Source organism: Azolla caroliniana, unplaced genomic scaffold, assembly GCF_043228905.1.
Source record: "Azolla caroliniana isolate FFs.n. ecotype wild unplaced genomic scaffold, voAzoCaro1.0.p SCAF_69, whole genome shotgun sequence".
In the NCBI taxonomy this organism is placed as follows: Eukaryota; Viridiplantae; Streptophyta; class Polypodiopsida; order Salviniales; family Salviniaceae; genus Azolla; species Azolla caroliniana.
Window position 1 is genome coordinate 1 of NW_028230504.1, and position 129,460 is coordinate 129,460.

The 129,460-nt window shown below is 39.6% G+C and overlaps 9 protein-coding genes across 12 annotated transcripts; 4 read left to right on the forward strand and 5 right to left on the reverse strand.

Moving 5' to 3' along the window:
- The first annotated feature begins 39,934 nt into the window (after window positions 1-39,934).
- On the forward strand, window positions 39,935-42,828 carry LOC147849401 (ubiquitin-conjugating enzyme E2 2-like). The gene is made up of 6 exons (XM_087337561.1): window positions 39,935-40,069; window positions 40,645-40,729; window positions 41,622-41,714; window positions 41,887-41,975; window positions 42,073-42,158; window positions 42,482-42,828. The coding sequence occupies exons 1-6, from the start codon at window positions 40,004-40,006 to the stop codon at window positions 42,519-42,521; spliced, it is 459 nt and encodes a 152-aa protein (XP_087193687.1). The 5' UTR covers window positions 39,935-40,003; the 3' UTR covers window positions 42,522-42,828.
- A 4,673-nt stretch (window positions 42,829-47,501) lies between these two features.
- LOC147849402 (jasmonate-induced oxygenase 4-like) lies at window positions 47,502-49,950 on the reverse strand. 2 transcript variants are annotated; one of them, XM_087337559.1, is made up of 4 exons: window positions 49,621-49,934; window positions 48,962-49,206; window positions 47,960-48,284; window positions 47,502-47,818 (listed from the first exon to the last, which is right to left on the reverse strand). In XM_087337559.1, exons 1-4 carry the CDS (start codon window positions 49,849-49,851, stop codon window positions 47,597-47,599), a joined length of 1,023 nt encoding a protein of 340 aa, XP_087193685.1. In that variant the 5' UTR covers window positions 49,852-49,934; the 3' UTR covers window positions 47,502-47,596. The 2 variants fall into 2 exon arrangements, with proteins under 2 accessions (XP_087193685.1, XP_087193686.1); XM_087337560.1 differs by having other exon boundaries at window positions 47,676-47,829; window positions 49,621-49,950.
- Window positions 49,951-52,454: 2,504 nt separating this feature from the next.
- On the reverse strand, window positions 52,455-59,704 carry LOC147849403 (protein CASP-like). Its single transcript, XM_087337562.1, has 18 exons — window positions 59,446-59,704; window positions 57,032-57,142; window positions 56,770-56,948; window positions 56,107-56,256; window positions 55,939-56,027; window positions 55,653-55,857; window positions 55,513-55,571; window positions 55,262-55,427; window positions 55,021-55,113; window positions 54,570-54,698; window positions 54,372-54,491; window positions 54,175-54,255; window positions 53,954-54,058; window positions 53,726-53,869; window positions 53,547-53,648; window positions 53,380-53,459; window positions 53,178-53,270; window positions 52,455-53,033 (listed from the first exon to the last, which is right to left on the reverse strand). The coding sequence occupies exons 1-18, from the start codon at window positions 59,585-59,587 to the stop codon at window positions 52,940-52,942; spliced, it is 2,142 nt and encodes a 713-aa protein (XP_087193688.1). The 5' UTR covers window positions 59,588-59,704; the 3' UTR covers window positions 52,455-52,939.
- A 2,546-nt stretch (window positions 59,705-62,250) lies between these two features.
- LOC147849404 (polyubiquitin-like) lies at window positions 62,251-63,980 on the forward strand. The gene has a single exon (XM_087337568.1). It carries the CDS (start codon window positions 62,418-62,420, stop codon window positions 63,792-63,794), a length of 1,377 nt encoding a protein of 458 aa, XP_087193694.1. The 5' UTR covers window positions 62,251-62,417; the 3' UTR covers window positions 63,795-63,980.
- Window positions 63,981-67,289: 3,309 nt separating this feature from the next.
- On the forward strand, window positions 67,290-69,085 carry LOC147849405 (uncharacterized). The gene is made up of 2 exons (XM_087337567.1): window positions 67,290-67,626; window positions 67,720-69,085. Exons 1-2 carry the CDS (start codon window positions 67,320-67,322, stop codon window positions 68,772-68,774), a joined length of 1,362 nt encoding a protein of 453 aa, XP_087193693.1. The 5' UTR covers window positions 67,290-67,319; the 3' UTR covers window positions 68,775-69,085.
- A 1,109-nt stretch (window positions 69,086-70,194) lies between these two features.
- Window positions 70,195-72,048, reverse strand: LOC147849406 (uncharacterized). Its single transcript, XM_087337563.1, has 2 exons — window positions 71,395-72,048; window positions 70,195-70,566 (listed from the first exon to the last, which is right to left on the reverse strand). Exon 1 carries the CDS (start codon window positions 72,013-72,015, stop codon window positions 71,398-71,400), a length of 618 nt encoding a protein of 205 aa, XP_087193689.1. The 5' UTR covers window positions 72,016-72,048; the 3' UTR covers window positions 70,195-70,566; window positions 71,395-71,397.
- A 10,104-nt stretch (window positions 72,049-82,152) lies between these two features.
- On the forward strand, window positions 82,153-86,843 carry LOC147849407 (uncharacterized). Its single transcript, XM_087337566.1, has 10 exons — window positions 82,153-82,810; window positions 84,079-84,156; window positions 84,251-84,292; window positions 84,382-84,487; window positions 84,592-84,656; window positions 84,987-85,031; window positions 85,905-86,012; window positions 86,208-86,295; window positions 86,400-86,446; window positions 86,537-86,843. Exons 1-10 carry the CDS (start codon window positions 82,286-82,288, stop codon window positions 86,618-86,620), a joined length of 1,188 nt encoding a protein of 395 aa, XP_087193692.1. The 5' UTR covers window positions 82,153-82,285; the 3' UTR covers window positions 86,621-86,843.
- Window positions 86,844-88,724: 1,881 nt separating this feature from the next.
- LOC147849408 (histone acetyltransferase type B catalytic subunit-like) lies at window positions 88,725-96,716 on the reverse strand. Its single transcript, XM_087337565.1, has 10 exons — window positions 96,501-96,716; window positions 95,538-95,579; window positions 93,946-94,061; window positions 93,798-93,866; window positions 93,644-93,694; window positions 93,076-93,149; window positions 91,628-91,736; window positions 90,704-90,788; window positions 89,913-90,070; window positions 88,725-89,822 (listed from the first exon to the last, which is right to left on the reverse strand). Exons 1-10 carry the CDS (start codon window positions 96,589-96,591, stop codon window positions 89,088-89,090), a joined length of 1,530 nt encoding a protein of 509 aa, XP_087193691.1. The 5' UTR covers window positions 96,592-96,716; the 3' UTR covers window positions 88,725-89,087.
- Window positions 96,717-112,121: 15,405 nt separating this feature from the next.
- On the reverse strand, window positions 112,122-124,510 carry LOC147849409 (sterol 3-beta-glucosyltransferase UGT80A2-like). Of its 3 annotated transcripts, none has more exons than XM_087337557.1 (14): window positions 123,109-124,510; window positions 120,665-120,840; window positions 119,639-119,869; window positions 119,432-119,543; window positions 119,174-119,341; window positions 119,019-119,082; window positions 118,108-118,165; window positions 117,832-118,009; window positions 117,568-117,698; window positions 117,277-117,379; window positions 117,075-117,151; window positions 116,373-116,418; window positions 115,010-115,176; window positions 112,122-112,629 (listed from the first exon to the last, which is right to left on the reverse strand). In XM_087337557.1, the coding sequence occupies exons 1-14, from the start codon at window positions 124,247-124,249 to the stop codon at window positions 112,459-112,461; spliced, it is 2,823 nt and encodes a 940-aa protein (XP_087193683.1). In that variant the 5' UTR covers window positions 124,250-124,510; the 3' UTR covers window positions 112,122-112,458. The 3 variants fall into 3 exon arrangements, with proteins under 3 accessions (XP_087193683.1, XP_087193682.1, XP_087193684.1); XM_087337556.1 differs by having other exon boundaries at window positions 119,639-119,872; XM_087337558.1 differs by having other exon boundaries at window positions 115,010-115,159; window positions 116,371-116,418; window positions 119,639-119,872.
- Window positions 124,511-129,460: the final 4,950 nt, after the last annotated feature.

Consider the following 129,460-nt stretch of genomic DNA (forward strand, 5'->3'; position numbering starts at 1 on the left):
ACTCTGGGGTATCGTTTCGGCAGTAAAGGCCGACAAAGACTACCTGATTGGGACAGAAGTGATTATCGAGACGGATTGCCTGCCAATTCTCGGCATGGTTTCCGGATGCGCGACAACGGACCTGGCGATGCTCAGGTGGATAGCGTACATCAAGTCCCTGGACTCGGAAATACGACACATTTCTGGAAAGGACAACGCCATGGCCGACATGCTTTCGAGGGCGAGGTTTGATGACGAGGGCGGCATGGTTTCGGAGGACGAAGAAGTCGGCGTGGACTTCTTCGAGGCAGCATACGTGACGACCGATGGGACGAGCGCTCCGGCACTTAACGGCTTCGACGAGAGCAAGTACGACGGCGAGTGGCTCCAGATCGGTGGTTTCTTGAGGACAATGACGCCGGATGCGTCGTGGACGAGGGACGAGGCCAACCGGATCCGGAAGAAAGCATACCGCTTCTTTCTCCGGGACGGATACTTATGGAAGCACCCGAAGAAGAGGAATGACGTCCCGCTCCGGGTGGTGGCGATGAAGGAAGAACAGGAGGAGTTGCTGGCGGCCTACCACGACAGCCCTTGGGCTGGACACCGTGGAACGTGGGCCACGTTCGAGAAGATAAAGGGGAAGTACTGGTGGCTGGGACTATACCGGGACGTGCATCGGTTCGTGACAACTTGCGAGAGCTGTCAGATGCACTCCATAGTTCAGCATCGGGATGAGCTTCACCCTACATACCCTCCGACCATCCACTTCAAATGGATGGTGGATCTGGTGACGATGCTGATGGGAGTAGGACAAATGCGGTATCTGGTCCTGGCTCGGGAAGATCTGACGAACCAGGTGGAAGGCCGAGCCCTTCAGAACAAAACGACCGCGGCCGTATGTCAGTTCCTGGTTGAGGACGTGATATGCCGGTACGGGTGTGTCGGGAAGATCGTGGCTGATCGCGGGGAGTTGGACGCCGAAGAGGCCGAGGAGCTGTTCGACCGACTAGGAGTCAGGCTCTCGCTCACCACTGCATACAATCCGGAGGCGAATGGGAAGGTGGAGCGCGGACACGGACCGATCGTCAAGGCGTTAGTTCGGGCATGCGGAGGTCAAGTCGGGAACTGGCCGCGGCTGTTGCCTTACGCGTTGTGGGCGGACCGAACTACGCACAGTTCGGTAACCGGATTCATGCCGGCAGAGCTCATGTTTGGGCAGAAGCCGATCATGCCGATGGAACGTACGATCTCCTCATGGGCAACCGTGGACTGGAGAGACGAGATGAGCCGGGAGGAACTATTGACGGCGCGCATACGGCAACTCGAGCGAAGACCGGAGGACGTGGAGCAGGCTACGGAAAGGCTTTGGGTGGCAAGGACGAGGAACAAAGCCCGGTTCGACCGGACGCACCGGCTCCGACCGAAGAAGATCGAGGAAGGCGACTGGGTGCTAGTCTACGACAGCAGCCTCGACAACCAGCACCGAGCGACACGAAAGTTCGCAAGAAGGTGGTTCGGGCCTTACGTGGTACAAAGCGCCAACGACAACGGGACGTACCATCTGGCGGAACTCGACGGCACGAGAATGGCGATACCGGTAGCTGGGAAGCGGATCAAAGCGTTCAAGAAGCGTCACGACGACGAGCCGGATCCGGTTAACCTGGACCGGAACGACGAATGATCCGAAATCGAGGAAGAACCGACGGGCGGGGAATGAAGGCTGGACCGGTTTTCTCCGTCCCAACTCAATTTGGCGCATGCCGGTGGATGCACGGTTAGGTGGGGGCGGATGTCGTGAAGAAAACCGTCCACGAGCGGAATCGGTGCGCCGGAGCATAGGAACCGGCACTTCATACACGTACGCCTTGTGTTGTACATAGGAGAGAATTAGGGACATGGAAGATCCTAGGTAGGTAGATTCGGTAGGTAGGAAGTTAATAGGAAACGGCTCCTTCCTTGCCTATAAAAGGAGGGAGACGAGGAGGGGAAAGGGGGATCGCGCATAGAGAGGACGAAGTGCTGTCGGATTGCGGGCCGAAGGCTTCTCTCTCTTCCATACTATGTAACTTCTTCTGTGCAGGTTTCAGGAGGCTCGCGCTGCTCTGAGGAATGCCCGAGTGCTTCCGGCAGCACCTCCAACCTACTCCCTTCTTTCTGTGCGCTTACGAACAGGCATCGACATCTGTTCGCCGGCCTGTTCGGTTGTAACCGACTTCGGGTTCTTGTTGTTTGTCTTTGTTAATACATACATACATTCGTGTCTATATGTGTCGCTGTCCCACTCGCGTCTTTGTGTCGAAGGGCCGTGTCCCTGTGAATCTACGCTCGCACGTAGTGGGTTCCCTTCTACTTTCTGTCTTGCTCTTCGGTACAAGACCCCCGAGGTCCTGCCTCGTTCCACGCATCCGCGAGGAATACCGAAAGAACTGTCGGCATTTCTGTAAAGACAAGGAAACCGACGGTACCGATTCGAAGCAAACCGCGAACCGGAACGGTAAAGACCGGAGGGGGCCGGACCGAAAGGGAACGACGACAATCGCGGCAAGTGAAGAAGAGTTGATGCTCATCACCGAGGAGTGTGAGATAAACCTTGCCGGCGACGAGATGACCTGGGTGGTAGACTCCGGAGCATCGTTCCACCTTACCCCGGACCGGAAATGCTTCTCATCCTATTCAGCCGGTGATCACGGCTGTGTCCGGATGGGGAATGAAGGAACATGCCGAATTGTCGGCATAGGAGACGTGTGGCTGACAACACCAACCGGATGCAAGTTGCTGTTGAAGGATGTCCAACACGTTCCGGAGGTTCGTCTGAACCTGATATCAGCCGATCGGCTAGATGATGAGGGCTACACGGGTAGCATCCGGAACGACGTCATGAAGTTCAGCAAAGGGAGCCTGATTGTGGCTCGGGCTCGGAAGGTAAACACACTGTACCTGATGAACGCTCGGTTATTCCCGGAAGAACTGAACCTGGCATCCGACACTGCCGGTGAGCTGTGGCACAAGAGGCCGTGTCATATGAGCGAGAAGGGGATGAAGAGGCTTGCAGACGACAACCTCATTCCAGTGAAGAACGTGCACTTAGAGAAGTGCACTGATTGTCTGGTCGGTAAGCAGAACCGGACCTCCTTCCGACCAAGGCCACCGATGAGACGTAATGCACCACTAGAGTTGGTGCATACGGATGTGTGTCAGGTAGACACGAAGTCACATGCCGGAGCGCAGTACTTTGTGACGTTCATAGATGACCACAACCGGAAGCTGTGGGCCACACCGTTGAAGACGAAGGATCAGGTGTTATCCGTCTTCAAAGAGCTCCACGCGAGAGTGGAAAGAGAAACCGGTCGGAAGCTGAAGGCGGTTCGAGCAGATAACGGAGGAGAATACCGGGGGCAGTTCGAGGAGTACTGCCGCTCGAAGGGAATCCGACTCGAATTTACCGTGCCGAAGACGCCGGAACTAAACGGACTGGCCGAGAGGATGAACCAGACCATAATGGAGAGGGTTCGGAGTATGCTAGCGCATGCAAAACTACCCAAGAAGTTTTGGGCTGAGGCATTGTCGACGGCGACATTCGTGATAAACAGATCACCCTCAGTACCCTTGGACGGAGACACGCCACAGAGAGTTTGGACCGGTAAGGAAGTATCCTACCGGCATTTGAAGGTGTTCGGGTGTCTCGCGTACGTGCATGTAGCTAAGGACCGGAGAGGAAAGCTAGATCCAAAGACCCGGCCATGCATATTCCTCGGTTACGGTGACGATGAGTTCGGCTACCGAGTGTGGGACCTGGTCGATAAGAAGGTATTCTGGAGTCGAGATATTATCTTCATGGAGAACAAGACGCTCGCTGACTGGGAGTCGGAGGAGATGATAATGAACTCCGAGTCGACCAGTAAGGATCGACTCTATGATGAGCAGTCCCAACCGGCAAGAGACCGGTTAGCACTCCAGGGACCAGACGGTTACGGTGAGGATACCGAACGGGCTAAAGAAGAAGTAGAGGAAGCAGAAACCAGAACCGGCCAAGACCCCGAATCAGATTCGGATGAAGAGCAGAGTGGTGAGCCGGTCACCGAAGCCTAGAGACGGAGATATCCTCTCAGAGAGAGAAGGCCCCCCCGGAGATTTCAGGATGCAGAGCATGTTCTGCTGACCGATGAAGGGGAACCGGATAGCTTCGAAGAAGCGAAGGAAGACACCCACAACCGAAAATGGTTAAGTGCCATGCAGGATGAGATGGATTCCCTGCATGAGAACCATACGTACGAATTGGTGGAGTTGCCGAAAGGAAAGCGGGCACTCCGAAACAAGTGGGTGTACAAGTTGAAACCGGGAGATGCCGGAAACCCCCCGAGATACAAAGCCAAGATTGTGGTGAAGGGGTTCCAGCAGAAGAAGGGCGTGGACATCGACGAGATATTTGCCCCGGTAGTAAAGATGACCTCCATCCGGACGGTGCTGAGTATAGCAGCAAGCATGAACCTCGAGGTAGAGCAGCTGGACGTGAAGACGACATTCCTTCACGGCGACCTCGAAGAGGAGATCTACATGCAGCAACCGGAAGGATTCGTGGAGAAAGGGAAGGAGCACCTCGTATGTCGGTTGAAGAAGAGCCTGTACGGACTGAAGCAGGCTCCCCGACAATGGTACTAGAAGTTCGACTCCTTCATGACCGATCAAGGGTACCACAAGACGCAGGCCGATCACTGCGTGTTTGTGAAGAAGTTCGAAGGAGGCGACTTCCTAATACTCCTGTACGTGGATGACATGTTGATCGTCGGACGGGACCAAGTCAAAATACGGATGCTGAAGAAGGCTCTCAACCGGACCTTCTGAATGAAAGACTTGGGTCCGGCAAGACAGATGCTGGGGATGCACATCATTCGGGACCGGTCAAAGAAGCAATTATGGCTGTCATAGGAGAAGTACGTGACAAAGGTGCTTCACCGGTTCAACATGTCAGAAGCAAAACCGGTCGGATCGACACTTCCGGCAAACTGCAGGCTATCCGGTAAGCAAAGCCCTAAGACGAAAGCAGAGAAGGCGGATATGATGAAGATTCCATATGCCTCTGCCGTCGGGAGCTTGATGTACGCAATGGTTTGTACCCGACCGGACATAGGATACGCAATCGGAGTGGTGAGCCGATTTATGAGCAATCCCGGCAAGGAGCACTGGAACGCGGTCAAATGGATACTCCGGTATTTGAAGGGCACTTTAAATATGTGTCTCCGATTCGGCTCCGGAAAACCTCAACTGGACGGTTTCACCGATTCGGACATGTCGGCTGATGTGGATACCAGCCGGTCTACATCCGGGTATGTAATGACATATGTAGGGGGAGCTGTTTCGTGGCAGTCGAGGCTGTAGAAGACGGTTGCACTATCAACCACGGAGGCAGAGTACATGGCAGCTGTGGAAGCCGGCAAGGAAATATTATGGATGAAGGACTTCATCGGAGAGCTCGGTATCCGGCAAGAGGAATACCGACTCTATTGCGACAGTCAAAGTGCCATCCACCTTGCTAAGAATGCGGCCTACCATTCTCGGACGAAGCATATCCAGCGAAGATATCACTGGATCCGGGAAAGAGTAGATGACCAGGAGTTCGCTCTGACGAAGATCCACACGATCGAGAACGGGTCAGATATGCTGACCAAAGTTCTGATACCCGACAAGCTGGATGCATGTCGGAAGCGGATCGGACTGATAAGACACCCCATGCCGGAGTGAAGGGGGAGTTTGTTGGGAGACAGGTCCCTCCGAATGGGAAGGGAGAAGAACAGTGCCGATTATCGGCCGTATGAGGAGGACCCGGCTACGGAGAGCCAGATGGTGCAGGCCTGGTATGAACCGGATGAGGAGTACTCGGCTACGGAGAGCCGGATGGTGCAGGCCCGGTATGAACCGGATGAGGAGTACCCGGCTACGGAGAGCCGAATGGTGCAGGCCCGGTATGAACCGGATGAGGAGTACCCGGCTACAGAGAGCCGGATGAGGAATACCCGGCTACGGAGAGCCGGATGGTACAGACCCGGTGAGAACCGGATGAAGAGACATATTCGTAAATATGTTTCTGAGAGCCCATCGAGGCTATATTTGTAAATAGCCGAAAAGTCATATTAGTATAAATATGACTTAGGGCAAACTTTTAGTTGTAGTTGTAGTTGTTATCATTTTTCTTGTTCGTGAGTCCGAGGTCGTTGCCTCCGTGAACTCACTGTTTTGTACATTCTTACATAGTGACAGTTTGCAGCCTGTGGGCTGCCGTGGTTTTTTCCCCTAGTTTGGGGTTTTCCACGTAAACCTCCTGTGTATTTTTTTGTGTGTTGCGTCTTATTTCCCGTTTTCTGTGTATCATTCTAAGCTTGGTTGTGGCCGAGCGTTGCGCATAAGGAACGACCAGTTCCCGTCAGATGGATGTAAGATAATATGGATGTATATTGTTCCCATCATTTTGGGAAATGATGTCAGCTAACTTAGTTGCTAACTTTACTTTTGTTGCTATAGTTGTTGGTAGTATAGGATACATTATGTGATCATTTGTAGTTTGGGAGGAGTAAAGCATAATAATCTTGGAGATATGGTATACAAATATGTTTGTCTTGTATATACACATCAAATCGGCCATGGTGTGGGTCTAAGGGAATCAGATGTTATCTTCGTTTCTCCAACACAACTTTTGTACCTCTTTCTTGTGATTTTATAATACCAAGGCGTATCTTAAAAAAAGAAGATCTACACATATCTATTGTACATGTGTTTCAAGCTCAAAAAATATGGGGAAAATGATAAGGTGAACCATGACATCACACACACATCTTGCTCCATTGACATTTGAAGACACTCAAGCAAAAATGACTCATTATACATCACATACATTCTATCCAATCTACTTCAAGGTTTGCTTGTATTGCGAAGATTGAAAAGTAAATCCAATCTCATCTAGATGCAACTAATTCCATACGTACATACATCCATATTCAAAACTTCTTAAGCTTAATAGAAACCATTAACCAGAATTATGAAGTAGATTGCAAGGCATCAACATACATGTCAAGATCCCCAATCAACAAACCTTGATGACCCACTAATAGAATATTACACAAGGACGACCCCATGCCTTAATGTGTTGACTAGAGTAGTTGGGTGCATAAATTCCAACAAACCATATCACCACATCAAATCTTTGATTTCTAGTACCAAAAAACATCCATATGGATCATTGTACTATACATGCGCAAAACTTATCTTGAATCATTATTACAACATTGAAATGATGATGAGATGGTTCACTAACATAAAATGTTGCAAAATCATGCAATTGTTTTCTCAACTGCACATAGTGTACCCCTTACTAAATATAGTTTGTCCTAAAACGTATTTCTTATGAGGAGAACAAGGCCGTCTCATAGGTACCAATTTCATATAATTAACCTAGTTTTGATCCTTGCTCCTTACGAGAAATTGTATTTATAAATGTACTACATACTTGCTTTCTCAAGATCTGCATAAAGATTTGCATGTACTACATCCACTAAACTCTAATTAAACGCTGTTGACTATCCCCCTTCAATGTGAAGCCCTTGATTATTTAGAGGATGCATGATTCTCTTGAAAAAACATCAAATTGTAGATGAGTGGAAAATATTTTGATTTCACATCTATTTTTGCCATGGAGTTTTCTTCGATTCTTCGATTCTTAAAAAATCTTGCACACACCTAAGCTCATTATTATTATTCATATCTTTCATCTTAGACAGTCCCTTCCCTTTATTCTTACATTGCAATTGCTATCATTTATTACTTGTTCCTACATGTGTAGGTACTCCAATGTATTGTTTTTTGTCTACACCACCTAATCCATGCCTATGACCTTGATCATCCTTATCCACCCCACTAGAAGTCATCAAATACTAGTAAAGAAATATTTCTTGATCCACAAAACTAAGGAAGTTTACCAATGTTTGTTTGGAGACTCTTTATTGGGGTTGTCCTTTAGGTTCAACCCTTAAGAGGAGAGCTTTGACATCATGTACATGTTGCTTTCTTATTGTTCAAATTGGAAGACTATATATATCAACTCATGTGATGCCCTATTGCACACGCTATTTGAAAATATCTATCGAAATTATCACAAGTTTTGTCTTCTTGTTATCTTATGCCTATGTAATGGGACTTTAGTCAATATGCGCATCATCAAGCAAAGGATGAGATGGAAATCATATTCCAAACATTACGGTATCGAGCATTGCTGCTTAATTGGAATATCTGCAATACTTTCATGTTGATGGAAGACTTGGAATGAATGCATATATTAGAAAGTTGAGACTCGGCATAGTTATGTTGCAAATGTAGATGCAACTAAGTCTTGTGTGGAAATGTCGATGCAACCGACTTTATGATGCGGTAGATCAAAGTGTCGAAGATGTCTTGCTTGAGATATGGGAGAACTTGTTGGCAGTAGTCCGTGGCCAGTATGACAATATGCATTGTTCCCCAGAGACTGTGAATAAGAGAAGGAAGAAGCTTATTCACTTATGGAAAAAGTTGCCCCTGTTTATAGAGCCAACTCAAGGGCCTCAATAGCACTATCGACTTCCATGGACCCTTTCTTGAATATCAGTAAATCATGGCAGTGTGTAGCAGCAAATTCTAAAACCTTCTACAAAGTCCTATCTTTGGTCTTAGGATTATTGTACATCCTTGTACATAAAAAATTGTAAGCTAATTGAAAAAGAAGGAGAATTCAACGAGTTTGGTTATCTATTCCTATCATGCTGGATGCAAGCGTTGATGTTAAGTGGACGTAGCTAAGAACATGAGTTAAGATGGAGGAGGTGGTTGCAGCATATAGGAATGGAAACGATTTTGGCGGTAAGGTCTGAGATGGTTGATGCGGACAATGAAGCATATTTTTTATTTTAGATAACGATGAGTGATGATGTTGGCAGGGGTTGAACCAAATTTTCATAAGGAGAGGTAGAGAGTATACACTCATGTTGTTTTTGTAGGTACAACATTTTGGTGATAATCAACGACAACGAGATGGTTGATGTGGACTTGAGGAGGCTAATTTTTTGTTTTTTGATCAGGATGAGCAATTATGGTGTTGGGGTTGAAGCATATTATCAGGAGGAGGTGAGGAAAATTTGTTTTAGGCTCATTTGTTGTTGACAGTACAAGATTTTGGTGGTAATCGGCGAGATGGTGAGACTATTGATGTAAGACGATTTTTGCGGTAATCTCTAAGATGGTTGATGCAAACAATGAAGCATATTTTTAGTTTAGATAAGGATGAGTGAGGATGTTGGCGGGGGTTGAAACATATTTTCAGGAGGAGAGGTAGAGAGTACACTCATGTTGTTTTTGTAGGTACAACATTTTGGTGATAATCGGCGACAACGAGATGGTTGATGTGGACTTGAGGAAGCTGATATTCTGTTTTTTTTATCAAGATGAGTAATTATGGTGTAGGGCTTGAAGCATATTATCATGAGGAGGCGAGGGAAAGTTTTTTTAGACTCATTTGTTGTTGACAGTACATGATTTTGGTGGTAATCGACGAGATGGCGAGACTATTGATGCAAGACGATTTTCGCGGTAATCTCCGAGATGGTTGATGTGAACAATGATGCATATTTTTTAGTTTAGATAAGGATGAGTGATGATGTTGGCGGGGGTTGAAGCAAATTTTCATGAGGAGAGGTAGAGAGTATACACACGTTGTTTTTGTAGGTACAAGATTTTGGTGATAATTGGCGACAGTGAGATGGTTGATGTGGACTCGAGGAAGCTAATTTTTTGTTTTTTGATTAGGATGAGCAATGATGGTGTGGGGGTTGAAGCATATTATCATGAGGAGGTGATGAAAATTTGTTTTAGACTCATTTGTTGTTGACAGTACAGGATTTTGGTGGTAATCGGCGAGATGGTGAGACTATTGATGTAAGACGATTTTTGCGGTAATATTTAACATGGTTGATGCGGACAATGAAGCATATTTTTAGTTTAGATAAGGATGAGTGATGATGTTGGCGGGGGTTGAAGCATATTTTCATGAGGAGAGGTAGAGAGTACACTCATGTTGTTTTTGTAGGTACAACATTTTGGTGATAATCGGCGACAACGAGATGGTTGATGTGGACTTGAGGAAGCTGAGTTCTTGTTTTTTGATCAGGATGAGTGATGATGGTATGGGGTTTGAAGCATATTATCGCAAGGAGGTGAGGAAAAGTCTTTTTTAGACTCATTTGTTGTTGTCAGTACAAAATTTTGGTCGTAATCGGCGAGTTGGCAAGACTATTGATGTACAAGATTTTGGTGATAATCGGCAACATCTAGATGGTTGATGTGGACTTGAGGAAGCTGATTTCCTGTTTTTTTATTAGGATGAGTGATGATGGTGTGGGGGTTGGTTATCTAAACCAGATTTTTGCAGAGGGAGAGTGATTGTATTTCATTCATTGGGACTTCCAAAAACATTTGCAAAAAGAAAGAAAAAACTGTATTAACAGCTTCGATCAGAAAAATGTTGCTCAATTCTTATGGATTGGCTGCCTTAGGTCATTAGTTATTCTCCTTGGGGCTGTCAGATATTCCCAAGGATTGAATTACACAGTAGTATAGCATATGCTCTAATGGATATGTATCAAAATATGGGAGATACATTGGCATCACAATATGGTGGATCTACTGCTCATAATATTGTTTTTCTTGAGAGATATGGAAGGGAAACTCTCACTTTGGGAGCTGGATTTTAATTATTCCTTACATGTGGGGAGTAATGGTGATGATTCACATGCATATGATGCTTGGTATAAGAAGTATATTTTGTTTTGGAAAAAAATAAATAAATAAAATTGTAAGCTTCTGGGCAGACAAGCTCAAGTTGTAGCATTTAGGTGTTTTTCGTTAATACTACTAAAGAAAATCTTTGAAGGAAAAATGGCACTTACACTTACGTATGCATTCGGAAGGTATATCTCTTAATGTCATCACATTGTTTGTGTCTTGAAAACATGTGGAAGTTACAAAGACTTACAACTTACTTAGGAAGAACTTGAGTTCGTTGATTACAAAAGGACATTTTATCTTGACATTCCAAGAGATGTTTAATATTTTCATCTCATATGTGATAAAGCCATATGTTATCGCAATCCTTTGTTGAAATGGGGCACACTTGACAATGCTTGTTGAGAAATTTACCTTGAATGTCAATTCGAAGCATGAAGGAATCTTTTGTGAAAGCACTCTCGTGAAGTTGTTTGAGTTAAGGTCTTATGTTGGTGCTGAATCATATTTTTATTCTCATCTATCTATTTTTCCTTCTTGTAAGATTTGAAAAATGATGATGGTGTTGAGGGTGTAGGAATCAAACAATAAGAATGGGAGGATAGAGAAAGCAAGAGAAGAAATGCAAAATCATACAGGCTTCAGCTAGATATAGAGAACGAAAATATGATTGAGAGTGAGAATAATGTGATTGAAGATCAGTTCTCTAGTATTATTAGTGGAAGAAGCTTAAGAAAAGGAAGTATTGCTATAGTGGTGGGAGAGCACGTAAGAAAAGGCGACTATCACTCTTGAATTTAATTGCTAGGAAAAATGTAGAAAAATATTTCGAGTGAGAAAGTCCTTGATTTGTTAAACCACCATGGAGAAGTGACTTCATTTGAAGCATTCAAGTTTATCATGAAGCATCAACAGAGCACAATTGTGATAAATGTCACGTCGATCGAAGGGCAAGAAATGTTTCTGAAATTAAAACATATGACAAGGTACAACTATAAATTGAAGATATTGAGTGGACAATATGCAATTAAGGCAAAGTTTATAGAATTCATGCGTCACATAACCTGTATGAAACCTGTATGAAAGTTTTATACATATCAGTTCATCTTGTAAGGATAGATTTGATTCATGAGCTCTTCACTTGGCAACTTTTTAACATCTTAAAAGCTATAGAGCTATGTAGAGGTGATAGCTTTGAAGAGAGGTTTGTGTGGTATGCATCAGCCCAAGAATTTGTAAATATTGCATTGCTCATTATGGCGAGCATCAAGTCATTACCTTTTGCTTGCCATAGATCTCAAAGACATTGGCAAAGCATAATCCTGAATGAACTTAGGGTTGTTTTATATCAAAAGAAACAATGGCGACATGACTTATCTGGAATTTTGCCCTTCGAGCAGTAGAAAAAGGATAAGAAGTGAAATCTGAAAACAGGGTTTGGAACATGATCTTGTAATCACTAATTATATGCTAACTGATATGTATGCAAATTTCCATTTCTTCTTATGAGATGGATGGAGTCATTGAAACAAGTGGGGGGAGGATGCTCTTACCTATGCATTCAGAAAAACTCCATTTCTTCTTATGTGATGGATGGAATCGTTGTTCTTCAAATCTTGCATTCAAGATGTGATTTTCATGGTCGAACACATTTGATTTAAAAGAAAGGAAAAGAAATCCATATTATCATCGCTTAGCTAGGTATCAACTTGGATATGCTCATTAGAAACATTGTTCATATGTATGTTGTTACGGGCATGACCATATAATATCTCAAGGTAAGAATTTACCGTAGTATTCTATACACGTGGATAAGTGTGAGGGTTAAACGAGAGTGTAAAGAAGGAGAGGATTACTTTTAATCCTCGGGATTGAGACAACCCATTAGGCCAAGTGTGAACTTGCATGGGGGGCTTGGGTATCGCTATAAATAAGAGGCCTAGCTACCCTCATTTGATCATCTTGTTGACTACGTTGAGACTCTGTCTTGTGGTGGGTCAACTCTTGTAGCGAGCGCGCCAGCACCAGGTACAACTCAACGCCACAACAGTGGTATGGGATGTCGATCAAGGCTCGAGTCTGTTTCGATCCCTTTGCTTGGGGGTGGTTGGGTGGATCGGCACCCTTCTTTCTCTCTCTCCTTTGTATCTATATATCGATCTTCTATCCTTATCTAATGCTTACATTAGTCTATGTCTCTAACAGTTGGTATTAGAGCTCATTTTCTAATGTTTCTTTTGTTGTCTTTTGTGTTCTTGATTGATGGCGATCGATCTACGTGCGGTCGGCCTTCATGCAGACAAGGATCAACAAAGGAACTTCAGTAATCTTTCTTGTTTTTTTTGTCTATTTTTTCTTCTCCCATCTAATCATGTGTATGGTTAATATGTAGATTTTTTTCATTAATTCATTGATGTTGTAGTGGTAATTCATTGGTTGTATAAAACGTTTACATATGTGTATGAGGTCAATACCTCATTTGACGTATATTGAATATGTGATGAGTGTCGTATGCGCACGAGGTTAATACCTCAATTGCGCATTACGTTCACAAACATATGTTACGTTTGCGTATGAGGTCAATACCTCCATTCGTTGTAAATGATATGCATTTGGTCTTGTATGCGTTGTCGTGAAGATTCCGGGCCATAGGTAGAAACAAGGTGAAACGTGCAGGAACATCGGTTTACGCGAGTGCACGCCTCAAGAGAATTAAATAGGGAAAGTACTAGGCATGAGTATACGGAGGGGCACTAGGTAGTTAGAGCATTAAAGAAGAAATACACCATCGCATATGTAGGGAGAGTTACGAGGGGAGAGAATCTTGGAAGGGAAAGCGACGGGTCATGTATGCTTGTAACGGTCGCCTCTTGTGCTATAAAAGGAACGACCTTCGACTGTCTTCAAGATGCCATTTTTGAGGGGAGAGGATATACAGAGAGGAGAGGGAGGACAAATCGTTGGAAGGTGCTTCCCCTTGCACGCGTTGTCGCGTTGTTACGCGCGTGCGTGGAGAAAGGCGGGACCACGGGGGTCTTGGACTAGGGAGTGACGGAGCGTAGGAAGTCGTGCTTCACCGTTTCCGGGGGATCCCAGAAGAACACCGGAAGCGACCGAAGGGAGAGAGAGAAAGAGAGGGAGCGCGCGCTTAACACCGACTCACGCACACACACGCACACACACACACATGCCGACCCGACTCACGCCCTTATGTACAGGAAACGCAGGAAAGGGGAAGCACCCGACACCAACAAAGACGCGAATATACACAGACAGACGCAAATGTATATATATAAAAGGAAGAATACATTCCCGGCTTCGTGCCGGACCAAGGTAGGTTACAACAGTCGTCTACTGTCAAGCCGCCGTCGGGGAGCTCTCGGCTCGTCGCGCCGAGCGGGGTCTTGCACAGGAGGCCGAGCCAAAGCAAACCCTAAGCAAAACACGAAGGGGGAAGAAGAAGAAGAAGAAGAAGAAGAAGAAGCGTAACTAACCCTAAATCTAACGGTATACCCTCTAACGCAAAAATGGGCAACCCTTTCACAAAGAGCGCTCCCTTCCTTTTATAGAACAAGGAGAGGGATGTGTTACAATGTGGGATAAATCCCGACTTAACTACTCTTCGGCGCCATAAAGGCGCCCTCGTTATTCACACTAAATGTACAAGGGTGAGCACACATGCTGCACCCCGCCGATGTAGCCAATGTTTCCCGGTTTCCACCTCTGGACGAAATTCTTCACGACATCCACCCCCACCTAACCGCACGTCCACCGGTACGTGCCAATTCCGGTGAAGGGTGAGAGATTTCGGCCGGTGAGAAACGGGTCTTCCGTAATCTGCATCCCGGCTCGTCGCCGGTTTGATCCATCGGCTTCGGTTCTTCCTTCGCGCTTACCTCCCCGTAGGCTCGTTCGACCCGTCGATGGGTCCTCCACCGCGATCTCCGTTGTACGCGTACTTCCGCTGGCCCGAACGCCCCGCTTCCCGCCGTAAGCCCGATGTCCTCCGCTTGAGGCACGCCCGTAGTGGCCCGCTTGGCCTCCGTTGACCATTCGTGATGTCCTGATTGTCGTCCCATGTTGTTTCGCGTTTCCTTCGTCCTCTCGCCGCCACCTTCCTTCTTCATGGTCTTATATCGCCGCATCGGGTCAAACCGCCATGGTCTCCGGAATAGTGTGGAGGATCCCTTTTCTGGCCTTCTATGCGCTACCTCCGAACCGCGCAACCTATCTCCACGCTCGCCTTTCCGCTCCAGCACCTCCGTGCACCACATACGCTCGTCCGTTGTTTGGCACCGCCTGTGCCATACTCCGGTTCATTGCACGCCTTGTCGGCCCCTTTCCCGGCCAGATCGTGCATCGCCGCTCACCCGCATACTCGCTTGGCCCTTCCCGTCTTCATGCTGCTACAATAGGTCTTGAGTCTTTCGCTTGCCGTCGTCTCCTCGCCCCCACCAGCTTGTCATCCTGGCTTGCCGTGTCAGTCTTCGCTGCTTCGACGGAGCTACCGAGATCTACGAAGCGAGTGTGGAGGATCCTCCTCCGGCCTCTCTTGCCATCCCCCTGACTCCGACCTTGTGCAGTCCACTAGGCACTTGTCACCACGTTCTCGGCACCTCCCTTGCGCCATCTTTCGCTCCCTTCGGTCGGCACCGCCCGTGCCGAACACTGTCCCGTAGTCACGCTTTGATCCGGCCCGCGATGACCACTTGCGAGACTCTTATTCCGTCCCAAGTGCACCTTTCTGGCCTGACACACCTCCTCGTGTCGTCGGGTCCCACTCCCTACCGCCACCGTCCTTCTCCCTAGGTCTCACGTTGCCACGTTGGCCGAACTGCCGGAGTCTCCGGATCGGTGTGAGGGTCCCATAGGACCAGACTCCGTTTCTATGCTTGCCGAAATTCGGGTGTCTTTTTGTTTGAGTCCCTCACGGACTCTCCTCGTGTCTTCCGCGTACTCGGGTCCCGTTTCCCGCCGCCACCAACCTTCTCTCTCGGTCTCATGTTGCCACGTTGGCCGAACTGCCGGAGTCTCTGGTTAACTGTGGGGATCCCGTAGGACCGGACTTCCTTTCGCCTACTGACCTTGCCGGAAGGTCCAATTCGGTTCGTAGCTGACCCGCCGGCCTGATACCTTCTTTCTCTGCTTTCGTCGTCCAGTCACGTTCACTTGCCACCACCGTCCCTTCCTATAGGACTCACGCCGACTCTCGGGCCAACCGCCAGATCAGTGTGAGGATCTCCGTAGACCGCCCATCCGTAGCCCTTTTCCTTCGTCACCTCACCGCCACCGTCAGTATCTTGGTTTTACGTCGGCCGCGTTGCCGACTGCCGAAGTCTCTAGAACCGGTGTGAAGGATCCTCTGATTTGTCTTCCTGACCCTGTCCCGGGTCGTCCTTTTCCGCATGCCAAGAGGACGGTTTACTCCGCACCCTCTCCCGTGGTACCGACATACCGTCTCCTCGGCCTCTTCGTAGGCCTGCTTTCTTCCTCCCTCCCAAAATGGTCATCCGGGAGTCCGTTCCGCCCGGTTCTCGTCCGGGTCCGTTCGTCCTTCTCCGGATTGCCGGGTCCCGTTCTCCTGTCGCCACCAACCTTCTCCCTAGGTCTCACGTTGCCAAGTGCGCCGAACTGCCGGGGTCTCCAGATTAGTGTGAGGATCCTGTAGGACCGGACTTCGTTCTCCTCTTCATCCCTTGTAACTCCCGACCTTCGCCCGGTCGATCTTTCTCCCCACGTAAAAGAGGGCGGCTCGTCCCGCACCCTCTCCCGTATTGGCACCTTTATGCCGAATCTGGCCCCGATCGAACGATCCACAACCGGATTCTGCTCCATGCGCATCAGAATGCCGATCTTCTCGTGCTACGTCCGTCCTCGGCCTCCTCACAGGCCGTTTCCCATGCCCCTTCACTGGCATCGTGCCAAGACTCCTCATCGGCACCCTCTTTCTCTCCGGTCTCATGTCGGCACATGGGCACGACCGCCGGAGTCTTCGGAATCCGCGTGGAGGGCTCTTCTCCGCTCCTTCCCCGTATCGTCTCGCCGGTGATTCTTGGTCTTTTGCCGCCGCCTTCCTCCGCTTGGGACTCTGCTTGCCATCATCTCGGGAGCAAGTGCGGGAAGACACAAAGAATCGCCCGTCCGGTTTACGCCCTTGTCCGTAGCCACCGGCTCTTCGTGGTCGGCAGTCGTCTCCTTACCGATCGCGCAAGCCCCGCCTGGGCTTGCTTCTTCGATTTCTGGGGTTTCGGGCCGACACGCCCGAAACCGTTGGTCCCAACTACACGGTTCCGCGATCTGTATCTCGGCCTCGTCCTTGGCCATTCTATCTCCGCAAGTCGAGAGGGCGTTTTGTTCCACACCCTCTCCCGTGGTACCGTCGTACCGATCTTCTGCCGTCGCGTGGGGCAAGTCCGTCTCCTCGGTCTCGGCTTGCGGCCTCGATCTTCCCTCTTCCTCGAGCATCGCCTCGAGAGCTGCGTACGCCTCCGCAATCCTGGCCCCAACACCGACCCTTGCCAACTCCCTTTGTCGTTCGACCTCTTCCCGTTGTGATGGCACGTCGTTGCGCGCCTTCCTCTTAGCCTTCTCGGCTCGCTCATCGTCTAGCCGTTGGCACACCTTTCCGAACTTTGACCAGTCCTCCGTAAGCCCATTCGCTCCGTCATCATCTTCGAGCTCAATCCCGATGGCCTCCCGTTCCGCTCGGTCGATCGACCTAACAAACAATAGGACCTTGTCCGTCCCCACCAACCCTTATTCCCGCTCCAGGAGCCAAGCAAGCCGTCGCTCGAACTCTCGGAACACCTTCATCGCGCCCCGGTGGGTCTTTGCCGATGCTACCCACTGGTCGAAGTCGTGTCGTCCCCGGCTCTTCCGTTGTCCTCCGTATGCCTTCAGGAGCGCCTCTTCGAAGGCCTCCCACGAACTATGAGCCTCACAGAGCTCCTTTACTTCCGCATGCATCCGAACAGCTACGACCCGACAGAAGAACTCCAGCCTCAACGCCTCGTCTATGCCACGCTTCTCCATATCCGCATTGTAGGCTCCCAAGTAAGATGGGACTTTGTCCCCGTTGAAACGGCCGACTCTTTCGACCACTCGCTCAACCGCTTGTTGCGCTGCTTCTCGCCTCATCACCACTCGTGCCGACTCCAACACCACTTCGGCCACCATCACCGCGAGGTCGTCGTCTTCCGACTCCATCCTCCCTTGCCACCTTTCACGTCGGGTTCACCAAAGATGTCGCGTTGTTACGCGCGTGCGTGGAGAAAGGCGGGACCACGGGGGTCTTGGACTAGGGAGTGACGGAGCGTAGGAAGTCGTGCTTCACCGTTTCCGGGGGATCCCAGAAGAACACCGGAAGCGACCGAAGGGAGAGAGAGAAAGAGAGGGAGCGCGCGCTTAACACCGACTCACGCACGCACACGCGCACACACACACACATGCCGACCCGACTCACGCCCTTATGTACAGGAAACGCAGGAAAGGGGAAGCACCCGACACCAACAAAGACGCGAATATACACAGACAGACGCAAATGTATATATATAAAAGGAAGAATACATTCCCGGCTTCGTGCCGGACCAAGGTAGGTTACAACAGTCGTCTGCTGTCAAGCCGCCGTCGGGGAGCTCTCGGCTCGTCGCGCCGAGCGGGGTCTTGCACAGGAGGCCGAGCCAAAGCAAACCCTAAGCAAAACACGAAGGGGGAAGAAGAAGAAGAAGAAGTGTAACTAACCCTAAATCTAACGGTATACCCTCTAACGCAAAAATGGGCAACCCTTTCACAAAGGGCGCTCCCTTCCTTTTATAGAACAAGGAGAGGGATGTGTTACAATGTGGGATAAATCCCGACTTAACTACTCTTCGGCGCCATAAAGGCGCCCTCGTTATTCACACTAAATGTACAAGGGTGAGCACACATGCTGCACCCCGCCGATGTAGCCAATGTTTCCCGGTTTCCACCTCTAGACGAAATTCTTCACGACAGCGTCAGACACCCGAGTGCTCCCGTCCAAGGGATCGACCTTCAGCGTGCCAACGTACCTTTGTGTCTGGCTATTGCCAAGCTCTACGCTCCATCACCGGCTCGGATCCGGTTGTAATCACCCACATCACCGTGCACCTGTGTTTTTTTTTTTAATAGAAACCTTCTCTGCCTAACATACGTTGTTCTCAGTGTCTTGCCCATGTCTGTGTCTATGCACGACTCTCTTACCCTCTCTTGTTCGCTAGCCCTACCTGTTTCCCATGGTCCCGAGACGTACGCGATCCTGAAACTCCTCCCTCTTCGTTTTCTCGATTCCTTGGTTCGAGACCCCCGTGGTCCTGCCCGACTTCTACGCATCCGCGAGGATTTCCTCGACAGCATAAGAGGTCAATACCTCAATTGCGTATTATGATTAACCCTTATTTTTGGATGTCTCGTGTGCGTAGAGGTATATGCCTCGATTACGTACTATCTCGATTACGTCATTTTTGGCTATTAAATATAACAATTTGTTTAATATAGGCATATGTGGTCACGTGTATACGTAGTTGATCGTATATATGTGATAATATACATATGTGTATATAAGTTATTACGTGATTTTAAATCGAATGTTTTCCTTTTCGGGGAAAGGATCTTGGTGGCCGTCCTCACATTTTTGTGAGAATAGCGTTGTCACCATCCCTTTTTTCAACAATTTTTTATTGTTGACATCCCTGTTGGTGACCTCAATATTTCGTTACGTAAAGAAACGCCTATAGCCATAATGATGTTGAGTACGTAGGGCTTGACCCACTTCATGTGAGGTCACTCCTATGACACATGTATCCAACATCCCTCCCTCATTACATGGATACGATGCCACCATGAGATCATTCTTACGAGAGGCATTCGTAATGACGTGACCATGTGATGGGCCACGTGGGCCTACTACGAAAAGAGGGCTCATTTGGCTTGACCATTAGGTTGCACTTTGGCGTATGCCATCGTAATTACGAGACTTGAGGTTAGGTAACGTACCAACATATTTTGTAGTAAACGAGGGGGAAATAAGGACTCTTGACATATATGTTTCTTTTAAAAAAACATATATGGGCAAATGCCTCGCATATCTCTTATACGCATGAAGCATTAAACATTCAAGAAGAGCAACCTACTTGGTTGGTTCAAGTGTTTAATGCATTTGTTCTCAAGGTTTCGAGTTTAAATATGACCAAGACCATACAACATCGTTGATACATATGACTATAACACATGTTTAGACTTAAGGTCTAAGTGCACTTCGGGGTCCTCGTAATTGGAGTTGATGAGCCGAAACCACATATGTGGGCACCGAAACATAGTTTATTGTTAACATTTTTTTCATGTATAAACAATTCATGACGCGAACATACATAGTTGAGCCTAGGGGAGCCGCCATGAAAAAATCGATATAGAGATCAGGGATAGACATTAAATTGTCACCCCCATGGTTTTTGAAACACCTTTGTGTTACCATAGTAACCTGATCTTAAACCTCATCTCATACGTCTAGAGGGGTATTGACGTGAGATAATGATATCGATTAATGTTCGCCCATGATATGTTTACATCACGACATGATGTTATGACTATCTCTCTGACCTTATCCTATTTCTTTGCTAGAAATAATCATTTAATGGCTCAAAATAACGACTCGATGTCATCCGCTCAAGCGAAAGGAACTCAAGGGAATTCTCCTGGACAAATGTCCATTGAGATGTACTTTTCGCAAATAACCGAACATCGGCAATCTCAAAGTGCTCTCGAGGAATGTGTCATTAGTTTACAACGTGAGACTAATAGACCTGATGAGCGACAGGGTGAACCATCGTTTGTCATTAAGGCATTTACGGGCGAAAAAAAGGAAAGAACCAAAGAAGCAATCTACATGTGGCTGGGCCGATGGGAGTCTCATTTTGATCTCTATCCCATGCCAGATAGTACAAAGATTTCATATGTCAGCCGAGAACTAGGGGGTAAGGCCGCCACCTGGTGGCGTGGGCTCTGAACTTTGGGGAAATTGCCCGATACCTAGACAGATTTTGTCACAGTTTTTAAGGGCCAATTTCTATAACCTCCCTCTCGAACCGAGGTAGCACAAGATTTTATGAACCTCTGTAGCAGGAAGTTTTCCTCGCTAGAAGACTATGTCCACCATGCTAGAACCCAAATCCAAAAATCAGTTCTAAAAGGGGACAATTGGTTAATAACTTGTTTTGTCAATGGCATCCCCAATTCGGACTATCACTGGATAATGCACAATAAGGATCCAAAATCCTTCGAAGAGGATGTTGAAATAGTTCTTCGCTATCAATGCACTTCGAAGAAGGACCACAACAAACCTAACGAAGCGCCCAGGACTAAGCAGTCGCAATTCGCTGGGAAATGCAAGACACCCAATGAATTCATGGATCGCGATTCTAAGCGACAACATCCTTTTTGCGTATTCTGCAAAAAGAAGGGTCATACAAAAGAGCAATGTCAAAGCTCCAACGGAAAGAGCACGACAGCAAAGCTAAAGTTGCAGACCATAAAGTTTTGGCAAGCTGCTTCGACGAAACCCGTCTTTTCTTCGACCGGGTCACTCCACCCGGTTACCTCCTGGACCCGCTTCTCCACGCGGTCCGCCTCGTCTTTCCTTAGTTGGGCACCGACGAGGCCTTCCAGCATCGTCGGCCAGAACCCAGCTTTGCTCTCCTTCCGGGCCTCGCTGCCTCCGACCCGAATACCGGCTGACGCCGAGTAGTGGACGGTCTCCGTGTGCCGAGCCGCCGCCTCTTCCATCAGCCTTTTCATTCCTCCTCGCCCGTCGTTTCGGTTCAGGGCCCTCCAGGTATCACTGGCGTGCACCCGACCTTCCCACAGGTACACTACCCGGCTTCTCAAAGCCTCCGCAAAGTCCCCGCAGTCTTTCCGGATGTGGCCAACCTCGTCGCACCACATGCACCTATTTCCTGCCGAAGGTCGTCGGTCACGAGCCTGTTCGCCGCCTTCCCTCTGAGCCTGGGTGATCTGGAGATCCTTTACCGCTCGTGTCAACTCCTCCAAAGCTGTTCCCCCGGACGAGCCTCTGACCACGCCGGTCGAAGCCGAACCGGTTTCGAGCCACTCTCGAGTCTCTTCCCTTCGCGCCTGTGGTATCGGTTCGAGCTTCCTTGCTGCGACAGGACCCGCCCCGGTCGCCCCTGTATCAGCCCACTCCCACCGTTTGTCAAAACGGCCGCTGACTCTTTTTACCGCGGCCCAGTCGGCCGTCAGCCCGTCTTCGGTTTCTAGTAAGGAGCCCACTTGCTCCCAATCCCGTGCGTCAACCGATTTGACAAACAGTAGGACACGACTTGTGTCCAGAACGGTCCGATCGAGCGCCAAAAGACGCGCAAAGCGTTCCTCAAACTCCCGGAGGAGTACCGATGCATTTCTTCCTTTGTTGGGGGACTCCACCCACTCCATGAAGCCCCGCTTCGAAAGCCGAAGCGCATCATCCAACCCGTATTTCTCCAGGAGCCGTACTTCGAACTCCTCCCAGGTCCGGCTCTCCGCCCGGACCTCGAGCACCTCCGCATGGATGCCCGGCATCGCCACTCGAGGGAATCTGGCAAGACGCCTCTCTTCCGGAATATCCCTCATCAACATCTCCGCCCGGTAGGACACCAAATAACTCGTGGCATCCTTTCCACTGAACCGGTCGATCGTACCGACGATCGCCTCAATAGCCCTGTCAAGGGCGCCGGTGCCCTCGCGCGCGCTCACTATCCAGTCCACGGCCGAAGCCATGGCCTCTGCAAGATCTGACCCCCTCATCTTCTGCTCCTCTGCCGCCTTGTTTCACGTCGGGTTCACCAAAGATGTCACGTTACTACGCGCGTGCGTGGAGAACGAGGCGGGACCACCGGGGTCTTGAACCAAGGAGCAGGTTATAGAAACACAGGGGAAAGAGAAAGAGAAAGAGAAAGAGACAGGCGGGACCACCGGGGAAAGAGAAAGAGAGAGACGCTTGGTTACGTATGAGCAAAGAAACACATGGACACGGCCCTGTCAACGCAGAAGACACGAATGGACACAGAGATAGAGAGACACGAATGTTTGTATATTAATGAATGACAAATAAACAACAGAGCACGCGAGCGATTACAACCGAACAGGCCGGCGAACAGATATTGATGCCTGCTCGTCTACGCACGAAAGGGGATAGGATGGAGGTGCTACCAGAAGCACACGGCGTTCCTCGAAGCAGCGCGAGCCTCCCGAAAACCTGCAGAGAAGAGAGATGGAGAACGAACAGAGGAGAAGCATTCGGTTTCGGTCCGACAGCACTTCGTCCTCCTCAATAAAATAATGCCCCCCTTCTCCCCGCGTCTCCCTCTCTTTTATAGCTTCAAGAAGGGAGCCGTTTCCCTCATTAACTTCCTACCTACCGAATCTAACTACCTAGGATATACCTTTGTACCTAATTCTCTATTATATACATTAAAGGGTGCGCACGCGTGAAGAGCCGGTTCACGCGCGCTATGCATCGATTACGCTAAGGGACGGTTTTCTTCACGACAACGTATAGACAGAGAAGTGCACGGGGACGCGGCCCAACAACACAGGAGACACGAGTTGAGAACACTAGCGTATGTATATAAATGTATGCAGATGACTCGAACGGTTACAGCCGACCAGGTCGGCGAGGTGGATGTCGACGCCTTATCACCCACGCACACAGGAGAGCAAGATGGAGATCCTGCCGGAAGCACACGGGCGTTCCACGGAGCAGGATCAGCCTCCTGAGAACCTGCGCCAAAGAAACCTATGGAGAACGACAGAGAAGAAGAGCTCCCCCAGTCCGACAGCACTTCGTTCCTTTTAACGCGTGATCCTCTCTCTCCCCCCGTCTCCCTCTCCTTTATAGCTCAAGGAGGGAAGCCGTTTCACCCGTTTACATCACATTAATTCTCTGTCCTTTTGGACAGAGATACTCCTCGATTTCCCTTATAGAATATTGCTACCTAGGATCTAACCTTTGTGCCTACCTATCTACCATACGACAAGGGACGTGCCCACGTGTAAGGGCTGGTTCACACACATAACACACGGTTTGTGCCTAGGGACGGTTTTCTTCACGACACCGACTCTAGGGAGCTCGGTATTTTACAGAACTTGATCTCCGTACTAGCTACCATCAAATTCGTATAAGTGAGGACGATGTTCCAAAAACGGCATTTCGTACGCGCTATGGCCATTATGAGTTTTTGGTTATGCCTTTTGGTTTGACCAATGCTCCGGCTACATTTCAATAAGAAATGAATGACATTTTCCGAGAACAACTTGGAAAATTTGTCGTTATTTTCTTGGATGATATTTTAGTTTATAGTCGTACATTACAAGAACATGTTAAACATGTCCGCTTTGTTTTACAAACATTGCGTGACAAACAATTTTATGCGAAGATCTCAAAATGTGTGTTCTTCAAGAAATCAATTACTTATCTTGGACATCTCATAACCGAACGAGGAGTTGAAATTGATCCTTCTCGTATCAAGAAAATCAAGCTATGGCCCACTCTTCGGAACATTAGAGAAGTTCAATCATTCATTGGTTTTGTCGGGTTTTTGCGAAAATCCCTTCGTAATTACTCCCAATTGACGACGCCGTTTACTGATCTTCTAAAAGGTCAAACACGTAAGTCTACAAAACCTATTGTCTGGAATGCTACACTAGACCTCGCCTTTAAGGAACTCAAAGACCTAGTGTGCAAGGCTCCTTCACTTCTTTTACCTGATCCATCAAAACCTTTTGAGGTTGAAACCGATGCAAGTGATTATGCTATAGGTGCTATCTTATATCAACATGGTAAACCAATAGCATTCAAGAGTAAGAAACTTGATTCTGCTCAATGTCGGCATATCGTTCAAGAAAAGGAATTATTTGCAGCTATACATGCGCTCAAAACATGGCGCCATTATCTTTATGGAAATCGCTTTGTGGTAACTACGGACCACAAGTTCTTGAAATATTTTTGTGACCAACAAGACCGAAAGGTCGTAAGGCACTATGGGTTGATCTCATCCAATACTTTGATTTTTCCATACGATATCATAAAGGTTCCATGAATATTGTCGCTGATGCACTAAGTCGCATCCGTGAAGTTAACATGCTTAGCTTCACTGAAATATCATCAGATCTTTATGATCACCTTCAAGGAAAGTATCCTGATGACAGTTATTTGGCAAAGTATTGGGCAAGAGTTTAGTCTAGAACAGACACCACCACATCCTTGAAGGAATACTTCCACATTGCTAACGGTCTGCTCTACCGTAATGGGAAGGTTTGTGTTCCAGATTTGCCTTAGGTCAAAAACAGAATTCCTTTTTAATGCCATGATGCACCCTTAGCAGGGCACCTTGGAATACATCGCACACTCATTCTCGTCTCCACTCAATTCTATTGGCCTAAGATGCGCCTTGACATACATAGCTATGTGACTAAATGTCACCAATGTCAGGTTAACAAAGTCGAGCGACTTAAAGCCGCAAGACTTATACATCCCTTGGACATTCCCAATAATAAGTGGGAAAGTATATCCATGGATTTTATTGTTCCTCGCACCCAAAAAGGCCATGATGCCATCTGGGTTGTGGTTGATAGACTAACTAAAATGGCCAGATTTATTGCTACTAAAACCACGGTAAAAACTCTTGATTGTCTTACCAATTCGTTGACGAGTTATTTCGTTTTTATGGGTTACCGATGGATATCGTGAGTGATCGAGATCCAAAGTTTATTAGTGACTTCTGGACGCAAGTCTTTAAGAAGTTAGAAACTGCGTTGAGCATGAATTCCACGGATCATCCTCAATCCGATGGACAAACAGAACGAGTAAATCAAATTATTGAGGACATGCTTCAAGCATATGTTGGTACAAAACCAACAAAATGGGAACGTTATCTCCCAATTTTGGAGTTTGCTTATAACAGCTCCAAGCATACGTCGATGGGATATAGTCCTCTTATGTTGATGTATGGTTTTCAGCCACGAGCCCTGATTGTTGTTAATATACATCATGATGAGTTGCGAAGTACGCAAAACTTTCTTCAGGATATGCAAGATATGTTGCATATTGCACGAGATAATATAAAAACAGCTCAAGATAGAGCGTGTTTTTATGCCGATCATCATAGGCAACCTCGTGTATTCAACCCTAGACAGAAGGTATTTTTACGTGTACCTCACAATTCTAAGACATTGTCTACGGGTAAGTGCGCTAAGTTAGCCCCACGGTTTTGTGGACCTTTTATAGTCCTCAAACGCATTGGGTCATCAGCCTATCGTCTCGCTCTTCCCGAAGGTGTTGAAATTCATCTAGTCTTCCATGTGAGTCATCTAAAAGAACTTCTAGGTTCTTGCGACAATATAGTTACAACTGAAACTCTGGTTACTTCTGAAGAATTATCTTCTAAACCACCTGTACCAGAATGAATTCTCGATGTTAAAACAAAAAAATTACGTACTAAAGAAATCCGAGAATTTAAAATAAAATGGATGGATAAATCAATAAAAAATGCCACATGGGAACGCGAAAATACTCTCAGAACTAACTTCCCTAACTTTCCATTGCAAGAGTGCAATGTTTTAAAGAGGGGGAGTATGTTACGGGCATGACCATATAATATCCGGTGGTAAGAATTTACCGTAGTATTCTATACACGTGGATAAGTGTGAGGGTTAAACGAGAGTGTAAAGAAGGAGAGGATTACTTTTAATCCTCGGGATTGAGACAACCCATTAGGCCAAGTGTGAACTTGCATGGGGGGCTTGGGTATCGCTATAAATAAGAGGCCTAGCTACCCTCATTTGATCATCTTGTTGACTACGTCGAGACTCTGTCTTGTGGTGGGTCAACTCTTGTAGTGAGCGCGCCAGCACCAAGTACGACTCGATGCCACGGTGGTGGTATGGGATGCCGATGGAGGCTCGAGTCCGTTTCGATCCATTCACTCGGGGGTAGTCAGGGGGATCGGCACCCTTCTTTCTCTCTCTCCTTTCTATCTATCTATCGATATTCTATCCTTATCTAATGCTTACATTAGTCTATGTCTCCAACATATGCAACATGTGGAAGTTTATCAAATGCATATAAACTGTTCGATGTGCTGAGATCCCTCAAGGTGGGCGTCGATCACATGGCTTTACATGAAGGCATGTTCATACATGCTGAAATCATGGATCGAGGCATACAAAATGACCTCTATACCATAATGCTTTGCTTGTGTTTTACGTTGAATATGGAAAATAGAGGATGCTTGGTCATTGTAAATGTGGTGGTATATTGGATGTATATAAAGTTTGTCAAGGATTAGATGTCTCAAAGGTGGTATCTGGATATGTTGAATATGAACATGATGAGGAAGATTGATTTGCTCTGAGCATATGCAAATTCATGGTATGTTTCAACTATTGAGGAAGTGCTCAATCAAGTCTATAAAACGAAGGATTCATGGCTAGCCATGTCTTACACAAGATAGGTTGGGGAAGGATAATCACTTCCTTTCCATCATTTTGTATTTTGTAGCTGATATGCTTTTTAAAACTAATGGAATGATATGTTTTCTAAATAATAATAATAGTAACTAAGTCTTGTGTGTATGTGTGAGTAGTCCACTTTTAAATGGCACTTTGGAATGTTCTTCGCCCTATCTAAGAAGGGAGGGCAAAAACATTGTAAGGTTTTTACATGCAATTAATTAATTTAATTGTGTGGTTTAGAGAGAGAGAGAGAGAGAGAGAGAGAGAGTAACATCAATAAATCCTCTCTATTAATGAATAAATATTTCCCCTTTTCTTTATAGTGGATATTAGGTAACCTTTCATAGGCCTCTTGGCACAACCTCTTTCATGAATCATGCTCAAAATCAGGAATTGCATAGAACATAAACACAAATGGTCATTAATTACATGGTGGGTTCTATCTATTAATTACACACAACTCCTATACTTGTTCACCTAACATAATAATGACTAAGTTTGAGGTTACTATTCTTAGCCTACATAGTTACTCTTAAAATAGCTTGGAATGCCATTGAGACGACTCACATATGGTGTAAAAACCCAAAACATCTAGGATATTCTACTTTACATAATTTTGGAAATGCCAATTATTTGGGGATTATTTTTTCTCTATGCTCTCAAGTTGCTCTTTTCTATAACTTTCACCCAAAGTCCTAAATGAAAGAATGACTCAATTCCATTCATGCTCCTATGGTTTCTAGCATGGACTCTTCCCCTATCTTCATCCTTGTCAATATATATCATACCTCTAGTCTTTTACCATTACATTTATTGTCTTTTCAGTTTGAATAGCCGCTTTAAAATAAATAACGGTTTTGTCTACAAAAACTATTATTATCACGATCACCACTTATCTCCTCATTCATCTAACCCTTGACTCAACAACTTGTTCATTGAATCATCCATTGTGCTTTGCTCTTTGCATGTCCAATTGTGCTTGTATCATTTGGTGTCTTACATTTATTCTCATATGCTCATCAACTTTTTTACACATCCAATCTTATACATACTCCCACTTGACTCCATTTACAAATCAACTTATGATTTGCTTGTTCTAAGAGTATGGAGTTCCCTAGTTGTTCAATCCACAATAACTCACCAAAGTATGTGATTGAAGTATTCCCTTGTGCCATGTCCTTTGAGACCTTTCGTTTCTCCAAGGTCATATTCATGTAAGTGGTTAAAGTATTGGTTTACAAGGTTGAATTTTCTGTCGTCCTCTCTTTATGGCATTGCAATAATGGGTTGATTGTCAAGTCTCTTTTTGGATTCATTTCATCCCAACCATGATATTTGTTCTCCTCTCTGGATACTGCTAGAATCGTACAAGTGGCTGACACATTAGTCTACAAGTTCGCACTTTGTGTCCTTTGTTATTTCTTGGACCGTTGGTGATTGTCGGTTGTCAAGTCATAAATTTAAGGGAAACCCACGCTCAATCCTTCCCATGGGCTAGCTTGTGTCTCATAGATCACAATTAGTCTCTAGTGGATGTTAAAAAAGACATCTATCTATCCTCCCAACAATATAGGATACTAGTTGTTGCTTTCTTATTTGTGTGAATTCGGTAATTTTTTATTTCTACATGTATCGAACCTATGAAAATGTTGCACCCCTTGATGAGGAGACAATTGCAACAAGTTATAAAAAGTTAAGATATAAAAAGATAGGGGCAAGCTTCTCTCTTCCTCTTTTTTCTTAGTTCATTCTTAATTTTCTTTGTCTTCTTCTTCTATGATGGGAATCATCACATCACCATGCACCACTTTACCTCTAGCTTCAATTCGTCTACCTCATTATGATCATGGCCATTTTGTTACATGGTCACCATGTGTTGAAGGGGTCTTGTCATGAGGGTATCCATAGTAGAAAAAGAGACACCAAGATAAATGAATCAAACCAAATTTTCCTATTGACTATAGCCTTTTATAGGCTTCTTAGAAAGTTTGTATTTGATAACTTTAAATGCGCTTTATTTTTTTTATTTTTTTTTCCCAAGGATGGTTTATATTATGTCTAAAGTGATTTAAATGATACATAGACACTTCCAAATATCCTAAACAACTTTAGCATGGATTCTTACCCTTTTCAAGTGCTCTTAGGATGCCATAGACATACATATCTCCCAAAGCATTGTTGAGTATAGTACAACATGTTTTTCTAGCATTCCCTTGTCAATGATCTCCTCATGAACTTCCTTTCCATTATCAACTACTTAATTTTACATTCAAGTCTAAAATATAGTGCCCTTACTTTTGCACATTTTTAAGTTAGAAGTACACTTCATTTAGGAAATACCACAAACATAAAGTTGTACAAAAATGAAGCATCATTCCAAAATATATAGAGTGACAATACCTTCCATGTATTAGGAAAGAGTGAATGAGATTAGAGAACATCGCTAATACTAGATTATACCCAATTAGTCCTCATTATATTACAGTCATAGTTCTAGCCATATGTCCCATTCGTGCCATACTCATACGCCAATATTCATATCATACTCATACGTGAAAAGGCTCCGAGTATGATTGAAATCCACACACGATACATAGATATATACATACGGTGTACATTGTGTGTGTGTGTGTGTGTGTGTGTGTGTGTGTGTGTGTGTGTGTGAGAGAGAGAGAGAGAGAGTCTTCTTCTGTTATGCGTTTTTGGTGACTGAATTGCTATTGGCCATGGGCCATGGCAGAAGCTCCTCCTCCTCCACACCCCCAACCCCAACCCCAACCTCTCCGAATCCATTTGAGCCAACCACCACGTGATCAAACCCCATTGATCGTCTCTTGCCATGCTAAGCGGGATCCATGTTATGGATGTTTTTAGAGCTGCCATATCCCGACCAGTTCTTCCCAAGAGTATTGCCCTCACCATTATGCAAGATGCTATGAAACCTCAGAAACAAACTGATCTTCACCAATATGGGAATCAACTTTTGGAAAATGGTATTTGAACCCTATTTCGCACTCCTCAAAATTATGTTTGACTCCTCACTGCTTAGACTTTAGTTCGCGATGAATATCAGGAAAAAAAAACGAATGTCGCGTATCATAAGCTGTCGTGGGAAATTCAAGCTACGGGGAAAGAGGTAACCGAATGCGCATGAACAAGGGAGTGCAAAGATGCACACGAATATGCTTATGTATAAAAACGTGTAAATAACGTAGGATTAGTAAGTACTAGGGACTAGGTTTAATAGATACTTTAAGTGTTCGCACGGATAGAGTGGAATATGGGAGTTTGACACGAGGAGATTGAGGAGAATCTCTGTCCGAAGCGGCTGAATTAACTATCCGATGTAACAACCCTCACTCTCTCACCTTGATCTATAAAAAGGAGGAAGAGAGGACTAGACGGGGGGATCATGTTTTGGGAAAAGGGAAGTGTTGTTGGTCTGGGAATCGGGCTCTCACTCTCTGTCTTTGAGTCCTCAATGGACATTCTGTTTGGCGGGACGCCTCTGCTCGCTTAGGAAGCCCGTGTGCTCCCGACAGAGGCTCCCTGTTGTATCGTGGTGCGCGTGTGTGTGTTGTTCGCCGAGCTCGTAGCTCAGCTCCTGACTAAGCCGGTTGTAATCTGATCAATTCTAATTGTTTGTTGGTATTCCTCATTGCATTACTCGTGTGTTACTCTATTGCCGGTCGAGCCGGTTGTGGCCAGCGCTATCCCCCGGTCTAACGCTTCTAGTTGCCGACGTTCATCGTACTCCGATTCTTATTCTCCTTCTCATCCTTCTTCTTTTACGATCCTTGGTTCGAGACCCCCACGGTCCCGCCTAGCTTCACACGCATACGCAGATTTACGCAACAACACGAACATGTGCAAACGTTCGCATATGTCCACCAAGTTGGACGTACGCCCGCGGTCCCGCCTAGGTTCACACGTATACACGGAATTACGTGACAACGCGAACATGTGCAAACGTTCGCATACGTCCACCAAGTTGGATGTACGCGAATATTAGGAACTATGATTACGGTAGCTTCATGAACATTAAAAACAAAAATGATTAGTTATCAAGCATTAAAAACAATAACAACATTGATAACGAAATCTTAATTATAAAAGCGTACTATTAAAGTAGAAAACAATAGATGATTTAATAACAATATAAACTTGATATTGAAACCAAAATGTACACGTAATATATGCAAGACATTATTACAATTTGTTTTTTTAAAGATTCGCCTTGGTATTAATGGAAATATGCCCAAAGGCTACAAAGAACTCATAAAGGAAAACATAATCATGATACCCTTATCAACCAACATGTCGAATAACAAAAGCCCCCACACAACTACCTTAGCAATTGCATTTACACATCTAAAATATGGGTCCTTTCGAGACAAGGGTCGGAAAGAGCCATCTTGGTGGAGCATATCTCCACTTTATTCTGTCCCCAAAATAGGTGAAGGCCCCTGCCTTTTTCCACATTTGTCTAAATGTTGTTGCTAACAAAACACAACATCAAGTTCACCGATTATTGATTTATATTGACCTCTTAGAGTATGCAAAAACATATTTAGCCCAAATGAAATGGTTAGACATCTTGGCTATCCGTTGGGATGGAATGCAATAGGGAAAGGAAAGGTTGAATGGGTTCTGCAAAAAGTGAGACAAAAACTAAGCTATTGGAAGATTGCAACATGCCCGCTCCATGTCAGGTTGTGGATAGTGCAATCTATATTCATGGCTTACATGCAGTATTACTTAATTATGATTGATTGGCTGAAACACATGATACAAAAGATTAACTAAAAAATCATGCAACATGCCCGCTCCATGTCAGGTTGTGGATAGTGCAATCTATATTCATGGCTTACATGCAGTATTACTTAATTATGATTGATTGGCCGAAACACATGATACAAAAGATTAACTCAAAAATCATGCAACATGCCCGCTCCATGTCAAGTTGTGGATAGTGCAATCTATATTCATGGCTTACATGCAGTATTACTTAATTATGATTGATTGGCCGAAACACATGATACAAAATATTAACTCAAAAATCATAAGCAAATTTTGGTGTTCCAAGTAGTTGCATAAAGGTGTGTGACTCCTATCACTGGAGAAGATATGCACTCCATGATTGTCTGGAGGGCTAAATATTCTTAATTTGTAGTTGCATATGTTGGCTAGAAAAGCTACTTTACTGCCAAATTTTGTTGAACAAACATTACCTTGGGCAAGAATGATATCATATATGTTTGATAATTTGAAAACCAAGCCATTTGGCTCATGGGATACTAACCATTGGGATGTAGTGTTTGGAAAGCTTGAGGAGCACATCAAAGGTTGTCTGTTTAGCTCAAAACTTCTAAAGCACTGGAAGGAAGCATTGCACCATATAAAATGGAGAGGCAGGAATTCAAAACCAAGGAACTCTTTACACCTCGAAAGCTTACATTGGAGTGTTATATTCCCACGATCACTAGTTGAACAAGAACCTAGGAAAACTTATTTTTTCACAGGTGTGCTCCCGACTAGGTCGAATGTTCAAAAGTGATCAATAGCCTCACCGCATTGTGCAAGATGTGGTGGACGATTGGAAACAATCCCACACTTATTATGGGCTTGCTCATTCACTACAACATTAGTACAAAGTTTAAGTGCATCTCTTTCTCACAGATTTCCTGGCCGAAGGTTTGGGAAACACTTTTGGCTATTTGGACAAATTCTGTGCGCCCTATCAACAATGCCAATTTTCTCCAATGGACAAGATTTTGGGCACTCTGGACCATTTGGATGGCCCGCAATAATAAGGTCTTTGATCGAAACCAATTGCATGAAGTTAGTTTCTATAAGCAATCCCTCAAGCAATCTCTATTAGATTGTCTACAACTTAGATATGTCACACTCCAAATTTACATTCTTTAATTTAATTGCTTCTAAACTCTTTAATGTCTAATCGACACTTGTATATTTCTCTTTATTCTTTGTGGGTTTCACCTCACTTTGAGGTTTCCCACTAGTAATAAGAGTGTTACTAAAAAAAATGCAGAAACATCAACCATATCTCCTTGACTAACACAACCGTATTTTGTTTGACGTTCTAAAATAGGCATTTACATCTTGCCGAAAGAATCGTTCAACGAAACAGACTGTTTTTATGTAGCAGCTAGCGCGAGAGTGATATCGATTGATTTCATTAGACTGGGACGACCCTCTCCTTATTCACTCCCATTCCTTTCAATCTTGTTCTCTCTAAACTATATCCCTTTTTATCTTCTATCTTCTCTTTTTTTTGCCCATTTCCGTTAGTTTCAGGCTTGTTCCAATCCACAATCTTTTGATTGTGGATTGGAACTCGTGCGCAAGGTGTCGGGAATTGGAATGTGCCACAAACAAACGATGAATAATTAGGATTTGAAAGATGAGTTGGAGAAATCTAAGCCATAAGCGAGGGTTGATAATCATCCCTCATATTAGAAATTCTTAGATTCTTTAGGTTACCCAAAGGGACGGACTAATGTGAGGTTGAAAGGTTCATCATGGGAAGTAATACCCAAACTAGTTTGGTAGATTTGTATATTATTTTTTATATGATAGACATATATCACACTTAGTTTAGTAGATTTGTATATTATTTTTTATATGATAGTTTAGTTCAATATCCGTTGAACAAGTAGATAAAAGGAGTAGATCAAGCAATAAGACATATAATGAAGTCAATATTTTCATTGATACCATGTCACAATGGAAGAATAATGTACTTGGAAGCCTCGATATAAGCTCTAGGACGACATGGTTGATATCTTATGCATTTTGTTATATAATGTGGGGACACTGAGACAACCCATGCAAGAATGCTAGTTAGATTTTAGAGTTTAGATTCAAAGCCTAGTGTAGATTTTTAGCAATTCCAAAAGGCATGGAATAGGAGAGAGTGGAGGTAAAACTAATACAACAATTAGGGTTTTTAGGTTAAATTAACTCTTTAATATTGTGGTGTGCATGTGTTCCTTTGTGCCACCCTTTTAGCTCGCCCTTTTTAGGATGCACATACCCAAGTTGACCTACCCTTTTAGCACACCCTTTTTAGGATGCGTGTGCCCAAAATGACCCACCCTTTTAGCACACCCTTTTTAGCCAACCCAACCCAAATGGGTTCCGTTGTATCAACTATAAATTGATTAAGAAGTAAGAAGCTAAGGAGATTGGTTTTGATCTCTTATGTGCATTTCACATATTGGTGAAGATGACGGGCACCAGCCCCCACATCCAAGCATCCACCTCTTCCGCTTCGTAGGTAGCATCGCCCTCGCCACCGTCACCGACACTCTTGTTAGTCTCTTGTAGTAGTATCTCTTCCATTAGCACCGCCTTAGTTCACTAGTTAGGCCTCCCGACATCCATCACTTCCTCCATCCAAGTCTTTTTTTGCGATCGCCATCTAGACCTCTCTAGCATGCAAGCCCACTACACCTTCACCTTAGACACTCTCACTTTCTCACACCACTTTTATGTCTTGCCCCACCAACTCTTCCCCCTCACCTTAGGTTGCCCACTAACTTCTTGTCCCATGAGTTTCTCTTATCCCCCTCCTACACGATAGCCTTCCTGTCCCCCACCTCAGCCAAGTCCAGGTGACCCTCAGTCCACAGGAGCGATTGATCTTCGCCGCCATATGTTCTTTCCTCGATCCCCCTCCGACACGATAGTTCTCTTGTCCCCCATCTCAGCCAAGTCCAGGTGGCCCTCAGTCCACAGGAGCGATTGATCTTCGTTGCCATATGATCTTTCCTCGATAGCCCTCATGTCCCCGTGGCCCTCAGTCCACAGGAGTGATTGATCTCTATTCGCCGATTGATAGCTCATTTTCCATCACTAGCCTCGTCCAACTATCAAGGCCAACAGTTCCACGGGGATGTCCTCAACGTCGTTGCAACTCAACTACGTGTCCGTAGATGTTTGCATCCCCACGCCATCTTCACCGAACGCCTCAACAAGACCCTCAAACACGAGATGGTTGCATAAATCAACCCTTTTCGAGCACTCTATGGGCGTAACCCTCGCCTCGCACTAGAATCATCCATGGATTTCCATTTGAAACCTGCCATTAGATGCTCCCCCTCCTTCGACAAGCCAATGTTCTTGTTCTTGTTCTTGTTCTTGTTCATGTACTTGTCCTGTTCTTGTTCATGCCCCTCAATCTCTTGTTTCTCGCAGGGGGGAAATGTGGTGTGCATGTGTTCCTTTGTGCCACCCGTTTAGCTCACACTTTTTAGGATGCATGTACCCAAGTTGACCCACCCTTTTTAGGATGTGTGTGCCCAAAATGACCCACCCTTTTAGCACGCCCTTTTTAGCCAAGCCAACCCAAATGGGTTCCGTTGTATCAACTATAAATTGATTAAGAAGTAAGAAGCTAAGGAGACTAATTTTGATCTCTTATGTGCATTTCACAACATTTCTCTTACCTTCTCCATGAAAAAAAAGAAGAGCAAGAAATAATAGAGTAAAAATAGAACTAATATGAATAATAACAACCATCACCACCACCATTGCAATTCGTACACTTTATGATGAATGATGGTAGTAATAAAGAGTAATAATTCAGAATTGCAACCTTGGCCATGGCCCATGAGGTATTACACATGCAACATCTAATGCAATCAACCTAGGTTATCTATTTTGCTAACATATAGGCATTTAATATGCATACATTACAACAAGGTTTTATTTTAATGTGGGTATGAGGGTGATAATTTACTAATGAGTTCTTTGTAGCCTTTGGGCATCTTTCCATTAATACCAACCTGAATATTTATTATAAAAAATAAAATAAAATAAGGCTTTATTTTGATGTGCATCCAATAAATATATAAACATATATTTTGTTTTAACACTTCAATATGATGTTTTAATGGAGAAAGGAGATAATGACTCTCAAAATACTACCCTTGCCTCTCGGCACATGCCCTTTCATTAACCAAAATGAAGTTCAACCGTATATTCTGTTTCAGATCTTGATAATGTCTTTTTGGCAGAGAAATGGGAAAATGGTTGCCTAAGTAATTACTAATGTCCTTGCCTCTTAGTCCATGCCCTTTCATTAGCCATGATTAGAAAGAGAAGAAAAAGTTTCGGCATTTAAGACAAATGCTCACATTGTTGCATATTGGCACCATCTCATTCCTTGGATTTCTATCTATAAACTACACAATGCTTCTATAATAGTTATAATGACTAGAGGTCACTAGACATAAGGTAACTATCTTTAACCTAATTACTTTGACAATGTTATGAAGTTGTATTCTACTAAAATATACCATTTTCAATACATGAAATGAAATCGTGGATAATCTCTAGTTAAGTTAATGATGAAAATAAAATCTTGAGAGCCAATGTACTAGTATATGATTGAATCAATAAATTTATTGGTGATAATCAATCTATATAAATGACATATTTCAAGGCCACCTTAAAATATGTGAATGTTATCGTTGAAAATGTAGTTTCACGAGACATACACATCAACATCACGAATGTACTAGAACCTCCTTAGATTCAAATATGTGCATTTGACAATGATATGTTAAACATATAATTTATACCAAGAGTGTGCACGTGAGCATCATGTCAAAGAAAATCATAACCATATGAACCAAAAATGACAAAAACTTTGTTATAGGGAACTTTCAGTTTATCAAAACAATGTATCATTTAACAAGATTTTGGTCAAGAAGTAGTCAAGCACCCATTTTAGCAAAGAGAGAACATAAATATTAACGTTGTTGTTCTATGGATAAGCACAATGGGTAGGGATACGTGGCATAGACCAAAAAGGTTGGACTTGTCTAAGTACAAGAAAACTTAATTGAAGATCTTTGCTTGGTGAATTCTCATGTTGGTTTTGAATCTACATATTGTTCCATCACAAGTCAAGGTGTCTTGTAAGTTTGCTCCTAATACTATCCATACATCAAAATTGTATCAATTTAAAATATATCTAAATTTCATCAATCCATGGCTGAAACTTGAGCATTACAAAGAATAATTATAAAATGCGGGTTTTTGATGAGAATGAGGGACAAATTAAGAGATGATTATACACAAAGATGAGTCATGATTATTCATCATCATAAAATGAAAGAAAATGGGTTGGTGAGATTTTCCACTAATTATTATTTTATTAAATAAGATTGTATAGCTAATATATCCACACTACAACAACCCATAAAATTCATTTATGCTACCAAGGTAATGTTTGTTTGCATTTGTTTCAAAATGGTATTTGCTTTACGTGAAAGCATAAAATGGTGACATACTAAAATCTACAAGAGTACAAAAAAACTACAATTGTGCATTTACTAAAGACTCTTCAATACTCGGCCCGAAGCAGATAACCTGTTTTGGCTTCTCTTTATATATATTTCTTATGAGCATGTGGTCATGCATAGTGATTACAATTCGTACACATTATGTACGTATTCCATCGTCATGTTCATGGATGATTTGTTTTCTAGATAAATAAAACTACATAATAAGCACGCACATATAATGGTTTGCTTGGATAGCAAAATGTCATTGCAATTTAAAACTAAATCTAAAGTTTAGGGTTTCATAGTTAATTTCCTTAGAAAATGCATTTAGAACTTAAATTTATTATTTTTTTAAGGGTGAAGTTTATGAAGTAATTGCATTCACTTATTTACTCATGACGTACAGAAGAAGAAGAACATATCATATTTTATACTGGTTTGAATGGTCAACATTGCGAACACATCCCAGTTAATGGGTTGTTCAGAATCGAGATATTACCAAAAAGGTTTGCATTAATGAGTGTTATCCACCCTCCTTGTTAGTACTTGCTTCTAATATTACACACCGAAAGAAATGCTCATGAACCATGATGCCTCTTCACAATACGGAACATCGTCGATAAAATAATCACATTGAGACTATACAATGAAATGATGTGTGTGTGAACAAGAAACCCAATTGAGAATCTAAAAGTCTTTTGAGAGCTTTAAAGCACTATGTTATCCATGAGACATGTTGTACATTGACATTATTTTTCTCAGGGTTTTCACCTAGATTTGAGATTTCCCATAGACAACAAAGCCTTTCTATCATGAAACCAACAGATTTTAGAATGTGCACGTTTAAAAGCATTTGATGACATATCTAAGCATAAAAAGTTATGTATCTTCGGATGGATTTGAGGCCTCCCTTAAATGATAAGTAAAAATATCTTGCAAAGAATAATGGGTTGTATAACTCATGGTTACACGATCGAGGCCTTTATCAATGACTTTGCGCAAGTTGGCCCCCAACCAATGTCATGTGCATTGGGATATCGTTAAAAACATGCAATGATAGCCTCTAATACCATCTAGTTCACACAATGAAAGTACAAGCATGCACAAGCACATATACAAAACAAATATTGTGAGCTCCATGCCCTAGAACATGTCCTTTTTGTATACTATTAGGCTTACATTTATGGAGATGAGTTTGCAAGCTGGTCATTAACAAGGGGAATTGGCCACATTGAATTTACAGACAAGTCCCACATCTATACCATGATAGATATTGATATATGGTAGTGTGTTGGGTTGGGTTGGATTGGATTGAAGTGGTTCTAAGGGACCACAAAAGTACGTAGAAGGAGAGTGAGGCTTCCAAAAGGCTAAGCTACACTAAATATAATAATCATTTACCGAAATACCCCTAATTGTTCTTTGAACGTCATGGAGAGTACCACGCTACCCTTTCTCTCGTCTTATACTTTCTTTATCCCACTCACTCATGACCCTCTTTTCCAATTCCCAAAATATCCCCCCCCCCCCCCCCCCCCCCTTCTCTATGTGTAAAAATAATTCACTTTTTGGTTCCATGGATCATACTTGGACTTTGAGGATGATAATAAAGTTTCTCTCTCTATTACTCCATAGACATCTCTTACTTCACTAGATGCCACTATGGAATGTTGGCATTGAACCCATGACCATCCAATCTCCATTGGGCAACCTTACCAACTGAGCTACATCCATCGTAGCTCTCTCGCTCTCTCTCTTTTGTCTCTCCTCCAATGGCTAGTAAAAACTCCAAATTTTCCTACAATCCAAATACTTGTCCCTCTCTAAAATAGTTGAAGAGATAGACAGATAGATAAGGAAGTCGATAACGTCTAGAGATCGAAATACAGAGAGTATGGGCAGTGTGAATTTCCAAAGGCTTGTGATGTTGGGAAACTTTGGTTTTGTATTCATACATACATACATACATATATATTATATATCTATCTATCTATCTATCTATCTATATAAAATTAACATACATTCATATAATTAACATATGTATGTTACATCAACATGTATGTATGTATGTATGTATGTATGTATGTATGTATATAAGTCAAAATGTGTGTTTGTGTGGATCCATCCATCCTCCTCTGTTTGTCCTTGTTTTTTCTCCATTTGAGATATAGAGAAGAAGAAGGTATCAAACAATCAAACACAACCCAACAAAACAAAACAAACATTATCACACACAACACATATACAGAGAGACAGAGAGAGAGAGAGAGAGAAAGAGAGAGATTTCTCCTCCCCTGCTCCCCCCCCCCCCCCCCCCCCCTCAAACTGCAGAGAGAGAGAGAGTCTCTCTTCCCCTCCAATTTCTTCTTCTTCCTCCTCATCTAATGGCGTCCTCTGCTCAATTGCGCCTCATGTCTGATCTGAAGTCTATCTGCAACGAACCCCCCGAGGTTTTCAGCACCTTCCCCTCACGCACACGCACACGCACACGCACACATACACACTTTTCTCTTTCCCAGTATTTTTTTTGTTGTTGTGTCTAATTTTGCTGTCTAGACTTTGTTTTCTTTTCTTTTTTGTCTGGTTTTGGCTAGGATTTTGATTTGGGTAATGGTTTTTCGTATTTCCTTTTTAGGGTTTTGTTTCTGTTGATGATCTGTGGTGTTGTTTTAGGGTTCTATTTCTGTTGATTGTCCCTGCCCTTCAGGGTTTGTTTCTGCTGTTAGGGTTTCTGTTCCTGTTGATTGTACCTGTATATTTTAGGATATCTGTTTCCTTTTATTCTCTCTGCTATCTAGGATTTCGTTCTGTTGTTTTCGGTGTGTGTTTTGTAGGGTACTTTCGTTTATTGATTATGCGTGTTTTAGGATCTAATTGATTATGTTTTCAGGGGTTTTGTTTTAGATTTTTGTTGTTGTTTTTCTGTGTTTTATGGTTTTGCCTCCTTTGCATCTCTTCTTCTCTTGTCAATCTTAATCCCGACTCTTTTTCTGTGTGGTATTCCATCATCGGATCGGATCTGTAGGGATGCAGTGCTAGTCCTCATGGAGAAGAGAATCTCTTTGTATGGAGTGCTACCATTTTTGGGCCCGATGACACACCCTGGGAAGGTCAGCTCCTTCTCATAATACTTTTGTCTTTTAAACTGATTATCAGAGTTCTTCATACTCAAAATGCTTTGCACTGATCTCCTACTTATGCCACTGTAATAGATAAAATATCTGGAAATTTTGTATCTTTCTAAGCAAGCAACTCTGAAGAACTTTGTGCTACGTTTATTTTGATGTAAAAGTGTTTTTTTTTTCCCATGGGAAGGTGCAAAACGTTTAGTGCTTCCATTGGATTTCTGAAATTGAGTCCATTTGAATGGTGACCATATCACAACATATTCTATTGTAATTTTTGGTTATAATGGGGTTTAAAAACCAAAGAGCTTCACATTAAAGCATTTATTCATCACCCTCAGACAACATCCTAGGGATGATGACCCTTTGTAGAAATAGTTTACAAGTATTTCTTTGATTGTGATCCATGTGTTGCAAAGGTTCAGTGTCATAACCTTTGAATTGTGTGTTCAAGCTGCTTCTGGATTTTTTTGTGCACACAAGGTAGTCAAGGAGAAATTTGCTTGCAAATTCTCATGGTGATCATAGATTGATGCCTGGATTGTTTGCTTTATGACTATGTTTTGGAAGGGAGGTGCTCGCATTGTAAGCATTTGGGTCCATGTGTTTCTTCAGGAAATGTTAGAATGCTTGAGCTTTTGTTCTATGGTTGCTTTTGTCGTTCCACTTGTATCCTAAAACTGAATTTCTAAGACCAAAAAGGTTAAAAGTCTTGATTCTTCCTCATGTGCTATTGATTAGACTCTCAATAATTATTCCTTGTTTTTTCATTTCATCTGAATTATAGATCAGGTTATGTAGGAATAAAGGATAGAATTCCTGATTGCTATTACATCTTCTTTGAAAGTGATATAATGGTTGGAGTTTGCTCACTCAGGTGGCATCTTCTCATTGCGACTGACCTTTGGTGAAAACTATCCAGAAAAACCTCCGAGAGTCCGATTTACATCTGAAGTATTCCATCCCAATGGTAAGTAAAAACATTCTACTTGGGTTGTGAAGTTAATGTTCTCTAATTAAAGAAGCCATTATTCTCCTCAGGCATAAAAGATAACATTCTCTAATTAAAAATGCCATCTTTTTAACTCGTGCAACCTTGTGCTTATTTGACTGATATGAGGATGAACTACTTTTTCTTGCAGTATATACGGATGGTACTTTATGTATGGACATTATTCAGGATGCTTGGTCTCCATGCCATAATGTGTCAACAATTCTTACTTCTATTCAGGTAACCTCTTTGATTTTCAAGAAATGCCAGTGGGAAATGTTTTTCCATGTTTCGAATCTATTTTAAATATGCCGCCTTTTGGTTTTTGGTGAAACAGTCCCTTTTAACTGATCCCAATCCGGCAAGTCCTGCTAATCCAGGAGCAGCCCATTTGTATCAAAATGATATTAAAATGTATAACAGGTAAATTAAGAATCTAGCTTTCTGTAGATATTGTTACTGATATGAATATCATACATGATATTGCAAAGCCAAAATTGTTCTGTGAATCCTAGCATTTCTTTATACATCTTCAGACAGATGCATCATACATGTCATCCATTACTTCATAATCATCTATTACTTCATAAGCATTGAAGGATAGATACTTCATAGATATATACGTAATTGGTAATGTATGTGTATGCATGTAGATATAAGCACAAGCATACAATCTCATATATTCATACATGTAGATATAAGCACAAACATTATTGTCTTATTGTGGTGTGTGTTCTCGTACGCAGGAAAGTAAGGCAATGTGTACGCAAGTCAGTGGAGCAGTAATACATATTCTTATTCTTATTGAATATGTTTGTCCAGAGGGTCTGCTGATCTAATTTCATAGCTCTTTGTTATTGCATTTCAATTGTACAGTTCATAATTGTAGCTTGCCCCAGACTCAACAAAATTAATGGTACCCTTAGTGATCCATCAATCTGGATTAATTTCTATAGACTGAATCCATAAAAAGTAATGCTTGTACATGTCATGTCAATCAAGATTGAAAATATTGAATGTATACATTCAGAAGATGACTATCCTAACATCTTATGTATGTGTGCCAATCAATTCCATGTTATTTCCTATTTTATATATGATTACCAGTGCTCTTCATGCTTGCTTTTGTTCATCTGTAGGGATTGTGAATGTTGAAAGTGAGTGCTAACATTCCCTTGACAGTATGTCATCTTTTATGTAATCAGACATTTTTGTATGTTGATGAAAAAATCAGCATCCCATTACATAAAAGACTAATTATATTGTTAAGAGTTACTCTTTACTTGTCCCCTCTGTTAAAGGCTTGTCTTTGTTGGAAACTAGTGATGACACAATTATTGAAGTAAACTAGTACAACCTCATCTACATTAAATTACTGCATTAAAAATAGGTAGCCACGAAAAACTTAGGTGAGACTAGTGTCAAGAAGATTTGGATGGAAGTAAATGTCAACTAGTGAAAAGGTAGTAATTTTCAGCTTGGGGTTGAGAATAGATGGGCATTGATGGTGGTTTTAACTATTTTGGTGGTGGAAGTATGGTTGATGGTTGAGCTTTTAAGAAGCTTCACGAGTGAATGGATGATTTGGTCTCTTTTCTTCTTTGGAGGCATATCCTATGTATTAGCAATGTGAAAGTGAGAGAAGGCCTATATCTCATTGAATTGAAACATGAATAATTGAAAATCAGTGGGTTTTGAACTTATTATACAAAAATTATGATTTTCATGATGTCTTCCTACATGTTTAACAATTTTGAGTGAAATAAATATCCATATTAACAATGATTATAAAATGCAAAAATGGTAAGAGATTTTAAGTCAATTGTTATTATATGCAAAAGAGGAATCAGATTTATGCCAAGCTTTTCATGTAAATCCATCTTAAGGTGTACTCCCCCATCAGCACCAGAGTTGATTATAGGCACAATTTCTTCTCTTCATGGATCAATATTGGCCTCTCTATGGGCGCTAAAAAATATCTAATCTAATATCTAGAACCATCTTTAAAGCTCCCTTTCATGATTTAACCCACACTTACTCTCAATAGTCCCTCCACCATTAACTCGATCAATGTCCATTTTCTCCTTTCACGAGGTCTGTCAAAGTGTCCACAATCCAGAAGCGATCTTCATCTTCAATATCCTTCTCAAATTCCACAAGTACATCCATTTCTCTCAGTTGGACATATAAAGCCTTCGCAGGACCCCTAATGATCATCTTTAACACTTTATCAAGATTTTCATTACCTCAACCATAAAATTGGCTATCAACAGCCTCATAAACATTGTATGTGACATTGGTCGCAGACCCAGACTGCACTCCTTTGATCTCAGCATAAATAGATGTTGACCATAAATCATTTTCCCCCTTCCACAAACGCAGATCTTGATTGAATAGACATTTGATCGTAAATCACTTCTCCCAATCTCCTTAATTCTTTCCCATGTTACCTATACCCATCAACGACCTTTATCAGCTGGTGAATCTATCTCTGTAGGAATAATGTGTCCTTTAGGGTTTTTTCTAATTGGATACACATGGTGGGATCTTCCAATCATGTTGAACAGGCAGTGAGTTACTTGAACCTTGCTTCAACTTCAGAAGTTCTCTTGACCATGCAAATGAACCCCCTTTTTGTTCTGGAATTAAGAAACCATAATCAAACCGTTGTGACAGTAATGTATTTTATATATGAATTGAGTGGGCACTCAATCTTCTTGGTTGGTTGCAAGCATGAACTGTAACATATGAACAACCTTCTCACAAGCTTGTCTATTTCTCTTCATCGTTGCTTCTTTTATTTTTCTGTTCTCCCACTTCCATTTACACATCCATATCCATATTGGAGAGGAGCCTCAAACAAGATTCGAAATGCCAAGAAGAACAATTCTCTATACATTTTCAGATTCCTTAAGAATGGTATCGAAATCAAACTACCCCATTCATTGACAAACATAATATTGCTGACCTCAGTTTTCCAATCTTTAATGCGGCCCATGTTGAGAGGGATACTGAATGATGTCTTGAATCTTAGGATAGGAGGCACAATAGTCAAAATTCTCATTTCAATGACGAAGTATGAATCCCCAGAACTTTCCATAGGGGAAGGAATTGTATTGGGCAAAGCAGAGCAGCTGTAGCACAATTGTTTAGGCAAGTTAGATGCTAGTTGAAAATCAATGAGGGCTTCTTTGAGTTCTCTGCCTAAGATGAAGGATTAGATGTCCCAAAACTTATGACAGAGGTTATTCTATTATGCTTATATGCAGATGATGATGAGCTCTTCTCATATAATCTGGAAGTTATGCACCGGTTGGTGTCTTAGAAACATTTTGTAAAAGTAGTGAGATAACAGAGAATGTGGACAACATGAAAATGATGGTAATAAGGACCCATTCAACCAAGAAACTACCATATTTTGACATACAAGGGAGAACCAATATAATTAGCACAACTAATATTGATGTCCCAGTAACAAACAATGGAGTGTATGCTATGAACCTAAACTTCAAACAAGATGGAATGGTTATTTCGGAATCAATATTTAGGAATCAATGCAACCAAGCGTGCTCAGGGATGGAAAGTGAGATTGATGCTCATTACTGCTATTGATCCCACTTAGTGCATGGACAATCATGGTCAGTTCTCTTATAGCAAAGCTATTTAGATGTATAACGGAAGCTAAGTTAAGTGCATGGGCTGAAAAGAATGGTAAGACGGTTTACACACAAGCTATTTCCAAAAACACTATAGCATCATTGATCACCTTGTCACTCTTTGAGTGCTAATGGAAGAAAGTCATTTGAGAGTTAAAGGACTATATTATGTGTTCATAGACTTCAAAAAAGATTTTTATTTGCTGAATTGTAAGGATCTTTCAAGACACATGCAAGAACTTCAAGCATTAGGTGAATAGATGCTTGCAATCTCTTGAATCTAAACAAAGGTGATATGCATGTGCATATGAAGTTCAGATTTTTTCATTAGCACTACAGGTGTTAAGCAAGGATACCCACTCTCACTCGCTCCCTTTGGTTTATGCATTGATAAAAAAAACAAATGGTTGATGAGTTTGTAAAGCAAGAACACATTAAAGAAGTTATCATTGGGAATAGAGTTATCATGTTTTTGTTATACAAAGATGATGTAGTTCTTATTGCAAATACTTTAGAAGATACCCAAAAGCTTATGTGTGTAATCGAAAACTTTTGTATGCACACCCCATCCTACGTCTTGAGATTGAATCACTTCCCATTGATATCATGTCCATGGAAAGGATTATTGAGTACATGCTTATGGTTCAAAACAAAAAAACTCACATAAACTTTCTAAGATCACATGAGAAGCAAGTACAAAGATTGAAGAGACACACAAAAACAAGTTGGATTCGAGTTCAAGATGGATGGAAGATATGAATAAATGGTTTGGAAATCGGATGCATCATGTTTGCTTCATGAAGCATCATTCAATTCCTCCATGATTGAGGCTTTTTTGAAACACCAATATATCACCGCTCAAGAAAGATGTGGAGGCTCACGTTTCACACATTATATTATGCATGTTTCATCAAACTAAAAATCCATCTTCTCGAGCGGTCATCTATATCCAATCTTTTTGTTTGTCATCTATATCATTCCTGCCATACCAATTACTTCATATTCTCTTTGATGTGAAATGGGGCATTGGGACACAGGTAAGAAGACATGTCGTATATTTTTCTCTGAACAAGTTCAGGAGTGTAAGTGTTACCCTCTGAGACAACCTTCTGCTTCGGCCAATTTGAATTGGCAGGTGTAAGTGTTACCCTCTGTGACAACGTGCTGCCTTCGAACAATTTGAATTTGCATTCACACATTGTCAATCCTGTCCACTCCCTATGCACATTCCTCTCACAGTGCACTCTCAATCCTATGTCAATTAGTAAAATTCTTCAGCATACTCAATTCCACACATATTACGTGACAATATTTCACTTTTGGTCCCATAGGCCATATTGGTCTCCAAAGAAGATAATAAAATCTAAACCATTGGCTCCTAATGTTTTTATTTGTCACCAATGTTTGCCCATCATTGGCATACGCTTTTCATCGAGCCACTCTATGTGAATCAGGCATTAGATAGGGAATCTACATTCTTTAGGAGGCCCAAGTTTGGAGAATTTGGAACAAACTCATCTATAAACTTTCCATCTAAGACATGATTCTTTCCTATATGTACCAAGCATGCCCAGAAACACTTCTCCATATTTCAAAAATTTAAGATAAAAGGTAATTTTGTTGTGGTAGGTATCTATCAATGCATGAAGACAAGAAATACTTAAATGGCTGAAGATTATTGAAATATTTCCTTTTGCCGAAAATCGAGGGAAATGAGCTTCTGTAAATTTTCTTTTTCTCTTTCATTTGAACATAGCAATGAGAGTGTAATCGATATGCATGGCTGAATCAAGGGGTTAATACTTTCATTGCTGTCATCAAAGCAAGATTATTCTTAAATGGGTCCACTATTCACCAAGGATATTTTTAATACCTGGAAACTAGCAGGGGTATTGTCTGATACTCCAAAAGTATTGGAAGGATATCCTTTATGTTTTCCCTTTTAGTTTATAACATATATTCTCCAAATGAGCTTGAAATCAATCAGTATAATTTCCCATTTGAAGAGAAACTGACAAGTACTCCTTTTAACTCACATACCTTTTTTTTTAGTAACACTTTTATTACTAGTGGGAAACCTCAAAGTGAGGCTTTTAACTCACATACAATATAATCGATGTGAACAATAATCCATACATAATGAATAGCCTTACATGACAGCATATACATATATATATTTCCTTGTAGAAAGACTTTGGCAACTTGTCACACTAGTTTTGCGAGTTCCACATTATACACATTAGCCAAGTAATCTCCAAATCTTACCTCTTTATAACGTGCCGGTTGATGTTCACTTACCAATTCTTCAATAGGAGCAATATTTTCATCTTCTTTCGGCCCAAAAATGCAAGCTACCGACATCCGGGGTCTCTCTGAGTTGGTAAGCACAGTATGCTTGATACTTTTATATATTCCATTGCTCAATATCTACACATGCACTTTCATGTTTCAAAGAAACATCATATAGACACATAAATATATATGCATTGAGATTTTCAATTATTGGATTCATGATGACATGTAATGGGCATGTGTTTTACAATGCATGAACCAAGAGGTAGGATATACCTCTACTTGATCCCCGATGTTGACAACAAAGGCGTTTGCCAAGGGTTTGACTTGAACCCATTCGTTCTTCCTTTCGATCCATAGGCCGGCAACATCATCTTGTAGAAGAATTGTGAGTGATCCTCCATCTGTGTGTGCAGTCGAACCATATGTAATGCTCGGATCCGGACATCGTGGGTAATAATTCACACACATAGCAAGCCATGGTATACCAGGTAATGTCTTCTCTATGCAAATAGAACTCAGACCCAAGCCTTCAAAAATGGCCTCATATAACTGTTTCGCAAGTCTTGCAACCTCATATCTAAAGTCTTGGAAAGCTCCTCTGAAACCAAAATAAGTCCAAATGGCAAAATCTCGTTTTTAAATTTTTTCCAGTGCCTGATGTTTCTTCCATTGTGAAAATTCTTGAGATGTTTCATAAAAGTGACCATTTCAAAGTAGATAGGAGTTATGCAATGTGTTTAACCATAATAGCATATGAATTAAATGGATGCAGTTACCTTAAGCCCTTATTTTACTATTTAAATAGAGCATTAGCAGAGTCAATAGGAAAATAATGCAAATCGTATTCATTAAAAACCCGTTGATGAGGGTATTTGAATAGACCTTAACTACATGAGTTGTAGAAGATTTGCAAATGCCTGCTCAAGAATCCCTTTATTCCATTACCTCCAAGTATTAGAACTTAATCATAAGTAAATCATGATCACAAATAGAAAATTTCGAGATTTAAGCCTTGTAGTGGCACTATTGCTTTTAGAAAATGATAAATAAATAAATAATCCAGACACAAATGAACCTATCTCAAGCCATAATATTGACTCCCAATGGTTTACTGTTCAGGTTCTAGGTTCTCAAATCCAGAATCTAGGGGTTTAGCGTTTCAGGTTTAAGGTTTTGCATCCCCATAACACCCAACATATGTAGAAAAAAAACAAAATGCAACACAAAGTTGAGTATACAAAATGCGAGAAGGCATAAAAGAGGGTGAGATGAAACCGGCAAACATCTGGTGCGATTCCAAAACCATCAACGGGGTTTCCTGGGAAATCTCGCACATAAAGCACATCTTTCCAGTCATTGGCCTTCTCCTTGACGGGATTAAAGCTTGTGGAGTAAGCTAATGGGTCATCGAAGCTCTGGCTCCTATAAATGTTCCTCATTTCTGGAGGCTGCTGGAAGAATCTTGAACAAGATGCCCTCATCTCTATCATCACATCATGCGGCACTCCATGGTTAATAACCTGCAACAACAACAACAAAAGCATTGAACAGATCAATTAGATTTTTTCAGTACCGTTTTTGGAATGTTCTTGGACTAATTCTAGATCCCAATCACTTATAACATCGACATGGATTTATATGCAAATGGATCAAATGCTACTTTCAGGGAGGAGTGAATATGAAATATTAGGAGAGGCACCGGGAAATGAGAAACCCGAGAGAAAATCCTACTCAAATATGTATGTATGTATGTATGTCATTCCCAATGAATGTATTGTATGTATTGTGCGTATATGTATATGACATTGTTATGAAAGAAAGAAAGTATGTATGGTGCGTGCCATGAAAGTGTGTATGCATGATGTACGTATGTGTGCCATCGCTATGCATGCATGGAATTAAGTAGAGATAGATAATAATAAAAAAGAGTGTGCCTGGAAGAAGCCCCAATCAGTGCAAGCCTCTCTGATACGTTGAAGGATCAGATGTCTGTGATGTGAAGAGAAGAGGTCGGCGATGTCAATGACGGGGATCTGGGCGGCACAATCATGTTGATGGATGAATCTTTCATGAGGAGGGCGGATATAAGAAGAAGGTACTGCGGAGAGACCACCTTCCAGGAGCTCCTGAAGACAAGGGGGTAAAGGTTCAGAGGCACAGTCCATGGAGGACAGGAAACAGAGACAGACAGTCAAAAGGAAAGAATGGGGGATGTTATATATACGAATTGAAGAAGAATCCTGCAGATTGAAGGGACATTAGTGAGAAGATTTATGCTAGAAATTCATGAAGGCAAATCATCATGCATATACTGTTATACAAATGTATGCTGATTTCTGGAGGGAAGTCAATGAATGAATAGCCTTCTCTAAGCTTAATTGAGACAAGGAAATTCCATTGGCAATGATATATCATATATGTATAGTTTGTCAAATTTAGTAGACTATTTATTTAGCATACTATAGTCCCCAAAGCCATGCAAGGCATAAGAAGATATACATATATCGAGTGATTTTATACGAATCGCTTTAGAAGAGTGTTCGATACATATAACCAACTATGCTCGATTAGCGTAATTTACCCATCAATGCTCATCAATTTTAGATCTAATCTCTATCGTTTCTAACTAAGATTAACAATTAATTGAAGCTATTATCTAGCTCCCTAATCAATGCAAAACAAAATTATCTAATTAACAACACTATGTATTAAGCTTCAAATTTGTCAATATAGTAGTGCAAGCCCACTTTGTATAAGATCCATAGTTAGTAATCAGCGAGTTCCTTTCGAAATTATATCGTAAATGTATTTATTCCATGCATTAGATATCATTCAATCAACTATTCCCAAGGAAGTGTTGATTATGACACTATGTTCAACAAAACAAGGGAAAACAAGGGCAAGAAAGAAAACATGAGAGAGAGAAATATATATGTATCATCATCATCCACAAAACAATAACAACCTTGAGACCTAACAAAGATTAAAGTTGTTTATATGAACTCACGATCACTAACAACAAAATGCAACATGTCTCTATTATTTTGCTTCCCATATTGAAATAACTTGAACATGACCAACATAGCAACCACCACCAAATTAACTTTGGTACCAAATCATGGGAATTGTAGCCCTTACAAGATATTCATCGTTTCCAATTATGGGTGATGATGGCTTTAATCTTCTTTCCAAGATTGATTCATTGAGATCGTGGTTTAGATTTATATCATTGACATAAACAACAAAGAGCAATGGCCCTATCCAATATTGATCCTCTAAGCAATTAATGCAAGTTGGTCTTCATACGGACCAATATAGGAGAGAATGTTCTTATATTTAATACCACATGAAAAGGGGAAAAAATAAATTCCCCATACATAAAAGGAAGTAAAAGTGCCTTCAAATTTTGAGTATCCTAATATGGAGCTCACCAAGCAATATCTTATCATCTCATTTAGTGCCTACTTATTTATTTGCTTGTTGGCTCAACATAGCTCCCGTTAAAGTTCCATATAATTACATAGACTCCGCTTATTCATTCAACTTAAAATTCTGTATAGCAGACCACTATCACAAAAAGTAGTCATTGAGTGCATGCAAAGCATCATAACTGATTCTATCATTACACTCAATAATCTATACAAAGGAGTTATCCAAAAGAAGAATGAGAATTTTAATCATAGCTATAGAAGTATCATCCATCGTTAAGATCACAAGGATCAAGTAAGTCTTTGTCTTGACCCAATGATCTTACATAATGGCAACGACCATAACACTCTTTACCCTTTATCATAAGGTTTGGGCATCAACGCGACTAACTCCAACCTTGTCCTTTTATTAATTAAGCATCATAATAATATTTATTCAACCTTCATGAAAAAGAAAGTTTTCAATCCCAAGACCATCCACTTTCATTCAAATGCCTACATCTACATTGCACAAACTGAACTACTAGTGCCAATGAATACAATGGTTCTCATTTGTGCTTCAAGTCCTTTGCAACTACAAAAGCACTATGCACATCCTCAATGCACACACAATCTAATTCCCCTAACCATGACGTGCACTTTCAATATTAACATCCATCTTTCCATTCCCCTTGCAAAATAATATTGTTTGTATTTTATATTGCAAATGCTCTCTAATCATTGCCTATGTACTTCACACAAATGTGTTCATGGTCTTTATTAGTTGTTACCATGCCCTTGTTCACTTGTGTGATTCTAGTATTTTCAATGATACCAAGACCACATTCATGGATCAGTTTCACCAACTAAGAGTTCTGAGATTATATATTATCAGTTTTAAATCTTTGAAATTTCATCACGATCAATTTTTCATGAAATCATGAGAATTTGAGGGATACTAGGGAGTTTTCAGCTTGTTAAAATATGAGGGCTATACTAGGGATTCCATGAAAATGAGAGGTATTTTCGTGAGACTTTTTAGAAGGTGGAAATCTTCATCTAACTCTATTCATAAGGCAGATTCAAGCACATATTACAAGTCGGAAGGATGTAGACTAGTTGAAAAAGACGTGCACAAATTTGAAATTTATCTGCATTATAAATTATTACTCTGTATCACATGCACTATTCAAACCGTAATGCATATAAAGAATAGCATGCTCTTAAAAATAAAGCCTAAAGGTTTCATGGTTATCTTATTATTCTCATGTACACACTTTTGAATGGCAATTGTATTCTAATCAAACACCTCGGGTTTTTGGGGCACCTGTGTCAAAGTTTTTAAAAAAATCAAATCAGACACCCAAACAAAAGTTCACGACTGAGATAAAGCTCGATACATCAACTAGGCTGACAAAGGACTTCCAGACTTAGCTTTTAAAGAAACTGTCGATGAACGGAAGAACTTGAATGAGTCACTTCCATTATGAAATTCCACATAGTTTGGGTACAAAGGGATCGAAGCATATTTACTTGTATGCATCCTCTTTCTCAGTTTTGGAATGCTTTCAAAAGCAACACAAACACAAAGTTTGATAATGGGCATGGCATTCTTCACCAAGCTGCAAGATGCAAACATTAGATTTTTCCTGATTTCATATGAAGTTGAAATCTTCAGAATGCCTGTGATGGATTTTATGCCCAATAATGCCTCACATTAGGAATTGATTTGAGCTCGATGCCTTTTGCGGAGGTTTTGTATCATATATCTGAGAAAAAGAGAAATGACAACCATTCTTGAAGGTAAAGAAGAAATATGCAACCATAAATTCATCCCTTGTTGATGCTACAGTGTGCCCAAAGAAGGTGGAGGATTCATCCCTCCTTGAGTATTATTTGTATAGCTCAGAATATTTGTCTGTGAATTAAATTTATCAACCCTGCAATGATATCAAATGATGATAAAATACTATAAAAATATGTTCCATGATATTTAAAAATCATCATTTTGGGACAAAATAAAAAACAGAACACTTCACAACATCAGATTTATTTTTTCTAAAATGAAGCCTAGTGTAACTTACACGTGGTAACTTAGGGCCGACATTCGGTATAGACTTGCAAAAACAAGAAGGTGAAGCCCAATGGAATAAAAGAAGACAAACGTTCGAGCATATCTGAAAACACATCAGAGTGGAGGGTGGAGAGTGATTAAGAAATTGTCCCTAATGATCTCTGCAATGATATTCTCAAGAGGGAATAGAACATCTAATATTTTTAGCTTACTTGTTCCCTAGAAGAAATCGACCACTTGTCAAGGTGATCTTATCTCTTAAGCCTAGCTCTTTGTACCTACGTTCCTTCTCCTGAAAACGAAAAAAATAGGCCTTTGATATTTGATTTGGTGCTGTAAAACATTGCAAAGATAATTTGATCAGTCTCATCTACTTTACCTTTTTTGAAAACGCCACAAATGGATTTATGTCATCTTCATACATCTTTCGGTACTTCGACTCAACATCTGAGCTAAAACCTGTTTCTACATCCTCACCACGCTGAGGAAACAATAATGTTAACTCTTTTATGGAGAAAAAAATAGAACATGTGACCTTTGAAATTAACACTTCAAGACCTTCTTCGATCCTCTTGAGAATGGACGGTCTTGAGTGTAGTCTTGTATATACCGAATCTTCTCATAAAGTTTCACATTGTCTGCCTTACATTTCTCTAGTTCTACGGCAAGAGACTTGTTCTTATCTTGCAGGTGCCTCAACTCCTATAGGGTTCAGCAAACATGAGAGAATACACAAAATTATGTTCAGGAAATACCTCTTAACAAGCAAAGGTAAGAAAGCTTTACCTCCTCTGTGTCCCTTAGGCGTTGTCGAAACCTGTCCCTCTGATTGCAGATCACTTGAAGCATTGAGGTCTGTTCTTCACCCTCCTTCCCTTGCTTCAATCCACCCTGTTTACATCATCATAAAAATATAGCTCTAAAAACTGTTGCTTACTGTCAAACCACATGTTCCCTTGAGTTTCATGCATATAATTAAATGAAATAAGAAAATCTAAGATAAAAACCTCAATAATGTCTGTTATTCCCAATCCTGGAAGATCCCAATCATCCACCTTGCTGGCTCGCTTGTCTATAGAATTAGAGCCCTGAAGTAAAATCCATGATGTGCTGATTTATTTCAGTAACTTAAGAGTTACAGTGACAAAATCCATTTCATCTCCCTTATTTTTATTTTGGCAGGGTGTCTGAGAGGATCACGTACCATAAGAATATCTTCTTCGAGTTTCGCTATGAGTTGCTGCTGCTGCTCAAGTTTAATTTCTAACTCTTTAGCATTGGCTTTGGATAGTTCTATGACATTTATCTTCTCTGCCAATTGTACCTATTAACAAAACAAATGCCAATTTACAAAATGTATCATTCACAAGAAATTCTATGAGATTGGCGTAGGTGTTTCTACCTTTAACTGAGTTAGCTCATGCTCCATTTTCCGGTTTTTGTCAAGCAGTAATGCTTCAAGCTTACTCATATCTTGCGCTGTAGCTGCCAATTCCCAGTCTTCAGCTTCAATGGAATTATAACCAACAGCCTAGACAAATTCAACATAAATAGCACTTCAACTTTGAACATGAGCTTAATATATATTGCTAAACTTCCTCCTACAAAATTTAGTATAATTCTCATGCACATTTCTATTGAGACTTTTTCTCATATGAAAGTTTACGAGGTGAAATTTTATATTGTGAACCTTCTAGTCTTCTGCTACAAAACATTACATAGGATGATTTTTTAGGGTTACGGACAATTAAAAAACATTTAGGGCACAAGGTGACATACATTAAGAGAACATTTTCATATGAAAGCTTAGCACAATATTATTTTATTTTATGATAATAATCAATATTTAATACCTGTAAAATCTTCACTTGTTTCCGAAGATCTTCCATTTGCTTAATTGTTGGCCTTTGCTCTAAGTTTTGTTGTAGCTCGTCTATATTCGACATCTGTAAGAACATGATAAGCTAAGGAAAATGCCAAATACATAGAGCAACACGATCATATTCATTAAATATTCACACAACATCAAGGAAGGTATAGGCCATTCCCCCTCATTCTCAATCTCATGAAAAATGTAAAATTTGAGGATATTACCTTCTCATTCATCAATGTGTTTAACTTTTTAAGCTCCGAGATATGCTGTTCACGCTCTACTGATAATTGACTTTCAAGGGTATGCAGTTCAGCATGCAATTCGGCTATGATTCTCTCCTTCTCTATCAGCGATGCTTCCAAATTGCTGCTTGAACTGATGTCTGACCTGTTGTTCCCAAATTCACATATTGAAATACCACAATATATGAAAAGGGTGATGGTTAGGAAAGAGAAATAGGAACATGAGTGACCTCTCTTGCATGTGGTTTTCCTGACCATGAGCAGCCTGAAGTTGAGATCTCAAATGATCCTGCATTGAAGAGTGCCAGAAGCTAATTCAAGCAAAGCATAGGACAGATGAACTTCATAAATGCAGGAAGAAAATGAGCACCTTCTCCCTTTCAAGGCTTAGTAATCTACTTTGTGCTCGCTCAACTTCATCTGTCAGCAAATTAAGTTCTGATTGTTTCGCTGCCCTTTCTTCTTCAGTCTGAGTTCGAAATTCGAACAATTGGCTCTGGCCATAGTCATGAAGTCGCTGCATGTTCTGCACCGTCTCCTTAGCTGCTCGCAGTTGGTCTTGTAGAGATTGTTCTCTATACATTATGGAAGCTAAACACTCCGTTCTACACGATATATTAAATTTCTAAATTGGAAAGCATATTCTAAACGCAAACCTGTCCTTCAGAACCTCCAACATTTTCTGGTTCTCTTCAGCTAAACTCCTCTTGTTCATTTCAACTATTTCCTTAATTTTCTCTTCCATCTACAACAAACATCAAACCTTCTCAAGATAATAGCACCTAATACAACCTTATAGCATCTACATTGACAATTGAAATCACCTGTTGCTCCAGTTGTCGATTACGCTCTTCCAGCCTCCTAACTGTTGCTTGCTGGTTTCTAAGATGCGCAGATTCTGCTCGATATTCTTCCAGTTCATGTTTCATCTTCCGGTTCTCTGACTCTAACTCTGCCACCTTTGCAGACAGCTCCTGAAATAGTAATGAAAAAGTGCTGGATACCAATTAGAGACAAGTATACAATTGTGAAGAGAAAGAAATTAAAAACAGTAACTCAAACCTGAGAAAAATGAACTTCAAAAATCAAAGTTTCATCAGAAAAAACAGCAAGCAAAGACAGAATCATGAAATAGAATCGGCATTTGATTGCCCAGCTCATAAGTTCAAGACTACGAATGCATTACTCCTCCATTGCTACACTAAGAACAGTGACAGTTTAGAATCCTAAATCACCCATCAATATTTTCCATGCATAATGAAATAAAATGCGTTTCAGCTTCAATTGAAGAATTAAAATACACAAACAAGGATATAAATGTTATGTTTTGAAAGATTTTCTTCTTTAAACCTCTTAACTTAATATGGCTGATATTCCCCACAACACACACACATGTATAGGTATGTCTGCACACATATATACACCTAAACACATGTCATATATAGACCACATGAGAGCAGAGAGATGCAATATATGATTCAACATACCGTAGCTGATGCAAGTGCTGGAACAGGATCTGGAGCTTCATAAAGTTTTTGGTAGATAGTCAGAAAAGCATTCTCGCCAAATTTGGCTCGTTTAGTTAGATTATCTACTTCCTCCTGATATCCTTTGAGCAAAGATGAAAACAACTTTTGTTTGTCTTCAGACGATGCCTTCTTGAAATCTGTAAAACCAACATTCTCTCAGAAATACTACGTCTAAAGGTTAAGTTAATATAAACTGAAGAGAATAGGAAGAAGACAATACCTCGGGTGCTTTCAGCAAGTTTTCTCCTGTTTTTCAGACTTGACTCTTGACTTTCTCCAATCTGTAAACCTTGTTCATCTAGCTTGCTACGCTCACTATCAAGATCAAAATCTGCACGGCAGATGAATGTCAGAAATACAACATCACATAAACCAATTAGAATATACTCCTAGGAATGATTTATCATAGATGTTTCGGGACCTCGAGCATTAACTCGGTAGACAAAGAATCCAGAATTTGATAGAAACAAAGTAAATCTAATCTCTGTTTGCTCAACTCTAGAGAAACCAAAACAGCTTGCTATTGATCTAATTCTAAGGTGTGCTCCTAATCAAGGACCTTATCATGTCAGTACAGTAAACCAAGTCTCAATTATAAGCAAGCGTTCACAAAATAGTTTATTTTGGATTGTATGATTTTATGGTTACACACGTTGGCTTTGATTGATGGTCCAGTAACATTCAAAGAATGATAAACAACTGAGTTTTTTTCGCTTTGAAATTTTGCGAGCACATTCTTTGATCACATTGTTATTTTCCCCAAATTGGAGGAAGCGCATCAACAACATTTCAAGAACTCTACAAACACCAATTGGTGGTAAATAATGAGAGAAGAAATTACTTCTAGAAGAGATAAACTTCTTGTGTCAAAGGGTAAGGATGAAACCTGCCACAATAGTAACAATACGGTTATATGTTTACAGCAGTGAACGTGATGTTTATAGCTTACAATAATGGGATTGCATTCCTACCACAGGAGGTGTGTCATGTGCGTTTCGTAGACCGCATCAGGTTTACAAGTATCAACTAAAGAGAAAAATGACTTTTACATGAACCCTACAGAGATGGCAACCTAAAGTTGATCAAAGCAAAGTAGCATACTGGAAACTGTTACCAAAATATCAATAAAGCTATGTGAAGATCACAAAGGCAAGAGAATGTTCCATATCATCATAGAAGAGAGGTTTTTGTTGATTGCTTCTTAATTTTCAAAGGAACAGCTAAAAAGATGGAAGGCAAGGATATGCACTGATTTACCCTTTCAAAAGTAATTGATCAAATCAATGATGTATTAGTTTAAATGTGATCATTGGAAATTTCGTAATGCCTTTCATATAAACTTTCTCAGTCTTTCAAAGGGAATATACTTTCAGTTTTTATGTAATGAGACTACTTAATTATGTCATTGACGTCCATGTCATGGAATAACACAAACTGCAATACATTGCATAGGATACTCAAGTGAGGCCACACAATAACTACAAGACTAAGATATTACAACCCGTAAAAAGCAGTCCACTACAGCCAAAATATAAATAATTAGAATGGTAAAACCCTCCCCACACACACAAAAGGAGCGGTCTAAAGAGTTAAAGACAAGTATTGAAACATACAAACTAAGAAAATCAGCTGTCTGCACATAACAATCAAGCACAAGAACATGCCTCGCCTGGATGATGGTGTTCATTCCGATAAAAAATATAAGAATGGGACTTGGAACTCTTCTCTTAGAAGATATCGAACACAAGTAAATTGATCGATTACATAAGGATACTCCAGTTCTAAAGTACTCATTCTAGTTTGACACCTCTAATACTATAGTTGGAAACATACCATTATATAAAATCCTTTGTTCTAACCTAATACAATTATTTTCATTTCACAAAGTTCAATTAGCAGTTCGACCAATAATGTTCCTTGTCAATCTCTTTCTTCATGAAGCTCAATGAGAACAATATGAACCAATAGTGTGCCTTGTCAAACTAATCATTAATCTGCTGCCAATGCGAACCTGAGCTGATTGAATTTGGATGGGCCACATGCTATTGTAGAAACATCAATAATTCAATCCTCGTAAGCCTAGAGCTTAGAAACACATCTGTAAGTAGGAGAGGGAATGAACTCTTATTGTTGTGAAGCTGTGCACTTGAAGATGTAAAGTAATACATTGAGAAAAATAGTGTGACCCCAGTATATCCCAAAAAATTAGGTAAACACAAAATCTTTTGCAAGCCTTTGGTTTCATGAAGATCACATTTGTGCCAGGAGATACTATCATGACATATATACACACATATATGTATGCATATATGTGTGTGTATGTATGTATTATTACATACAGCCATATGCACATACATATGCATACATGTAGACTCACAATATACGCACTCACACATACATACACAAACATTGACCTCAATATATAAATATACATTTTTTCCATTCATACACACATCGCAGATATCTATAGAAAGATAAATAGATAGATAGATAGATAGATAGATAGATGGTTATGTTCCTTTCGAGTCTAGTAGAAATTGGAAGGATGGATCGTAGAAATGGCAAGCAGCAGGAATTTGTGAGTAATCAGGAGTGGCAAATTCCCTTTTCATTTAGTCGAGACACGAATCATACCTTTCCAGTAATTGAAAACAAGGGCGATGGAGGACGCAGGGCTGAAACCGAGGGCTCCAACCTTCACCTTCAACTCTTTCTCTTTCTCTTTCTCTTTCTCTTTCTCTGGCTCTGATCGATCCAAACCCATTGTCTCCTCCATGATGTTCCTGTTGAAGGATCGAGGGAGATCGGGAGCAGGGATGAGAAAAAATAACCCTGACTACAGAGTTCCGATGATCCGAACAGGGAAAAGATCAGATTCATTACTAATGCTGCGTGTTAGATACATATACATGCATGCATACATGTATACATGTATTATGTATACATGTATGTAGTATGGATGTAGTATGGATGTACATGCATGCATACATGTAATGATGTATGTAGTATGTATGTATGCGTTGGAAAAATACTCCTATATGTGTCCGGAGACACTAGCTCTTGGTACATGAGTGTAGTGAGTTGGTTACTTGCAAATGGTATAGACGTTAATAACCTGTCTCCCCTTAAGTACAACCATGGGACTGATCAAACTTTAATCTCTCGCGAAGATCGTAATAAAGTAATGCGCCAAGAAATATGGCAAATTTACACCCGATTTAAATGGATCACCCCACAAGAGTCATTCCGATCTAAAATGTTGTATTATAAGGAACACTTCTTTCACTTCTCTAAGTTAGGTTTTATTACACGACCAAAATATCTAGATACATTCTTATCAATTTCACTAAGGGTGGCCATTGGACAACTTAGGATATCATCTCACCAACTTGAGATTGAGAATGGTCATACTAATAGAGTCCCTGGAGAGGAAAGGATATGTAGATTATGTCACATAGAGATAGAGGATGAGTATCACTTACGTGCAAGTGTCCAACTTGTACCAAAATAAGGGCGAAATACCAAGACATACTAGGACTCTCTCCCACCCTCTCCAGACTATTAGATACCTCGGATATAAAGAGACTGGGTAGGTATATCTTAGAGCTAACCCAACATAGGGAGAAAAAATAAAAAAGTGCTAACCATAACCCTTTTAGTATTCACCAACATGTAACTAATGTAATTGTAGATATACATATACTTCCACACCCTCTTGGGCACATACATTCTTGGAGGCACTCTCTTATTCTTATACAATAACTAAACACACAATTGTGCACATCCACGCACATATGTCGACTGGCAAACAACGAAGTGTTCTTACGCATCAAGAAAGGGATTTGCCAAGTGCGTGTTTACATGTTTTCATGTATGTTGAACTTCAACAATTTTTTTGAAGAACGTCATCCTCTAGTCCGTCTTCTCTAGTTCGAGGCCCTCGTGGTTGCTCACAATTTCATATGCATGCATAGATCTCTATGAGAACATGATAGCGACTTGTTGTTCACGGTGTAACATATTAACACAGTGTAACATATTTAAGTGGTACTTACACAATTGTCATGCATGCATTCAACAAAACCTCTTTTAACTTTAAGAAAATATTTTGTTGTTACATTAGGTAGCACACCCACACGGTGTTTATGCATGCCATTTTGTCATCGTTTATAGTTTCACATGTTTTACCTTATCTATTTTCAAAGAACTCAAATTGTATGGGTGCATTCATGCTTCGTGAGATGCAACATTGCCATTGTGGTTCGTTGGTGGAATTCAATTCGTATTGAATGAAGGAAACATAATATATAAATCATCCCAAATTTATCACTTTTTACTAGACCTAATATCGTAAACTAAAGGAAGGGACATGTGTTGGTTAGTAGTGAGGTCATGAAGAAAAGTTTTTGAGATCCCACACAACGAATCACTCTATTCAAGTTCAATTGCCTAGAGTAAATTTTTTGGATACAATAGAATCCATGCTAAGTTACAAATCAAATCTAAAATGATTATAAATAGACAATTGAAATCAAACCTATGATCTTCATGTATGTATCAAGTTTTGCATGAATATGGAGAATGCTTAAACTAAAAGTGTTATCATGAGCTTTATTATGACAATTGAAAATTCAAGGAACAAGGAGAAGAAGAAAATTAGGCCTAACGGTATATAAGAGTGATTTTATCATTTAAGGGTTTGTAATGAAGACCTCTTTTTTGGCTCTTGAATGTCTCATTGTTGACACTCGTCGATTTATAAAGATTGTTCCGATATGGGGAAAAAGGTTGTCAAAGAAAGCTAAACTAATAAGTTTAAGAATTACACACCACACTCAATATACCATTTAAATGGTCAACTTGGCCCTTGTATTAACCTCAGTAGGAATGAACAAATATTTTGACGGTAGTATGAAACAAGCATAGTGAATTTGCAATATGGGAAAGTTATGGAAGACCATACAGTTGATCCCACTGTGTTGATTGACAATGGCTATTTTGTTATACTATTGAGAAAAACGAGGAAATTAATTGGTAGAGTTATAAATGTTTTACCATCAACTCGTTTGATTTACAAAGTTCATCAAGCAATCCATTTTTTGAAATGGTTATAAGGCCTAGTAATTCGCCCGGTGGTTGTCCGGGCACATGGACAGACCCGCGATTGTTATCTTTCAACCGGGAGAACCCCCCACCCTAATGTAATTCGAGAGTAGAAAGCGTTGAATGAAGGAGTTCTCTAGAAGGTTCTAGAAGAAAAAAGAAGTCTTTGGCAGAAATCAACGGCGGAGCGAAGAGTGGGTAGCACGGCGCCACGTGGCAAACTGTCCACCGACCAACTTCCACAGTATATGTGTATATATAGCGCCATACAGCCCACCCCGATCTTCATCATATTTGCTCGTCTTCTTCAATCGCCTGCCTGTTGACGGAAACCCTAACCCTAACACCTCCCCGAAGCAGTAGCTGCTAACCCTAAACCTAGCAAGGAAATCTTCCCTAACCGCGTCCCCCGGCCCTGATCCCTGCTCGAGAACCCTAACGCCTTCATATATTCTTCTCCATCCCTTCGCCTGCTTCCTGTCTCGTTCATAAGGCGGCAAAACATGCAGATCTTCGTCAAGACTCTCACCGGCAAGACAATCACGCTGGAGGTGGAGAGCTCTGATACCATCGACAATGTTAAGGCCAAGATTCAAGACAAGGAAGGGATCCCGCCTGACCAACAGAGGCTCATCTTTGCAGGTAAGCAGCTCGAGGATGGCCGCACTTTGGCCGATTACAACATCCAGAAGGAATCTACTTTGCACCTGGTCCTCAGGCTCCGTGGCGGCATGCAGATCTTTGTGAAAACCCTCACTGGCAAGACTATCACGCTGGAGGTCGAGAGCTCCGACACCATAGACAACGTTAAGGCCAAGATCCAAGACAAGGAGGGCATACCGCCTGACCAGCAGAGGCTTATCTTTGCAGGTAAGCAGCTTGAGGATGGCCGCACTTTGGCTGATTACAACATACAGAAGGAATCCACCCTCCACCTTGTGCTTCGCCTCCGAGGTGGAATGCAAATCTTTGTGAAGACACTCACTGGGAAGACGATCACACTGGAGGTTGAGAGCTCGGATACCATTGACAATGTTAAGACGAAGATTCAGGACAAGGAAGGAATCCCGCCTGACCAGCAGAGGCTCATTTTTGCTGGGAAGCAGCTAGAAGATGGACGCACCTTGGCTGATTACAACATCCAAAAGGAGTCTACGCTCCACCTTGTGCTCCGTCTTCGAGGAGGTATGCAGATCTTTGTGAAAACTCTCACTGGAAAGACCATCACTCTAGAAGTTGAGAGTTCTGATACGATTGACAACGTTAAGGCTAAGATTCAAGACAAGGAAGGGATCCCGCCTGATCAGCAAAGACTCATATTCGCTGGGAAGCAGCTAGAGGATGGACGCACCTTGGCTGATTACAACATCCAGAAGGAGTCCACACTCCACCTTGTGCTTCGTCTTCGAGGAGGTATGCAGATCTTCGTGAAAACTCTCACAGGAAAGACCATCACTCTAGAGGTTGAGAGTTCTGATACGATTGACAACGTTAAGACCAAGATTCAAGACAAGGAAGGGATCCCCCCTGATCAGCAAAGACTCATATTCGCTGGGAAGCAGCTAGAGGATGGACGCACCTTGGCTGATTACAACATCCAGAAGGAGTCCACTCTTCACTTAGTGCTACGTCTTCGTGGAGGTATGCAGATCTTTGTGAAAACTCTTACGGGGAAGACTATCACTTTAGAGGTAGAGAGTTCTGATACCATTGACAATGTTAAGACTAAGATTCAAGACAAGGAAGGGATCCCGCCTGATCAGCAAAGGCTCATATTTGCTGGGAAGCAGCTTGAAGATGGGCGGACCCTGGCTGATTACAACATCCAGAAGGAGTCCACTCTTCATCTAGTGCTCCGTCTCCGTGGTGGGATTTTCTGAAGTCAAATGTCTTTTTATGTTAAGTTCTCGTAGTAATGCTTTTCATGTTGGGACTATGAAAATCTTGTTTGGAAATACTTTGCTACTGGCTAAATTGTAGTAGTGCTGCTTTTCTCTGCTACATGGAATAATATAATACACTTTTTGACATCGTTCTGTTCTGATTATCATAACTTAATTAAGTTTGGATTATATCTATACTATCGTGTTAATTGTCACTAATCCATTAATGATACCATTTTTGTTACATCGCTTGCTAATTCATACATGTTAATCATCGAAAAGGAAAGTTACCCTAGGGTTTGATCATTGTGCCTTTATGGGGTTTTTGTTCTGGAATTGCATTGCCAAAATATGATATCTATGTAGACGTTATTGTTTGTTCTTCGTGCACTTTTCATTTGGATTTGAAGTTGGCAATCGGACAGGCAGAATCTTTGTCAGATTAATGATTCAAAATTAGGTTCATCTTGTGCAACAAAACAGATATATTCAATATATTGATCATAATGGTATTATATAGCCTATTAGATAGGAGCCATTACAACAGCCAGCTCTTGCCTCAACTTCTCTTCCTATTAAGCATTCTTCTCTCACACCGTTTACATAAGCCCTGTTCATAAGTAGATAACATCATTGAAGCTATTGACTAAAAGTGTGTCAGCATCATGCCAGTCAGTGTCCATACGTTGGAGCATTTGGTATGTGATCTTATTATTTACCAAATGCCCATCCGTTGTATGTAGAATAAATCCCAATCTATTAGCTACAGCTTATAGAAGAAGAAAATAAAAAACTACCTTCATAAAGTTTTGCTTTATTGGGCCTAGCATGTAAAGAGTTGGGGTTTTTACTTCATTTTCCATGATAATACATGTTTCTTGATCTTGTTAACATAGATTACTTTAATCTTGAAAGCCTTCCAATAGTTTTTCTTTGAAGAGCTCATAGATGGTCTTGATGAAGATCAAACTTCATAGTATGTCTATGATTTTTGGAAACTAAACATATTTCTAGGTCAAATAATAGTTTATGGTTAGACAATTTGTCCCAAACAAATTAGTTTTTGCCAATTAAATCTGGATGCTTTATATTTTATGGAAGGAATGGAAGGATTATCTTTCACATAGTTTGTTAATTAATGTGCATTCATCTTGATTTAAGAATGGGATGCTTATCTTTCACAATCTTCATCAATTACCTATGATATAGGTTCATGTTAACTTACAGGTTTTAACCACATGCATCTATCTTGATGTCTTTCCATTGGGATCGTCAAACCACTCTTGTAATTTCTTTATCATTAGAATGCTATCAACATGCTCAAATTCGTGCGTCTTTGCATTGTCAAGATCACCCACTTATTTTTTTCTACCCACATTTGTACATGGTTTGTGAATCAAGCTAGTTGTCTAGTGGCCAACAAATGGAACTATATTACATGGAATATAAGATTGTGTATGCTTTTGCATTATCCTCTAGTTGTACATATTCATTTCAATGACTTTTTATTACAAATGTCCCGTGAAACTACAATAGCATACAAGTGATGACAATGGAGACCAAATAGTTATATGTTTGATATGTTTTAGAATTAGTTGACATTGATGCATACGTGCTTGGGCTATAAATTTCATTATTGCTAGGAAATAACATAATTTAACACTGGATTAATCAATCAAAGATGGACAAACTCTAAATTCACAAGCCTCATTAACTACCTAGACTTCTGGATGCTCATATATTGTTATCTACCTTGTATCTTGGGTTTGGTTTGAGCACAATATGATGGAAATGTAGTCAACAAAATCTGTGAAGGTGACCCATATACATTAGAGAATGTGTCAATTTATTAATTATAGTAACACATATTATTCATGGAGAACCTCAAGACAAGGTTAAAGCCCGCAAAATATACTAATGTACAAAGTTCCACTCAAAAGCATTGAAAGAAAATTTGAAAATTGTCGATAGAAATGCCATGTAGCTAGAGACAATGATACAATTCTTGCCTCGAAGAGTGTTTGAAGAAACGACCATGAAAAATGGCTTGATGGAAATTATGGAGTTGAGTGATAAAACTGAAGAAAGCAATGCCATGAGAATAGTCTTTCGTTTAACATGGTAGTGTGCAAAATTCTAGCTAACCACAATATTGTGATTCTACTCTAATATCTATGTTCCCTAATCCCAAAAATATTAAAAAATATAGATATTGAAAATTTGGATGCATCGCTAGGCGACTCTCAGAATGAGACCAAATATTCAAAAATACTTATCAAAATGGAGTATTAGAAACAATGAGAAAGGTGTTGTGAGTAATAAAACCCAAGTAGGCAAATGCCATGAGAATAGTAGAACTACGGGCAGTCTTTTGTGAGCGCAACATCGGCACAAAGGGAGTGTCATCAATCCTAGCTAACCGTTGGTTGAACACGAATTCATGGGCAGGTACCGATGAAGTGGCTCACTTACCACCAGCTCGCTCATCGGAACCTCAAGTTTGTCTTCGAAGATAAAGAGCGCAGATTGGCCAAAAGGAAAGTAAGCAACAATAGTCTTTCGTTTAACGACAAGGTAGTGTGCAAAATTCTAGCGAACCACAATATTGTGACTTATTTATCCATTGGTGATCATCATATTGCTTTATCCAAGGAGTGGGACAAAGCAACATATGTACCTTGCTTGCTCTATCCATGGGTACATATTTAGAGACAACAACCAATTCCAATATTGCAACCTATTTTGTGTCTCAAGTAGTGGAAAATGCACCTAACCATGGACCGAATCCTCTATTTTATGCCATATATCTCTTTGGGAGATAGACACAATTTGCACCAATTATCACCCTTCATAGATGACATCAAATAGCCATAGATTGTTGTTAGGTGCTTAATGTGATAAACACCCTTTTTAGAAATGAAGATCATCTAGGTTATACACTAATTAATGCAAACCACAACAAAGGACAAATATGAGGTTCACAAGAGCAATTTGCCATTGATATGCGATAACCCTAAAGCTACGTATCCACACAACATTCATCCATTATTGTGGTCTAGCTAGCTAACATGCCTATTCTAAACCATCTAAGATAGTGGAGTAGTTTGTCTGCTCCTAACGATAATAACCAAGAGTCACTAGGTTAAAGCCATATGTATATCACTTCATCTACACAAAACACATGATGCATCCATACCCCTCAAATGCTACATGCTCGACAATCCATGAGTACATATTGTGGAGAAGGACTCGGTCAACGATCAAATTGCATGGTAGGCCAAGCTCCGGGTTTATGAATCCTATTATACTGTATAAGACGAGACAATGGAAGGCCAAGAGAGGTCACGTTGTTGTCGTTGTCCGCTCTCATTCCACTAGGGAGTGTACCATGGTTTTGGACACGTGAAACAAATACACATATATGTATTATGTACATTGTACATACAATACCTAGTCAATGAAGGAAGCATTGGTAAAATGGCAGGAAGCTAACTCTCTCATATCTTTCTCTGCACATGAATCATGATGGTGGATGAAGAAGAAGAAGAAGGAGAAGAAGGAGAAGAAGAAGAGATGGTGGAGACGTTATTTTCACCCCCCTCTCCGTTGATGGAAGCCACCATTCCTGCATCTGTTGTCGACTCCCTCCCAACCATTTCGAAACGCCAGAGACGCCCAAATGTCCGATTGAACGAGATTGGGGTATATACTGCTCCTCATAGCAATCCTTCTTCGAACGACTGTTTCCTCAAAAGGAAAGGAGCAGAAGGCATTAAACTGGTCCCCTCTGTTGTTCTCCTTCCTCCTCCTTCTCCGTCATCGTCATCAGGTGAAAGACTCAAACACATCCCTAAATCGATTAATAAACGTGGTAAAGATGGTGATTTTGATGAAAATGATGATGATTCCTTCTCCAAATTAGCCCTCGTTGATAAAATTGGGGGTAAGAAAGTATCCAAGAGAGCCTATATTAGCAAGGGCAACTTCTCTAAGAGGCATCAAACAACACACCCTCATTCTGATGACTTTAACCATCTCCCTCATGAAGAAAACCATCGCCCAGTTCATTTGATTGAAGAAAAGAGTCACCCTTATGAGTTTAATCATCATCAGTGTGAAGATAACCGTTATCCACTTGATGATTGCGAAGATAATATTCACCCAAATGAGTTTAATGATCGATCACTTCATCATTCTCAAGAAAATCACAGCCATAGATTGATGTATTGTAAGAACATGTCCGGAGTCACAGATGGTTTCTTAGAAGCTGCTGATGGTGCTTGCTCTGGCACTGAGAAAGGAACTATTAGAAGTCAACTCACAATGTCCAATCATGATGATATCCAGCCAGTTGGATTGAGCTTCAAGAAGGACTCTCTCAAGGTTTTGGATGGACAAATCCCATCCACAAAGTTGATGAAGAGCAAGACAAAGATCAATCCCAAGGCCAGGACTAAGCCCAATGCCAACATAAAGACCAAGACAAATGTCAAGACCAAGACCATTGCCAATGCCAATGCCAATGCCAACATAAAGACCAAGTCAAATGCCAAGACCAAGACCATTGCCAGTGCCAAGACCATGACTGTGATCAAGACTAGGAATAGAAGCGGTCATGTCCCAAAGGATATCATACAATCCCCGCCTAAAGATGAAATTGAAGAGAGGGAGGAACCCTCTCGTAGTGATGTTCACGAACGACTAATCTTGCAACATCCCTCTATATGTCTTGTGCCGCCACCGCCCCTTGATGATAAGGTGAGAGATTGGTTGAAAAAAATTGGACTCGAGAAATACTCTTCAGTATTTCAGCACCATGAAGTCACAAATGATGTCTTTCCTCTTTTAACCATGGACGACCTCAAGGAGATGGGTGTAAGTGCCATCGGATCCCGGCGTAAGCTTTTCTCTGAAATCACGAAGCTCCGGCAACCTCTTAGAATGCTTGTGGATGAATCTTTGTCTGATGGAAAGTGAAACCAGTTTTTTCAAGAAATCGCATATTTTGCCCACATATAGACAAGGTTTGCTTCTTGAGGTTTGTGATAATGGATGACAGTCTTTTAACTTGTATCTTGTAACATCAATGCTTATCATGTTGCTGTATTCCAGTGTAGATCAGAACAAAAAAATCTAGTATTCAAGTTATCGTGGTTGTAGCTTATAATATTTATTAACATCAATGCTTATCATTGTGGTATATTCCTGTGTGGATCATTAGACCATGTACACTTTAATTGCAACTTTAATGGCATGAATATCACGCAGATGTAGTTCTTGAGTCTTAACTTCTGGGAAAATAGATCATTAATCTCTAATATCAAATGAATTGGTGATACAAGCCGGATGATGCATCCACCGTTACGTTATTATATGCCTAGAACATCCTCTACAACATAGTTTTTCCAATCTTGGCCATTGGTTACACTCATAATGATTTAGGTACTTGGGGTGTGGTCTTCTGAGAAGAGATTGCACGTCTCATAGGTTTCAAAATTTATATAACATTACGTCCTTAGGATTTGGGTCTAGAGATTTGTAATTGCTGCCTATTACTCTTGATATAGGGGAGAGACGTGGCAATTGATTAGTGCAAAGAATAGTAGATATTGAATGTCTCATTCGACCTTTGACAAAATCAGTCTTTAAAGACAAATCTGCACAAATTTCTCTAGTGAACTGAAGTGAATCATGCCACATGTATAAAGACACATTTCAGTTGAAAATGTCATAGTTCTAATAGCCAAATATGCCAGACCTGATGAGACTAGACTAGTGGGTCAAACTAATGAGAAATCCAGTATCAATTTTATACTCTCACTCCAATCATTAAATCCAATTTAATTAAGTATCAAAAGGAAACCAGGAAAACTTTGTTCTTATAAGTCCTGAATGTGTTTATTGAATACAAAATTAGGTGCTGTATAGACCAAAACATTTGCATACTAGCCTCTAATCTCATCTTTAAAGACAATGGAAAATCTATCTATTATAACAAAAAATAGTTCCATACCAATGAAAAGCTTGCTTATTAATATTGAGCAGATGCTTAATTCCACGACAGAACCACCAAAGAGAAGAGTTTTGACCTCCACACAATACATTTCATGTTGCTCTGATGCCTCAAGTCTATAGATATTGGACGATACAACATTTGGGTATTGCATATCAATCATTACATAGAAGGAGCATACATATGAGAAGAGTTAAACCAAAATTTACACATTATTTCTACCAACAAAAAAACCTGCAGTTGTGGCTTCTTCTACAGGACAAGGCCGATTGATACAATCGTTTTGATCAAAATAATGTGGGCACGTTTTTGGATAGGAAGGCATTATTTATTGAAAAAAAATTGCATTATGGATTATAATTTGCAAATCAAAACAATAAGAAAGATCAAAAAACAAAGACTCGATTAAAAAGTAGTAGAAAAAACATGCAATTACAACAACGAGAAACATAGAAACAGATCAGTGGTGAAGGGAACAAAAAGAAAAGAAATGAATTTGTAGAACAATGTCTCTGATATCCAGATGCTAATAAATTAAAGAAGTAAGCATCTTGTTCTCTAAAATTCCATATCTAGCCGAATCCAATTTCCTTTAACTCTAAATCTTATGTGACTTTTCTTCATCTATTTCCTTCTTCATTGACTTTTTTCTTCCTCTTTCTCCTTTCTAATCCTCCTCAGAGCTTATAATGCCGCTGTCTCTCTCTTTCTCTCTCTCTGTCATGCCTCAGCAAAGGAAGTCTTCACGTTGCTAACCTGAACCAAAACATGGAACCTCAGGGATATATCATATATATATACATATTCATTCATACTTTTCGAAATGTTAAAAGAATTGCAAGTAGTATTTATGGTGATGTAAGACATTTATCCAGAAGTAGATCTATGGAACAAACAAGAAGCAGAAAAAAGTATCTTCAGCAAGGCAGTTATGGAGCAAGGGTTCAATTTTATCTTCAAAAGCTCAAAAGAACAAAGTATGGAGCTTCGACATCATGACCCATGAAACAGGTTTAATCAGTTGGATAATATGACAAAATTACCACACATCAAAAGTACACAGTACACAAAACAAGAAAAATGGTTCGATGGCTTTAACACCATAGAGCAAAAAAAAAAGGATTGAATATTGACAATGCTAAATTGTACACCAAGGGCACATGGGCAAAGATCCATCTGCGCAGAAAGATGGACACATATGCATGGACATGGAGACATGGGTAAGGAGACACATGAACAGGAACAGGGACATGGACAGTGAGTGACATACAAGCATGGTCACATGAGCGTACATGGACAAGGACATATGGACACATGAGCTGTGTTACATTATTGACACATGAAGCCATTACAAGACCCAGTAAAACACACGAGGATATATGGACACATGAGCTGTGATACATGGACACATTGACATATGAAGCCATTACAAGACCCAGTGAAACACACTGAGGACATATGGACACGTGAACTGTGTACACGGACACATTGACACATTGACACATGAAGCCATTACAAGACCCAGTAAAACACACGAATTAAAAAATAAATAAAACCAAAGGAAAGATTTGAGTGCAATTTGACCTCTTATTTGACAGAGCACTTGGCTCCAGCAGCTTCTAGCTGTTTCTTAGCTTCATCAGCTTCTTCCTTAGTGGCGCCTTGCTTGAGGGGTTTAGGCAGGCCTTCGATGAGATCTTTGGCTTCTTTGAGGCCAAGGCTAGTGAGGGATCGGATAGCCTTGATCACTGCGATGCGTTGAGCTGTGGGGACCTCATCGATGATGACATCGAATTCGGTTTGTTCTTCGACTGCAGGGGCAGCTTCAGCCACTGCGGCGGCGGCACCAGGCGCGGCTGCAGCAGCAGGAGCAAAGGCGGCAGCAGTGACTCCGAGCTCGGTCTGCAGCCAATCAACCAGGTTCCGTGCCTCCTCCAGGGTTAGGGACTTTATCTCACCCCCCAACTTCTCCAGCTTCGCAGTGTCGACGGCCGCCCTTACTGCAAGGGATGAAGCAGGCGCGGTGCTTGGGCGGCCCAGGTATGGCTTCTTCGTCTTCATGCGCAGGGCCGGCCCGAACAGGGAGCTCCGAGATAGGGAAGGAGACGAGGATGGAGGGGATTGCGAGGAAGATGATGGTGATTGCGATGTGGAAGAAGCTGTGGGGAGGATGAGGAAGGACGAACAAGCTAAAGCAGCAGCCATGGCTCCTTCTTGCCCTGTTTCTTGAATGCAGACTTCTCTCTGTGTGTGTGTAAAACTGGTACTCTAGAGTCTTGAGAGAAGGAAGAAGGAAGAAGAAGGGATAAGGCGTGGTGTTTATTTTGCACCCTTCACAGATAAGCCTTCGGTTTTGCACCCTTCACTATCTATAACAACAGATAGGGTCCGTTTCACACTACTCGGACATAATGTTATATCATCCACCATCTCAAGTGGATTAGACCCTCTGTCTTTGTCTCTCTCTCTCTCTCTCTCTCTCTCTCTCTCTCTCTCTCTCTCTCTCTCTCTTCTCGGACACACGTAGCGGACGATTTCCGTTGCTTATATCGATATAACTTCATCAGTATATTGTGTGTGTGTGTGTGTGTGTGTGTGTGTGTGTGTGTGTGTGAGAGAGAGAGAGAGAGAGAGAGAGGTCTTTTGTTGCTTGCACCGATATAACTCAGTCTGTATGCAATGAGTGAGAGAGATTTCTGTTGGTTATACTTATATAACTCGGTCTGTATGTTGTGAGTGAAAGAGAAATTTCCATTGCTTATACCAATATAACTCGCTTTGTATGTAGTGAGAGAGAGAGAGAGAGAGAGAGAGAGAGAGATTCTTTATCTTGTAGTGAGAAAGAGAGAGATTTCGATTTCTTATACCGATATAACTGGGTCCGTATGTAGTGTGTGACAGAGAAATATCATTGAGACCGTGAGGTTGTCCACCAAACCACCACACTCCATGTTGGCATGCACTATTATGGGTTTAGTTTGAGGGATTTGAACCCTCGTATAGTTGTTTCACAGAGAATATATTTAAAGCCCTGCATTCTGCAATGACATGTAGTGTGACAATTGAACCGACATATGGTTGTTTAATGAATACTATCAAATTGTGCACTTGCTTGTTACATTCCACAATGGCATTCAATAGAGGCAATGGGATTTGCACCCCCCCGACCCGTTCATGTATGAGGACATGTCCTTATCAATAAGCTTCATCAGGAATGACTTTTTTCCTTGGGTCAGATGAAGAGATTTCTAAACAATCTATTGTGTCATGAACCCCATTGGGGATGATGAGAAGGTGGTGGTTGAGGTACAAGTCCAATTTTTATGTTGAAGGAAACAAATTGGAATACGGAACTTTGTGACTTGTTCCGGAATGCGCCTCGCTACCACTTGCTCATTCACATTACTTGATTTTTTCTAGGATATCTTTCATGATTAGAGTAATAGCTTTCACGGAGTCTTTCCTCCATGTGGAAATCATTAAGGGATCCTTGATCAATCTCTACCTTTGTTCTAACAAATTGGGGTATATGAGGTTCCAATTTTGTCCGAAGCATATTAGCACTACTAGCAATCACTTAACTAGGCTATCCTTAAGAATACTTAAACTTGACGATTCTTAAAACCAAGTGATGGAAACAAGCTATTATGTATGTTAATCTATACATAAACAATAAAACAATACATTGAAGGCAATCACAATATTCTATTAACAAATTCTTCATCAACTTCATACAAACCAAGTCCTTAGGTTGGGATACTTGTGACACATATTTTTTTCCAAAAAAGGGGTTACTTTCCCATTAGTTGGGAGATTTTTAGAGAAATATTATACAAGAAATGGGGGAATCACCTCCCACCCTCCCTCTGTTGAAGGCCAGCTCTAGATACCTACTTACATTAAGTAGAAAGTAAGAGAGGATATGTACGCAGTCTCGAATTCTTGAACTTAACAGATGTAATATCATATTCTTTGGTTTTGATATCCATATGAGTTGTACTATCTTCAATGTAGAATATTGGTCATAGGCTAAAAATATACAAAAACATGTTTATCTTGGAAATTATGGTGATTTACCCTTTATTATGGAGGAATCGTTGATGCTTGATGGGCTTGTAATGCCGAAATAACCCTTAAGGGTTTCCAAGTCCAACTCATATAAACGGCCTAGAGCTCTTATGTAAAAGGGGCCTTTGGGGCTACACTTTGGTCCTCATTCTATAACTTTGCATCCACTAAGAACCACTTTCTTTCACTCAAAAATCCCATTCTAATCAATCAAGATATACGTGTATTATTATTTTATTTTCCAAAAAAACCTACTTCCATTAGTTAAGGCAATGTACGTAGGATAATATACAACTCATATCTTACAGGCCAACTTGCATGGGGAAAAGAAAACAACATGCGTAAAGGAAACAACAAAAACACTCCAAAACACCACATCATTCAATGAGCATAGCATTATTCAACCGCATACCCTCCACGTGAGCCTCATACAACCCGAATTCAGCATAGACATCCTCCAATCTCTTCTCGTGGCAGCACCCATCTATATGTTAGGTACACTTGGAGGGAACAACCCCCGTGGTGGTTGATAATTCCACTTCGTTTTGCCATCCACCATCTGCAACATCGGAGAACCTCTCCATTTCAGAAGGAACCGAGCTCTAGCTTCTTCACTTGCGTCTGAGGGCCCTTGAAGGCTTTCAAACTCTCCTCATAACGTAGAAATAAGATTAAACTAGATCATCATTAAACTCTCAGTCGGTGGGGTTCGCTTACCTGAGAAAGTCTCCTTGCACCTTATTAGAGGCATGAACTAATGTAAGCATTAGACAAGGATAGAATATATATAAATAGATAGAAAGGAGAGAGAGAGAAAGAAGGGTGTCGATCCACCCGACCACCCCCCAGCGAAGGAATCAAGACGGACTCGAGCCTCGATCAGCGTCCCATACCACCGTCGTGGCGTCGAGTCATACCTGGTGCTGGCGCGCTCGCTACAAGAGTTGACCCACCACAAGATAGAATCTCGACGTAGTCAACAAGATGATCAAATGAGGGTAGTTAGGCCTCTTATTTATAGTGATACCCAAGGCCCCCCATGCAAGTTCACACTTGGCCTAATGGGTTGTCTCAATCCTGAGGATTAAAAGTAATCCTCCCCTTCTTTACACTCTCATTTAACCCTCACAGTTATCCACGTGTATAGAATACTACGGTAAATTCTCACTACGAGATATTATATGGTCATGCCCGTAACACACTCCCCCTCTTTAAAACATTGCACTCTTGCAATGGAAAGTTAGGGAAGTTAGTTCCGAGAGAATTTTCGCGTTCCCATGTGGCATCTTTTATTGATTTATCCATCCATTTATTTCCCCAAAGTTCGGAGCCCACGCCACCAGGCGGCGGCCTTACCCCCTAGTTCTCGGCCGACGTATGCAATCTTCGTACTATCTGGCGTGGGATAGAGCTCAAAATGAGACTCCCATCGGCCCAACCACGTGCAAATTGCTTCTTCGGTTCTTTCCTTTTTTTCTCCCATAAATGGCTTAACGACAAACGATGTTTCACCCTATCGCTCATCAAGTCTATTAGTCTCACGTTGTAAACTAATGACACGTGCCTTGAGAGCACTTTGAGATTGCTGAAGTTCGGTCATTTGTTGAGCGGTGAAACTAAGGTATTGGGTTATTTGTGAAAAATACATCTCAATGGACATTTGTCCAGGAGAATTTCCTTGAGTTCCTTCCGCTTGAGCGGATGACATCGGGTCGTTATTTTGAGCCATTGAATGATTATTTCTGGCAAAGAAATAGGATAAGGTCAGACAAATAGTCATAACATCATGTCGTGATGTAAACAAATCATGGACAAACATTAATCGATATCATGATCTCACGTCAATACCCCTCTAGACGTATGAGATGAGGTTCAAGATCAGGTTACTATGGTAACACAAAGGTGTTTTAAAAACCACGGGGGTGACAAATTAATGTCTTTCCCTTATCTCTATATCGATTTTTTCATGGCGGCTCCCCGAGGCTCAACCATGTATGTTCGCGTCATGAATAGTTTATACACGAAAAAAATGTTAACAATAAACTATGTTTCTGTGCCCACATATGTGGTTTCGGCTCTTTAAGTCCTATTGCAAGGACCCCGAAGTGTACTTAGACCTCAAATCTAAACATGTGTTATAGTCATATGTATCAACGATGTTGTATGGTCTTGGTTATATTTGAACTCGAGACCTCGAGAACAAATGCATTAAACACTTGAGCCAACCAAGTAAGTTGCTCTTCTTGAATGTTTGATGTTTCATGCGTATAAGAGATATGCGAGGCATTTGCCCATATATGTTTTTTTAAAAGAAACACATATGTCAAGAGTCCTTATTTCCCCCTCGTTTACTACAAAATATGTTGGTATGTTACTTAACCCCAAGTCTCGTAATTACGATAGCATACGCCAAAGTGCAACCTAATGGTCATGCCAAATGAGCCCTGTTTTTGCAGTAGACCAACGTGGCCTATCACATGGTTACGTCATTACGAATGCCTTTCGTAAGAATGATCTCATGGTGGCATCTTATCCATGTAACGAGGGAGGGATGTTGGATATGTGTGTCATAGGAGCGACCTACATGAAGTGGGTCAAGCCCTACGTTCTAACCTTCATTGTGGCTATAAGCATTTCTTTACGTAATAAAATCGAAGTCACCGACTGGAATGTCAACAATAAAAAATTGTTGAAAAAAGGGATGGTGACAACGTCATCCTCACAAAAATGTGAGGACGGCCACCAAGATCCTTTCCCCGAAAAGGAAAACATTCGATACTAAAAGGAAATTGATAAATTCATAGTTTTTTGGGGGGGATGGAATCTGTCTATCATTTGTAATCATATTTCTGAACTAAAAAAAAAACTGTGAATTTACCAATTCCCTATTAAAATCACGTAATAACTTATATATACATATGTATATTATCACATGTATACGATCAAATACGTATACACGTGATCACATATGTGTATATTAAACAAATCGTTACATCAAATAGCCATAAATGATATAATCGAGATACGTAATCGAGGCATATACCTCTACGCAAATGAAACATCCAAAAATAGGGGTTCATCGTAATACGCAATTGAGGTATTGACCTCTTACGCATACGACACCAAACGCATATCATTTATAACGAAATTGAGGTATTGACCTCATACGCATACATAACATATGTACGTGAACGTAATACGCAATTGAGGTGTTAACCTCGTACGCATACGACACTAATCACATATTATTTATATGTCAAATGAGGTATTGACCTCGTGCACATATGTAAACGTTTCATACAACCAATTAATTACCACTACAACATCATTAAATTAATGAAAACAATTACATATAGACTATACACATGATTAGATGGGAGAAGAAAAAATAGAAAAAATAAAATAAGGAAAGCGTTACCGAAGTTCCTTTGTTGATCGTTGTCTAGATCAAGGCCGACCGCACATCGATCGATCACCATCAATCAACAAAACAAAAGACAACAAAAGAAACATTAGAACATAGGCTCTAATACCAACTATTAGAGACATGAACTAATGTAAGCATTAGACAAGGATAGAATATATATAAATAGATAGAAAGGAGAGAGAGAAAGAAGGGTGCCGATCCACCCGACCACCCCCGAGCGAAGGAATCGAGACGGACTCGAGCCTCGATCGGCGTCCCATACCACCGTCGTGGCATCCAGTCGTACCTGGTGCTGGCGCGCTCGCTACAAGAGTTGACCCACCCCAAGACAGAGTCTCAAAGTAGTCAACAAGATGATCAAATGAGGGTAGTTAGGCCTCTTATTTATAGCGATACCCAAGGCCCCCAAGCAAGTTCACACTTGGCCTAATGGGTTGTCTCAATCATGAGGATTAAAAGTAATCCTCCCCTTCTTTACACTCTCGTTTAACCCTCACAGTTATCCATGTGTATAGAATACTACGGTAAATTCTCACCATGGGATATTATATGGTCATGCCCGTAACACACCTAGATACCCACACTTGCCAAACTGTAAGGCCGACCACTAATAACCATATGTCCACGTATTGTTCCTGTATGTAGAATGAACCTCCTTGCGTTGAAGGTTGTACAGCTCCTTGCATTACCTTTAAAGAAGGATTATTTCCTATCCCCCCTTGAAAACCACGCAACCGATTCAGTGGCCACCCAAGTGACTGTTGCGCTCGATACATGAACATCAACCCCGAATAGAGCCAAGATTCTTAAGCTCCTCGTCCAAACTTTTTGGGCTTGTGGGCAGCTCCACAATTACTTAGCAATTCTATATCTAATCAAGACATGTTTTATGTTTCTTATTTGGTGGTTATGTATTTAGTTAAGTCGAATATATTTCTTAATTGTGGAGTATTTAGGTGTGTGTTGTCGTTATTTTAAATTAAGAAACCCTCAAGGCTTCCTCAATTGCATGGAGTAGTGAGGTAAGTGCTTTATGATGTTGATGCATGGAATGGGATTTGTCATTGGGGAGTGTCACAATCCCTTGGTTAGTGCACCATGAGGAAGGCAACTTTTGAAGACTTCGTAGTCACCCTTGGGTGTGCAACATTGTAATGTATGAGTCATGTTGGCTTTTAGAGAAACTCAACTCACTTGAACCTTTGGATTAGACAAAGATAAAGCTACGATAATTGAGGAGAGAGATTCAAGGAAGAAATCATTGGCTCTACAAATGAAGAGATCAAGAAATAAGTGGCCAAATGGGGGAGTGTCTTGTCTGGTATGTACTTAACACCCTTTGCCACAAGTTACTTCAACTCAACCTTTGAACATAATGGGTTTTTGGATTAGAAGCCAACCAATACTATGTATCATAGACTATTATGTAATCATGCTTAGTTACATATGCAAGTGTCAAAATGTTTGGAAAATGAGAAAGATGGGGCCTCAAAGGCCAAACATTTTTTAGAGTGGGTGGCATCATGGTCTCCCTTTTTGGGAATAAAGTATTCATTTGGCGGCTTATTGTCAACAATTTGCCAATGCCAATGCCTTACAAATATGGCAAATGAGAAAGATAAAGGCATGGTGGCTATGAGTCAGTGATAAAGGGTTCCACTACCATATGTTTTTAAGGTAATGTGTCATGTGGTGAGTTATGGTTACCATGGCTTACAAAAGTGATATAATTGCAATGGCATGTCCTTCTAATGTCTCCTCAATACATGACATTGAGAGTTTCTTTGTTTTTCAATAGGTTGACACATTTTTTCATATTTATGCTTCGTATGGTTTCCCTTGACAATTATTTGCCTAGGGGAGGACTTGTATATCATCTTGAAAGTATATTTGTGTTTTTAAATCAATTTGATTTTGCTAGTCATGGTATCATTGGGGCCTGGGGTGTGTGAAATACATTCCATTTTTATGGAAAACATGGCTTTGTTGAACCTTTTTTTCCATTATTTGTCATTAAATGCAATCTTAGTTAGAAAGTGCATATTCCTTGGCTATTTGCATCTGTGCAATGTTATGAATACCTACAACACGATGGGGAATGGTTTATTTTCAGGCAAACCATATTCTATTGTCGATGTAACATTTCCTTTATGAACCAACTTTCCTCTACACCATCAATAATAGTGTCATAGGGCTTTTCAATGGAGATCTAAGTACTTATTTGTATAACCCAATCACTCACAAAAAATATACTTCATTGTTGGGTAGATTTCATATGTACCAACATTTTGTGTTGTGCATTGATGCCTATATTATTCTTAAATATTTAGGTGAGCTTGTTAGGACATGTCTTTAACTCGGTGCAAATGGCATGGATGATGTGTTCATGTACATACTTTGGCCTAGGATGAGTTACACAACTAAAAGGGTGTGTGAGCATAGGGTTAATGTGTTTTGAGATTCCCATTTGAACGATATTAAGAAACTAAAGATAATGTACGAGTCTTCTTTAGGGTGGGGATTTATCACGATAGGAATTTTGCTTGTATTATATTCAGATTAAAGATGAGGATTCATATGAATGGTTATTGATAAGGAGAGAGAGTTACTCAACCATGTGCATTACCCAAACTAACATCCTAATATCCCTTATAACGATAGGCATTGATTATGAAATGAATCCTTTGAGCAACCAATCTTATTCATGCGAATGATGATGTGATTTGCAAAAGTTAGTTGCCATTGGCATGTTATTCATTGTTGGTGTTGCTAGTAGATATATAGTGAGAATTTAGGAAGCTTGAATACTTGTGCTTTGATTGTTGGGCCTTTTTTTATCGAGGGGAAGAATCAACGTGCTAATTCATGTTAGAAGCAAAATGGTCAATTAAAAATGATAAGAGTCTATAATTGAAAAACAACTAAGCAAAACAAATTATCAAGTTACTTGAAGCAGCTTGGTAATGTATTACTACATTAAATTATTAGGGTATTATAGACTTAATTTCCTTAGTGAAACATAGGGACAAACTCATGATAGACCAATGTGGAGATGTCTCTATAGCAAGAAAAGTGTCTAGTATTTGTAAATGTGTTCCTTGTATTTTTTTTTTCCCAAAAAAACATCTACTTCCATTAGTTAAGAATGTACAAAGGAATCATTTACAACTCATATCTTACAAGACATCTTGCATGTCAAAGAAAAACAATGTGTAGATGAAACAACATAAAAAAAACAACTCCAAAACACCACATCATTCTATGTGTATAGCATTACTCGAACACATATTCTCCACGTGAGCCTCATACAAAACAGAATTCAGCATAGATGTCCTCCATTTGCTCCTCATGGCAGCACCCATCTAGATGTTAGGAACACTTGGAGGGAACAGCCACCGCGGTGGTTGATAATTCCACTTCACTTTACCATCCAGTATCTGCAGCATCGGCGAACCGCTCCATTTCCGAAGGAATCGAGCTCTAGCTTCTTCACTTGCATCAGATGGCCCTTGAAGACTTTCAAACTCACCTCGCAACGTAGAAATAAGATTAAACCAGATCATCATTAAATTCTCAGCCGGTGGGGTTCGTTTACCTGCGAGGGTCTCCTTGCACCGAGATACCCACACTTGCCAGACCGTAAGGCCGACCACTAATACCCATATGTCCACGTAGCGTTCCTGTAAGAAGAATAAACCTCCTTGCGTTGCTGGTTGCACAGATCCTTGCTTCACCATTAAAGAAGGATTGTTTCCACAATGCCTTCAAAAGGGGAATACTATCATTTTTAACCATTAGGTGACTTTGTGGCAAAGAGGAGAGATAGAGAAGAAGCATTGGTCACAACTATTTAGAATAAGAGAGGTTAAATTTGCAAGTTATATGAATTAATGTTGGATCTCATCATTCCAAGATAGCATTGCACAAAGGCCAAAGGAGCATCACAAATTTATGATGAGAATCATCACCCATGCCCACCTCGACATTGAAATTTGGAAGTATAAAACATAATGTTTACGAAAGCTAACAATAAAAAATAGTTGCCTAGTGATATACGTATACTTTGTTAATGTCAACTTGACAACCACTACACTTGCATGCTTATCACATTTTGCCATTGACTTTGTTTCCTTCTTAATGTTGGGTTGATCCATGGCATTGACGAGGTTTTAAAGTAAAAGGCACAATCCATAAAATCTACAAATAAGAGCACAATGATGGGACGAGCAACATCATTCTCGATGTAAATTGCAGTCGTTACAATGGCAATAACTTTTGTGAGTTGATGCATGCATGTTTCTAGTGTATTTCCATTTTGTTATAGAGGGCATTGTAAGTGCAATCTTGTGTATGATATATGGATATATGTATGGACAAGGGCATGATGAGCCAAGTGTCAATCGTGCTCAACTTAGAGCTAGAGGGCGAGGCGAGATTGGATAAGACTGTGCACCTTATGTGCTCCCTCCTCAAGAACCACGACGATAAGTGAAGAATGGCCACCATGTATGCCATCTTAGGCAAGGTAGCAATGTTGAAAACATATTGGTTGCTCCTTGCTCGATTCATGGAATGTCTGCCGTGCTCACCAATTTGTCTCGAGGCCACATGAAGAAGGTGGGAGGTATGACAGGCATTGTAAGCATAGTGAGGTACAAGCAGAGTTGTATCGCAAACAGACGAGACGGGACAAGACAGGACAAAACAGGGCCATGAGTACACACGATAGAATGTCCGACAAACGTGTGAGACAATGTTAAAGAGCCATGATCCATCCATGGTACTAGTGAAATCCTAATTTAGTTAAAGAAAATTATTGTTGGTGAATGAAACCCCCCGTGTCGTTTTGTTGCCGTGTGAAAGAAACCCTAGCAAAACCTCGGGCATTTCTGGCTATGGCGACTCTCTCCTTCGCCTTCTTCCTCTGACACAATCGATCGCTTCATCGTCCTGTCTCGCATCTTCCCTTCCTTCTTAGCGATGGCACTACTTCATCGTCTCGCTCGCCAGACCTTGATCTTTCGTCGCCTCTCGCATCCTAGCCCCCTCCCTTTCTCCACTGACAGAAACCCTAACCCTAATTCCAATAAACGAGAAGAAGAAGAAGAAGCAGGTTTTTCTATACCTATCGTCTCTTACGAGCCATTACCGGAGGATGGATCAATTCCTCCTCCTCCTCGCAGGCGAGACAGAAGAGACGATATAATTATTTCTGCAGACGCGATAGCCGCAGACAGAGAGCTTTCTCCAAGCTTCTCCTCAAGTGTTATACCTGCTGCGTACGAGGTTAAGCCGAAAGTTGCTCCACTTCCTGAGTATAGACCTCAGGAAGAAGAACAGGTTTCTTCTATTGACAGGAAAACCCCTGGTCGGCCTAAGATTCCAAGATTCCATAGCTTCGTTGCAGAAGATGACCTTAATATACCTTTGCCGTCCAAAGTGAAGGTTGAGACCAAGCCTCGCCCTGATCCAATCAGTCTGGTTGAAGCTATTCGCCAAGTCAAGGTACCTTTCGTTTGTATGTCTTATATAGATGCTTGTTTTATTATGCGTCGAACTGGTGATGGAAAGAGTTGCTTGGTAAGGACTCAGAATGTATCCAGAAATAATGGGAAAGAGGTTTATATGTAAGGATTCTTAGATGAATGTAAAAATGACGATGTGGAGGGCATGTATAAGGATTCTTGGATGTTATAGCAATGATGATGTGAAAAAGGTTATTTGATAGAGGATTCTAGTATGTACATAGACGTGGTACTGGAAATGAGGTTCATTGCAAGAAAAGGTTATTGGACGTAAGTAGAAGTTGTGATGGGAAATATGTTATTTTTAAGGATTTTTCTATGTATGTACAAATGTTCACTTTTTTATCATATTTTTGCAAAGGTTGACCTTGTGATCCGTCTGTGTTTCACTCTATAACAAAGTTATTAAGATATGATTAGCACAGGGGCCAGAGGTGTTACTCAATTGAATGGAGGGGCTTTCTCCAAACCCAAAATAAGCCTTCCAGTTTATTTGTGTTCGGCTTTGTTTGACGGGCAGGTGTGTGTATCTGCAAATTGCATGAGGCACGGCATACATGCACCCACCTTTAATATCAATGCCAGAGATTTGACTCTATTTAAAGGATTATTTCTTGAGATGAGGCCCTACATATGAAGTGAGGTTTATCCATGTCCCACGGATGCTATAAAAGGGAAACACTTGGTGTTACCTTTGAAAATGCTAGTGCTGTGATTAATGCAGAACCATACAATTGCCACAAAGAGGGAGTGTGTATCTGCAAATTGCATGAGGCACGGCATACATGCACCCACCTTTAATATCAATGCCAGAGATTTGACTCTATTTAAAGGATTATTTCTTGAGATGAGGCCCTACATATGAAGTGAGGTTTATCCATGTCCCACGGATGCTATAAAAGGGAAACACTTGGTGTTACCTTTGAAAATGCTAGTGCTGTGATTAATGCAGAACCATACAATTGCCACAAAGAGGGAGTGCAACTTTCAAGGTTACTGAGAGGAATGTACAATAGGGTAAATGGCTAATATATATTGCAATGAACTCTCAAGTTTATTGCCAGAGTTCAGACCCTAGTCCTCTGGCCTATGCCTGTTTATATGATCCACCATGTGCCAATGATCTTATCAATGGTATTCACAGATCCTCTAATGTATAAAAAACTGTATTCTGGTAGCATTCTTGAACTTGACAAGCACTTGCACACTCTTCATGGATAAAATCTTCTCTTATGTTTTACATATCAGGAAAAAGCAAAAGCTAAGTTTGATGAAACTGTTGAAGCTGCGATTCGGCTGGGCATAGATCCAAAACGATCTGATCAGGTTTTACTACTTTCCGATGATTAACTTCAGACCATTGGTGCAGTTTGAATTTGATCAAGAAACATGGTCAACGCAAAACATTTCTTTTTTACAGCTAGTTCGAGGTGCGGCTACTCTACCACGCGGTAGAGGGAAGGTTTGCTGCCTGAACCTTACATGGATAATTCTCCATCATGTGTGCATTGAAGATTAATGCTGATAATCTTTGTGCATTCTTTGCAATAGACTGTGAGGGTGGCGGTGTTCGCAGAAGATGATGAAGCTGAAGAAGCAAGATCTGCTGGTGCAGACCTTGTTGGAGCTGAAGAGCTTATTGATAAGATACTGCAAAGTAAGGAATTCTTACCTTTGGAACCTCAATTTAGCTACTGTATTTTGTCTTTACCAGGGCAGTTATATAACAGATGATTGTGCTGTGGCACAGAAAATCTTCAGGTGGCGGCAAGCTTGAGTTTGACAAATGTTTGGCTACCCCTGCAATGATGCCCAGGCTTAGCAAGGTAAGTATGTGCTTAATGTTTTGCAGTGGCGTTTCTAAAAGTCTATGCCACTGTATGCCAAATTGAGTTACATTAGATATCGGATGCAAAATTAAGAGTGTTGAAGTGCTTTATTCGCTGTTGTATAATCTCACAAAGTCAATTTAGTGTCTTTATCCCTGATGTTGAATTGTTGTTGGCACAGCTGAGAAATATGTGCTTTTGGTATTAGCAGTCTCCAATATTATGTCTTCTGAATTTTCTTTTGAAGGGAGTTTGTTTGCAAGAGCTGTATGTTCTTGGTTGATTTGTTTCTGATATATATTTTTACTAACTTCATGCCATGTGCAGGTTGCTCGGATTCTGGGACCACGAGGTTTGATGCCTAATCCAAAGGTGAATATTTATATAGTTTGACAGTATTATTTTGTCATCTGTCTATTGCATTGCTATGTTGAAACGTTTCGGTCCTACACAAATGCGATTGAAGTCTAACTTATGATTGTCAAGGAAGGATAAAGAAGTAGTAAAAAAATACTGGAGTTCTCATTGAGAATGTGTTCTCACGTACGTGCAATATCGATTATCATTTATGCTTGTCTTATTTATTGGGGGTCTGTTTTTCGTTGGCATAGAAGCTTAGAAACATAGAATCTAGTCCGGAGTGGCTATGATCCCCCAACATAACATGCATAATGCCTTGGCTAACATGCAGAAATGTATACCATGATTTCTCCATTCCTTTAAATCACTAGAGCTGAAGCTGTGGTCAAGGACCATGAGAATAATCGGGGAAAGTTCAAGGAGACCTGAGGGATTTTCTGAAGTGAAGACTTCATGACGGGATGATAGATAAAGGTACAGTCCAATGCATATAGAGACATATGGTGTATTGCATTAGGCAAACACAGCTTGAGGCTATTTAACATATGTGCTATCCCTGTCATATTTTTCATCAAATATATTGATGCAAATCGCTGAAGGTTCGATTAAATGTGATGTGACCTATCTTGAGATTTTTTTAGTAAAATGGAAACTTAGGTTCCTTAAAGTAGGCGTTTCTAAATGAAGGTGATATGGAAGGAAAACATTAAGGTCAGAACATTGAAGCATACAAGATAAAACATACATATAGGTCGTACGCAAATTTGGAAATTTACTTTATGGAAAATTTCTTTTATGCTTTTTTGTAATAGGTTTTGTTCCAGTTTAATTGCATTTACATCATGTTGATGGCATCTCCTTTTATTGTTGAATGTTACTTTGTAGGTTGGTACTGTGACGAAGGACGTAGCTAAGTCAGTAAGAAGTCTGAAGGAAGGTAGAGTAGATTTTCGAGCAGATAAGACTGGAATTGTACATGCAGGAATTGGAAAGGTGCGGTTTCAATTTGTTTAGTGAAGTGCATATTTTTATCTATACTCTTGTGGTACACATTCATTATATATTTTCATTCTAAGCATTACTAATGGCTAATTAATCCACCATGAGGGATTGAGGCTGTGAAGAGAATGTGTATAATTTTTACCAGTTGCTATTGACATTAATTTTTGGAAGAACAATATTTAATAGGTGAGTTTCAATGAGGATGCTTTGCAAGAAAACATCGCAGCATTTGCAAATGCTGTTCTTGCTGCCAAACCTGCAGGTTTAAAAAAGAGTAAGTAGTAAAAGAAAACATGGGTTCACCCTTACATATCTCTCAACCTTTGTTGCACTTGTGAAGTTGGTATACTTACATTTTGAGTACACAACTGTTTGCAGCCTCAAAATATGCAGGATATATGCTCACTTTCACAATATCGTCAACGGTAATGACAAAGAACTTACAATATGTGCATAAGCTTTTATGATTACTAATAGTTGAACATTATTTTGATTATATATTTCCATAATTTCAGATGGGCCCAGGGATTCGAGTAGCAATACCTTCTATTTCACAAGCTGTTGATAACTATTCAAAGATGTTGGGTGTCCCTCAATAGGGAAATATAAAATAATTCACTGGACTACTGCTACATTGATTGAGGCTCTATTCCTCCAAAGTGACAAAATTGGATTACTTTTTTGTTGAGGAGTTTCTCATAAGTGTGTCACAGTTCTAATGGCCCGCTTAGGTTCTACTTTATTTGAATAAATTGACTACAGTGTCATGTAATTCTAGTGTTGTATTGCTTTGTGTTAGTACAATCAGAGGTTCAAGCAACATGTCAGAAGTCTGTATAATGCTGGAATTTATGACAAGAGACCTGAGCAATATAACAAGGTAATGCTAGTAATTATATGAGAAACAATTTGTACTAACTCTTATCTACAAGCAGTTTTCGGTGACATGGAAATTGGGAGGAATCAAGCCAAAATTTAGGAAGAGATATGCTGTGTTATTTTCATGAACATTATCAGTTGCAATTTATCTATTAAATTGGGGCTTTTCTTCTTCATCTTCTTCTCTGGTATGTAAACGAAGAGTCGTGGTTTGTGTATAAGGATGTTTATTTGAACATGCTCATTTCCAGATCATATTTTACATTTTCATTTTGTAATGCCAAGTTAAAATTTGACCAGCATTTGGTAACACTAAGTTTCAGTTATGATATAATCCACTGTGCCTGCCCTTGATGAAAGATATAAATAGGGAAAAGTACCAAGATACCCCTAGAAGTTCGTCTATTTACCAAAATGCCCCTAAAAGTTCCAAATTTACCAAACTACCCCTATGTCCAAAAAAAATACTTTATAAAGTAATTATACACTCAAATCTTTGGTAAATAGGGCTAGTTCGAGTCCATTTCTTCCATCTTTGATAAATAGGGCTTCTAGATTTGAGTGCATAATTACTTTATAAAGTGTAATTTTTTGGACATAGGGGTAGTTTGGTAAATAGACGAACTTCTAGGGGTATCCTGGTACTTTTCCCTATAAAATATCCTCTTATGATTATTTATGCATGAACTAGTTACTAATTTGGAGAATGAGATTTATGTAATGATATTTCATGCTATAGATAATATTTATCTGTGTCTGATGAGCTACATTGGAATTACTTTTTTGACAAATAGACCAATTTGGGCACTTGTGTGAACATGTGTTTAATTTAGGTAAAACTTAGTTTAGTCACTGCCATCATGTGGAATTGGTACTGTAGCTTTTTATTTTCTATGGACAATATTTATTTTCGTTTGGTGAGCCAAAGTACCATCACTTTTTGGTCGAATAGCCCCATTTTTGTGTGAGTTCGTGTTTAGTTTAGGTGTAACTTACTTCCACTCAGTCATTACTATTGTGAAATGCACAAAGGTACACCACACTATCGTAGCTTGTTTTTTTCTTGTATAATGTTTGGATGTAACCTATTTCCATCCATTACTGTGTGAACAGAGCTACCATGTAGAATTACCACCATAGCTAGGCTGTGTATTCGCCTGTGAATGTGCCTCTTGTACCTAGGCTGTGCATCTCCATCTTATTTGATGGATGATAGAGAGCTTTGGTATGACTGGGTCACTGGATTGTAAAACATTTATCGAATTATTTTCATACATAAATATATAGCCATGCAGTTTAAAACACAGCATCAGTGAACTACCACAATGCCACATTGTAGATAATCGTTGTTTACAGTATTATGATCATATCATAATAATATATCCATAATCAGAACACAACCATTATGGATATATTTTGGTTGCTCATTATTGCTCGTGGTCAAGTTCTCCTAAAACCATCATATACATGGGTAAAATAATTATAGCCAGGTTACTCATTGTATCAATGACAGTAGCTCTAAGATTAAAACATATGGATCAGACTGGAGCCTGTAGATAATTTAATGGATTGATTAATACGAGTTTACTAACTTTACATGATTTTTCTTTTAAATGTGAGCATGAAGGCAAACCTCCAAGGCCATAAAATTAGCCAATAGAGATATATTGAACTGGTTTATAGATTTTCAGCAAAGCACAAACTTTACTTGTTCGTCACAAGGATGATAAACCAACAAAAAATCAAATCAGCTCGTTAAGCAATGTTATCCTAATTCAAACAATTTGCTGAATGGCATAGGTGAGTATTTATGGGATACAAATCTTCCGAGAATACACTACCTTCTTTGGTTTTAATTAAATGTTACAAACCAACCCTTAGCAAATATATGGTCTCCTTTCAATAGAACCAGTCTTTGTTGCTCATTACCAAACCTATATCAAGTTTAAACAGATTTCTAACAAACCGAACCTGTTGCAACCTGCCCAAATCATTGAAATAATCATTCATCAGCTTGCTATAAAAGGCTGCTCTCAATCCAGGGGTGTTGCAATGGCATGTTAGAAGACCCATGCTAATGTCTTACACTGTATGGATGAGTGCATGAATCATTTGAGAGACTAAAGATATGGAATCGAAAACTGGCAAATCCTTCTCCTTTATCAACTTTTCCCACTGTTGGAAATTCTAGATATCAAGAAGTGCAATACCTGCCTTCTTCAAATGCGGAAGTACCTTTTCTGCAACTTGGTTGATCTCTTCTTCTCTCTCTTCAAGAAGTTCTTGATAAGCATTCTCCAATTTGCCCTCAGGGTCCATATCCACAGCTGCATCGAGATGTGCTGACCCTGCATCTGTTTTCTTGGCTACACCATCATGAGTATCCATAGGTGATTGCTTGACCTTGAACATTACAAACGTCCGAGAGCTATCATATTCATTTTCTACATCAACCAATTGCTTATGTTTTCCCACGTTGGAACTCTTTGAGCTTCCGAAGACTTCAGTCTTCACAAATGATGATATCAAACTCCGGAACACTGCTACAGCTTCATTGCCTCTATGCATCATATGGAGATAAATGAGCACTTGCCAACAGTACAGAAACTGCAGTTTGCAAATTTTTAACCCTTGCTTCACTTTCTCAACAAGGTCATGTGATGGCATCCATTCCCGAGGATTTGTGAGGACTGATTGTGGCTTATAATTTAGCAATTTTCTAAGAACATCATACAATCCTAATCTTACTGGCTCAAATGTTATTAGACGCATTGTATCCATACACTCCCTAACAACTTGTAGATCATTAGATGGCTCCTCCATAGTAACCTCAAAGCTACCTCGCTCCAATGCTGTTTTGTAAACTGCTTCCAAGAGGTAGACACCATTTTGCTGATGTTGATAAGGGGGAAGAACGAGGATCTAAATGCAGCACAACATTTAATCAAAATTATGGAAGATTCTAACAATGGACGATTAAATTTGATCAGGAGTCTAATATTGATAACTTGCCTGGCTAACACGAAGCCTCGTGCTGTCAGGATATCTGAAGAATCTGTATACAGTACAAAAGCCAACTAATCTCCACTGGCTCGCAAGCTCACTTGATTCCTTCTCTAAGCACACATACACCTCCCACCTCGGATCTTTCTTGTCAATGGGCGTTGCAGCTATTAAGAAACCCTTATATTAGATCTTAAATTTACAGATTACGAAAGCCCTTAACTCACACAAATTAATCTAGAATAGTTTGTATTTACACCTACCCCAGATATAAATAGAATGCCTAACGGATGAGAAATAGTGAAGGATTTATCAACGATATATAATATAAAGAGACTGCCAAACAGATGAAAATAAGAAATTTAAAGAAAAAATAGTAAAGGAAAACTAAATGAAAGGTATGCATACAAACCAAAAAGTACTATTCATTTCTTGAAATGGAGCAACATTCAATAAGCCAAAAAGTATGATTCATTTCTTGAAATGGAGCAACATTGAATAGACTTGCAGAATTATAGTTCAGCCTTTTACCAAACAATGATTCAAATCATTGCAACTAAATGATTGCCTAAACAAAAAGTAGACACTAACAGCACGCAACATTAATTTGACTGAAATGTTCAATCTGAAATCAGTTTTGCACAGAACAAACTGAATATTCAAATTTGGACGATAGCTCTGCCATTATAGACGAGAAAGGTACACTTCAAAATATATCAAGATAAGTTGCATACATCAACTGGAAAACTAACGTATGGGTTTCAATAGTTTGCAGGAGAACCAGGCAGAACAACCATTACCTTCAATGAAAAGAAGTGCTAAGGGTGTCAAACGTGAGTGCCAGTCATTGACTTCACTCATGGTCAAATCATCCATCAAAAGAATCTGTAGGCAAAAAACGGGATCAATAACTTGATCAAACTCATTGTAATGAATATAACATAGTTCACCTCCAAGTTGATGGATAGACTTCATCGTTAGGTTCACTATTGCAAAATCGATAATGCAACTAATATCTAATGTCATATGTTGAATGTCTATTTCATTGTTAATATACATGCAATGCTATATTTTATGCGAGCATATCTTCACGTCAGGCAAATGTGTGTTGAATATTCAATTATATAATCTATTACATGTCAATTATTCAAGCAATAATCAGATTTTGGGGAAGTTAACAAAAACTGAGCTCAATGTCCCAAAACCTTAGACATGATCATAACCACAGACACACTTCAGCTGCACTTGCCATAGATATTTGGTGCATTGAATCAGATGCTTCTGATGCAAGCAGATAGAGCAGTAAGACTTTAGGCCCAGATTTCACAAACCAAATGCCTGTACGTTATCCACCATCAGAACCGTTCTTAAACATTTGGACTTTTTATTTGCATTTCTAATGTCAAAATCCCCAAATTTTGCACCTCAGGATCATTGATACTCTGATGAATTTCATAGCATGGATAAAAAATCCATTCAGATGTGAATTTATTCACATAAAACAACATCCTCTATACATATACAAAACAATATACATACAATATATATCACACAGTTTTAGAGCAATTGTTCCATATGATGTGAACTAGAGGCTTAAAATGACAATATTATGTATGTTTACTGAATATGAACTAGCTCTTTGAATCCATAAATAACTACTGAGTTTCCAAAAAATTAAACTTTTTACGCCATTAAAATTCCCAGATATAAATTATTTCTCTTACCTCCTTTCCGACATCAGTAGAATCATGAGCTGCCTTGATCCAGCCTTTATTGGGCTCATTTGACATCTTCCAAGCAAATAACCTCTTCCCGTGCTGATGGATAACATCACTGCATTTTGCCAATCATTTAATAATAACAATTCATTGAATAAATAATGGATATAACCATAGAACGTAATATACGTGTTCGTGCAAGCATTCAAACGTTTGAAAATGAACACGTTTGAAATGGGAAAAATGTGTGCTCCTTTTTTTTTATAAATTTCATTTATTGCCATTACAAATAGACTCACCCTAGTGATATGTTGTCATGCTACTGCTGTTTATGTCTTGGGTTCGATTCCCAATTTTCTCACCTTTCTCTCTCTAGTGTTATGTCATAGCAAAAATTTTATGTTAGTATCATTTTAGTTTTTTTTTTCTCCTTATTATTAGTAATTAACTCAACCTAATGGTCAATTGTCATGCTACTATTGCCTATGTCTTGGGTTCAATTCCCAATTTTCTCATATCCTCTCTACTCAACCTAATGGTCAGTTGACATGCTACTATTGCCTGTCTTCGGTTCAATTCCAAATTTTCTCATATCCTCTCTTTAGTGTCATGGCATGGTTAAAATTTTATGTTAGTGTCATAATGGTCAGTTGACATGCTACTATTGCCTGTCTTCGGTTCAATTCCAAATTTTCTCATATCCTCTCTTTAGTGTCATGGCATGGTTAAAATTTTATGTTAGTGTCATAATGGTCAGTTGACATGCTACTATTGCCTGTCTTCGGTTCAATTCCAAATTTTCTCATATCCTCTCTTTAGTGTCATGGCATGGTTAAAATTTTATGTTAGTGTCATAATGGTCAGTTGACATGCTACTATTGCCTGTCTTCGGTTCAATTCCAAATTTTCTCATATCCTCTCTTTAGTGGCATGGCATGGTTAAAATTTTATGTTAGTGTCATGTTCCTTTTTTTTCTTTCTTTGTTATTAGAAATTACCTCACCCTAGTGGTAAGTTGTTATGCCACTACTGCCTATGTCATATTTTCTTCATATTCTTGAATATACATTTTATGAGTTTTTGAAAGTTTGATTATAATTTATAATGACATATTTTGATTCAATCTCTATAGTTCATACTCATTTTTTTGTAAAGTTCTAAAGTGAGGAGGATAGAGATGTCTTCATTCTTAATTAAGAAGCATCCCAAAGGCATGCATGTGATACGATGCAAATATTGCAACCATACTTACGTTGCTGGTTCACAATGGATTAGAGTCCACTTATTGGGGTTGAGAGTGAATCAATATATAATATAGACCATAGTCAATCCAAACCAACTTTGAGATGATTTACCATATACACGTTTGATTGAATCATTCTCGAATGCGAATGCACGTATGTTACGTATGGTTCATTCTATGGATATAACATTGTAAATGCTACAAGGCATACCTCATGGAAGCACTTGATGTCAGTTCCTGGAGAAAAGCTTCCCTATCTTCAATTAGACCCTCCCCTAGCAATTCCTAGAAGAACAATTGAATGTAAAAAGATACACTACTTCCATCAATTGGACTCAACAATATTACCAAGTGTTCTTCTTAAAACATCAACGGCAGTCGATGGAAATGTTACACAAACAGAAAGGGAGATTTTAAGAGCTTAAAATAGAGATCCACATAAGTACAGACATTTGTATATATGCATGTAGCCCATATGTAATATTCTGAGCATATTACCAAAATAAAAGATAAAACCAACGATAGCATCATACTTCAATAAAGACAAAACAATGCCTATTATTTCCATCATAATACCCATATATATTGTTGACAATAATCAACATAAAAATAATATTTAAGCAGCTGTTCTAGCCCAGCTTGTTGACCAGAATCAACTGCCAAATACAATTCAGGCTGTTCAGAAAAGTTTTGGTCCTTTCGGTGTTTGATGGTAATCAAAAGCTTTTTCTATATTTCTAAAGTCTAGGTCATTTCCAGTAACTTTAAAATGAACTCACCTTGAAAGCTTTCTTCACATCTGTTACTTTCTGCATCCCACCACTTGATTCCTGTATATCTTCCCAATAACTTTTTAGATGGAATCCTTATAATTTAGCTTTCAGTAGATGGAAATCCTAAATTTGAGGCTTAAAATTATCATGAAAGTTCGACCTGTGTGATTTCACTATGCACTATCTCCACATGAGCATAAAACGAAAGAGCATGAAACCAGATGATAATCTGCAAATCAATCAGAGAGTTCGCATGAAACCATGAAGTAAGTAAATGGTCTACATTTTACAAAATTTTCATCTACTACCTTAAGATCCTTGTAGCCAAATATTTTTCCCTCTTCACCAAAAAGGCGCTCTGCAAAATCTGGAGCAAACTCTGGGATTCTTCCCAATCCTTCTTCCATATCCTTTCGAGAGTGCACTGCATCATTATCAAAACAATTTCAACAGTACAAAAAGAACACCATTGGTACATACAGTCATGACACTGAGGAAAGTAATCAAATGGAACGAAGTCAAGAGATCTAATTCTAACAGTTGAATTCATATAAATAGGTTTCACAGAAAAATTTGGAATTATACACAGAATTATAGATTCAGATTTCATAGTCAAAAACAATTTCATAACACAGGAGCTGGAAGCCTATAGTCTGAATAGCTAAATATTCTATTCTAACATCAACATTAAACCTATCAGACCGTACTCATAACATAACACCATCAAAAACTATTTGACATAAACATCATATTCATCAAATTCCTTTTAGGATATTGTTGCTGAATATCAATTTGCACCTAACACATGAGAGTTTTCAAAAAAAAACTTAAATGTACAGAAGGCAATGATAGCATTATTCCAAGCTATAAGCATAACAGTTGCCACAGGAATGATACCCAAATTTGGCATATCTTGTGGTATTCGAATATAAACACAAGTTAGCATGCATAGCAATCTTATCCCATGAGAAAGTGTCAAATACTACATGCTACAACACATTGACAACTCCATGATCTGGCTTTCCAAATACCTATCAAGAATGATTTGGCGACAAAAACATATGAGCATGTGATAAAGGGAGAGCTCAGCACCTATCATATAAAGCCAAATGTTCTTTTAACCTATGTTTACTTTCATTTTTCAACATTATATTCAAACCCTTATGGAAGCCATTATATTCCCATGAGAAAGTGTCAAATACTACATGCTACAACACATTGACAACTCCATGATCTGGCTTTCCAAATACCTATCAAGAATGATTTGGCGACAAAAACATATGAGCATGTGATAAAGGGAGAGCTCAGCACCTATCATATAAAGCCAAATGTTCTTTTAACCTATGTTTACTTTCATTTTTCAACATTATATTCAAACCCTTATGGAAGCCAGTCTGCTAAGAAGGTTACACTGATATTACTAAACACTGGACCACATCGAAATCCCTTCACAAAGTTCTAATCAGTTGAGTGTAATTTATTCTGAGGTTGATAAAAGTATGATAGAGTAGGACAAACAATGTATGATAGAGTAAATTCTTTGAGTAGAGTGCTCGTAAACCTCTATGTAATGCTGCATGGTCTTCTACATACTTTGAAGTTCTCTTTGTGCAAGCAGTTCATTATTGATCTCATTATACAGTTTTCGAGAATCCATCAAATAGTTTGACAATAAGGTTAGTACTGGACTATTCAAGAGCAGAATAAATACACCGGTGAATAGAATACAATAAATGCATTTCTTCATTGGTATATTTATTCTGCTCTTGAATAGTCCTGAGTTTGAAAACAAGATTAGTACGTGCATTGCTATAGTTCATTTCATTACTGTTCACCTTATTCTTCACTTCAAATAATTTAGAGCACAGTTAGTATGTGCACACAAAGAGAAAGTTCTCACCGAGGCGCAATGTGATGCAGGTATTTGGATCCACACCAACATCTACATGGAGCAAAAAAGAAAAAGCAATGAGAAGATTAAGAAACTGCGAAGTATACCAATTGACAGCTACTGAATTCAGGGAAATCATATCCAATACAGATTGTGGTACTTACTTGATTCAAGAAAAGATTAAAAAACTGCAGTGAATGCAGAAGTAATACTTTGATGAGGAAAAAAGAAATGAAATGATATGACAACACCAATGCTACAAAAGCTACTTAATACAGAAGAAGAAAATATGAGCATGAAACGGTCCAGCACAGATGATACTGATTAAAAACTGCCTACCATAGAAGAAGGAAACGTGAACATGAAACGATTCCAGAAACTGCAGATTATAAAGATTGAATGACAACTTAATTCAGAAGAAGAAAAATACAATGGACATGAAATGGTGCTGAAACCACAATATAATACAAATTACTTGATTCGGAAGAATAATTATGAAGCAAGGTATTTAATTCATAAAAGCAAAAATGGACATGAAATATTAAGGAATTGCAGAGAATACAGTTTTAAAACTCTTAATTCAGTAGAAAGGAGAACTGAAAACTGAAGGCGAAAAAGCCAACAGGAGTTAATGATTAAGAGCTATTCAATTTAGAATAGAAAAAAAGTACAGGAAAAATGTTTTCTTTTTATTCTGAATTAAGAAACCCGCAGTGAAGAAAAAAAACGCCTCTTAATTTATTCACGGATACAGATAAACAGCTATGTCAACTCGGAAGAAATAAAAAAATGAACATAAAACAGGTGTTCTTTCAAAGCTTAATCACGAAATTCGCAAATAGAAAAGAAAACGTCCGCATCTATAACCATTGATGAAAAGTTAGAAATGCAATGAAAAGAAGAAGAAAATACATGCAAAATCAGAAGAAGGAAGAACGGATGGAACGAAGCGATGGTGTACTAAGTACTTACTCGCAGAAAAGCATACTTTACGCTGGCGTTTCGCGGGTTTTGGTTGGATCTCTGAGTCTTCTGTAGGGTGTATGCGGTCGGAAGAATCCATGGGAGCTGAGAAGAATCGGAGAGTTCAAAACGAAAACAAAACAAAACAAATAAACCAGAAGAAGAATAAGATTTCCCGCGTTCGGGAAAACCTTCGTTTCTGTCTTCTTCGTGCTGGTCTTTCTTTTCTGCTGAACCTTTCTCTGTATCTCTCTCTCTCTCTCTCTCTCTCTCTCTCTCTCTCACAGCATGTAATTCCTTTAGAGTTTACTAGTGAAAACTCAACACACGGAAATAATAACAAAAGGAAATGGGCACTCAAGAAAACACATACAACAAGGCACAAACCTTTGGACACTGCCCTCCAAACTTAGAGAACGTTTGCCTAACCAACTTTCCGTCCGAAGAAGACCGTACCATTCACCCAGCCTTGCCCCGCCCATATGTCCCAATGTCCCGAAAAATGTGTCGCCCACTCTTAGGAGAATGAGAAGCATTGATCGTTCCATTGATTACACCACATTGTTTTTGTCTGGAATTGTTCCCCCTTGTACACCCGAGTAAAACTGATGCACATCTTCCTTCGTGCATATGCTTTGTCGGGTGAGCATGTCCATCCATAATAAAAGTGCCATCCAGCCACGTGCCATCGACCCTTGCCGAATAAAATGTTAGATGTGTTACTCTCATCCTATATTAGTGCCTCCTTTAGACACCAATTGCGAGATTTGTGATTGGACGTCGAATAAAAAGCAATGTCGTTCCAATTTATAAGATTAACGCATATTCTTCTACAAACCACGATGTTGGTGGAAAAATGTGTATGTGTGTATGGAGTTTTGGTCTTCAATTTAAGCCAAGGGTAGACCTACAAAAGATGCTTATTGAAAATGTTATATGTTGGTTGATTCTTCAAATGAGAACGATATCTTTAGTCTAATTTGTGTATGATGTGGTGAATGATTGTAGACAAGGAGACATCCCATTATAATTCCTTGTGCAATTTTAAGGGATTTGTTTCAAGATGTAGCGAAAAAATTAGCGATGAAGGAAAAGGGGAATTCTCTGATCAAATGGACAAAACAAAGTATGATGATCACATAGAATGTGTGATAATTGTGCTCTAGATTAAAAATGGACGAGGTTTAGATGGTTGTGTTATGTGAGTCATGGGATGTTTTATGTATAGTTGAGCATAAAGATCATCACAATACCATACTAGTTGGTTGTTCTATGTACATTATGTTATGTTGGCAAGTGTTTGAGGGGATTATTCAAGGATCGTGACGTTTATTAGAAATAGTTTTTGGCGAAAATATATTGTTTTCAATGGAATTGGAAGATTTATGGTGGTTGAAATATGTTATGATCGGCAAGTTCTTAGGTTAGTTCGTGTGTATGCATCTAATGTTTCACAATAATGGAAGTTATTACGGAAGTCGTTAGTTTCGATGCTTGAGAATGGTGGACCATGTTTATTGATAGGAGATTTTAATGTTTGTTGTGAGCCATGTCAATCAACATCTATTCATTTTGTTGTGTATGGACCATAGGGTCCCCGGTCAATAGCGGGGGAAGTTTTATGACCGGCAAGTTCTTAGGTTAGTTTGTGTGTATGCATCTAATGTTTCACAATAACATAAGTTTTTACGGAAATAATTAGTTTCGGTACCTAAGAATGGTGGACCACGTTTATTGATAGGAGATTTTAGTGTTTGTTACGAGGCATGTCAATCAACATCTATTCATTTTGGTGTGGATGGACCATACGGTCAATAGTGGGGGAACTTTGAGACAAATGTTATATTAAGGGATATACGAACATGATAGGATAAGATGTTACTCATGATTGTCTACATAATATTTTCTTTTGGACTTTCTCTATTTCAATTCATGCATTAAGTGAGATAGTGCAACCCCACACCCCCATTCCACAAAGCAACACTTGAACTACCATAACATCGAATAACATCAACCTCACTTCCCATTGTTACGGGCATGACCATATAATATCCCGTGGTAAGAATTTACCGTAGTATTCTATACACGTGGATAAGTGTGAGGGTTAAATGAGAGTGTAAAGAAGGGGAGGATTACTTTTAATCCTCGGGATTGAGACAACCCATTAGGTCAAGTGTGAACTTGCCTGGGGGCCTTGGGTTTCGCTATAAATAAGAGGCCTAGCTACCCTCATTGGATGATCTCTTGACTACATCGAGACTCTGCTCGTGTGGTGGGTCAACTCTTGTAGCGAGCGCGCCAGCACCAGGTACGACTCGACGCCACGGCGGTGGTATGGGACGCCGATCGAGGCTCGAGTCCGTCTCGATCCCTTCGCTCGGGGGTGGTCGGGTGGATCGGCACCCTTCTTTCTCTTTCTCCTTTCTATCTATCTTTTCATTATCCTTATCTTAAGCTTACATTAGTATCTAGATCTATAATATTTGGTATCAGATTTTTGTACTAATGTTTCTTTGTTTTTCATTTGTCTTTTGATTGATGCTGATCGATCGTTGTGCGGTTGGCCTTGATCCAGACAACGATCAACAAAGAACTTCGGTAACTCTTTCCAGAATTTTTCTTTCTATTCTCTCTTCTCCCATCTAATCATGTGTTTAGTTTATATGTAATTTTTTTCATTAAGTCAATGATGTTGTAGTGGTCTTTAATTGATTATCTAAAACGTTTACATATGTGCACGAGGTCAATACCTCGTTTGACATATTAATAATATGTGATGAGTGTCGTATGCGTACGAGGTTAATACCTCAATTACGTATTACGTTCACGAACATATGTTACGTTTGCGTATGAGTTTAATACCTTGATTTGTTGTAAACGATATGCGTTTGGTCTCGTATGCGTAAGAGGTCAATACCTCCATTGCGTATTACGATGATCTCTTATTTGTGGATGTTTCGTGTGCGTAGAGGTATATACCTCGATTACGTATCTCGATCACATCATTTGTGGCTATTTAATATAACGATATGTTTAATATAGGCATATGTGGTCACATATATACGTATTTGATCGTATATATGTGATAAGTAAACATATGTGTATATTCGTTATTACGTGATTATATCGAAAGTTGTCCTTGTCGGGAAAAGGATGTTGGTGGCCGTCCTCACATTTTTGTGAGAATGGCGTTGTCACCATCCCTTTTTCAACATTTTTTTATTGTTGATAACCCCATTGACGACCTCGATTTCGTTACGTAAAGAAACGCGAATAGCCAAAATGATGTTGAGTACGTAGGGCTTGACCCACTTCAAGTGAGGTCGCTCCAATGACGCACGTATCCAACATCCCTCCCTCGTTACATGGATACGATGCCACCATGAGCTCGTTCTTACGAGAGGCATTCGTAATGACGTGACCATGTGATGGCCCACGTGAGCCTACTACGAAACGAGGGCTCATTTGGCTTGACCATTAGGTTGCACTTTGGCGTATGCCATCGTAATTACGAGACTTGAGGTTAGGTAACGTACCAACATAGTTTTGGTAAATGAGGGCGAAATAAGGACCCTTGCCATATATGTTCTTTTAAAAAAACATATATGATCAATTGCCTCGCATATCTCTTATACGCATCAAACATTAAGCATTCGAGAAGAGCAACTTACTTGGTTGGCTCAAGTGTTTAATGTATTTGTTCTCGAGGTCTCGAGTTCAAATATGACAAAGACCATACAACATCCTTGATACATATGAATATAACACATGTTTAGACTTAAGGTCTAAGTGCACCTCGGGGTCCTCGTAATAGGACTTAAAGAGCCGAAACCACATATGTGGGCACCGAAACATAGTTTATTGTTAACATTTTTTTCGTGTATAAACTATTCATGACGCGAACATACATGGTTGAGCCTCGGGGAGCCACCATGAAAAAATCGATATAGAGATCAGGGAAAGACATTTATTTGTCACCCCCATGGTTTTTAAAACACCTTTGTGTTACCATAGTAACCTGATCTTGAACCTCATCTCATACGTCTAGAGGGGTATTGATGTGAGATAATGATATCGATTAATGCTCGCCCATGATATGTTTACATCACGACAAGATGTTATGACTATATCTCTGACCTTATCCTATTTCTTTACCAGAAATAATCTTTAATGGCTCAAATTAACGACCCGATGTCATCCGCTCAAGCGGAAGGAACTCAAGGGAATCCTCCTGGACAAATGTCCACTGAGATGTATTTGGCACAAATAACCCAATACCTTAGTTTCACCGCTCAACAGATGACCGAACTTCGGCAATCTCAGAGTGCTCTTGAGGCACGTGTCATTAGTCTACAACGTGAGACTAATAGACCTGATGAGCGACAAGGTGAACCATCATTTGTCGTTAAGCCATTTACGGGAGACAAAAAGGAAAGAACCGAAGAAGCAATCTGCACATGGCTGGGACGATGGGAGTCTCATTTTGAGCTCTATCCCACGCCAGATAGTACGAAGATTGCATATGTCGGTCGAGAACTCGGGGGTAAGGCCGCCGCCTGGTGGCGTGGCCTCCGTACTATGGGGAAATTGCCCGATACCTGGATAGATTTTGTCACGGTTTTTAAGGGCCAATTTCTGCAACCTCCCTCTCGAACCGAGGCAGCACAAGCTTTAATGAACCTCTCTAGCAGGAAATTTTCCTCGCTAGAAGACTATGTTCACCATGCTAGAACCCAAATCCAAAAATCGGGTCTAGAAGGGGACAATTGGTTGATAGCTTGTTTTGTCAATGGCATCCCCAATTCGGACTATCACTGGATAGTGCACGATAAGGATCCAAAATCCTTCGAAGAGGCCGTTGAAATAGTTCTTCGCTATCAACGCACTTCGAAGAAGGACCATAACAAACCCAACGAAGCGCCCGGGACTAAGCAGTCGCAATTTGTTGGGAAACGCAAGACACCCAACGAATTCCTGGATCGCGATTGTAAGCGACAACATCCTTTTTGTGTATTCTGCAAAAAGAAGGGTCATACAAAAGATCAATGTCGAAAGCTCCAACGGAAAGAGCACGACAACAAAGCTAAAGCTGCAGACCATAAAGGTCAGATTCCTAATGTCCTTCAGGTCTATACACATCATTTAAGTAATTGTCAATGTTCTTTCCCTCACTATGTATTGGGTCCCAATGATTTACTACGTGCAAACGGGTATATCAATGGATCTCCCGTACAATTTTTATTTGATTCGGGAAGCTCACACAATTTTGTGAATGATCGTTTGGTTCAGATATGGGGAATCCAACCCACCGTAAGTGATCACACCTACACGGTGCACTTGGCTGATGGAAGAGTACAATACATCAACGGGGCGATTCATTCATTAGGAATTTCTATTGATACTTATATAGAGGAAGTAGACTTCCATGTAATGAATCTTTGTACCACCGATGTAATACTGGGTTATCCCTGGTTTTATAATAAAAACTCTTCTTTATTTATTGATTGGGTTCGTCATTCCATTTCTTTTGTACTGAACGATTGTACGCATTTTATTCAATGTGTAAAAAAACAATCCCTCTCGATTGTTTCCTCGTGTCCATCAATATCCGAGTTGTCTTGTTCTACGTTATTTTATTGTGTACTTGATCCGGACATTCACGTTTACAATATCGATAATGTCCCGATTCAATTAACATATTTTGAACAACAACAACTTGATGAAATCTTAAATGATTTTCATGATGTTTTTCCAAGTGAACTACCTGATGGGTTACCTCCTAAACGTAATATAGACCATCGTATAGATATTGTACCTGGTGTTGCACCAATAAGTATACCTCCGTATCGCTTAAGTCGATCCGAAGAAGATGAGGTATCTAAGCAACTCAAGGACTATTTACGAATGGGTTATATACATTATAGTAAATCTCCATGGGGTGCACCAGTTCTCTTGGTTAAAAAGAAAGAGGGCACATGGCGTATGTGTATTAATTACCGACGCTTGAATAAAGTGACGATCAAGAATTCGTATCCATTGCCCCGGGCTGACGATCTAATTGACCGTCTCCAGGGAGCTCGGTATTTTACGAAACTTGATCTCCGTACTGGCTACCATCAAATACGAATAAGTGAGGACGATGTTCCTAAAACGGCATTTCGTACGCGCTATGGCCATTACGAGTTTTTGGTTATGCCTTTTGGTTTGACCAATGCTCCGGCTACTTTTCAACAAGAAATGAATGACATTTTCCGAGAACAACTTGGAAAATTTGTCGTTATTTTCTTGGATGATATTTTAGTTTATAGCCGTACATTACAAGAACATGCTAGACATGTCCGCTTTGTTTTACAAACATTGCGTGACAAACAGTTTTATGCGAAGATCTCAAAATGTGAGTTCTTCAAGAAATCAATTACTTATCTAGGACATCTCATAACCGAACGAGGAGTTGAAATTGATCCTTCTCGCATTGAGAAAATCAAGCTTTGGCCCACTCTTCGGAATATTCGAGAAGTTCGATCATTCCTTGGTTTTGTGGGGTTTTTGCGAAAGTCTCTTCGTAATTACTCCCAATTGACGACGCCGTTTACTGATCTTTTAAAAGGTCAAACGCGTAAGTCTACAAAACCTATTGTGTGGAATGCTACACTAGACCTTGCATTTAAGGAACTCAAGGACCTAGTTTGCAAGGCTCCTTCACTTCTTTTACCTGATCCTTCAAAACCTTTTGAGGTTGAAACCGATGCAAGCGATTATGCTATAGGTGCTGTCTTGTATCAAGATGGTAAACCAATAGCATTCGAGAGTAAGAAACTTGATTCTGCTCAATGTCGGTATACCGTTCAAGAAAAGGAATTATTTGCAGTTATACATGCGCTCAAAACATGGCGCCATTATCTTTATGGAAATCACTTTGTGGTAACTACGGACCACGAGTCCTTGAAATATTTTTGTGACCAACAAGACCTGAAAGGTCGTAAGGCACGATGGGTTGATCTCATCCAAGACTTTGATTTTTCCATACGATATCGTAAAGGTTCCATGAACATTGTCGCTGATGCACTAAGTCGCATCCGTGAAGTTAACACGCTTAGCTTCACTGAAATATCATCAGATCTTTATGATCACCTTCGAGGAAAGTATCCTGATGACAGTTATTTCGCAAAATACTGGGCAAGAGTTGAGTCTGGAACAGACACCACCACATCCTCGAAGGAATACTTCCACATTGCTAACGGTTTGCTCTACCGTAATGGGAAGGTTTGTGTTCCACATTTACCCGAGGTCAAAAAGAGGATTCTTTTTGAATGCCATGATGCACCCTCAGCAGGGCACCCTGGAATACATCGTACACTCGTTCTCATCTCCACTCAATTTTATTGGCCTAAGATGCGTCCTGACATACATAGCTATGTGACTAAATGTCACCAGTGTCAAGTTAACAAAGCCGAGCGACTTAAAGCCGCAGGACTTTTACATCCCCTGGACATTCCCAATAATAAGTGGGAAAGTATATCCATGGATTTTATTGTTAGCCTTCCTCGCACCCAAAAAGGTCATGATGCCATCTGGGTTGTCGTTGATCGACTAACTAAAATGGCCAGATTTATTGCTACTAAAACCACGGTAACAGCTCCTGAATTGGCTTACCAATTCGTTGACGAATTGTTTCGTTTTTATGGGTTACCGATGGATATCATGAGTGATCGAGATCCAAAGTTTACTAGTGACTTCTGGACACAAGTCTTTAAGAAGTTAGAAACTACGTTGAGCATGAGCTCCACGGATCATCCTCAATCCGATGGACAGACAGAACGAGTAAATCAAATTATTGAGGACATGCTTCGAGCATACGTTGGTGCAAAACCAACAAAATGGGAACGTTATCTCCCAATTTTGGAGTTTGCTTATAACAGCTCCAAGCATACGTCGACGGGATATAGTCCTTTTATGTTGATGTATGGTTTTCAGCCACGAGCCCCGATTGATGTTAATATACATCATGATGAGTTGCGAAGTACGCAAAACTTTCTTCGGGATATGCAAGATATGTTGCATATTGCACGAGATAATATAAAAACAGCTCAAGATAGAGCGCGTTTTTATGCCGATCATCATAGGCAACCTCGTGTATTCAACCCTGGACAGAAGGTATTTTTACGTGTACCTCACAATTCTAAGACATTGTCTACGAGTAAGTGCGCTAAGTTAGCCCCACGTTTTTGTGGACCTTTTACAGTCCTCAAACGCATTGGGTCATCAGCCTATCGTCTCGCTCTTCCCGATGGTGTCGGAATTCATCCAGTCTTTCATGTGAGTCGTCTAAAAGAACTTCTAGGTTCTGGCGACAATACAGTTACAACTGAAACTCTGGTTACTTCTGAAGAATTATCTTCTAAACCACATGTACCAGAAAGAATTCTCGATGTTAAAACAAAAAAATTACGTACTAAAGAAATCCGAGAATTCAAAATAAAATGGATGGATAAATCAATAAAAGATGCCACATGGGAACGCGAAAATACTCTTAGAACTAACTTCCCTAACTTTCCATTGCAAGAGTGCAATGTTTTAAAGAGGGGGAGTATGTTACGGGCATGACCATATAATATCCCGTGGTAAGAATTTACCGTAGTATTCTATACACGTGGATAAGTGTGAGGGTTAAATGAGAGTGTAAAGAAGGGGAGGATTACTTTTAATCCTCGGGATTGAGACAACCCATTAGGTCAAGTGTGAACTTGCCTGGGGGCCTTGGGTTTCGCTATAAATAAGAGGCCTAGCTACCCTCATTGGATGATCTCTTGACTACATCGAGACTCTGCTCGTGTGGTGGGTCAACTCCTGTAGCGAGCGCGCCAGCACCAGGTACGACTCGACGCCACGGCGGTGGTATGGGACGCCGATCGAGGCTCGAGTCCGTCTCGATCCCTTCGCTCGGGGGTGGTCGGGTGGATCGACACCCTTCTTTCTCTTTCTCCTTTCTATCTATCTTTTCATTATCCTTATCTTAAGCTTACATTAGTATCTAGATCTATAATACCCATGATCGAGTATCACTCTGGTTACATTGATTGATTCATGAACGTATAATAACTATTCCAACCCCTCAACGTCTAGACTCAAAGCATACATTCCACCTATTCGTGGATGAACATCAATACCAATATATTTGAAGCTTTGCCCCATTTGTATTGGTTCTGCCTTGTATGTAAAGGTGGGGTAGTGTCTTGGTTGTATTAGCTTATATGCTACCATTTTGGTTTTCTCCACATGAAAGTTAGCCCATTGATTTGGCACAATGTTTCTAATACATCAAGTAAGTGTTGCACATCATCCAATTTATATGAGAATAATCAATAACTTCAAACATATCGGAGATAGATACATAGATGGGTAGATTATATTATTGTCTTCGGATGTCAAATATTACCTATGAGACCAAAAATATTACATTTCACATAATACATGTGAAAGTGACTAGTGATTCTCGATGTTCAAGAACTTTACCAACGAATGTTGCAATTGAGAGTCACACATTGTGGTTGTAAGAGAAATTCGTGCGAGGATTGGGTTTGGTCGAAGACGCATGGAAGGCATTGTTGAATATGATCAAAGGCAAAGCATTGTATTAAAGCGTGATACCCGGTCTCTCATACTTGTTTATGGCAAAGTATGCATAGTTGACCACTCTCATCACTTGTGCCCCCCTAATCTCTCGTCTCACATCACAACGCATGTGAGCTAAGTCGCATGGAAACAATTTGTTCAAATGGGCGACAACTGGATGGGCTCTAGGATGTATCAATTGTATAGTTCACCAGTTCAGCGAAGAATATGGTTTTTGGAGTTAGTTCCAACAGGTGTAGTATATAATATGCGATTAGCAAGGTTTCCAAATTTGGAGATGGGCTTAACTAGATTTGGTGGAGCCCACTACTAAGCTACTACTGATTAGTCAGGAAAAGAAGAAAATGACGCACTTGCTTTGCTGCATTCAGAGGAAAGAAAGGAAATACATACGAGGCAATCAGAAGAGGATATGATGCAGAGCGAGATGTCGCCATCGCCATCGCCATCCATACCTCGAACCCCCATCGCCAACAATAACAACAACAACAACAACAACAACAACAACAACAACAACAACAAGAGCAGGACTAGTGACAGTAGGAAGCCTCTCTTTCGCGTGGTTCCTGATGACTCCAAGCCTGTGCTTCGCGACCCGGTAATGACGTATTGTTTGGATTAATCTCTGTAATTTGTGACGTTTTTCTCGTAACCATGTATCTGATTCGGTTTTTATATGTGTATCTTATGTATGTGCTTTTCTTCTTGTGCTGTCCTATCTATGTATGGGCATTCATTTATGCGCTTTTAATGTTATTTTGTACTTATCTCTGCACGTACATTCTTGTATATCTACGTATATTCATTTATGTCCTTGACCTATGTACAAGTATTCCTGTATATGTATATGTATCCATTTAGGTACCTTTTGATGGATGTGTGTGTATGCATTTATGTACTTATCTGAGTATGTGTCTTCATTCACTCATGTACTTGTATTCATTTATATACTTATCTTCAGTATGTGTATCTACTTATGTATTTATCTTTGTTTGCGTATGCATTTGGTTTATTATCTACATATATGTGTTTACGTAAACTGTGTTTTTTGCAAGCCGCAAATCCTAGCTTCTTATGGGTTTCTGCACATGTATATATTCGTGTGCGCACTCATCAATATCTTTGTACCTATCTATGTAGGTAGTTATCAATGTATATATATACTCATGTATGCTTCCTTACCTATGTGTGTATTTCATGTATGCACTTACATATTGATGCATGCGTAGTCATGTATGTATGTACATGCATGTACATGTATTCGTGTGTAACAATTTGCATGAATTTTTTTTTCCATTTTCTCTGATCAAATGTATTTTTTTTTTTCTGCTTTCTCTCCTCAAATGTATTTTTTTCTGTCTGCTGTATTCATATATGTACTACTTATCTCTGTGTGTGTGTGTCTGTGTTTGTGTTTCCTTTGTTTTGTTCGTAGCTTTTAACCTCTGATCCTATCCATACCGAGCAAATCCTCCTCGAGCCTCCTTCCCTCAATCGATAAGATGAGTTTGAGTCTCCTCTTTGTATTCGACACATCCTGGTAATGTTTTGTCATTCTCTGCTTTTATGGTAACACACTAACTGTTTGAATTGAATTCTTTTTATTTTGTGAAAATGTAGCCACATTTTTAGTTGGTGAATAGCCAATGGAAAAAGTATTTGAATCCCAATTCTGTTAAAAATATGCAACCACATTTTTAATGTAGGAATAGCCAAAGAAACATTCTTGAACAAATTGTTTGAATAATTGGGCTCATTTGAAAATGTAGATTCATTTTTTCATCAGTGAGTAGCCAATGATCAAAGCTTTTGAATTCCAATTCTCTCGAAAATATGTAACCACATTTTTCGTCTGGTGTAGCCAACGAAACATGCTTAATCAATTGTTTCAAAATTTGGTTTCTTTTGAAAACGTAGCCACATTTTTTTGTCAATCAGCACCAAAGACGCGTGTTGCGAGAAGCATCTATGATCTAAAACCTTAATATTCTGTCTAAAGTTAATATCAGGCAGTCTGGGAACTGTCTCACTCATCTATACAAAAGGAACTATTATGTTGTGCTCAAGATTCAATATTATGGCTTCATATCAAATATGTAATAATATAGCATTTGGCTGTACGAGTTGTGTAAATAATTTGCCTTCATATTCAGATATTTGAAATTGGTGGAATTGTGAGATTCATTGTGGTAAGTGCTATTATCAGATGCAAATCCCACACATAAAAAGCATTATTTTAGACCCTCAACATTAATTTTAAGGGGGTTTTAAACTATTAATGTTTTCATATGATGTTAAGTTTTTGTAGAGATATATAATAAATCTCTCCTTATGTTCCTTATTCTTGATATCTATGTTATTTATATGATAACTACATCACATGATTAATCAATTACAGAATGGCATCTTCTAGTTTGAGTAAAATATACGCAACCTTAATATTTATTTATAGTGAAAGATAAAAGAGAGATGGCCTTAATATTCCATAAGAGATACAGATATGGAAGAAAGAAAGGAAGATATATTAATATATCTTTAGCCTTATCTCCAGGAACAAGTACAATTGTAAAACTTCCGAAGAGAGAGATCCTGAATAACTCTCCAGCATTTTGGTAGGGTATACACATAGAGAGTCATGCATAGTATCTTAAAGGAATGTGACATTAGATGGACATTTAACTTATGGCTTCCCAAGATATCCAACATTAACTGGTTCAAGATGATGAGGTTTCTAAAACAAAGCAAATTTGATGCTGGGTGATAATGAATAACATTGAGTTTTCGACACCAAGGGTGATGAGGCCATGTGGACATGATGTATATGCATGTCAAATACATATTTCTTTATCTAGGCCGAAATGGCAAGGTTTCTAAAGCAACTTTGATGCTAAGGAACAACCCCATTGTAAAAAGCTATAAAAGTCACCAAAAGGTGACTTTGGTAGCTCCACTTCTTTCTTGGGGTTTCTCCTTTCACATAGTCTTTTTTAGAGCTAACTTCATCTCCTCAATCTTTCTCTTCGGTGTAAGAGCAATTAAGGTTAATTGGTAATTAGCCAAAGCCTAATCGCTCTTCCTCTTGTATGTGTACTGTATACTTTCTTTATAATAGAACTGGTGATAGTTTTTCTTCTATACTCCTCTTGTTTACATATGAATCTAACAGTGACAATCTATTAAGAGAGAGAGAGTTAACGCAGGAGAGAGTGAGTGTGAGAAGAATTAAGGTCAGGGTTGCGAGATTAGAGGCTCAAGAGTGATTGACAGTTACTCTTGCCCGGTTCACTATTAATTGGGTAAACAGAGGTCCGGATCCTTTGGCTAATGATATCGACATGGAGGTAGAACTCTGTTACTACATAGAAGTGTTCTAATGTCATGTACACAGAAACCACACATGCTGGTTGATAATGAATAACCTTGAGTTTTTGACTCCAAGGATGATGAGATCAAGGTCCATGTGGACACGATGTATGTACATGTCTACATATTTCTTTATCGAGTATAACCCTTTTAGAATGTTGTTTGTGGTTGAGAGACCCTATGTAAAATGAGAATGATAAATGGATGAAGTGATTGATTGTGAAGGTTCTTTGCTGATGTGGGTCTATGACTACATTTGTCATTTTTCTGAACTCTTCTCAATGTCTCTTGATTTCCAAACAAGAACACTGTTGGTCTTTATTTCAACTTCATAGTGGATTCGACCAAAACCTTGTCATGTGAAGAAGACTTGAAATTTCCAAACAAGAACACTGTTGGTCTTTATTTCAACTTCATAGTGGATTTGACCAAAACCTTGTCATGTGAAGAAGACTTGAAATTGTCAAACATCATTAATGTTGCTCTTTGCTCCTCACACTGGAAGAATTTGTGGATAGATCAGATAGAGAAATTCTTAAGTCGATTGACTACAGAAAGAAATGCTTTTAAATTTCTATTAATTACATGCTTCAAATTTTTCTGGTAGAAAGAAGCGAGGATGAAGAAACCATTAATCAAATTCCAGAATTCCTTTTCCACCATGGGATTAGGAAAGTCACTTTTTGACCAAGCATATGGAAGACTAGTTTTAAAGGGGGAAAAAAACTTTTTGCATTCTGTAACATAGATATTTATGGTAAATTCTAGGAATCGCCAATGCTTTAGTTTGAGCCAAGTTGAACTGTGAATCTGTTGCTTGACAACTTAACTAGCTCAGTTCAAGTTTAAAATTTTGTAAATAATTCAGTTTGGCTTGCTCGTTTGGTTTGAGCCTTCATTGTCTTAACAGTTTGTGTCTATCCGGCTTCAAATTATGGCTTAATGGCTTAATGGTTTGAGGAAACATCATTGAAATCTTTATTAAACATGTAAAATAACTCTATAAATGATGTAATATGTATATGAAGTTTCAAATTTGAACCCTAACAATTCTTTCAAATTTTGAAAAGATATCCTTCAGAATATCGAAAAGTAATTGTAAAATTGCCAATAATTTGGTTCTAGCCAAAACAGTGGCTTAACACCTTAATGGTTTATAAATCTCTTGAACTGATTGGGTGTAAACAGTTTTGGTTTAAATGTTTCGTGGTTTAGTTTAGGTTTCAAATTGTGACTTCGATATTGAGACTCCCAAACCAATCCGAAATGAGTCAAACCATTCTCAACTGGTAGTAATTTCTCTGACAACAGATCCAAAATTTAAACTAGCACTGCAATTGTTATTGTGTTTCAGTGCTTGGAATTGCTGATAATGATGTGTTTAGATTTCATTGTTTGAGAATCAAGTTGTTTTACCTAGAATGTGTGTTAGATATCAATATTAATGTCTATGGGTCTTGAATGATGATTTTGATGTCTAGGGAAGAACTTTTAACATCAAATAAATATAAGGAGAATAAAAATGAAATCAATCATGATTTGAATGCTGGAGTGTGTAATATCGGTGCAATATGACAATAATCTGGTGATATATAAAAATGATTATTCACGTTTTCAATTCAAATTTCAGGAAAAGGGAAGGAGAGCAAGAAAGAAAGAGGGAGTAACTGTTGATTCCTCAATTATGGATGCTAAGTTCTTGCAACAAGGCTTTGTTTCAAGAGTGATATAGGCTATTTTTTTAAATGGTACGATTTCTAAAAATGAAAAGGTGTAAACCTTAGAATATGTATGATAAAGGGTAAGTTGCATAATAAGTCCTTGAAGATAGGATAGAGATGATTGTAGGTTATTTTCTTTAGTATTTTGCAAAATGGATGCTATGATGCAGCATTGGGAATTTTAATTTTGAGATATTATGGTATTGTTATCCATCTTGAAACCACATTTCAGTTACAAAAGCATAATTTGAGTACGTTTGAATGTTGTATAGATTATATATCTTTTTAAAAATCATAATGTTTATCATTTGATGAAAATGTTGGTGTCCTTAAATTGTCATTAGGAAAACGTATTTCAATCATAATGAAATGCAAGATCTTTTGGACTAACCTTTGCAATGATCCCCAACACCTTTCAATCATAGTGAAATGCAAGATCTTTTGGACTACCTTTGCAATGATGCCCAACACCTTTCAATCATAATGAAATGCAAGATCTTTTGGACTAACCTTCGCAATGATCCCCGACTTCACTGAGAAGTTTTTGGTATTGCATAATTATAATAATGAGCAGCAAGGTTACAGCTTAGTGGGTTTTATTTGAAAACATATCTACCTGCTCCCAGTGTTTTGTGCAAGTGAAGAAATTGTTTGTACTCACAGTATCTTGTTGGGAGCTAATTGACATATGAAGACATTGCTACTTGTGTAGATCTTCAATATGCAGTCAAGCCCAATGTCATGTATCAAAAAGAGCTTTCAGATTGGAACATTGTTCATGCCTTCACAGGTAAAATAAAAGATGGGCACTTGCTTGGCTGGTAACTAGATACCAATACTCTTGGATAAGTTTATTACAGAATTTGAAGAGGGGATTGTACCTTAAAGTTTAATGAGTTTTACAATTTACAAATAAGTAACAGATTCAAGGCAATTAAATCAATATGGTGTTTGAGCATTCAAAACTATCCTAAATGTTTCTACAAGGGTATCCTCAAAGCACAAAGGATATATACATTGGATATCACATATGTTGCTTGGGAAAAGAAAGAATATGGTATTCAAATGCAGCACGATAGATGACCATAGAAAGAATCAGAAGGCCTTTTTCGAACATTCAATTTAGTAGTCGGCATTATGTGGTAAATGCTTGTGGAAGGCAGCTACAGCACCTTCGACCCCATCTTCCCCTTTCATCACTTCAGCTAGAGCTATTGCATTTTGTTTAAAGATAGATATAAATATGGTATTCAAAAGCAGCACGATAGATGACCATAGAAAGAATTAGGTCTTTTTGGAGCATTCAATTTAGTAGTAGTCGGCATTATATGTGGTAAATGCTTGTGGAAGGCAGCCACAGCACCTTCAACCCCATCCTCCCCTTTCATCACTTCAGCTAGAGCTATTGCATTTTGTTTAACCTGTAAAATTTTGAACAAACAGACCTCCCCTTATTGCCATCATACACAAATGAAAAGCTGCATATCTTAATTAGCCTTAGTTCCTTTGATTCATGTGAGTTACCCATTTTCATTGGTTAAATCTCTAGGATAAGAGAAATGCTTAGGTTGTAGACTCAGGTGACTGATCACACGACTCATCAATCATCCTTATTTATTACATATAAATAAGTATGATTGATTCATTTGAATTACCCATTTTCATTGGATTAAATGTTAGACTCAGGAGTGACTGATCACATTCAAAAAATTGCTACAATAAATGGTTCATTAGGTACAGGAGCTAGGGTAGGAGATGTCCCAAAGCTGTCTATACAAAAGTTTACACATGATATGTGTTGTATTATCTCTATGACTGTGGTGCCCCTGTTTTATCCCAAAACTGACTGGGAAACACCAGGGAGCCCTGCCTCTGTTCCAATTGCGGCACCGCCCTGGGTTGGGAGAACCCAGTCCCAACAGGTAGTGATTAGAGCAAGCCACCCCACTTATTGTATACTTACGAATAATGATATTATGATTACAGAGGATGATGGGGAAGAGAAGGAATTTCTAGACAAACATCTCAACAAAGAATTCGAGATGAAGAAATTAGGAAAGCTGAAATACTTCCTTCGAATTGAAGTGGCTTGCTCTAAACAATGATTTTCCATTTCTCAGCAGAAGTATGTTACAGATTTGATAAAGGACAGAACAGGGAAATTGGCTTGCAAACCAGCTAACATACTGATTGACCCAAACCACAGATTGGGAGAACATTGGGAAGATGAGTATATAGACAAAGAAATGTACCAAAACTTGGTTGGAAAGCTAATATATACATGAGGCCTGATATTGCATTTGCAGTCAGTGTGGCAAACCAATTCATGCATAGTCCAAGGAAGGTACACTTACAGGCAGTACATTGAGTGATGCAATGTCTAAAAGGCAGTCCAGGACATCTTTTTAGAAGAAGAATAGGGGTTGAAATAGAAGCATATACAGATGCTGATTAAGCAGCTAGTCCTAGATAGCACATAGTTCAGTACAGAATGACAGAACGAAACACATAGAGGTGGACAGATATTTCTTCATGGAGGTGGATAGGGATCTGATCTGCATGCCAGATGCCCTATCATCAACTAGTAGCAGATATTCTCTCTAAAGAATTAAGTAATCCAACATTCCAAACAATTCTATCCATGCTAGGAATGGCAAGGAAATTCACCAGCTTGAGGGGAGTGTCAAAGTTACTAAAACATTCCAAACAAAAGAGGGAAGTAACTAAAGAGGCAAATAATAGTTTCTACTTTTAGACATTGTTTTCTTGTATGAAAGAGGATGACTCCCACCACAGAAATTAAGGGAAAACGAACAAGATTACATTGCATTTGTCTCATTACTTGTACCCATGGTTCCTATTTCATTGCACCAACCTTGTTACAAAGGGAAGCTATACAGTTAAGGTAAAGCTTGCCGTGAAGGTGTTTTGTTAATACTTAGGACTAAGACAAAAAAATCACAAAACCACTGGCTGTATTCTAGTGGTAAACCAAAGGTTTATTAATCATGCACCTGAGTTCAATCTCAGTAATTAGATTAATAGGTGTTGGATGCTGCACAAAAAAAACCACTCAAGTTCCAACCATTGCTCCTCTGAACTAGTAAAAGAAATAGTAAGGACCAAGGCATGAGGAACCTATAGACAAATGATTGGGTTTAACATGACTTGACTACAGAATACTTCCTATCCAATCCAAGTGAATTAATTCTTCTTGGATCTATTATTGATGGTGACAACTGAAATGCTGTGAGATGGTTAAACAGGCAAGAAACAATTAGCGGAATTATAATGCCACTATAAAAGAGACTCAACCCAAGATGAACCAGATGCAATCTATCAATAGACTCTGGTTTATGGATCAACAGAATGTATTGACTCTCCTCTGCAAGAGGGCTCATAATAAGAATGCAGTGCAACTTCTTCCATATGCACCATATAATCATAGCCGAATATCTCATACTTGCTTGACATAAAAGAATTAAGACAAAAAATGCCAAGTTGATTTTGGGCTTACAGCAAAAAATGCCAAGACAAAAATCAATATCCAAATATACAACTCAATTATGCTTTCAAATGTTTGGGCAGATCAAATTAAGGTTTCAAGAACAAGGGCTGGATCAAAGAAAAGACAATCATATTATTGATACAGACAAACAACATCCACCAACAACTTCTTGCACATGCTTGCACCTCTTAGGAAAGTTTGCAGAAAGGATGTATTGCATAATAAAGTTTACACATTTCAATTGAAAGAACCTAAAGTGCATGACATAATAAAGAAATAAGAGTAAGAAATACCTGGGGATTCATCATATAATGTATCGCATGAACTAGCTTATCAAGAGAAAACTCATCCACAGGAATCGGTGGGGGTCCTACACCCTTGGCATATACACGATCTCCCCAGAAAGGCTGGTCACCAAAGAAGGGAACAATAGTTGTTGGACACTGCACCAGAAATACCAGTGGATTCAATAACTCTTTTTCTAGATAACCACAACCCAATAATACTTACTAATGTTGGATAAGGAAAGATTTTACACTATTCTCTACGAACAAGAAAATCACAGCATTGCTGTAAGAACATACATAGCCTCCATTATCATATCACATTTGCCTTATTTTATAAATGTGAGAATGAAGACCCCTTACATGCCCTCCATGTAGTACATTACATATCTCATTTTAGCAATGCAGAAAATAAAACCATTGTCTTTCTGTAAGGGCATAAATGCACGTATTATACCACTGTTAGTGCCTCATTTTAGAAACAGAGAAAATAACATCATCGTAACGCCATACACAGACTCTGTACAGCAAACTGCAAGTGGCTAACTTAACCAGCATACATCAAGCAATATATCACATTTATTATATCATGATCAAGAGTCAATTTTTATGCAAATTCTGGTTATCAAACAAAACCAACCACAGAAGTACAAGATTTGTTGTGGGGAATGCTACAAAATACTAAAATTATACTTTCTATAAAATAGGGCTGTATAAGTAAAAAAAAACTAGTAGCCAAAAAAATCAGTTATCGTTCTTCATCACCCTGAACTCCTCAAAAAAATATGAAACAGCTCACACAAATCATGGTCAAAATGCAATCTGCCACTCATCCCCAGGGACATCACTGGTTATTCCAGCTGCATCATAACGAGAAACTAGCAGCTGTCCATAAGATTGTATCCATGTGATGATTTCTAAAGCCAGGAGTGGAATCATGTCTAGTGCTCATGTGAATGCCCAGAAACTTTCAACATAAAAAGATGAAATCAGAGAAATGTCTCTCATAGAGCAAATGAATGGCCAGCACATAGGGTCTGGCGTTCTACATGCATCCATGTGATTAATTTTCAGCAAACCAACACTAGAAGGCTATGTGTAATCCTGACGGTTGTCTTTCACTTTCTGGGACATAATCAGACTATCTGGAATGTGTTCATTTTTGTTCCCATTTGAGACTGCGGTCCTTTTGGGTCTCCTTCACATACACTCGCATATCGGGTTTTGGGAATTTTGTATATAACAGTAATTAATATAATTCGATGTCAGACTGAGCATGCAGTTTGTCCCTTCAGTTTCTTTGTTAGACATCATAGTAATTAATACAATTACCCATCATGAAAAAGAAAAGACAGCATAAGGATTCTTACAGCTGCTCTCAAACCAGCGGCTGTGGTCCCTGCCCCACCATGATGAACCTGTTTCATGGAGACAACTGAAGCTCAACAATAGAATGTAAGGGGGAAAAGGAATAAACAGTTTCAAGTGTGTTAATTGTTAATAAACCCACTATACGAGATGAAAAACATGCAGAAGTCATAATTCATCAAGACCATGGTCAACCTGTGGTATTTTAATGCCATGCATGTATGTCCAGTTGGTTTGGTGATATTGAGATAAAATATATAATGTAAGCGTGTTTATCTGTACATAGATTTTTCTTTTGATGTCTAACACAAGTCTGCATAACGGTGTCGTTACCAGGTTTATTTGCTGGCTGCACAGAATGGCCTTCACATAAGATATATACTTCATTTGTGAATCTCTATGGAAGGCCCACTGCTCTGATATTCTTCATAATCAGCATTCCTCCATAATAGAGCCACAAACATAGCTGCCCTCATTTGGAGTGAGTTGATGCATACATTCTGAATTTTATGGATACACATACTGGTTTTCCTTGGGCTGCCCAGGGGATGCAGTACGTTTCCTCATATTTTTGGATATTATGCATCTTAATGACATACGTCCAGTTTGTGAATGCCACACAATTTGCATCATATACTAATCCTAAACAAAATAAGAGGCTACCACTTAATCAGGAGTATGATGCAAGGACTGGTTAAGATCTTACCACTGCTGCACATTGAGAAAATAGCCAATCATGGGGGCAGTTATCTAACAGATAAATGGAATCAGGTAGCTTCACCACTGTAAAACAAAGGAACAATGTGAGCTCATGCTGTCTTTTATTATGCTTTATTATGTTCAGGTAATATTTTACAATTCATTAAAGAACACATTAGCGGGCAATGTGCATGCACTTTAAAACTCACAAGTTCCAAGTCCACTCCAGCCTCTACCAATGATTCCTCTTTGACAAGTGATTTCAAGAGCTTCAATAATTATCTTTGTCATCCCTGCTGCGTCTTCAACAGGCTGTGGAGGATTTTACTTGTTATCCGAGTTGCACAACATAAATACAAACATATGCAATTTTCGGTGAAATTTTACAAGCATAAATGAGATACGAAACATGAGAGCGCCAGCACATTACAGGGAAAACTGAAGTCCTAACAATGCATATGCAAAATAAAAGGATATCATAAAAGATATTCTCAACTTACTAAGCTTCCAAAGCCCACATAAATGGGAGGAGGCCCTTCTTCAAGCCATTGCACCAGATCTTGGGGGGGTTGATAATCTTGCAAAAGGTCCAAAAAGCAAAATCCAACTACATCTATTTTTGATCCCCAGTCTGCAATTGCACAAACAATGCAGTTCGACAATTGGTTCAGCCAACTTCTGCGATAGGTATTCAATGCATGATATTACCTATTATAGCATGATAACAACAAGTGGACGCTTGGGAAAAAAAGTTAACTATACACCTTTCGGTTTTGGAACAAGGTGTGGGCTCCAAATATATCCTGTAGGAAGCTTTGAGACAGACAACTGAGAACCACTGAGGTAGGTGATTGGACGTAGCCTAAGTTTCTTTTTTCGGAAATCATTAATCAGTCCTTGTATTCCAATCCAAATAAGGGAATCCACCACTTGGTACGAAATCTGAAGCATGGAATAAATTAGTCAAGTAAGTTAAGAGAAAAACCTAGTTTATTCCTTGGCTTTCCTTAAGAAGTTTAGCTATTTTAAGAATGCTCTACCCGGTTTGCTGCATTGTGATGCACTCGAGAAAGAGGATGTGGAAACTCACTTGTTGGCCTGAAAAAATAGAGAAAAGGTAAATGACTGTAGATGAATTTGACTACATTTTTCACTTGGGGATCTGTGGTATGCTTCATAAAATATTAAATATATATGAAAAAAATGTGTAAATATACACATGCTGCAAGCAATGATCAGTACTATCACATATGAAAGGAATAGCCTTACCAAGCAATTTGAGGAATATATTTGTATGCAGTCCAATGTTTTCAATTCTCTATACTAATATTAGTCATATCATGCTCATACTATGAGACATTATAACTAGCACCAGACTTCATGTCCAAGCATTGAAATCAAACATCAGACCACACAAATCCCACATGTCCTGTTCTCACTGGCATATGGATGATAATGCACTATAACAAGATAGTAGCAAGAATTTGGACGCATTGTATTCATTTTGTCACAAGCACAGAGGCACAAAATCTTGCATGGATACTTCCTAAATTCACAGCCCCGCACCATTGAATATCAGTTTATCAAACACTGAATTATCAACACGCTTTATTAAATTCTCATGAACTCATTGTCTTTGCTTTTTACTATCCCTCCTAGTCTCTTGAAGGTCCTAACAAAAACCACACATGCCCGAGTTGAGTGTTAACCCCATGAATAGACATCACAAGCTCTCTATTCACAAGCTCAAGGGCCCCTAAGAACTACGTATCTATTTTCCTTCTTATTCATCCTTAGTATCATAGCTATTTTGGATGTGGCTCAATGTTCAAATCAATGTCAGGGAACATGCAACCAATGGCAATAGGAGGTTTTACAAATCCTAGAACTACCTTCAAGTTTGCATACATGATAGCATTTCTAATGATTTCAACAGAAGAAGCATACTTACGTCCAAGGCATAGTAAAGAAAATATGCAAAGGCACGTTCAAGTATTCGGCAACGTGAACATGACCTGAAATCAGTACCAAACACTGTTCTATATTTTAAAACCTTAGCAGCAATGAGTTTCCACGTGTACGAAATCCAAATGCATGTAACTTCACCATATGCTGGAGGATTGGCAATAATTGCTTGAACTTTGAAAGGCACATTGCTCTTGTCAGGATATGTGCAGGCAGGTAAAAGAGAGTTAATGATGGATTTAAGCTGCTTCCTTTGTATCCTGATCTCTGATGTTCCCGATGGAAGGAAACCTTTATTCTTTACCATGTCTGTTATACATGATGAACACAGTGGAGCTGTTAGCAGAAATGCATTCAACACCAAAGTCTACAAGTGTTATGTTTCATAAGTCAACATACATTTGGCAAGAACTTTTGGGTCACCTCCCAATGGATAGAATTCAAGGCCTGCTTGCAAAACAAATTCTTCAAAGTTTGAATGGGTTGCCAGCCTTACACGGTGCCCATATTCCTAATAAATTATTAAGGCAAAAGGTATTTAGGCATTTTGTATTATAGTATTTATGAAACTTGCCATGCATACATTTTGAATTCTAGATAAGAGACCTGCAAACGTTTCCCTATTGCTACAAAAGGCTGAACATCTCCCCGTGTTCCAACAATAAGCATGGCAATTTGCAGAGGTAACCGTGTGGAACTGTTCACATCTCCTTCATCATGTGAAGAGTCTTCATATGATGATGTGGAAAATAAGCCAGGTACAAGCTCAGCACTTTTGTCAGCATCAAACTCAACAGTGCCATCTTTTTGTATTCTGCAAATCCTCTTCACAAGTTTCTTCTAACATCATAAATGACAAGGAAGATTAACTTCGTATTTAACAGTAGCGTTAATTCTTTAAGATAAATCATACTTTTTAACAGAATTTCCAATATATATTATTATTCTCTAATAAAGAACTTTTATAATCCAAATTACACACCAATTTCCATAAGGTATATAAAAGTCAGTATAGTCAATACATGAATCTGAAATACCTGACAAACTGCAGGCATATAAACTAAGAGAATGCATTCTTTGATCGAATAACTTCTATCTTCAAATTTATATTAGTAATCCATTACTCCATACAAGGAGAACATATTTGACCAGTGTTTATACAACATTATAAATGACTTGGGCAGATTCATATGGCTGCTAAAACATTAGTGGTTTGCCCAAATCAATAAAGAATAATTATCGTCGGATCCAGATGAACTTCTTATATAGATTCTCAGATAAGATAGATTCTTGGGAGTTACATACAAGGAGGTTGGCCAACTAGCAAGCTGGCTATTTGAAAGATAAAAATCTCCTTTTCTTTCTCATTATGTCATGGTAATGTATTTTATCGCAAGTACAAAATAAGCATTAAATAGTTATTCCTTTCTAAACTGATATTTAGTTAAAACTGGTTCCGGGTCAAGCTGCCATTCAAGAAACTTTTATTAAACACTGGGAGGAATAAAATCTATGCCCATAGGCAAACTTGTCATGATTCTGCTTTTACTTATGATGGATCATCTTCTATGAACTTATCTAGATTTCTTGTCAGTTGTTTCTTTAAAATTTTTGGGGAAATGACTGCGTTACCTGCTTTCTTCTTGACATTTTTGACCCTGGAGATAGACCAGTAGTATCTTTGCCTCTGTTGTACTTATCTGTAATTGATCTCTTCAAATCTTCTTTCTTTCTTGATCGGACAATCCCATCAACAACCTCAAAATTTCCACTGGGCATTGTTTGTGCACGTTTAAGTCCATTTATTTCTACAACAATATTTGAAGAAAAAATATCCTTCTTAGGCTCCATGCAAGACCAGCATTAAAATCGACGGATATTCTTGAATAAAGTTGGCATGCCAACTTTATGTTCTTAGCTTAATCATAACTTTAGAGTAAACATACATATGTGATCAGGAAATTTTCCACTCTCAATTTCTAATCATTCTACTTTCCCTTAGTTGAAACATTCAAAGCAATCTTGGATATAATTCATAATTCCCAACTGTTTTATTTTTCATCTATTTCCAGAAAATAGATAAACAGAAGATCTCAAACAGAAGAAACCAAGTAAATAAAAAGAGATCAAGTCGACATGCTATACAATGAGCTCAGCCCCTAAAGAATTCCAGTATTGCAAATCAAATCCCTCTCTTCACACTAATCTTGCCAATTCTTGCTACAAGCATTGTCACGCTTCTTCTATGCTGCAACACGAACCGTAGACATAATGTTGCAAAAGTTGAGATGTGTTGATCTACAATAGAAATTAGTTTTCGTATTTTTGTGAAAGGCAGTTCTTTTGACCTCTCATATGAGTATGAATTAAAACAAATTTAAGACTGTTTGCTGAAGTTCAGATTTGAAGTGATTTTAATTCATCTGATGAACATCGTGGCTTCAATAAGCATGAAAATAGTCTACAGTGCACTCCAGGATGATCATGAACAAAGTTCGTGAAGTTGCTTGCTAAAAACCAGTTTCTTGGAGTGGTGGTGGTTTTCTATCGGTGAGATAAAAGCAATAACTATAAGGGACAATCACAGTTGTGTGTTATTTTCCTGATTTTGTTAAGTTATATTTATGTTTGATTATCCATCAGGCAACTGAAGACCAGATACATTGGCAGATGAATTTTGATAGTTTTTGAAAATGGTACGATTTAGGAGCTGTTACATGTCAAATGACTTGAAACAAGTTCACTTTCAAAGTAAAAATCCCTTCCAATAGCATGATTAAGAAGCTTGACACAATAGATTACTGTAGAAAGATACAAGAAGCTACCCATTATGTACACCAGATATATATATGTACACAGTAGATTCCTTCACAAATCTTCCAACCCATTATGGATATATATATGTTGATATTCTTCTTTTTCTGTCCATTTTTTGTCTTGGCCCTATTTGTTTCAGAAAATTTTATTGTAATAGCTTTCTCATCAATCTTATTATCCATTTTAAACGCCAGGTTTATGCTGCAAACACTTCTTTCCTGTCAACTTTTTTACCCAAAACCTAGATTATTTTGAGAAAATGTGTTTTATCAGTAATAAATTTTAATGAAAGTTACAAATGTCAAATAGAGCTCTATAACATGTTCCAAGACCTGTCATGCCAACGTTGCCAAGATGATTTGTTGATTACGTAAAGATTTCTAAAAGAAGAAGACAAAACCTTCCTAACAATTCTATCTTTGCATTAATTGCGCCAGCCTTGATTGCTTAAAAACCTCGCATAAATTCTAAGTCTAAAATGATGTATTGACATCTGCTGAACACTGCTTTCTGGACGTCAAACTTGTAACACGGTTTAATATATAGTTCAAACTATGTAATTTTTTTAATAGCTCTAACTCTAAGGCTGGAAAATGCCTCACATCACCTGCTGTACTCAGCCTACTATCTGGATCCTAGTTTCGCAATTTCCAGCCTATCAATGTGCAGTTTAATAATGCCTACTAAGTTTATTCATTAAAAAAGGGTATATAATAGGAATTGCATAATTTTTTGAGTTAAGCGAAAATTAGGCCCATGAGTTTATCAGTGATCCTTTCATCAATCACAGAAGGAACTTCTATGGTTAGTATAGAACTATCTCCCCTGTTTTACTAATGCCTGATCTCTTCATACCAGCTACTTCCTTTAATCACATGATTCAGAAGCTAGATCCTTACAACTGGCACTTTGGGTCTTCATTCTAGGAAAACGAACTATTTGACCACGAGATTCATTGAAAAAAAACAGTTATAGATTCACTAGATAGGTAAAAGTATACAAGCATACGGCGTAGAATGCAATTAAAAATAGGCTTTCAATTACTCTTATTCACTAGTTGGAAGAGGATTATTACTGAACTTTAATTTGACAGCCAATCGTATATGATAGCTTATGAGCTAGGAAATGTCATGGCAAATATTCTTGCTCAATGACATTGACTTGATTTGGGCACACCATTAGAACATCTTTGATCGTAATCTGATAAGAGTCCAGTATATTGCAATCAATCGAAGTTTAATGGCATCAAAAGAAAATACCTCGGGGGGTCTGGTCAGGACTGATGGTCGTATTTCCGGAGAAAACTGCTACATTTGATTCTTTCAACTTCAAATATCTCTGAATGGCTATGGCATCATTACCCTCCAGGTCTAGTGGTTTCTTGGGAGATTCATCTGAAGTATTCTGCATTTTTACGTTTTTCGAAAAATCAGTTCCATCTTCCAAAGCAATATCTACTTGAGAAGAAGATGACCCAACACTCTTTTCTAATTCTGGAGCACATAAGGATGTATCGCATGTCCTGTCTCCTCGCAAATCAATAGCATTCCCTTTAGCTATGTTTTGTGATTTGTCAACATCACAAATATCGTTCGTTCTCATATCTTTGCCTGCCATTGCACTCCTTTCGACATCATCATGTACATTCTCCACAGGCGTGCATACTCTGTTATTAAGAGAATCTGCACCTAAAGACATGTGTTCTTGTTTACTAGTATTATAGCCATTTTCTTGATCTTCCTTTGCTTTTTGCTCCTCTAGGACCAGAACATCACCCATACTCTCCATGGTAACATGATTTTCTGAAGTACTTTCAGTATGGGCCGTGTTAGTATAATTTTCTAAAATGCTTTTAGTATGGGTTGCTTCACAACAAGCGACAGGGTTGACATCAGTCCAACATTCAGCTGAACCAGTACAAACAGCTGATCTATTACACGCTTCTGGTCCATTTAGTCCAGTATGGATACTATTGCTGTCTTCATTTTCACTTAACTCACATGTAGAAACCCTTCCAGTAGACGTTGTTGGCTGAATTTCTTCTTGTACCATTGATTGATCTCTTAAGGTGCCATTGCCATCATCAACATGATAATGTGCTTCTTCAATACTAGAATTGGCATTAGAATACTGATAAATACCTGCTATTGAACTTGTTGAGGCATGATCGATAGCTACGTTTGGTGGTGGTGAAGAAGGTTCTGAAAATGGCGAAGATGACGATGAAGATGAGCCTGATGCAGAAGAAGGTGCAGAGATCTCTTTTTGTGAAGATGGAGAAGATGCAAATGATTGTGTATGAGATGGAGAAGAGGATGAAGTGGATGAAGAGGATAATGATGAAGATGAGCTTTCATGTGGGTTTGTTCCTTCTTCTTCGATAATTTCTTGATTTTCCATGACCTTACAATATGTGAGCCATTTTCACTCTCGTTTTTCTCTCTGTCCGTCTAATGAATAAATCTCATTACATGGTAGAACGTAGATCTGTAGAGAAAAATGGAACTCTTTACACTCCCCCTCTCGCTCTTCTTACGTACTGAAAAGCTTGAATTTTGTGAAGAAAACACAGGAATATGATTCCTTCGGATGTGAGAAGCTCAACAAAATCGCCCAAGAAGCTGTATTGGAAGGAAACGCAGATGAAGTAGGGTTTCATGGGAAGGGAAAGAAGTAATCAGTGGCTCTTGAGGATGATGATGTACAAGGGGGGGGCTGGATTCCGCGAGCTGTTGTTGTCATCATCATCAATGTGCCAAAAAAATGTTCATAAATTAGTGTTGCGTATACGTACATAGAGAAAAATCACAGAAATTCTGCGTGTCTTCTTTCATTCCAGGAGATATATGTATCAGATTCAGAATGTAGATTGTAAAACTTGTGTAAGGTATGGTATGTATGTCAAAATGACCTACAGATATGCATTTGAAACAAACTATTCACTAATGTACATACATACATACATATTTCGGCCCGAGTTATGACCCGAGGAAGGCCGATTGGGTCAATCGTATCTCGGACACCGAAGTCTATGAATCCTTATACATTCGAGCAATGACCAAAGAAACCGTAAATAAATAAATAAATAAATAGGACTTGCATATATATTCTTGAACTCTCGTGATTGAAGGAAGTAAATTAGGTTCAAACCCAAACATTCTAGAACTCACACCACCACCCCTCCACCCCCATTTGAGTGAGGACCCAGGTAACGTAAAGTCGAGTTTGCATTCTCGATGGCCATGAGTAAATAACATGTTCCCCAAGTTTGCTTAAAATCTTGTGTGTGTGTGTGTGTGTGTAGTCATGATCTATGGTTATATTCATTCAGGGATAACGTCACTTCTTCATGTATGGTGGTGGGTATGCATGCTCGCGATCCTGTCTTGAGGACAATTTTTGGCCATCTCTCATTCCAGAGATTGCCATCCACAATGCAATGTTTTTGTGATTTGTTTCTGGAACCTATATATACGTGAAATTATGGTCATAACATCATAACCACCTCTCTATGTGGTAAAGTAAATATTTACCAACCCATGCAGTAGATTCAAACCCCATTACATGCACTCATTTATAATCTCTCTTTCTTTTTCTTTCTACGGTGTCGTATATTTATTAACTAGTGCATTACGAGTCAAACTCACTACATGCACTCATTTTTTACATAACACACGGGATGTTTGTTGTCCAGCAAACATTGTATATTTACTAATGAATTCATTGAATGCCTATGACTCGTTATCCAAATGACTCGTTATCCAACCAATGTGTTGCATGCTTCTGTGACTTGTGCCAAAGAAGCTAGGTAGATATCTTCAATTGGTCCGACCGTGAAGAGAGCTTCTTTAACATCAACAATCTTTGTAATTGCAATATTAGTGATCATTTATTGGAAAAAACATTAAATAAATAAATATACATTAGTGATTGTGGCTCATGGCCTCAATATTGCTAGTGGTTACAACAACTACCATTGATTCAACATTTATAGTGTTATAATGTAACCTGCGTCGCATCGATCTCAAATAAGAGGGGTCACTTTGTGATTGTTAAGAGAAATGGCATATCGTTTGGTTCTAAGTTCTAACAATCTACAAAGATATGCAATAAACATGATCATATTGTAATTCATGGGGAACTTCCCTTTATTAGGTGGCAATGGTAATGCCGAATAGACTTGTAATGTGAAATGGACACTATGGGGTTTCCAATTTGTAAAAAACGGCAATAGCTCTCATGCAGGTGCCCTAAATTGTGCTCATATTTTGGTTCGCATTCTCTCCCCTTTCCTTTCACCAAGAAGCCCCTTTCTTCCAAATAGTTATTCCACACAATTGTTTGATATATACATGTTTTTTACTTTGCAAAATCTATTTAATCAAGTCATTTCATATGTTTCCCATCTAGCGATTCTATATTTAATCAATACAAACATGTTTCTTAATCTCTATGATGATTAGGTGCGTGTTAATATTAGTTTAACTTAAGATGCCTTAATTGAGACTTTATTGTGACATAAGGGGCACATATCATTATGTTATTTTTAATAAAAGACAACGTTAAACGTTGTAAAAAGCATGTGACCTTGATTGTGATGTTTACAATTGTTTCTATGTTGGAACACAATGGTAAATGTTAATATTAGTTTAACTTGAGATGCCTTAATTGAGACTTTACTGCGACATAAGAGGTGCATATCATTATGTCATTTTTAATAAAAGGCAATGTTAAACATTGTAAAAAGCACATGACCTTGATTGTGATGTTTACAATTGTTTCTATGTTGGAACACAATGCTAAATGTTACAATAAAAAAATGGCATTTAGCTTTTGGATTTTAGCTAAATGTATACAAGAAACATATTTATATCATAATGTGCAGGGAATGGCTCTTTATAAGGTGGCAATGGCTAATGTGTAATGAGTTTGTATGTAATGGACCCTTTCAGGTCGGGGTTTCTAGCATGTATAAAAAAGGGCAAAGAGCCCTCATGTAAAACTGGTCTTTGGATGCCTTGAGTTACCTTTCGGTCTTTAGTGCTTACCCTTTACATCCACCGAGAGCCACTTTCCTCCATGTAGCCTTTCTCAACGATTATCTCTTTGATTGAGCCATGTATGTTTTTTATTTGGTAATTGTCTACTTAATCGAGATAAATATACATGTTTCATCTCAATGCTTATCTATTTGATTGAGACATCTATGTTTTTTATCTATTTAATCAAGACAAACACATATATTATCCGGGAATGATTGGTTGTGTGACGATTATAGTTTAACTTAATATGCCTTTGAGGCTTCCATGGCTGCATAGAGAGGTGAGGTAAATGCTTTTATGTGTCGGAAGTATGACGTCACTCCCCGGTGGCAAAGACCATGTCATGCTTCTAAACCTTATGAATATTGTCAGAGTTGTGAAAATAGAAACCATGCGTGAGCGTGAGGAACTTTTTCGCATATAAGTAGCGAGCACCGAGAATATTAAAACAACACGACACTACAAAAGCAACTCTTGACATTCTTTGTACATCAATGACAAGTCAATTGCAATAAGTACTTAATTTGGTTTTGTTTTCAGGCGACATACTTGTTGTGTACCATACGAAAACCATAAAAGAAAACCTATTTCTCATACTTCAATTGTATCCCATATATGTACCCCAAAACCTCATATGTTGGAGAGGGTAAAGGCACTAGCTCCCCGAGCAAAAAAACCACTAAAAGGGTGGCAAAGAATTCCCAACTAACAATGCCCAAAGTTGTGACACAACCACCCATATGAAATGGCACAAGCAACTTGACGACATATATTCTCTCTTCTTCTTTGAGAGGGAAAAGAGCATAATCGTTGTATTTTGGGGAACTCGAAAATGCAGGGGTATTCTTTGGAGTTATAAAACTTAGTAGGGGTATATCAAGGAATTATGAAAACTTAGAATGGGTATTCTTGGAGCTTCATAAACCAATAGAGGTACATTGGGAATTATGGAAATATAGGGGCATATTGGGAACTATGAAAATGCAGGGGTAAAGCAGGAATTTATGGAAATATCTATAGGGGTATATTTAGAATTTTGTGTAAATTAGGTTTGTGTCGTGTATTCGCTAGTACTGTAGCAAAGGCACGTTGCTTTTTTTTTTAGGGTTTCTATGTGTGCAGAGAGACGAAATTAGGTTTTTACGCCATCGCCAGAGAAGCAGCTGGTGATCGTGACGAAGTTAGGGTTGTTAGAAAACCAGAAGAACCTTCAATCATTTCTCATGGCAGAAGAAGAAGAAGAAGAAGAAGATGGAGAATACAGAGAGCCTGGAGAGCTGCATGAAGACTCCGTTGAATCTCTGCAAGACCCTTTAGAGAGGAACGAGATGAAGCAGAATACAAAAGAGATGGATTTTTCCCACAAGGAGAAGAAAAGGAAATCCATTAATATTTGTTCTAGGTCTACTTCTGGCTCGAGATATGCATCGATCACATCTACCGATTCAAAAGATGTACAGGTACGCTTGAGTGAAGGCAATGAAGATATTGGTAAGTTTAGAGCTAGAGCTTCTCGATGGGGAGAAGAGGCTCCATTATGTTCAGACGAGGCTTCAGAATTTCAGTTTGATGTAAAAAATGGAGATCTGGGGAAAAAGGATGTTTTCCAACCTTCAAAAGAATATAGATGGTCAGAAGAGACTTCATCATCGCTATCACCATTGTCTGTAAAGACTTGTGCAATGCAGAAAGATTATGATTATCTAACTTCAAGAGCATCTAGATGTTCAGAAGACACTTCACTTATTGTGGAAAATTCATCATCTTTTCAAGTAAAAAATCATATCTCGCAGCAGAAGGATGATTTTAAAGCTTCAAAAACATCGAGACGGTCAGAAAAGACACTGGGCATTGACGGGAAGTTATCATCATCTCGTGTGAAGAATCAAAACTTACTGAAAAAGGATAATTTACAAGCTTCAGTAGAGGCTTCACCTAATGAGGAAAAGTCATTGTCTTTTAATGAAACGAATCATGTCTTGCAGAAGAAGGATGATTTTCGAGTTTCAAAGGCTTCTAGATGGTCAGAAGAGACTTCAACTAGAAAAGAAAAGCTATCATCATTTCATGTGAAGAATCAAGAATTGCTGAAAAAGGCTGATTTTGAAGCTTCAAAAGCATCTAGATGGTCAGAAGAGGTTTCACCTAGTGAAGAAAAGCTGTCATCATCTAGTATAAAGAATCAAGACTGGCAGGAAAGGGATGGTTTCAAAGCTTCAAAAGCATCACGATGGTCAGCGGAGACCTCACCTAGCAAGGAAAAAGTATCATCATCTCATGTAAAGAATAATGTCTTGCAGAAGAAGGATGATTTCCAAATTTCAGAAAAATCTAGATGGTTAGAAGAGACGTCACCTAGAAAGAAAAAGCCATCATCATTGCATTTAAAGAATCAAGACTTGCAGAAAAAGGTTGATTTTGAAGTTTCAAAAACAACTAGATGGTCAAAAGAGACTTCACATTGTGAGGAGAAGCCTTTTCTGTTTGGTGTTAAAAATCAAGACTTGGAGAAGAACGATTCTTTTGAGGTCAAAAGCGAACTTTCAACCGATGATGATGATGACAGTTC

Coding starts and splice junctions, on each gene's coding strand:
- LOC147849401 (XM_087337561.1), top strand. CDS start 40,004: ATGGCGTCCTCTGCTCAATTGCGCCTCATGTCTGATCTGAAGTCTATC. Junction 41,715..41,886: donor TGAAGTATTCCATCCCAATG/GTAAGTAAAAAC, acceptor TTTTTCTTGCAG/TATATACGGATGGTACTTTA. Junction 42,159..42,481: donor GATATTAAAATGTATAACAG/GTAAATTAAGAA, acceptor TCTCGTACGCAG/GAAAGTAAGGCAATGTGTAC.
- LOC147849402 (XM_087337559.1), bottom strand. CDS start 49,851: ATGGACTGTGCCTCTGAACCTTTACCCCCTTGTCTTCAGGAGCTCCTG. Junction 49,207..49,620: donor CTGATTGGGGCTTCTTCCAG/GCACACTCTTTT, acceptor TTGTTGTTGCAG/GTTATTAACCATGGAGTGCC. Junction 47,819..47,959: donor ACATCGGGGATCAAGTAGAG/GTATATCCTACC, acceptor GTGCATGTGTAG/ATATTGAGCAATGGAATATA.
- LOC147849403 (XM_087337562.1), bottom strand. CDS start 59,587: ATGGAGGAGACAATGGGTTTGGATCGATCAGAGCCAGAGAAAGAGAAA. Junction 55,858..55,938: donor TTGGAGGTTCTGAAGGACAG/GTTTGCGTTTAG, acceptor CATAATGTATAG/AGAACAATCTCTACAAGACC. Junction 55,114..55,261: donor ACACATTGATGAATGAGAAG/GTAATATCCTCA, acceptor ATGTTCTTACAG/ATGTCGAATATAGACGAGCT.
- LOC147849404 (XM_087337568.1), top strand. CDS start 62,418: ATGCAGATCTTCGTCAAGACTCTCACCGGCAAGACAATCACGCTGGAG.
- LOC147849405 (XM_087337567.1), top strand. CDS start 67,320: ATGATGGTGGATGAAGAAGAAGAAGAAGGAGAAGAAGGAGAAGAAGAA. Junction 67,627..67,719: donor TTCTCCGTCATCGTCATCAG/GTGAAAGACTCA, acceptor TCTCCAAATTAG/CCCTCGTTGATAAAATTGGG.
- LOC147849406 (XM_087337563.1), bottom strand. CDS start 72,015: ATGGCTGCTGCTTTAGCTTGTTCGTCCTTCCTCATCCTCCCCACAGCT.
- LOC147849407 (XM_087337566.1), top strand. CDS start 82,286: ATGGCACTACTTCATCGTCTCGCTCGCCAGACCTTGATCTTTCGTCGC. Junction 82,811..84,078: donor AAGCTATTCGCCAAGTCAAG/GTACCTTTCGTT, acceptor TTTACATATCAG/GAAAAAGCAAAAGCTAAGTT. Junction 84,157..84,250: donor ATCCAAAACGATCTGATCAG/GTTTTACTACTT, acceptor TCTTTTTTACAG/CTAGTTCGAGGTGCGGCTAC.
- LOC147849408 (XM_087337565.1), bottom strand. CDS start 96,591: ATGGATTCTTCCGACCGCATACACCCTACAGAAGACTCAGAGATCCAA. Junction 93,867..93,945: donor TTGGCTACAAGGATCTTAAG/GTAGTAGATGAA, acceptor ATTGATTTGCAG/ATTATCATCTGGTTTCATGC. Junction 93,150..93,643: donor ATGTGAAGAAAGCTTTCAAG/GTGAGTTCATTT, acceptor TTGTTCTTCTAG/GAATTGCTAGGGGAGGGTCT.
- LOC147849409 (XM_087337556.1), bottom strand. CDS start 124,249: ATGGAAAATCAAGAAATTATCGAAGAAGAAGGAACAAACCCACATGAA. Junction 117,152..117,276: donor CTGGAGTGGACTTGGAACTT/GTGAGTTTTAAA, acceptor TTTGTTTTACAG/TGGTGAAGCTACCTGATTCC. Junction 112,630..115,009: donor ATTATATGATGAATCCCCAG/GTATTTCTTACT, acceptor AAAATTTTACAG/GTTAAACAAAATGCAATAGC.